The sequence below is a fragment of the Pollicipes pollicipes genome, unplaced genomic scaffold (assembly GCF_011947565.3).
Source record: "Pollicipes pollicipes isolate AB1234 unplaced genomic scaffold, Ppol_2.1 Scaffold_2555;HRSCAF=2994_pilon_pilon_pilon, whole genome shotgun sequence".
Taxonomy (NCBI): domain Eukaryota; kingdom Metazoa; phylum Arthropoda; class Thecostraca; order Pollicipedomorpha; family Pollicipedidae; genus Pollicipes; species Pollicipes pollicipes.
Window position 1 is genome coordinate 19607860 of NW_023596136.1, and position 140930 is coordinate 19748789.

Sequence of the window (140930 nt, forward strand, 5' to 3'; positions counted from 1 at the left end):
TACTGGATGTTTTGAACACTGGACTTCACGACTCTGGACATTGCGTACCTGGACCTTATGAACGCCCCCAATGGGCAAGGAATTGGACGTTCTCTGGACGTTATGAACACTGGAAGCTGCGATTCTGGACGATATGAACACTGGACGCTGCTATCCTGGACTTTTTGATGGCTTCCCATTTATGGTTTGTGTGATTTGTGTCACTGTTCGATTCTGACTGACTGTTGAACATTTGTATACAAACGTGGCTTGGCTATGTTAATCCCTTGATTTCAGTCATAAAAGGTAGAAATGCGCCATATATATATACATATATATATATATATATATATATATATATATATATATATATATATATATATGTATATATGCATCAACTTTTTTAGGCTTATATATTTTTGAGGTTATTTGCTTTGACCCTTCATCATTCGTGACAATATATATATATATATATATATATGTATATATATATATATATATATATATATATATATATATATATATATACACTTATATCCCCAGTTTTATTATCAGGGGACCCTTTGTCAGCGCATGCCCCCCCCCCTCTTATGAAGGCTCTGGCTGCGCGCCTTTTCCAGACCATGGTGTATTCTATCATTTTAAGGCTAAGTTTTACGGAGAACGTGGCAAGAAAACTTAAGTTGGCTGTTAAAGACCATCAAAATGAAGTACGAGCGTGAGTCCTAGTTTGGGGCTCGTTTGCAGCGCACCAATAAAGTTTTATTCTATGTGACGTCGCGTAGAATCTTTGCCTGTTCTTTGCCTTTGCCTGTTTGCCTGTTGCCTGTTCGCAGTGAGGCTCGTTTTTTGTTTGTTTACGTTTTCGTAACCGTCGTGACAATAACTAAGCATGCAAAGACATAGTGTTTTTGTTTGCAAGTTCTGTGAGTGCTTCATAGAATGGATACTGCGAATTACGCTCTTTGTACTGTACAAAACACATTTTCATCATTCGTGGTCGGCCCTGGGCACACAAATTGACTTCTTCATAATGAAATATATTGAGCCATTTCTATCTCACTCCGATCGAAGCACGGAAAAACATGCTGCGCGTCTCCAACGTGTCCGGAATCAGTCTGGCATCCGTGACATCCGCACTACGCCAACTCCAGGTTAAAGAGCGCCTTGACGTAAAACACAAATTGATATCACCTCTCTTTTCATTCGCATCAAAAACAAAATTTCGCATTTCCGACTCCCACCCCGTTTATACCGCTAAGTGGTCACCATTTTTGCTGCTGCCAGACGTGTCCAGCTATCCTATACCAAACAAACCATCATCCGCAGGGACTCCCTTTACGCGCTGTGTGCCCTCAACACTCAACACAACACATTTTAACCCTTTCATTGCCGTAATTCGGAATATTATCCCACCGCTTACACCCAAAGAGAATCTCCAAATGCTTCGAATACACAGCCACGCAAACATTCCTGGCGACGAGACCGCTGGTGGCTTTGCCAGCGACAGCCAGCAATTAACTCTAATAAGTGCGCCTCCTGTTCCTAAACAAGGCGCACTTACATATACAAACTTAAAGTTCCGATGCTCTTTGCAACGTGAATGAGATTTGCAGCTCCACCCACATTTATGCACCATTAAGCCCACTCATCATCATCTAACATCATTAAACATCTTATCAGGGCTCACATTTAAAAGAGATAATCCTAGCACGTCTCGCATTGTTATTATAGTCCTGACTCGTAGCACGTCGTGACGTTATATATATATATATATATATATATATATATATATATATATATATCATACGATATAATACACATAAGGGTGTGCCGTCCTCGTTATCTACCGTTATTAGGCTAGGCCATGTGATCAGCTGACGCCTGATGACTAATGCAGAGTTTTTGTTTTGACTCCTATGCAGGAGTACAAAATATTGCAGCAATATGTACTAGAATATGATGTATAATTCTATGAAGTGTAACAAATCTAATAGCCAACGACAACGGCATATACGACGTTGGCGGTGTCTTAAGTTATGTTCGACAATTGCGCGTAAAAACACATCGGCACACATCCGACTGCTGCTCTCAGTCCAAGGTGCCAAGAGGAACCATCATCCTGTCCCTGCCGATTAAGAGTTACGTCCGCGTCAGCGGTGTACGCCCTCCGATAAAATCGGGAAAAACCCCAGAGCAAAAGGGAAGGCACCTGAGCGATTGAGGGTGCCGCGGCAGACCATCAAAGACGCTCCCGCCATCAGCATAGGGCCCTCAGAACAAGCGAAAAGAACCCCAAAACCAACGTGGTGGGCTCCCGCAAGACTGAGAGTGCCCCGGCAGGCTGACATATGGGACCCCGTCCAGCCCACAGGGCCCTCTGAGCAAAGGGAATTTCCCAATAGCAGTGTGTATGAAATAATGCCCCTGTACGAACAAGAGTGCCCGGGCAGTACACAGAAAGAGTTCTAACAAGAGTGGAATGTCCTCCGCAAATGAGATCGGGGGGATGATGATGAGAATGAGTCCTAGATCTATGCAGAGAACCCCTGATCATCGAGTACTTCGGTGCGTTAATATCCATATATGGGCTTAGCAATAGCACAGGGCCCTCCGAGCAGGCGGAAAGAACCCGTTACCAATATGTAGGGCCCCTGAGCAAACAAGTGCACCCCGGTATAAGGGCCCCCGCAATAGTGTACAGAGCCTTTCGAGTGAATGTAAAGAATCTGTTGAGGACTGTTGATCGATCAAGAGTGCCAAGACATGTTAAAAATGCAAAGAGCCCGAGTGCAACATGGAAGTCTCTTTAGTAATCGAATTGCCCTAGCAAGTGGACATATGAGGACCCCGGCAACAGCGTGGGCCTCTGGACAGCATGATGATCTTCAAAATATTTCCCAATCACCACCCTCTCAATCAGCAAAAAGTTGTTTCTGTATGCTCACGGGCGTTTTACTTTCGCTTGCGAATGTCCTTGGTCGTCTGGAGACCCAAGAACATTAACTTGTATGGCGTTTTGTGTTTAAAAAACCGCGTCTTTTTGGCTGGCTATGGACCCCATCGGGACCCAAGGAGGGATTTGACCCCGGGCCCCCTTCCTCCTTCTGGATCCGCCGCTAGTCCCTCATGCGACTGAGCACTCTACGTTGTTTATGGCGAGACGATGCTACTGATAAGCGCAAGTAGCGTTCGCGACCCTGCTTAAGTCACGTCCATTTAGTTAATAACGTGTTAATATTCAGAGATTTTCAGACTTAATCCGAGCATTTTTAACTGAATGGATTTCTGATCTCAGAGCTCAGAGCTTTTCTGAGCTTGTTGTGTGCGCCCTGACGCCTGCCACTTAAGAAATCTGACCTTTAAAGCTCACCTCTTATTGGCTTACTAGTAGCTTACTTGCGATTGGATATTAAAGAGCGCTGACATGCATAATTCCGTCACAAATGCGTTGGATCTATATCTGGCACGTGACAACAGCCAAGCGCATGCCATGATGCTAAGTATATGCAGCAATATCAGCACGACCTCTAAAACTATCTAACCTCATAAAGATCATCTCAACATATTCAAATCGGATGCTTTATTGGCGGGGCAATGCATGACCACGTTTTTTTTATCCCTTATCGTTTTCAACCTTCACGGTGACCTTTAGAGGGCATGTCGCCAAAGATGCATATGCCATATAACACATGACCCCCCCCCCCCGCGCCGTCAAGTCTTGCATGGATTTACGGGCTTAAACTTCACGGACACATCCGCACCGAAACTTGCAAAGCAGGTAGACTAGCCCAGAACTTCCTGAAAGCAACAGTTTGTTGAACCCCTGAACTCATGCTGTTCCTAATGAATATGCACACTTGCCCGATCATAGAATAGTGCTCATGCATATGGAATACTGCTTATCTAGAAAGCTTTCACTCCTTGGTGAATGTTTAACAGAGATAGACTAACAGGTCACTGGTTAGAAAACCATAGCTTCACCGAACGTTTGGTGAATTTTTTTAGAGAAAAAATTAAACTGGCGCAACTAACTAAAGCACATGATGCATCATTACAGGGAGTATGCCACCTTCTTGTACTTTTCATTTATTGCATAGATGTGACTCGCACGATATGATCAACAATACCAGTTTTCTCAAAATCCTTCTGAATAGCTCAGAATATCGACCTGAAGGAGCCGTTTCTGCGGGAAAAAATCTCATTGGACACCCTGTTCACTACTATGAAAGTAAAACATTTCATTTGCATTACTGTTCCCAACTTGTATATTCTGTAGTACTTGCAACACACTAATTTCTCAAAATGTTTGTGTTATGAATGCCGCGACAGCTTGAAACACTGCTTAGACAACAATATATGCGAACATGAGGCTATTTTTCCGCGAATTAAACGAAACGCTGTACTATGGCCTTGCTTTTACCCTAATGGCGGTCACCACGGTAACCCTTTTCGAGGCGCGCTTTGGCTGTGGGAACGGGAGCATCACATGCTCCATAGCGACGCACTAGTTCAAACTTCAACCAATGCACTTCATGGTTACAGTTCCTTGCCGCCCGCTATGCCAATCACAATTGTTTTATTCGCACTGGCAGAGGTGCCACGGCGTTTGCTATGACGACGGTGCTCGCGAGAACTGCAGGGAAGAAGCGAAATGCGGTTACAAAGTGTTGACAGCGTAATTTGGACTAGTAATAATTAAAATTGATATGCTCATGATGTCTTGTCGGTGCTGCAGTGACACTACATTGTGGCATTATTAAACTAAGTGGCCATGAAGTTTCACTAGAGTGTGTTTTTGAAATATGACTCAAATGTGTGACACTCCGTAGCCCTAATAATTAACCAGATCTCCAAAGTGCACCTGCGCTGAGCGCTTGAAGACCTTGAAGCTGTGCTCATGCCGAAAGTTTGGAGACCTTGAAGCTGTACTCAATCTAGGGTTGACTTATGCGTGCTCACCTAACCCAGTTTTGGAAAATGCCCGAAAGTAAATTATGTGTATCCCCAGATATCCTGCTTTGGCCGCCCTTCACGTGTTCCCACTTAAGGTCAATGTCACAACATATATTTTAGCGACCATTCTCACTGACATCAGGAGACGCGTCTTTTTGTTGCGTTGGGTGGAATTACCTGCCTACCGCAACTGTGCGCGTGCTCATTGTTTATCGACCTCTCCTGGGTTGATGGATTCATGTCTGTGTGACATACTTCATGCCTCTGTTTAGGCACGTGGTCAGGTATAAGCTCCATGCTTGTATGCTAGAGCTCTGTTAGCATGACGTTAAAGGTTCTGCTGCATCACTGCAACATGGTTTGAATCGCATGACTAGCATTTCGGACGGTGCACAATTCCAGTCACTTCTCGTTCAGACATTAACCCCGGCAGAAGTGTACAGACTGACACGTTTAGGAATCTAGGGCTCTTACAAACTTTTTCCGTCAAGTGTCTAAATCACACTGGTTATCACTCTTCCGAGGCCAAGGAACCCAGTACGGTGTTAGAACCTGTCGTCACGGTGAGTACGTGGCCATTGCCAGGGTTAGATGCCATATAATACTGTCGGAGTAGCACGGAACGACGCCCATGAAGTTTCCACCGCTTGGCTCGCGGACATTAAGTATGTGAATGAATTGCATCTCTCTCCTAAACGTCATATGCCATGGCAAATGCATATTCGTCACACTCGCAGCAAATCAAACTTTGTCTATGGACAGAAATGTATTACAGTTAACAAAGTAGAAAACGATCCATGGTAGCTAACTGACTAGATTATTCCAAATTTCACGACGCGCCCACACACGCAGACAGACCCACTCATTGCACATGGCTCTCTGGGCTCAGCCAGGTCGGCTGACGGCATCGTCACTCCTCATCCACCGCGTGCCAGTGGCGCTGGATATCGGCCGCGGCGCTGCCAGACCTCAGGCCTCGAGCTGCCCTCCCCCCCCCCCCCACTCCGAGCGAGCGCCGTACTGGCGCTGTCCACTGCGAGACGGAGCGCTACACCGGCGCAGACCAAATCTAGTCACGAGAGCGCCGCTGACGCACGCCAAGTGTAAAACTGAGTACAAAAAGAACCACTGACGATACGCACACACACACGAGGGCGCGCCTCGGACGCACAGTGACGCCACTCCAGGCCGCGCGGAGCCGTGACGCCGCCGCGGGCCACCATCGTGACGTCACTCAGAGCTGCGCCGTGGGCCAGGCGATCTTGGCCTCGAGCCGTTGTAGGCGAGCATACAGTGCGTTCCGCTGGCGGTCAGCTCCTGCTTGAGCAGCTGCGGACACTCCTGGTCGCCGAGCAGGGTCTCTGTGGAGCCAGGACCGGAGGTGAGCGGCCGACGCCCGACACCCGACACGGGCCGCGCCTCCGCCTGAGACCATCGCCCGACACACAGCCAGCTCTTCCGAGACAGGGCAGCCGCGACGCGGCCGACAGCGGTCCACTGTAGGCGCAGACAACGGCCGACAGCAGTGGACTGCGGCCGCACACACCGGCAGACAGCGGCAGACGGGCGGAAGGCACGTCACGGGACCTTGCGCTCGCCACCCAGTCCGGCACCCACCGTTGCCGTTGATGAGTTTGAAGAGACCGTAATCGATGGGACTGGTGATACGCAGCTTGTTGCCGAGCATCTTGCAGATGTCTCGGGCGCTCGTGTTGGGCCGCGCCGGCAGTGTGCGACTGATGATGGTGCCCTGCTGCTCGTCAGGGATGATGACTCGCAGCAGGCCGTCCACCGAGTCAGCGCCGCTGCACGAGCCAGAACACTGGCGGCACACGCGGGCACATCCCGTTCATGATGAAACTGCAGCCATCACCGGTGCATGAGTCGAAACAATGAAGACAGATACAGACACAAGCCGGACCAGAGCGGTACATTGTGTCACTACAGCAATCCGAGTATTCATGAACGCCTTCTAATGACTAGCTCGTAATATCTGAAAATTACGACGACGTTAAGAATGGTGGTGTCCAGCTTTTGCTGGTCGGGTCTGTCCAGCCTGACCTGAGCGGAGCCGGCGCTCCGACGGCTGCCGGTCACGTCTGTCCAGCCTGACCTGAGCAGAGCCGGCGCTCCGGCGGCTGCCGGTCACGTCTGTCCAGCCTGACCTGAGCAGAGCCGGCGCTCCGGCGTCTGCCGGTCACGTCTGTCCAGCCTGACCTGAGCGGAGCCGGCGCTCCGGCGGCTACTCACGTGTGACAGGCTCCTGGTGGACTCGCGCGACCGGTCCTCCAGGTAGTGCTGCAGGTTCTTCAGCACGTGCACGGCCGAGGACAGCATGGTCAGGTAGTAGCCGGCCTCGCCGTTTAGCAACATAGGGTGCAGCAGGCCCCACATGTAGTCGGCCTCAAACTGGGGAGAGGCGACCCCCGCCCCGTCACCGGCCAGCAGTCACACCGCCGGCGCTGTCGACCGATGCACGACACTGAGGCGGCTTCAAAACCAGTGAGGGGCTCGGCTTCCACACCAGTGGGGGGCTCAGCCTCCACACCAGTGGGGAGCTCATCCTTCACACCAGTGGGAGACTCATCCTCCACACCAGTGAGGGGCTCATCCTCCACACCAGTGGGGGACTCAGCCTCCACACCAGTGAGGGGCTCGGCTTCCACACCAGTGGGGGACTCAGCCTCCACAGACTCAGCCTCCACACCAGTGAGGGGCTCGGCTTCCACACCAATGGGGGACTCAGCCTCCACAGACTCAGCCTCCACACCAGTGAGGGGCTCAGCAGCCGGCGCTATCCGCTACTGGTTCTCGCATCAAAAGCATGTCGATGGGTCAAAGGCGCGCATAGGCTTTTAATACGTTGATTGACGATGAACAAATGGAAAACCCCCGTCGAAACAATGGCTATGATTAGCTTCGCTTGAGACAGCTTATGCATATCATACGCTAGTGAGAAACTTTGCGAATATGTGCTTCATAGTCCCATACGGAGCATGGCGCCGAATATTCTGCAAATATTAAATACCAACGCCGTCATTTCCTTTCATCATTACATGCATGTCACCGTGGTGTGGGGAGCAATGCCCGTCTCCATACCGAAGATGTGGTGGTGTACTTCTACATTCGTTACACTACCTGCTGTACATTGAGGTTGGTAACATGCCGCTATTCGGGCGCGTGCGTTTTGTTCACTGCCGTACCTCTATGGTGGTGGCGTGGCAGTGAGCGAGCGTGAAGATCAGCAGCGGCAAAAACTCGTCGGCCGGCAGGGAGGCATCTTTGGCGCCGGCGGCGGCGAACAGCGCTGATATCACCGCCAGCAGGTGCTCCAGCTTGTCCAGCGGGCTGATGGCGGCCTGCATCTCAACCGCCGAACGACGAATCATCTCCAGTGCGGCGGCGGACGGCGGCGGACGCTCCGACTTCAGCCCCAGCGAGGACGCCGAGCGGCCGCGAGCGAACTCAAGGTTCTCAGCCAGTCGCTGGACGGCGCCACTGCGGCGCGCATCCTCCGCCGCCAGCTGGCTGATGTGGTCGTACAAGGGTCGCACCAGCAACTCCTCCAGCACACCCTCCAGGATCACGTCCAGGTTCAGGAACTCAGTGGACGACAGCTAAGCAAGGGACAGTACAGAATTACGGTACGCACAAAAACATATTTGATAAATAGCAAGCACGGGCTCAACCCTGACACGTGGCCAACATTTTCCCCAGGGGGCCGAATGCTAAGTATTTTCCAAAAATCCTGCGACTTTGAACCAGATTCCCGTGATACCGCCCAGTGTCTAGTACAGAACTCTTGTGTTAGGGGGAGAGCATGGTCCCCTCAGCCATCCCCTTGTCTACGCCCCTGACCCCACCCGTGGCATTCCAGACCATCACCGGTCACAACTGTGCCCGTTTTCTATGTACAGGCAGTTTCTTTACACAGGAAGGGAATCGCTAAATTCACCAAAACCGTGGCAACACGTTTCGGTACGTGCGTGTCTCTGTAGCATCGTGAGTGCCGGCGCTTACCTTGTCCCTTTCCTGGTTGACGATCTGGTGAAAATCACCCTCGCCATTCTTCACCAAGTAGTTCTTCATGCCATTGACAAACTGGCGCGTGTTTCTCATGACCACGTGTGGATCGGTCTCCGTCGCCTCCCGTGTGCACTGTCAAGCCCGGGGCAATTTCACGACATGTGGATCAACATGGCATAGGCATCCAGGACGACTGTATTCAAAGAGACGTTATCAGAAGACGCCTTCCAAGCCATGGTCTTAAGTGTTGTAAGTAGGAGCGCTTTAACCCTGATGAGAGCAGATTATGTCCCTTCCGGCGCCAGACACTCCGAGCCCGTTTGTAGCCGGTGGCAGGGCGTGATGGAACGTGACAATAACAACATTTTACTGGGTAACACACTCTACAGTGCCCGTAGATTCCCCTGCAGCTAAGAGCCGGCGTGCGCGTGGCGAGCGCGGAGGGCCTGGGATGCCGGTGACCCACCTGCAGAAACTTGAGCACGTTCAACGAGAAGGTGTTGGCGCTGTCGGCCGCCAGCTGCAGCACGTACTGCTTGATGGCGCCACCCGACTGCTGACTCCTCCGGTGAAGGCGGAGGGAGTTCAGCCGAGGAGGAGCTGTCGGACAGATCACGTTCTCACCACTGACGACGGTAGCGGCACGCGGAGAGAGCCGCCCAGTCGTCCACTGCCGCTGGCTGTCTCATCAGCCCCGCACGGCCAAATGTGCTGTGCATCGATCACGATCGGGACAGACCGCGCCCGATCCAGCAGCTGCACGATGGGACGCTATTCGACCCAACGCGGCAACACGGGCACGACAGCGCGAGTCGAACCACGGGACCACCAGGCACGGAGCCTCAAATAAGCACCGAGCGCTAGCGGGACCTCAGAGCAGCCGGGCAGCCAAGCCTAGCAACCACGCATCCAGAGTGGACGGCACACCGCAGCACCACCGAGACCTGAGCACGAGAGGAGGCCGGGCGGCCAGCCGTGGCCTGACTCACAGTAGAGCGACTCCTGTGGGGCCCGTGGCAGCGGCAGCCGCTGCGGGTACAGCCGGGCGGCCGTGCCCTCCGACGCAGCCGTGTCGTCGTCCGTCATGGCCGCCTCCTGGCACACGTGCACGAACGACTCGGAGTCGGTGAAAAAGCGGTCGTCGGCGGGCGGCTCGTCGAACTGGCCGGTGCGCAGCCGCATCTGGTCGGTCATTAGTCGCATAATCGACTGCCACTTGGTGGCTTCGGTCGGGTCGTCCTGCGTCGTCGTTGTCGCCGCCGCCGCCGCCGCCGCCGCCGCCGGCTCGCCCGCCGGCCGCACGTTGTCATAGTCGGACGCGTGCGAGTCGGAGGGTTCGGGCGCGGTCGCCGCCGGCGCCGCCATCTGCGTCAAACTCTGCCGCACGTAGGCCTGCACGATACGACTTTCCTCCTCCTTGGAGAAGGCCGGCGGCGCCGCCGCCTCCGACTGCTCCTCTGTTGACTCGGAGAGCCTCAGGGCCGTGTTGCGCGCCTCTGGCGGCGGCCGGCGCAGTTGCACGGCGTCCTCCAGCTCGGCCTCCGTGTCCGCCTCGAAGCCCTCGTTGTCGGCGCCGGCGGACGCCCAGGCGGCGTCGCCACGCCACGGCTGCTGGCGCGAGGCGCGGCGCGGCCGTGACCGGCGAGGCGACTGCACGCGCGGCGGCTGCACGGCCTTGCCACGGCGCGCCGATTCAGCGATGCCATGCGAGCTCTGCGAGCGCGCGCCGGCGCGCAGGCGGCGCGGCGTCGACGTCAGGTTGTCGACGCTGCTGGAGAGCGGCGGCAGCTCGTCGCTGGAGTCGATGGTTTCGAGCGGCGGCCGGCGGCCGCGGCCCGGCGGCTCCCAGCGGATGTTGGGCTCCGAGTGGCGGTGCGCCGCGCTCCGGTCGAACGGCGCGCGCCGCTGCACGCCCGAGACCGCGTCGCGCACGGCGTCCGCCGGCACCGCGTAGAACGGACTGCCGGCGGCCGGCGAGCGAGGGGCGGCGCCGGCGGGTCGCGACGGGCCGAGCTCGAGGCGCAGCGCCGTCCGGTCGCTGGCGGCGGCCGGCGGCTCGGCAGCGCCGCGAGCGGCGTCGCTCAGGTCATTCATGGAGCGAGCGGCCGTGCGGGGCTTGAACGTGCTCTCCGGCTGCAGTTCGCGCGGTGGCGACGCCCAAATGTCCTCGTAGTCCGAGATCTTGTCGGCCACAGAGCTGCGGCAGTAGCTGGCCGGCAGCTCCAGGATGTCGGCCTCCTGGTAGTGAGTGGAACGCTTCTTGCGGCCGCGCCGGCGGCTGGCGCGCGGCGCGCCCGTCAGCAGCACGTCGTCGTCGCAGGAGGCGGGCGTTGTGACGGGCGAGGCCGGCTGACGCCAGGCCGCGCCGCCCGGCGCCGGCGCCAACTCGCGTACCGGCGTGTTGGAGGCGCTGCGCACCTGGCGGCCGACGCCCTGGCCGCCGATCAGCATGGTCACCTCACTGCGCACCTGGCCGCCGCCCGTCTGGCTGAAGCTGCTGCCGGCCGGCGGCGTGAGCGAGGGCTTGCACCAGCGTGGCGGCGGGCGCGGCGGCGCGGCGCGCGCAACCGGCTCGCCCGGGCTGTCGACGCGGCTCACCAGGCTGGGACTGAGCAGACTGGCGGCGCCGCCGGCGGCCGGCCGCAGCTGCAGACTGCTGGGCGGCGTGGGGCGACAGTGCGCTGCCGGCCGCCGGCCGCCATCCGCCTCCTGCTCGCTGATGGGCACCAGCGCGAGCGTCACGGGGCTGGCACGGCCCTCGGCCGCGGCGCGCACCGCCAGCCGCTTGCCGAAGGTGGTGAGCGGCGAGTCGACCTGCTGCGGGCCCGCTGGAGCTGCCCTGACTCGACTGGCTGGTGAGCGTCTCGGTGTGCGGCGGCTGCAGGGCGCCCGGCGGACTGCCCAGGCTGCCCAGGCTCGATTGGCTGCCGTGGCCGCCGCTCGGCTTGTTGAGGCTGCTCGCCGTCGACGACTGCGTGCTGCCACCCGCGCCTGTGCTGCCACCTGACGGGCTGTTCGCCAAGCGCGACTGCCAGAATTCTGCCGGGAGAGACCAGGATGACCTCACCCAAGGACACGAGTGCAAAGCTATTTATTAGTTGGCTCTAGACATGCAAATCGTTATCCCTGAGTCAGCAGCACCGCACGCATGAGGTGGCATAAGAGACGTTCCAGTGACACACAGCGTCCCGCTTCCAGATAAACGCGGGGGACGAAACCTCGCAACCCAAAGCCGACGCCCGTGATTCCGGGAAGTGCTCCCACTCATTACCACTCTCAGCTACCGGACCGCACCCACCCGGCGAATGGACGGATCTCTTCTGTGGCCGCAGGACCGGCGACCGGTCGGCGGTACACGCGGACAGCGGCAATAGAACGCGGGACGACCCGGAGGGTCCTAGCAGCGGGTAAACGGATACCGAGTGGATAGCGTGGCGCCGACGAACCGCCGCCGCCCCGTCTCCAACCACCTGATAACGTGCGGGCGCGACGGCGGCGCGCGCCTGAGTCAGGAGGCATACGGAGAAGAGCTGAGATAACCAACAGCCGAAACGGCCTGCGCTGGCGGCCAGGTGGCGACCATCCGCCCGGAGGCGTGATAACGGAGCGACGGACGGCTGGCTACCGCTGATAACGCGGGGAAGCATGCCTGATGGCGAGCCTTGAAAGCACGCGGGGAAAACACAACAGACGATGGTAAGGTTCTACCAGATTTACAAAGTAACCAGTGTGCTCTTCGCCAGCCACATCCGCAGCGGAGCCGAAGATCGCGCCCGCTTTCATCAGGCTGCCATCACGGGAACGTCATCACCAAGACGTGAGATCATCGGACTCCCGCCGGCGAACTCCCAGCAGGCCCACAATGCTCGCCTGGCGCGGCGCCCGGCCGCGTGAGGGAGCTCCGCGCCGCCGGTGGCGACTCACCTTGTCCGAGCAGGGCGCGCGAGGACAGCTGGTGACGCGACTCGGCCTTCTGCAGACTGTCGGGCAGGCGCAGCTGCACGGGCAGTTCGTCGCTGGAAGGTGGCCAGACTGGTGTGAGCGCAGCCAGCGCCGCCTATACGTCAGCCCGGGCGGTAATTACTCACCCACTCACGGCCCTTTGTGGCCCGCTGGCGCCGGCTTAGCCAGAAAATAATCTGTTATGCAAAGTGTCAGGCGATATCATCGCGCTGGGCGCGGGAGGTGGTCGCGTATGAGGCCGGCATGTGCAAGGCTTAACTGCTCTTCATATGGAATGAACGTTTCAGGCCGTGGCATTTGTTTTGAGGGTGGCAACGTCTGGCTGCTGTTGCCATTTGTAAACTTCTCCACCTACTCCTAATTTTCACACACAAATGTTTATCTAATAAGGGGATCTCGCAAATGGAAGCCACACCAAACAAATGGAAGTGGCTGAGACGGATATGAGTCACGATCCACAGAGCTGGGTTCAGCGAATAACAGCCACGGCTTCTGCCGATGGGTCGAGATATTCATCGACCTTTAATTGAGTACCAGTATAGGCACACCCCCGCTGCCCCTCCCCCGCCATGTGTCATCAGCTGATCTCCAGCCCACAATGTTTGCCGTCTACAGTTCCAACAAATTGACGTCTGTTTATAAAACACCAGAGTTATGAAGACGGCGCGCCCAGTGGCCGCCGTGTCCTGTCACGCACAGCGCCCGGAGACGCCGGCAGACGTTTGCTGAGGCAGACGGCAGGGCGTCTGATGAGGCGCCAGACGGGCGGCTCCAGAGGAGTCCGGTCGGGACGCCCAGACGGGCGGCTCAAAAGGAGACTAATCAGGACGGGCAGACGAGCGGCTCCAGAGGAGACCGGTCAGGACACGCAGACAGGCGGCTCCAGAGGAGACCGGTCAGGACGCGCAGACAGATGACTCCGAGGAGACCGATCGTGACGCGCAGACGGCGGCTCCAGAGGAGACCGGTCGGGATGCGAAGACGGGCGGCTCCAGAAGAGACAGGTCAGGACGCGCAGACATGCAGCCACCTCCAAAACGACTTCAGACTGGCGATGGGCGGCTACGTCTGGCCACGTCATGGCATAGCGCTCCAGCTTATGCAGATACACCACAGCAGCCGCGGTAAATAACGCCAGTCAGGAATGCGGTCAGTCCGGCACCGCCCGCCCCTAGACCTGGGCGGCGTGAGCAAGCTGCCGTCGGCACCGGCCGCTGACGACGTGCCACCAGCGGCTGCCGTCCGTCAGGCGCCCCGCCGCTCCGTCCCACCGACGACCGACCGCACGCGCCGCAGACACCACGGGATGGTACCTGGCCCGTGAGGATCGGCTCAGGCAGCCGTTAGAGAGTGAGGCCCCCGCGTGCGAACGCCGTGGTGCACCAGTTCGGGTGAGGCATAGGCCACATGGCAGCGGCCAGCTCGCTAAGGCTTGTGTCTCCACTGTTACAGTTAGCGGACGGCCCACGTCTCCGCTCTCAGTCTGCGCACGGTCTGCGTCTCACTGTCACAGTCCGTGTATCCACTGTGCCAGCCTGCGGACCTGCCCCGTCTCCTCTGTCACGATCGACCCTGGCTAGAGCCCGTGGCTACCGTTTCCGACACGTCACGCGCCAAATTTAGACGCGCGCCGCAGTCGCGTCAGCGTGAACGCACCGACAACGGCGCGCCACGATGTCGCTCCCAGTGAGGCGCGCCAGCGCAGGCCACAAAGCCACAGCCGTGGTGCTGTGACCCGGGAACTGGTAAGCCAAGCCGTGCTGTGTTCGCCAACTCAAGACAAAAAAGCAGACATGTCCTCCGATGAGCTGCTCGGATTACGAACATGAAAGCTGCACGCATAGTTTGTTCAAACATCACCATCAAATGGATTCAACTGAGAGTGTTTACATTTGGCCCTTGCCAAGAGCATGCATGGATTGGGAAAACTAGAAGGTCGACGTCAAGTCAGACAAGATTGGCTTGGCAGCGTCAAAATAATTTCGACCCCGCTGTGAAACTAGGCAAGGGCAGACGTTGGAGCCAGTGCCATCGTTAAGGTATCGCAGCCAAAGCATGAACATCCGGATGACTATCAAACTTAACGTGTGCTACATTAACAAATGGCATTTACAGCTGGCCAACACGACAAAAGGCCAACACAGCACGCGGCATCAGGTTTTCCATGTGATACACCTCTCCAGATCACGACGCGCTCTCCTGCGTCCGGCGCGGCTGCGGTAGCGGAGCGAGTTTTGCGGTCCCGTGCACGCGCGCTCGTGAGCACCAGCTTCACGCCGCCGCGCCACGTTTGGCTCGGCACGTCGCGGCGCGGCGCGCTTGCGTCTCCGGTCCGTCGACGCGACTCGTGCCGCGGCGGGGCGTCTGGCAGATATGCATCTCAGGACGGCCTGTCCGCTGCACGGCAATCGATCAGCACTGCACCGGCTATGGACAGCGTCCGTCAGCACTGCACCGGCTACCGACAGCGTCCGTCCGTCGCGGCATCCCGGTCGCGCCGGCCCGTTCTGTCGAGCACCGCCGCCGCCGCCGCCGCCGCACCCGTCCATCGTCGCGGCGGCCACGAACCGCGAATGACCCGGCACCAGCGACGCCGGGTGAACCGCGGTTCAGGTCAGGTCGGGTTCGGCCCATGACACCTCTGGGCAGCGGTGGCGGCAGCGGCACCGGCGGCGCCGAGTGAACCGCGGCTCAGGTCAGGTCGGGTTCGGCCCATGACACCTCTGAGCGGCGCTGGCGGCAGCGGCACCGGCGGCGCCGAGTGAACCGCGGCTCAGGTCAGGTCGGGTTCGGCCCATGACGCCTCTGAGCGGCGGCGGCGGCGGCGGCGGCGGCGGCGGCGGCGGCAGCAGCGATCGCAGGCCGCTAACGGACGTCGTTTTTGTGCGCGAGCGTGCGACTCATTACGGTGGGGCCGGCGCCAACAATAGGCGGCCGCCAGCCGGGCCGGGTCAGCGCGGCCACCGCCGCCGGCAGGCCTCATCGAGCGGGCCGCCGCCGGCTGGCGAACGGTCCCGACGGCGGCCGGGCGGCCGGGGTCAGCGCACGGCGGGCACGACCGCGCGTGGCCAGAGGATCGCCGGAGCATCCAGCCACCGTCGCAGAGCTCAGCGGACTGCCGACGCTACCAATGTGTCGTGCGGGTCACTGCTCCACCCACGGCCCACCCACTGGCAACCGAGCGCACCCACCCATCGCCTGTCGATATCGCCTGCACTGAGGGAAGTCCAGCCTACATGCAGAACCGTGGACGCCGTCCACTTGGTCCGTGAGCGTGACGCTGCGAGGCAGGCGTCCGTGCCTGGTCAGCCAGCGGGCTGCCAGCCGAACCGGAATGCTTCTGAGGGTTCTACGCGAGTGCGGGAGCCATGGGACCGGAAAGGAAAACATCCGCTCTGGCACAATGCATTTCGCACACGCACAAACCTGGAGGATAATGTCGGTCACGAGAAATCAACCCCCACTGTGCGAGTCATAGGCTCGACGAAGGGGCGAGAGGGAGCGGGAGAAGTACACGTGCAGCACCATGGACCCACAGACACATCATGTGGGGATGGTAGGCGCGCTCAAGCACGAGGTGACATGACGTTGCCTACAACAAGGTTATGAGTACAGATAACAATACGAAAACAGAAATACGCCAGTTATGAAATGGCGCACCAACTCAAGGAAATCTGTCAGTGAGCTGGGCGTAATGGCGCAATGGGGTGGCACAGCGGAGCAGCCCAAGACCGACGCACGCTCAGAGCCCAGCGGGGTTTGCTGCATGCGCGCTGTTTGTGAGAGCGGCGCTGTGGCTGTTTATAAGGATGGCATCGCTTCAGTGTTGATTGGTCACCTCTGTTGGGCCGCTTAGTTGCTCGTCCGCCATCCCAAGCAATAGGCAGGCACAAAGTGCCTATAAATGTTTTGCGGTTGACAGAGTAAGGACGCACACAGGAATATGCCTCTAACAGGAATATTCCCCAAGCGACCGATTTAATAAAACGTGGTATTTCAAAAGGCAACCACTTCTGGCTTAACGAGGATATAAGTTTCCAAGTGGGAAATAAGTGACTGGCACTCCACTGGACCGCCTCTTGCGCGCCATAATTGGCTTAGTTAGATGCGTTAACTGACGCCAGGCGGCGCCAGTAATGCGTTTATGGTGTAATATGAGGTCGGTTTCGCGAGCCCCCGGATCCCCAGCGGGTTAGCTGCAGCGCAGTACCGAGGGCCCTCTGAGGCCCAGGAAAGCAGAGGGAAAGGCCTGCTAAAAACGGGCGGAAAATGTCCCGGCATGCTCATAGCACAGAAGCAAGCTTTAGCACCAACTAACTTTAATCATTTCATTCTCCGAAAGCTATTCATGCGTGTTGGCAGTCTGCTCGTTTAAGAGACGGGTATTACATGCTCCCTATTTGTTCAAAAAAGCTCATAATTAGTCATCGTCAACTACAGCTCCGAAAGTTCATGCCCAAGTTATCCCCAAGCCAAACTTTTCACGAAACATCCAGACTGACACGTTCTGGAAAGCAACCACGCACTAAAAGTACGTGAACGAGCAAACTAACTGAATGCCGAATATTACAACGAACGACGCAAACAAAAGCTGTTTTCCTCCTGGCTTTCAACCCAGCAGAGGCTGCCTTCAGGCTCAGAGCAACAAGCTCCCGTTAAAAACAAACAATCACCCGTTCTCATTGTTTACATGACGGGCCTCCCCGTACATTTCCTCCACGCTATTGATCAGTGTCAGGGGAGAGACAAATGTTCAATACGGTTTTATCCCACCATTACCGGCAGCGGGGGCAGCTCGGGTTCGGCGCGGTTTTGCCAGCATCCAACCATTACTCAAGGGGACAGATGCTTGGTACCAGTATGTGGCACCACTCCTTTTGTTTGCGTCCTCTTCAGCGCTTTTTCCGACCGCAAAATACTTTATCAACGCCAGGATCTAACGCAGGATCAAGGCATGAAAAACGGCCTGTATTTGTAACCAGTCAAAGGCCTCAACACGCCGCGTCCGTGTTGGACGCAATAGTTTGCAGACGTCACTCAGAGGAGGCGAGACAGGCCCGCTCGGCGCGCCGGTAGCCCCCGGAGCCGCCGCTCTGCTGGACGGGCGCCCCTCGCTCCCGCCAGCCCCATCTGCGGCCGAGCAGTGCGGACGACGGCGCCGCCGGCTCGACATGTGTCGCACTATGCTAACGTCCGTACCGCGCTGGGGCCATGGCGACCCATCGGGCCCAGCGCCGGACCACATCACCCCGTCAGGGCCGGCGTTGGGCCACATCACCCCGTCGGGGCCGGCGTTGGACCACATCACCCCGTCAGGCCCGGCGTTGGACCACATCACTCCGTCGGGGCCGGCGCCGGACCACATCACCCCGTCAGAGCCGGCGCTAGACCACATCACCCCCGTCGGGACCGCGGCAGACCACATCACCCCGTCGGGACCACGTCAGACCACATCACCCCGTCGGGGCCGGTGCCGGACCACATCACCCCCGTCAGAGCCGGCGCTGGACCACATCACTCCGTCGGGACCGCGGCAGACCACATCAGCTCGTGGGGACCGCGGCAGACCATATCACCCCGTCAGAGCCGGCGCTGGACCACATCACCCCGTCGGGACCGCGGCAGACCACATCACTCCGTCGGGACCACGTCAGACCACATCACCCCGTCGGGGCCGGTGCCGGACCACATCACCCCGTCAGAGCCGACTGCTGGACCACATCACCCCGTCGGGACCGCGGCAGACCACATCAACTCGTCGGGACCGCGGCTAGACCACAGCACCCCGTCAGAGCCGGCGCTGGACCACATCACCCCGTCGGACCGCGGCAGACCACATCACCCCGTCGGGACCGCGACAGACCACATCATTCCGTCAGAGTCGGTACTGGACCACATCACCCCGTCAGAGCCGGCGCTGGACCACGTCACCCCGTCAGAGCCGGCGCTGGACCGCGTCACCCCGTCGGGACCGCGGCAGACCACATCACCCCGTCGGGACCGCGGCAGACCACATCACCCCGTCGGGGCCGGCGCCGCCACCAGCCGTCGACAGCTCGGACAAACAGCGTTGGGCCAGGCCATCGCGTCGCATTGGTATGCACCGCTGGCCGCCACCGTCCCCGCTGTGTACACAGCTTCGCGGGGCGGTGTCACGACCACCAAACGGCCCTCTGGGGCGAGATCAGACACTTCATCGCGGCCGGGTGTCGCAGCGCCTCACCAGCCCGCCGCGAGACTTCTTCACACGAGGGGCCGCGGGGTAGGGTCGTAAACACAGCCCCCGGCAGGAAAGGCGGGAGACTGGAGCCCGGCTAGTTCAACAATTTACGAGCCGGAGATAATGCTATCGCACATTATGACATATACCAGTACTCCCACGAGCCATATATCAAACACCATGTAGCTTTCCATCACATGGGTTGCGCAGAATTTTGACTGCACCATCACCGTGCCGCTGAATGCAGAGGGCCATAAATTTGTCGACTGGGGTAAATATGACCGCATGTGATGCCCACGACCGAACCGCTGCCGCTGCTGGTTCTACGTGTGGCTGACCTAAATCAACTCCGCATCCTGTTACCGTGTATTTGTTGATGCGTGACGAGATAGCGTTTGCTCCAAGTCGTTCATTAATTTCCCTCCCCTCCGTCGCCAGCCGTCGTTACGCGGCGGTTAATTAAATCTTGCGGTGCGCCTTCAGGCGCTGCCGGCTCGCCACCGAACACAGGTGACGTCATTAATCAGTCGGTCTCGAGCGCACGCTCAGCTGTTCACTCTCATCATTGGAGACCGATGCCCGGGCGGTCCGCCGTTACATCCTTTGAGGACCGAGGCAGCAAAGGGACCGTCACGACTCAGACGCTGCGGCGGGAACGTTCACATCTGAGGAGAGCCGACTTCAAAGCATTTAATTCGCAAAGGCGAATGATTGCGCGTGGCTTCACTAGAACCCATGCACGGAGCGGCAGTGGCGCTCCCGTTCCGCCGTCCGAGCTGCCTCACCAGCGGGAGCTGTAGCAGGCCACCAGGCTGGAGATGTTGTCGAAGCGGTTATCGGACGACTCGAGGCTGAGCTTGCCCTCTTGCTTCTCGATGAGGAAGTGCTCCACGTGCGGGCCGCGGCCGGCCGGCAGGCGCACAGACAATGCCATGGTCGAGGGCTTGCTCGACTCGCGCACGATGAACGTCTGCAAAGGCGATCCGCGGCGTCAGTCACGCGGACCCGGAACAAATACCTCGGCAGAGGGGCCCCGGTCTACGGCAGTACCGCAGCGGGCAGCAGAGGACCCAGGCCAGTCGCAGACCCCCGCCCCCCCCCCCCCCTCCTCCCTCTGAAATACGGCGCCGACCGGCCCAGCCAGCTCGGGATGGTACGGCACCATCTGCCCGGGTGGCATTGTGCGAAAGCGATCTGACATGGCCTCTGTCTGACTGAAACCACGCGGGCTTCATTCCCATGAAAAAAGCGATAAGTGATGGCATGATTGACTGGGAAAACGCTCCAGATAAGTGTGGCACCGTTAGAGATCGTCAAAGAAATTCTTGCGATCGCCCAAGTATGTTGTAGTCAGCCGTACGACGTTCTCCTCAAAACCCCGCAAGCCAACCATGCTTCGACATGGAACTGATAGAGCAAATGGTTCGCAGCACAACAGCATGCTTATGAAGCCGGAGAAAATGCTATGCTGTTGTGGTTGCCTGCAATGGTCCAACGCGTACTCAGCATCTCGCAGCAATAGCCTCTAATCACGCGTGCTCTTGACGCCTTGCCGCCTTAACCGTAACAGTAACAGCCCACCATCTGCGTGTCTCAGAGAAAATATCACAACATATTCTGCCGAGCGATTGAGACGAGGCCTTCGCGTGACGAATGGGCCCATTTTTCGGATCACCATTCTCGTCTGGTGACAGTGTGTACATGACGTTTCGGCCACTGATTCTTCGACCGTCGTCATGTATTATTGATGCTCGAGGACGACTGGATGGTGTTCGTGTTTCAGCCACGGCCGCGTCACAACACGAATTTTCTCATTTGAACTGGTGTGATTCGGACCAAGGTTTCATTACCAGCCCAGCCTATGACCACCATGCCAACCTCTAAGAACGCTCTCTCGGTGACAAAACTTAGTGTTCATCTGCTGGATGTTTCAAGATTTTTTCCCGGCATTGAGACCCACATGGTGCTGATGTCCACGTTGTGCTGATAACCACTCCTTCAAAGGACGCTTGCAAAACATGGCGATGGCCCATGTTAAATGGCCGAAACATTGTGTCCGTACTAACACACCAAACGAGGAAGATGGTCCCAACAGATACTCCATCCGTAACATGACAGCCTTCGGTGGCCAGCCACCAAAGCAACGGTCCTAAAACCTATCAGCACGAAGAGCCACCCACGAGAAGGGCCGCGATTGCAGCCGATGGCGTAGAGGCCCACGTCACGGCGGCCGGAACCCTCGTGACCCCATTTGGTCACGGGCCAGGCACCGTCACGAGCGTCAGGTCACGAGACCGCCGCCGGGCAGACGAGCAACAGTAATCCGGTGACGATCCGGTGGTCTGGAAGTCCGGTGGTCCGGTGGTCCGGTGGTCCGGTGGTGGTCTGGTGGTCCGGTGGTCCGGCAGTCCGGTGGTCTGGTGGTCCGGTGGTGGTCTGGTGGTCCGGTGGTCCGGTGGTCCGGTGGTCCGGTGGTCCGGTGGTCCGGTGGTCCGGTAGTGGTCCGGGGCCGCGCATTTTCCGATTAAATTGACGAAGACGCGCTTCTCTCGGAATAGATACGTGCCCGCCTTTTCGCCACGTGACAAATTGCCATACACTGGCGATAACACGCTGTTGAAATTAAACAAGACACTGAGTAAATGATAAGCCCCGTGAAATCATTACTTCAAAATGGAAGATTTACATCCCGTTGTCTTATTAAACCACGCTGATTTATAGAGCCACTACCAAAATCTTAGATATATCTCGTTTTCATTGTAGTTAATTGGTGTATGACATGTGTTCAGTACACGCTTGAGGCAACTTGACAGAAGTAAAATAACACCGAGTCCAGCAGCAAGGAAGCTGTCGCAGCCGTGGCCTTTAATGACGTAAACCGGGCTTGCCTGCCAAAAACCCCAATAGCAAACACTTAACGACTACCGTTTAGCCCAGTGTGTTTAAGCGGGTGCTTAATGTCTCAAGCATGTCAACATCTCACAACAGTTTTCAGCAGTGACGATGTTTGGCGCAGCGGTGTGCCGCGGGGCGCCGGACAGCGGGGCCACCAACCCGCACCCCACGTCCTCCCTGGCGGCCGACGCCGCCGGCCGGCCAGCGGAGCATGGCGTGACGTCACGGCGGGAGGAGCGGGTGCCGCGCTCGACAGCCCGCCGGCCGCCCGACATGCCGGGCTATCGGCAACATCGCCACCGACAGAAGCTCGGCGAAACCTGGCCGGCCGGGCGGCGGACGGGGTCCCACCCAGCCCGGCTCGGCTCGGCCCGGCCCGGCCCGGCCCGGCCCGGCCCGGCCCGGCCCGGCGTCCCCAGCCCGGCCGGCAGCGCTGGCACACCCCGGGAATGTTACCGACGGCGGGGCGCTGGATCTGGGCAGCTCGCCGCCAAACAAAACAGCTGGCGGCAGCCGGTGAGTCGCGGCCGTTAAACTCACGCCTGAACCGCACTCGATTGCTGCCCAGCTGTCCCTCCTGAGCAACAATCTGGGTCACGCCCTCTGCCGCCGCCGCCGCCCCGGTAAAAACGACTAACGACTTGCCGAGTGGGCGCCAGCTTCCCAGTCGGGAGAAGTCCGAACGGTCGGCTGTTCATGATAATGAGCCATCCGAGAGCAATTAGAGGACGTATTAACGGGCGGGCTGTGAGCCGCCCTGTCGTGATTGCCACCAGGTGCCGGGCGCGTGGAGACGGCGGCCCGACGGCCCATCTGCCGACGACATAGTTTTTCATGCGCTCCGAGCCACGCTGCCGGTGGCGGCTGCCAAGTGGCCCGGCGGGAAGCGGCCGGCGGGGAAGAAACGGCCGCGGGTGCGCCGGAGAGCGTCTTTGCATGCAGCCCCGTCCCTGCCGCCGTTCTGCTTTTGTTTCAGGAAGAAAACACTACGCAAACTGACCAACTCGCATGACTCTCAGGAGGGCGTTGTCATGCAACTTCTTCTCTCCTGCACCACGACTTACAGCCACGATCGGGCCCGCCGGTCTCAGGCGAAACCCATCCTCAAGCATCCGCTCGAGGTCAACCCACCCATGCCAAGCACCGCGTGGTGTAGAGACCCCGGACGGCGTATCCGCGCCCGCCCAAGTCCCGCACCAGCCACGTACCCCAGGAGGCTTGCCCTGCAGCAGGTGTTCGGCGCCGGCTCTGTGGATGCCCGGCAGGAACCAGATGGGCAGCGAACGAATGAGGCGCTCGGTGAGGCTCATCTCGGCCGGCGGCCCCGGCTCCAGCTCACTGCAAGACGTCGACATGGGGCTGTCCTCCTGAAACGACACACCGGAACAGCGGTCAGGATCGGCCACACGACCGATTCCGGCGCTGAAACACGACGAGCAAAAGCCGTACTTGATGGCATGACGGCGTCACACTGAGATATACGCCAGCTGGTCAGTTTGCGCAGTGCTTTCTTCCTGAAACAAAAACAAGATGGCAAGAAAAAGGTTTGAACTTGGCTGAGTTTGAAAAGCACAGCTTCCGGTTCACGCGACGAGGGCTACAGCGCCAGCATCATGCGAAGAGAGCACACAATGGCATCTTATCCTGTGCTCTGGAAGCACCAGAAAATCATCACTTGTTGAACATAAAACAATAAAAATAACCGAGATCTTCCCCATGGAGGTCGGTGGTCCACCACGTGCCGCGCCGATCAACATTAGGGTGGCCTTCGGGCACCCGGTTCATGCTGTAGCACGCCCGGCGGCCGGCCAGCCTTTCCGGCACACGCCCCCAGAGATTGTGAAACCATCACAAGTTTGACGAGCAGCGCGCGCCCCTAGCCGCCAGCCGCCGAGTAAATTATTGATCAGTTGACGACGCCTGGATTGAAATTTGGCACTTTCCCGGACCTTTAAAAGTTAATTTGGACGCTGGACGGGCAGGCAAAGTTTCCATTTGGTGCGGCGCCGTTGTTGGCGGTAGGGCCGAGCCGGTGGCGACGTCGGGCAGGACAGACCAGTCTTGGACCGGCTGGGACACGAGCTGCCGCCGCCAGCTCCTCGGGGCCAGGCAGTGGCGCCACTTTGCTCCCGGGCCGGCAGTGCAGTGCCCGCCGGCGCCTGTTGTGGTGTCGCGGGCGGGGCGAGCGTGCCCGCCGGCGCTGACCTGCCGACGGCGGCCGGCCAGCCGCGGCTGCTGACCGGCACCGGGCCGCAGACAGGGGAGCCTGACACCGCCCCTAGCTGTCGGCGACGACACAGCGACCGCCGAGGCCCGCAACGGTCGGGGTATGACTCCGTGCCCGCAGAGACGTGCTCAAACGGAGCACGGTGTCGGCGACCTCAATCGTGACAGGTGCCAACGGGTGGCCACAGCCACTGTACAGACCATACCGAGCCACAGCCACTGTACAGACCATACCACAGCCAGGCTGGTCACAGCCACTGTTCAGACCATACCGAGCTCCAGCACGACAAACGGCTCTGGAGGAAATGGTTCGATGACGGGGCACACGGCAGCAGGCGTGGATTCGGCCGAGGGGGACTGACAGGCGTAGGTTCGGCCAAGTGGCCAGGGAACAAAGTCAAGTAACGCCGGGCTGGTTAGTCGCGCGCGTATCGACTCAAGCATGGTGGACGTTCAAATGAATGCTAATAAGACCGATTGCGTGATCTTGATTCGTATCACCTATGTATCATGACAGATATGAGTAATGACCGCGTCTTTATGACGCATGTTATATATATATATATATATATATATATATATATATATATAATAATATAATATGTGTGTGTTGTGTGTGTGTGTGTGTGTGTGTGTGTTGTGTGTGTGTGTGTGTGTGTGTGTGTGTGTGTGTGTGTGTGTGTGTGTGTGTGTGTGTGTGTGTGTGTGTGTGTGTGTGTGTGTGTGTGTGTGTGTGTGTGTGTGTGTGTGTGTGTGTGTGGTGTGTGTGTGTGTGTGTGTGTGTGTGTGTGTGTGTGTGTGTGTGTGTGTGTGTGTGTGTGTGTGTGTGTGTGTGTGTGTGTGTGTGTGTGTGTGTGTGTGTGTGTGTGTGTGTGTGTGTGTGTGTGTGTGTGTGTGTGTGTGTGTGTGTGTGTGTGTGTGTGTGTGGGTGTGTGTGTGTGTGTGTGTGTGTGTGTGTGTGTGTGTGTGGTGTGTGTGTGTGTGTGTGTGTGGTGTGTGTGTGTGTGTGTGTGTGTGTGTGTGTGTGTGTGTGTGTGTGTGTGTGTGTGTGTGTGTGTGTGTGTGTGTGTGTGTGTGTGTGTGTGTGTGTGTGTGTGTGTGTGTGTGTGTGTGTGTGTGTGTTGTGTGTGTGTGTGTGTGTGTGTGTGTGTGTGTGTGTGTGTGTGTGTGTGTGTGTGTGTGTGTGTGTGTGTGTGTGGTGTGTGTGTGTGTGTGTGTGTGTGTGTGTGTGTGTGTGTGTGTGTGTGTGTGTGTGTGTGTGTGTGTGTGTGTGTGTGTGTGTGTGTGTGTGTGTGTGTGTGTGTGTGTGTGTGTGTGTGTGTGTAAGTATCTCTTCACCAACACGTTGCATCAATAGCACAACTTCGGTGGCACCAGCTGTAGCGGTCCCTGACCACGCTGCAGGCGTTGCAGGCTGTGTGTCCTCTCCCTGCCGGAGCGGCCCGGCAAGCCCTGTTTCGATCGACGCCGAGGGACGCAGGCCTGTTTATTTGGCTGCGCGGAGGGCGCCCGGCACGCCCTGCGCCCCTGCATTAACGTATTGTGTTTGGCGGCGGGACCCCGGGGCGTCTTGGGCCGGCACACAGAGGCCCCGCACAGCGGCTGCTACTGACGGTGCGCCGCAGTCCAGGGGGTCTCTGCCGGCCGCCCCGGCGCACACAGGCCCTGGCCAAGGGGAAACACGCCAGCTAAGTGGAAATGCCCCGGGACATTTGGCACGGCCAACAGGATGGCGGCGTTACGAGCCGCGAATGCCGCGCGGCTCGGCATGCGCCGCCACCGGCACCTCTGACAGACAGGGGCACCGTCCAGTCCGGTTACACCGACCTGATTCTTGTTGTTGTTCAGCTGGAGCAGCTTCTGTGTGGCCGCTGCGTCCGGAGAGGCGACCACCGAGTCCGTCTGAGAAGGCATCCTGAAACGAGGACGACAGGGATCAGCGGCGCGGCGAGGGAACGCCAGGACTCCAGCCGAGAGGTCGCGCCGGGGTCAGGCCATCGTGGGGTCCCGGTCGAATCAAAGCATAAATCCATCGTTCACAGTCACGGACGGGTCGGGGGGGGGGGGGGGGGCATTATCTGCGCTGGCGTCGTCAGCGCCACTGTGCGGTCCCCTCTGCCATGGGCGGCCTCCACCCGCATCCGCACCCGCACGCCGACCGGTCGTCTAAAGATACCTGACCTACCTGCGCCAACCAGCGTTACGCGTACACAAACCGTTACTATGGCGACAGATCGATGGTGGATTTCTCCGCGCCTGACGCCCCTCCATGGCTGGGACACCCCACGACAATGAAGCACTTCCTGCTGGGGACGCACTGAGGCGCAGCTAGTGGGTCTGATGCGGCACTGTGGCGCAGGTAGTGAGTCTGATGCGGCGCTGAGGCGCAGCTAGTGGGCCTGATGCGACGCTGTGGCGCAGGTGGTGGGTCTGATGCGGCACTGTGGCGCAGGTAGTGGGTCTGATGTGGCGCTGAGGCGCAGCTAGTGGGCCTGATGTAGCGCTGAGGCGCAGGTAGTGGGTCTGATGCGGCGCTGTGGCGCAGGTGGTGGGTCTGATGCGGCGCTGAGGCGCAGGTAGTGGGTCTGATGCGACGCTGAGGCGCAGGTAGTGGGTCTGATGCGACACTGAGGCGCAGGTGGTGGGTCTGATGCGACGCTGAGGCGCAGGTAGTGGGTCTGATGCGACGCTGAGGCGCAGGTAGTGGGTCTGATGCGACGCTGAGGCGCAGGTGGTGGGTCTGATGCGACGCTGAGGCGCAGATGGTGGGTCTGATGCGACGCTGAGGAGCAGGTGGTGGGTCTGATGCGACGCTGAGGAGCAGGTGGTGGGTCTGATGAGGTCCCGACGCCCGAGGTCCCGATGAGATCCCGGTGGGGTCCCGACGCCAGCAAGGTCGCCACTGAAGGTGGAGCGCGCGGCGGCGTAGCCAGGGGGGGGGGGGTGACTTTGGGGCCTGATGGTGACTTTGGGATCTCCCCTGCGGGTGGTGGAGCCCCCTGGGACAGAACAAATCCCGGCGCATTTGGGCAATCCAATCCCGCTCCTCCGAAGTGAAGTCAAGGCTACTCCACTGGGCGCGTGGGGCGGGGTACACGCGACATGCCCTGAGTGCTGGCTGTCGCTGGGTCGACCCGCCGACAATGCCCCATATGCGGTCTTCGATGTGTGATCGATATGCCTGGACGATGGAGGTGGGATGCCTGAAGCAGGAACTGCCGCTCACCTGCTGTATTGGCTATGACACTAACACGCTTCAGAGGGGAGGGTCCGACGGCATCTAGCAGCCAGAGCGAAGGCATCTCTGAGACATTCCGCCATTGTCTCGGATAAACACGGCTGGAGCTCCTCGGTGCCGACTACTGGGGATGCTGAGGCACGTTTTCGTGACGTTACCAAGTTATAAGTGATGCATCCACGCGTTGCAGCGCACGCGCAACCGGGAACCCACCGTGGGACCCCCCCACCCCCCCCCCCCCCCCCCGGATTCCCCGGTCCAGAGCCGACAGAAGTCGAAGCCGCCGAGGAGGCGCCGCCTCTTCCCCGTCTGCCAACCGCCACCTCGTCTGCCGCACACCCATCCCGCCTGCCGCTGACCAGTGTTTGTCGCTCGCCGCCGGCGAGCTAGGAGATGGCGCGCAGGGACCCGGTACGCCCGCAGACGTGCCGAGCAAATAAGCTAATGAGGGATGAGAAACGGCGCCGGATGAGAAGCGGCGCCGGTGTTTGAGACCTGAGCCGGGGGCGGCCTGAGCCCCTGAGCCGGGACGCGCTGGGTGGGGTCGCGCTGGGTGGGACGCGCTGGGTGGGGTCGCGGCGCTGGTCGGTACCATCCATCCGATGTCACGCGGCCCTGTGGCGGGCCCTGTGGCGAGCCCGGCCGCCCACACGACACGCGACCCGGCCTTTCACCGGCTCTCGCTGGCCGCCGGCAGGGACAGCCAGGCACCTCGCGGTCGTTTCGCCGCGGCAGATTGGCCAGCGAGGCACCGGGGCGCCTCGGAGACGCTCAACATACAGACGCCAGCCCCCCCCCCCCCCCCTCCCCGCGCACCTGCAGGTCGCGCCGACATCTGGCTAGCCCGGAGACAGCGTCCGAGTGACGTCACAGCTGACAGCGCCTCTGTGACGTCACTCCTAGCTGGCGCTGCTCGGCAGAGGTGCTGGTGGCGCCGCTCGACCTCCAGCCACGGCCGGCGGAAGGCGAGTGGGCGAGGCGGCCGGCCGATCACGCGCCGCGTGGGAGCCGCGCCGCCCACCGCGCCGGCGACGTCCTCATACCACCGACAGCGCCTCCCCCCCCCCCCCCCTACACATCCAGCGCCGCCAGCTGATGACACAGCCGGCTACTCTCACCACGCTGGTCCCAGCGCCGGCACTGTGCGGTGGAAGGGAGGTGCGGGCGGCATGATTGCCAGTCATGACGCCGCAGCCAAGCCGGCAGGAATGGCTCGGCTGACGCATCGGCAAGACAGCGGGCTCGGCAGATACATATATATTGTGGTGCCAGATGTTTATGTGGCTGGAGTCATATCATTCACAGCGAGCTGGCGTGTCCAGATATCATGTGTCCGGGATGGCTGGGGTGTGTCTGAATGCCACAAAGCAACAGTCATGTGCAACGACCTGAATCATTTCCGGAGCTATAGGCTGTGTACTGCAGCACCCGCCCGCTCGCTCACCAGTGCTCGCGAACGCAATGCTAAAACAGGTTTGGCTTCTCCTGGACGGAGGCTGTATCAAGCCAAGATCTGGGATAGGACTTGTAAACACATGAACGGGATTGAGGCAAACTGAGGGAGGCCCACCACCTGTTGATTTGCGCTCAGCGCTGTCTTTTACTGGTGCCCACAAACAAGAACATCCGACGCATCTGAACAGAACAATAATGGATTCAACGTCCGTCCAGTCAGTGGTACAACCAAGAACACTCGACGCACCAGGGCAGAACAACAATGGATTCAACGTCCGTCCAGCCTGTGACACAAACAAGAACACTCGACGCACCCGAGCAGAACAACATCGGATTCAACGTCCAGTTTGTGATACAAACAAGAACACTCGGCGCACCAGGGCAGAGCAACAATGGATTCAACGTCCGTCCAGTCTGTGACACAAACAAGAACACTCGACGCACCAGGGCAGAACAACATCGGATTCAACGTCCAGTCTGTGATACAAACAAGAACACTCGACGCACCAGAGCAGAACACCAACGGAATTAACGTCCAGTCTGTGATGCAAACAAGAACACTCGACGCACCAGAGCAGAACAACAACGGATTTAACGTCCAGTCTGTGATACAAACAAGAACACTCGACGCACCAGAGCAGAACAACAACGGATTCAACGTCCAGTCTGTGATACAAACAACAACACTCGGCGCACCAGAGCAGAACAACAATGGATTCAACGTCCAGTCTGTGATACAAACAACAACACTCGACGCACCAGAGCAGAACAACACCGGATTCAACGTCCGCCCGGTCAGTGACACAAACGGACCAAGCAAGGAGGCAAGTGTAATTTGCAAACGAAATGCGTATTTGCAGACTAAACAAAAGAACGTTTTTCTGCACCGACGATGAACAGGTCTTAGCGGTTTATAGACCTCACACGTCTCTAAAAGTTTCCTGCAAACTCAAATATGCAATGCTTCCATGAGGTTTCCGCCAGGCGAAGACAACGAGCTAGCAACCGCCACAATTAACTCGTGCAGATCATAGTTATATGGCGGTACTGACTTCCGAGTTTCCTACGCACCCCCCGTACCGACCAGTCTCTTGTCACTGTCGACTCTCACCTCGCACCTCTCCCAGGTTCAGTCTCCGCCCCTACATGGCTGCTCAAGCTTCTCCCCAGGCAGACCTCATAACCTGTGCTGGACTGGACTGACAATCTGACGGTCCGTCGGACAGTCCGCTGGGCGCTGTGCGGGGACCACGGTCCAAACGGCCGCGGCTGGGTGCGGGGGCGACCGGCCGGCCCGTCCCGTTTGCCCGAGCCGGCCCAGCTAATGACACCACCGGCGGCGGTTCCGGCGGCCGGCGCCAGGAGGCGGCCCGGCTGACCCGCAGGTCACCAGGACCTCATCGCTCGCTCGGCCAAACTTGAGGTTCGCGCGCTCGGCCCGGCAGACGTCATGCGACCCGTGACGCGCCACAGACCTTCAATCCGCTCTCCCACGAGGCGCAGACGACACCCCACGGAGACCGCAGCAGCCTCTATCTGTAACTCTCGCGAGCTAGTTAACGAAAGCCGCAAGCTTCAGCACCACCGACGCGTTCATTTCGTTCGCCAACGAGCCCGAGAACGACACTAGCCGGCTGCGGCACGGCCACCTTCATTTCGTCCGGAGACGCGGCCAGACTACGGACGCGCTCGGCGCCCCCCGGCCGCAGCCGTAACGCTGAATAACTTGCCAAGCCAGCAGTGGGACCGGCCTGGCCTGCCGCTCTGCGCTGAATGAGCGGTTGGGTCAGTCACGGAGTGAGAGGTGAGAGGGGGTGAGAGCGATGAGGCGGACGAGAGAGTGAGGTAAGACAACTGCTCTACCGAGCTGCCGGCATCGGTGGCGAGTCTATCTGGAGCCCGTAGACGGCCAGGCCTCCGCTGCCGGTACCCCCTCCCCCACTCTTATTCCTCGGGTCCCGTCAGTACCCACGCGCACCCAGTTCTCTGTTTCGTCGGGTCCGAGCCCACACGCCTCAGTCCTCGTGTTTGATTTCGCCCGCGTTCGTGCGCCACCGCCATTTGGCACAGCCCTCGCAGCCCCGCGCTGAGCAATGACTGAGGACTTGCCGTGGCACAGAGCCGATTGCTGGACGTGGCCGACACCCGACCTGACGTGGCCGGCACCCGACCCGGGCCGACGACTGGTGTCACTTCCGCATAGCCACCAGCGCGGGGCTCGCTGATGCAGATCGGTGAGAGGCCGGGGTGCAGCCAGCCGACGCGGCGCGATCTGCACACCGGGTCCGACGGACGACGGGCACGACCGCCACAGCAGCGAGCTCAGCTCTTGTGTGAGGTGGCTGTCGGGCACGCCCGCCACAGCAGCGAGCTTAGCTCTTGTGTGAGGTGGCTGTCGGGCACGCCCGCCACAGCAGCGAGCTCAGCTCTTGTGTGAGGTGGCTGACGGGCACGACCGTCACGGCAGCGAGCTCAGCTCTTGTGTGAGGTGGCTGACGGGCACGACCGCCACGGCAGCGAGCTCAGCCCTTGTGTGAGGGGGTTGTCGGGCACGACCGCCACAGCAGCGAGCTCAGCTCTTGTGTGAGGTGGCTGACGGGCACGACCGCCACCGCAGCGAGCTCAGCTCTTGTGTGAGGTGGCTGTCGGGCACGACCGCCACAGCAGCGAGCTCGGGTCTTGCGTGGAGCGGCACGACGCTGGCGCCGATAAGGAAACACAGAAGGTCGTTCTCTCAGTCCATAGACAGCGAGAGACGGAGAGGTGTCCTCTACGTCCGCGAGGCAAACTGAAAACAACACGTGACGTGGAGCCACGAGTGTGTGGAGGTCCGACGGATCGTGAAAAGTGGTACCAACAATTCCTCGATGGGTTGAGGCTGCCGCAGATATCGCGGGCACAGCATAGACGGCACGCCAAACAGCATGGCGTACGATCCCCAACTGGCTAAACGGTGCAACAAAAACCACATAACGGTTGCGACCACCTGCTGTTCCAAAGGCACAGCCAGGCGTCACGCCGCACAGAACGCAAGCAGGGCGCGGTTCGCCGGCACAGTGCAGATCGGCAAACACAGCAGCCCATCACAGGCCGCTCCCTCGGGGCACCGCAGTGGCCCGGCACTGCGCCGGGCAGACAGCCGTCCCCTCGAACAGCCCGTCCACAATCAAGGTCGTGACGGCCACATTCCCGGCCGCCACTTTTTCCACCGCCCGGCCATCTATAAGGCATGGACGGACGATTTTCCCGGGGGCGGGCCCGTCTGGCGGGCGTTGCCAGAAAAACTGATAACGGCATCCGATGGCGGCGGAATTTCGAAATGAGATTCTGGGCGATTGAAGGCGGGCATTCACCTACTGTGGCAGAGGCGCCGGCCGGAATTAATCGCCGACGCACAGAGGCCGCGCCAGGTTGATTTCAGACACAGCCAACTGCGCTGCCCTGCGCTGTTGGCTATTTGCCAGAGTCCCACCCACCAGTGCTGTGCTGTTGGCCGTTTGCCAGGGTCCCGCCATTCTGCACTGTTGGCTGTTTACCAGGGTCCCATCAGTGCTGCACTGTTGGCTGTTTGCCAGCCCCGCTTTTCTGTGCTGTTGGCTGTTTGCCAAGGTTTCGCCATTCTGCGCTGTTAGTTGTTTGCCAGCGTCCCGCCATTCTGCATTATTGGCTGTTTAAGTCCCACCATTCTGCGCTATCGGCTGTTTGCCAGAGTCCCACCATTCTGCGCTCTTGCCTGTTTGACAAGGTCCCACCATTCTGCGCTGTTGGCTGTTTGCCATAATCTCGCCCGTGCTGCACTGCTGGCTGTTTGCCAAAGCCCCACCATTCTGCGCTGTTGGCTGTTTGCCAAAGTCTCGCCCTTCTGCGCTATCAGCTGTTTGCCAGAGTCCCGCCAGCGGTCCCGTCTCGGGACGAGGTCACTGGGCCCAGGATCACCGTCGTCGTGGGGAACAGAGACCGTCCTGTTGGCTGACTGGGCCGCGCGCATGTCGAAGAAGATGGCCTGGTCTGAAGCTGATCTGACGCGCTTGGGACGCGCTTCAAACGGACAAGCCCGACGGAATTATGGTCCCAACACCGACCAGAGCTCCCAGAGGCGGCAAGATCATCTGATACTCGTCCCGAAGCCTCAAAACAGGATCAGGTGAATCAAAACAAGTACTGGAACCTCAGAAGGAATCAAGTAGCTATGAACGCTAACCAGAGCACCCTGAGTGGATCAGGTGGTCATAGCAACGCAAACCAGAATACCAGAGTCGATCAGATGACCAAAGTAACGTGACTATTGACCTGTTGCGTCGAATGAGGATTATGTGATCCCAAACATGAGCCAGATGCATTCAAGAGAAAAAGACGATCATGGAAACCCAAGAAGGAATCGGCGTTATCATTACGCATTGACAAGGGGTCTAGCGAAGTTCACATACTTCAAACAAGGCATGGGGGCACATCGCATCATCCGCGACAACGCACCGGATCCGCTACGCATAGTGTTACATGCGAAGCAGCTGACCTCTGATTCAGGCACAGCACCCAGACCTAGACCCAGGAACAGGCCATCCGCTGACGTAGCCGCGGCATGCCGCCACTTCTGAAGCCGTCCTCACCTGGGAGCTGTGTCCGGTCGCCGTACCGGCGCAGACGGCGGCTCCTGACAGTGAGAGGGGGCCGGCCGCTCTCCAGCCCGATGTGAGGGCCTGCCTGCTCTGCCGGGCGCTCCGGCGCGCCGTGGGGCGGCCCGCCGCCGGCTAATTGCCGCCGCCCGACCCACGCATCCCGAGAGCGGCCGTGACGTCACGGCTCGGTCAGATAATCGTCCGATCAGGGCGGTGCTCGTAAACGCCGACCGGTCGGTCAGCGGCCACCGCAAGTGCGCCTCGTTTGACGACAGTGCGGCGTCGTAACAGGCAGTATCCGGCGGCGGGCGGCGCCCCGCGGGCGTCCCGTGGCAGTGCCAGATTTAGGGCTCATTGTCGCATGTTGATTCACCACGAGTGGAATGCACTTGACCGCGGCGACCTGCGGCGCGGCAGGGCCAGCGGTGGGAGCGATCCCGCCAATCATGCCGCCTCTGAGAGGCCGCCGCCGCCGGCCGGCGTTTTTCCACGCGCCGCCCGGCGACCTTGGTCACGCGCGGGGCCCGGTCCCGGATGAGGGTGCTGCTGTCCGGTGGACTGCCGCCACTCAGCGACAGGAAGTGACCGCTCGGCCGACCGTCCACCGGTCGTGAGTCACGATTCACGGGAGGGCCCGTGACCCTCGCGTTTCCCCGTATGCGCAGCCGCTGAATCACCTCCGTTGTTCGCGCGACCAGCTCGCGCTCCGTGCGAGGAGTGAGCAGAGGCGGAGAGAGCGCTCGCCTGATTCACGGGAGGCGCTTGGATTGCGGTCAGTGATCTGCCGGTACACCTTAGCTCCAAGCCAAGACCTCGGTGCGAGAGGACCACTCGCAGCAGGCGGCGGAGCTGGTGGTTCATCTCCCCAAGTCCACGCCTGACGCCGCCTCTGAATTCCGCGGCGGCGGCGAACGACGCGGGGTGCGTGAAGAATGGTGGGAATGGTGAGAGGTGCTCGGAAGCTGCGCGCGGACTTCCTGGTGCGGTGGCCGAGCGCCGGCCCGTGGCAGGCCGTCATTAGGCGGCCGGGCCGGCCCGGATCACCGGCGTGGACGCATTCCACGGCGGCCGGCGGTGGCACCGGACAGCCGGGCACGTACCGCTGGCACGGCACACCGGACAGCCGGGCACAGGCCACGGCGGCCGGCGGCGGCACCGGACAGCCGGGCACGTACCGCTGGCACGGCACACCGGACAGCCGGGCACAGGCCACGGCGGCCGGCGGCGGCACCGGACAGCCGGGCACGTACCGCTGGCACGGCACATCCAACAGCCGGGCACGTACCGCTGGCACGGCACACCGGACAGCCGGGCACGTACCGCTGGCACGGCACATCCAACAGCCGGGCACAGGCCACGGCGCAGCGCATCCCAGCCACAGTCCGATGTGCACCGAACGGAACAGCGCCGCCCGTGCAACCGGACAGGGGACACAGACAAAGACGAGGCATGGCCCGTCACAGGCGACGGCACGGAGCACTGGGCCGTGCGGTGAAACAAAGACGAGCGCATGGGACACCACGCCGGACAGGAGAACCCCAGAAACAGCGCGACCTGTCAGCTCTTACTACAGCCAGAACCCACGCCGCGGAACCAAAGGGCCGCCACCATCCGCTGTCGCGCAGCACTGACCTGCCAGCGCCAGCCTGCGCCGGACCGGCCGGTCCGGGAGTCCTCCGGCTGACCCGGCCTTCAGGTCGTCACCGGAGGGTGGCGCCGGCTGACGCAAGTCGGGCCGCGCTGCAGGTTTACGTGGTCCGCCGAATTCGCCCCCGCCTCTGTTTGTGTTTACAGATATCAGCTCGCTGGCGCGTGCACGGCTCTGCTAAACGTTGCGGTTGCTTATCGCGTGACGACGAGGTTCCTGCCACGCGCTACATACACATTGCAGAGACGGGGGTGGGGCAGGCGGATGGGGGGGGGGGGCATGACCCTGTGTGGCGCCAGCCGCGGACCTTTTGGTCCGGCTCGCCACTCTCACACTGTCCCCGGACGGCGCTGGGCCAGCTGCTGCGGCCCGGTCCAGCCAGCTCCACAGATACAAGCCGCTCCGGCGCGGATCATCGGCCGCTCGGACGCCGTATCTCGGCTGGCAACTCAACCAACGGACGCCGCAGCTCGGCTGACAACTCAACCAGCGGACGCCGTATTTCAACTGGCAGCTCAACCAACGGGACGCCGTAGCTCGGCTGATAACTCAAGGAACGAGTGTACGGGAATGGGATCGAGTACGAACCACCCCATTTCAGAACATGTCTCATTACATCAATGTATCAATGTTTGGTGCCGTCAGACAAGATCGATGATAATGATGCAAAACCAGGTAAGATTTAAAACGCTATTTCTATCACGACCAACAAATTGGAACATCTTCTAGTCATCAGCGTGACGCGATTGCTCAACGTAGATTTGTCGCAAAGTTATGATGTCACTTGCCATATATCTGCTCTCTCAGGGCTGTCGGACTGCACTACCGGCTTGTCCTCCTGCGCTCTCAGGGCTGTCGGACTGCACTACCGGCTCGTCCTCCCGCGTTCTCAGGGCTGTCGGACTGCACTACCGGCTCGTCCTCCCGCGCTCTCAGGGCTGTCGGATTGCACGGCCGGCTCGTCCTACCGCGCTCTCATGGCTGTCGGACTGCACTACCGACTCGTCCTCCCGCGCTCTCTGGGCTGTCGGACTGCACTACCGGCTCGTCCTCCCGCGCTCTCAGAGCTGTCAGACTGCACGGCCGGCTCGTCCTCCCGCGCTCTCAGAGCTGTCAGACTGCACGGCCGGCTCGTCCTCCCGCGCTCTCAGGGCTGTCGGACTGCACTACCGGCTCGTCCTTCCGCGCTCTCAGGGCTGTCGGATTGCACGGCCGGCTCGTCCTCCCGCGCTCTCAGGGCTGTCGGACTGCACTACCGGCTCGTCCTCCCGCGCCCTCGGGGCTGTCGGACTGCACGGTCATGTCGGAGCGACCCGTGCTGAGGCAGGCAGCTCTGGATTGCACTGTCCCATTCATAGTCTGTATCCGCCAATGCATGTATTTGTTTGTCGTGGCTGTTGTGAACACAGTACAATCTAAACTTAGCTGGGGTGGCTGTAAGACCAGCGCAGTACGAGCTCCTTTATTGTGACTATTCTATTGCCAGCTTGCTGGGCATTTCCCGCATCAAAACTTCCCAACTGCAGAGGCGCTTCCATTTGAAACCAGCGCGCCGGTTTCATCATAATACCTTCCCAAGTATATATTATACCCTTCCCACTACGCAGTAAAAGGGGCATTCCGGGGAAACAAGTAATTGCGTCGCTCGGGATCCGGCCTATCTTTCGACTCCTTGCTCTGCCGCCCAGTGGCAGGAGTTGACGAGGTTGAAAGCAACTAAGTGAGTCACACCTTCGCCGGGAAAGACGACCGTAAACTCTGCCCTCAGTCACCGCGTACTCACCATGATCGAGACCAAGCAGCTAAACGATACTGGTACGCCCCTCCCCCTCCACCCCGCCCCCCTCCCCACACACACCCATTGCACGTGTCGGCCGTTGACGCCTCGGGCCACGTGGAAGCTCGGTCTCAAAGCAAACACGGTTGGCACATGTTTACCCGGGAGGCGCCACGAGAGGCGCCCGGTCGCGACCTCCAGCCGGCTGCACCACTTCGCCAGCAGCTCGCGCCCCACCGGAGCTTCGACACGCCTCAGACAGAGCCTGCGAGCAGCACCACTGAGAAACGGCTGGTGGCGAGGCGCTGTTCGTGAATTAAAAAACAAAATGAGCGCATAGCTGTTTTCGAAATGCCAGCCAGATCTCAAACTACGACGGGCGGAATTTCAGAGGCCTAGATAAGAGCGAGCAGCATTACTCATCAGCTCGCAACGAGCCACCAATAAGTGTTTTTCGTTCTTGGGACGATTCCGCTGAACTCATCTGATATTTTCAACTTCATGACCTGCTGTAAAAGCGACCGAGGAAAAACTAGCCGAATAAAATACAGAGAATTCGCCTGGAAGGCTCGCGTGAAAGGGAGGTACTTAAGGCCAACAAGCTGAAAAGGAAATGCTGATGCACTAAAAAAAACTTTGGTGGGTGCCATTATTGCATATAAATACACACTTCGGAGCGATGAGGTCGATTTACCGTAGAGAAACTCGTATGGATTATGCCAATGATGAAACCATCAGTTGTGAACAAAGTTCACAATTATTCGCGTTTGGCTAGTTGCGCATTAAAAATCACTTTTACCTCTTTTTTGGACAATTCTTTATTTTGTTGACCCTTGCGTCACGGCATTCAGTCCACACATCCCAAACTTGTTTGTCTCCGCTTTATCGACTAAGGCGCATCCAATGGTGTACTTTTTATTGTATTCAAATAAGTAAGGGTCTATCAGTGTGTAGACAGCTTTCAACAAAAAATGAACACATCGAAGGGTGTTTTTGGGGGGAAGGGGTCCAACTCCACAAGAGGTATTTTTCGGCGCGCAAGCTGTTCAAACCTGTAAAGTTTGACCTTTGCTGACAGCTGGATTACGAGATAAAGCTACATTTCACACTTTCCTTGATTGCGGTAAATAAACACATTGAGCCGATTGGCGTATTTTGTGTTGCGACCCGAGTTAATTAAGTTTTTCGGCGTTCAGCGGCCGAAAATGAACAGTCTTGACCTTCGTTGACTCGAAGGTTACGACGCTTATGCTCACATATTTCACCCGCATGCCCCATGCTTGTTTTCCTCCCACAAATCAACTACACCGCTTCAAATGGCATGTTGACTACCGTGTTGCAGGTGCGACATTCTAAGACCGTTTTAAGTTCGTCAGCATCTCAACACATCCCTAAAAGATAGTCGAATCCCCGGGTTAATTGCTTTAAGAACAGATCGTGGTTCGGCGCGCCATGGCTCGCTGTCCCGAGTGGCCCCAGACTGACGGCGGCCCAGCGGCGTGGCGGACATCCCCCTCTGGCAGCCTCTTTATTGGGTTAGCGGAGCCGCGAGTGGCGGCAGGCGGCGCCCTCCCCGCGTGTGGAGACGCCGCCCGCGTGGGAGACGCCGCCCGCGTGGGAGACGCCGCTCGCGTGCGGAGACGCCGCCCGCGTGTGGAAACGCCGCCCGCGTGCGGAGACGCCGCCCACGTACGGAGACGCCGCCGCGTGGGAGACGCCGCCCGCGTGGGAGACGCCGCTCGCGTGGCAGAGTACGCCGCGCCCGCCGTGGGAGACGCAGCCCCGTGGAGACGCCGCCCCGGCGTGGGAAGACGCCGCCCCTCGTGGGAGACGCCGCTCCCGCGTCGCGTAGACGGTGCCCGCCCGCGTGGGAGACGCCGCCCGCGTGCGGAGACGCCGCCCGCGTGGGAGGCGCCGCCCGCGTGGGAGACGCCGCTCGCGTGAGGAGACGCCGCCCGCGTGGGAACCCGCTGCCGCCGGCTACCAGGCATAGGTCAAGCGCCAAACGCACGCCTTCGCGAGGTAGATCGAATCCACGCTCTCAAAAATTCTTAATCGTGAGTTTATTTTAGACGTAGAACGGCGAGAAACCAGCACTGCATCAGCCTCCAAACTCCAGCGTAGGTTCGTCTCCATCAAAGAGATGGAAATGAGGATGGCCTTGTCCGCCGTCATGGCGGCTGGCTTCATCTCTGAACAGGAGATGACACCTTTCAGGCAGAAATCTGACGGCGTATGCACACAATGAAATGTGGCGCTTTCAACCCGGCAACAAGGACAATTTTCTCAATCGCTCAGATTTACCGCTTTAAGTAACTGTTTCTGTGCAATTTTTCCACCGGACTCTAAGCTTCTGCGCTATTTTTCTACGGGACTCCAGGTCTTTAAAGCTATTTTTCTATCAGACCCTAAGTCTTTGGCGCTATTTTTCTATCGGACTCTATATAAGCTTCTATTTATTCTATATCAGTTTCTATTTTTTATCGGACTCTACTATAAGTTTCTGCGCTATTTTTGTCGGATACTTGTTCACCACGGCCGTAAGCAAATGATCATTAACAATATTCGGTACCTGATGTCTATTACCTCAGTACCTGATACCAATTACAGGTCTTACCCATTCGGCATTTATATTTCTTAAAGAAAACGTCCGAATTTTAAACCTCATCTTGCGGACATGTTTGCACTTTGGTCGTACGAGGGGCTTTAAGGCCCCGCTAATATCTCGGAGACTGAGCAAACCAGAGCCAAGGAAAAAGGCAGAAAACCCTCGTGAAACCCAGCTGTGACCAAGCAATGGTAAATGTGGCCTTTGAAAGGTCAAATCAGGTAGCAGGGCAATCAACAGCAATCAACAGACCCGTTCTATTACCACAATAATTAGGCATGCGACGACAATGCGGTAACAGCGGTGAATAGCTCTTGACAAAGCTATCAGATGGGCAATAGTGGAAATCGACAGATGTGACACAGGTCAAAGTGCCTAAAGGAATGGTGGAGAGATCGGGGGGGGGGGGGGAGGCACGACCAGTGGGTCTCGTCACTGTCCCACGAGCGGGAAGCTGCTTCGGTGGGGCTCAGACTAGTCACTGTCCCACGAGCGGGAAGCTGCTTCACCGCCATCCATGCGGCCCTGCATTGACGCAACAAACGCTCTAGACGCGGGGATAACGGTGCGATCATTCTCGTCTTAATGAGCCATTCGAATTTAACATCCCTTGTTTCCATACTCATGCATTATTAACTCGCACAAGGGATTCTCGTAATGGCCGTCGCCGCATTCTCTCTCATAGCAACTTGGCCGGGCGCGCCTGAAAAATGACTGGGCGCGCAGTGGCGGCAGTCACAGTACAAAGCGGCCAAAGCGGGATTGCAGCCATGCAAAGCGGCCAAAGTGGGATTGCAGCTAGCGGACGCACACTCCGCGCGCGCCCCGCGCTGGTCCGCTTCGCTTTGTCCGGTGCTAGTTGGCATGCGCTCCGCACGTGTATGCAGATGAAGATGCCGGCGAGTCGTGACAAAGCGCTTCGCAGCCGGCTGGTATTTCTCCAGACGTGATTGCATATCGAAGCGAGGAGCTTGACTTTTTCAAACCTCTGAATGATTAATTTGAAAGACAACGGATCCAAACAAACAGGCGGTTACTTAGTAGAGCGGAAAGTGACGAGGGTGTCGAAGGGTGGCGGCGGCGACCATTCAGTCGCCACTGGACAGTTAAAAGCTGGCCCGGGCCACCGGTGGCGACGAGTAAACAGAACGACAGCGCAGGGCTGCGATCGCGGGCGTACCAGCAAGCAACAGCGCGTTCCAGAGTCCGCCAACTTCAGGCCTGGCAACGCTCAGTTGAAATTTTTCGCCGTTTGGCGACATTCAACTCCTTACTCCCGGGACGTATGAACATAGCGGTGATCTGGGAACGCTCCAGAATGACATCAGAAACTCGACATCACATCTCCCGACCGCCTGGTAAAACCACTCCTGTACACAATGGTCGTGCAATGATCTAATTTTCCCGCCGGCTGGGCCCGTAACTCGCGCCAAATTGGGGGCGTGACGGCCGCCGAGCGGCACCTCCGCTTCCGGCGCCGCGGGGCGCCGCCGCCGCGCCGCCGACAAACAACGCGCCCAGACAGCTTTTAATATCGGCGCGGCCGCTGACAGTGGGCCACGTTGTCGCGTTCTTTACGGCCCGACGAACGGCGTTCCCGCAAGCGCGCCATTGAAAATCGGACGTAATGGCTGCTCTATATCGAGTCCGGCTCTCGCACACGGCCGGGAGTCGTCGCTGAGACGGCCGAGGCCGCGCTGGTGCGTGCGGTGCGAGCGGGCGCGTCCGACGTCACCCCGCCCAGAGGACAGGCTGAAGGCACGTCCGGCGGTCAGGGAACGCTCCCCCAGCAGCGGCGGTCGCAGCGACAGAGACAGCGGACAGAGGAGGTGGTGGAGCCGGTGACAGAGCTAGCGGGCAGAGGAGGTGGTGGAGCCGGTGACGAAGACAGCGGGCAGAGGAGGCAGTGGAGGTAGCCCGGGAGGCAACGGATGTGTGGACGCAGCAGGCGCGGGTTGGGGCAGTAAAAATAGTTAGCGTACTAGGAACTTGCACTGGGCTCTCTTTGTTCCCGATTTCCGATGTTTAAGTGTTAGTGTGTGACTTTTATCAGCCCCAGGCTAGATCTCATTGCCCCTTAAACTAGTGCCAAGCCGAGCAGAAAGTAAAATCGGGACCTCGAAGTTTTACTCGAGAGCATACACGACAGCCAGATGAAGGTCTGCTCGGCGCCTGAAAACTTCCCTGATCCGCCAAGACGAAGCCTTACCAAGGGAACTGCAGCAGCGTTGCTAAGGCGTCGTATTTGCGCAGAACTTACCATTCAGGCTGGGTTATCTAATGTCGCAGCCTAGCTGTGGCTCGTGTCAGCCAGTATATCGGTCGTCAACATTTACAGACAGCCAGAGTGAGATTCTCCCAGGCCCAAAATAGAGACGCCTCTTGGCGCGGCAATAAAGTGCGATCATTTTGGCGGCGAAGGCCTGGGCCCGGGCGCAGACAGAAGGCTCGCTGGGGCAGCCGAAGTTTATTTTCTCGGCTTTACGGACTCCCCAGAGCATTGGTCGGGGTTTACGGATGGAGTGATGCTCCTCCACCCACGACGATTCGGCACGCGAGGATTACGACGGAGCAGAAAATGCCAAGTCCACGCATCAGTCGCGATTGAATTCCGTGATTCCGTCGCTACGAGACCAAAGGCCACCGCTCTGTTTTCCGATAACGGCAGGAAAACAGGACGATACATTCAGGCTGCCACAGCCCTCGCGCTTAGTGTTGCCGGAGCCCTTCTGGAGTCGTCCGAGAACTTCGAATATTTTTTAGGTCTAAAAAACGTCATTCTTCATGCAAAGTTTTCCGGAGCTGTCTCTGCTTGAAGCCTGCCGTATTCAGACTGGCACCCTCTGTGGAGCTTCGAAAGCAGGGCCTGTTCCGGCCCGATGACGCTGATGGGTGCCGTCGCTCTTCAAATGCGGTTAACGCAGCGGCATGCCACGAAAACTCCACCGTCGTGCTGCGCTGGCGGCAGGGCCGTGCCCCGCCCCCGCCCCTGCCCCTGCCCAAGCCCCCGCCCCTGCCCCTGCCCCCGCCCCTGCCCCTGCCCCGCTGCGCCGATGCGCCCACTGACCTGGCCTGCTGGGCGCCGCTGTTGCCGGTGTGACCTGCGCCGGGGTCATGACACAGGTCCAGCAGCATGTGGTCCAGGTCGCGGGCCAGAGAGTTCAGCAGCTGCGAAACATAGGCACCGCAGTCACCACCACCGCCAAGCGCGTCCTGCAGCGGAGCGAGCCATCCCGAGTCGGTCACAACAACGCAGTCCTCACAAGGGCACGCGGCTCTGAGTCGGGGTTCCACATGCGGTCTGCAGAGTGGTGCTCGGGTCTGAGGCGGGGCCCAGTCTACAGCCTTTTGCATAATAATTGTTTATCCGGTCCGCCCGCCACTGGCCCATTACCCGATTAATGCCAGGCTTACACACCCTTCGCGTCGGCGGCGCGCTAAAATGGTGCGTGCGCGACAATGCGTCTGGGCCCAAAACAGGGCTTGCAGAGTGCCGAGCGGGCCCAAAACACGGTCACCACGCGCGCCGCTCTGCAGCCGCCGTTCGTGACGGCACGCAATGTCGACCAGTGACCACTCGACCGGCACGATCACAGCGCAAGAGCACGCAACTGCGTGCCATTCATCCTCGTCCCAGCCTCCTCCGTGTTGCTGACATCGCTCTGCAGATATCTGATGAGCAGCACTCAGCAGCGCGGCATGTCTGGATGACGGCATGGGCCCGGGCTGCATCAGGCTTCAGATCGCCAGCATGAGCATGAGAGTGGGAGAGAAAGCCGGGCTCATTTTCATCACCTGCGTTTCGACGTTTGGGAAAACGTTTTGTCTGGGGTTCGCCATGCATATGCATACGGCCACCGGCGGAACCACCATACGGGTGTGTATGGTCCAAATACCGAAAAGTTGAGGGCAAATTGGACTACTTCGTATTTTTACCATGTGAATACCGTTAACACCATACCATAAATATTAAATGCCACCAGAACAGTAATCGGCTGCAATGAGACGCACGATTTCCTTACGTCCATGCCGGAGTGTCAATAGTACATTGATTAAGTTGCGCATGTAGGAAATCAGAGGTACAGGGCTTCGATTCCCCACCGTGCCTACCGTTCCTGGCAGGGCGAAAGGCAGCGACGCCATATAGCCTCGGCAGCTGAGTGCGTCGGAAAGCTCCAGTGAAGGTGTCACGTTCACGCATGCGTTCGGGACCATAAAAACAAACAGTAAGGCTAGATAAGCAAAGACCATCCATAGGTACATTACGATAGTGAACTATGCACATTTTAGAAAACCCTTGTCCCAAAGCATACTTTGTGTTATGACCTGATATGTAATTGACAGCGCGGGAAGAGAAGTATTGTCACGGGAAAGTACCAGGATGCACCACATTTCTGACAGTCACACAGCTCTTCGTCAAGATAGTAACGAGCAAGAGCAATTTGACGAATTCGTCGGCTCTGATAGACCAGACTACGCCCATTTCATGGTATCACACACAATGAAATCGGACGAAAATCAGATCAATCGGTCAATCAATCATGCGATGACATCGATAAGACTGGGCCAGACATTCAGATCTGGCCAACTGTAGATTTCACGACACATCAGTGAATTCCCTTGATTGACGATTGGTACCCGCGGACCGGAGATCGGAGACCGGCATGTGTGTGCACGGAGACCGTGCACATGCGGGTCTCATCTGGTACGACCATTGGACGCTACGATCTCGATCCATGGTTTAGACCAGCTTATGGGCGTCGGAACGAAGAGGGGGAAGGCCCGTGCGTGTCACGACACCCCGCTTTCCGAGGATGCTGCACAGTTAGACCGTGGCGGCACATGGAAAGAATCGACTTTAAAACTTGTTTTGATATTCACACTTCAGGAGGCGTCCTTCACCTGAGCGATCGACAAGCTCATGTGGATGACACACACCTGGGAATGATACGGAAAGAGCAGGCAGGCGCCAGGGAGAAAGGGAGTGGAAATGAGAATTGTGAACGGTCAGAGGTGAAAGGTGAAGATGAATGGAGATAGAGGGGTGAAAGGTGAAGATAATGACGCCAGCACGAGCTAGAGCGGGAAGGAAATAGAGGAGAGAGAGACATAAACAGAGGGCGAGGGGTAGAAGACGCAGGGAAGAGAGAGAGAGAGAGAGAGAGAGAGAGAGAGAGAGAGAGGAGAGAGAGAGAGAGAGAGAAGAGAGAGATAGAGAGAGAGAGAGAAGAGAGAGAGAGAGCGAGAGAGAGAGGAGAGAGAAGAGAAGAAGAGAGAGAGAGAGAGAGAGAGAGAGAGAGAGAGAGAGAAGAGAGAGAGAGAGAGAGAGGGAGAGATAGGTGGGGGGTGACGCAACAAAGCAACTGCCTGCACGGTCGGTAATACAATCACTCTCCGGCTGTGGGGTCGGGAGCGGAGCGAGGCGAGCATAGCGTGCCTCTGATCATATGCCTTTCCCCCCCTGTCCCCGCGAGACCTCACCGCGGACCAGCTCGGTCCGAACAAGCCCTGCACGCATGTCCGACGTGCCGGGCCAGCCACTTACTGGCGCACGGAAGCCATGTCGGCGCCTGATTGAGCTCGTCGTGGTCGCACGGAAGCCAATAGGGGTGGGGCGTGGGCCCAGCTAGTCTCGGACGCTGGCTGGGCCGACGACAGCGTCGCGCAGGCCGCCGGCCGGGCGGCGGATCTCGGCCAAGGCGCGCGCGGCCCGCACTGGCAGGGCGGCCGTGATAGCGTGCGCCGCCTGGCCGGCCGCTCAAGCTCTAGACCACCGACCAGACCAGACCACAGGACTGCCGCCAGCACGCAGACCAGACCAGCGCCGTTGTCACGACGTCATCCCAGCAATGCCGGCACCTCGGGTCCGGCCGCGGCGCGATCTATTTCCGCGCCCCGCGGCGCGCCGTCCCTGTCGCGCGCGCACGGTTGGCCCGCCGGCAAACCGCGGCCGCAAAAAGCGACGGCGGTGGCGATGGGGCACGCCACCGACGCAAGGCCGGCCCGCTGTCGTGCGGCCGGCGAGGGGTGAGGTACGGCCGCCGCCGCAGACGCCGCACAGGAGCGTCATCGGGGATGCGTCGCGTCAGGCCGTGTTGGGGTGGCCGCGTCGCGTCAGACCGTGTTGGGGTGGCCACGTCGCGTCAGACCGTGTTGGGGTGGCCGCGTCGCGTCAGACCGTGTTGGGGTGGCCGCGTCGCGTCAGGCCGTGTTGGGGTGGCCGCGTCGCGTCAGGCCGAGTTGGGGTGGCCGCGTCGCGTCAGACCGTGTTGGGGTGGCCGCGTCGCGTCAGGCCGTGTTGGGGTGGCCGCGTCGCGTCAGGCCGAGTTGGGGTAGCCGCGTCGCGTCACGCCGTGTTGGTGGCCGCGTCACGTCGGACCGTGTTGGGTGGCCGCGTCGCGTCCATGCCGTGTTGGGGTGGCCGGTCACGTCGGACGTGTTGGGGTGGCCGCGTCGCGTCAGGCGAGTTTGGGGTGGCCGCGTCGCGTCAGGCCGTGTTGGGGTGGCCGCGTCGCGTCAGGCCGAGTTGGGGTAGCCGCGTCGCGTCAGACCGTATTGGAGTGGCTGCGTCGCGTCACTGCCGTGTTGGGGTAGCCGCGCCAGTTTTCCAGCCTGACCGACTCGACGCCGCTTCGTTTGCCATTGTGACCCCGACTGTGCTCGCATGACATCAGCTTATTTGGAGACAATCCAGCGAGGTCGCTGACAACAGACGGACAACAGACGCGGCCCCGCCCGCACCGCTCGTGGGTAATGTCACCCTGCAGGGCCGCGCCGCGAGGTGACGCTACCGGCTTAGAATTTGAACATTATGAGATGCGGTGATCACACGAATCAGCACACATACAAAGGCTTCAGTTACCGGCTGGCTGTCATAGCAAGCGCTGACCGACTAGACAGTGACGGAATACAAAGCAAGCGAGCAAATAGCGCCGGCAGCCACCCACGGCTCCGCCGACCACCAGCAGCGATCATGACGAAGACAGACCCACTGTAAGGCCGGGCGGCAGTTCGAGAGGCTGCTGGGCGCTCACGCCGAGATGCTGAGACCACAGACGAGGCTGACGCGAAAGAACCGGTAACTGAACTAGTCGCCTTGGGGCGTCATCGAACTCGAGAGGAAGCCCCGACAGCACTCGTGAAAAAGTCTACTTCATGTGATCGAAAGGGAAGCTTCTCTGCAGCCAGCAGGCACCGAGATGTGTGCGGCGCTGGGCATCAGTGCGAACGGCCCAGTCCCTGTCGCGGGTCACAGGTCAGTATCGTTGACTGACTCCACGGTCGGCCTGGTCCCTGTCGCGGGTCGTAGGTCAGTGTCGATGGCTGACTCCGAGGTCGGCCTGGTCCCTGCCGCGGGTCACAGGTCAGTGCCGCTGGCTGACTTTGCGGTCGGGTCCGTAGCTATACCCTGTAGGCGTCACCGCTCGCCTCTGAGCTGCCGGTCCGGCGGGCGGACAGCGTACAGCGGCTCCAGACAGCCGCGCCGATCTCCAGACAGCCCGCCGGTCTCCAGACAGACGCGCCGATATCCAGACAAAAACGTCGGTCTTCAGACAGACGCGCCGATCTCCAGACAGCCGCGCCGGTCTCCAGACAGCCGCGCTGGTCTCCAGACAGATGGGCCGATCTCCAGACGGCCACACCGATCTCCACGCAGCCGACAGCGTCTGGGACCGAAATCTCCGCACTCAAGGCTAGGCGCGCCCTTCATCGTTAAGGAGACAACGTGATACGACCCAATAATTTCCCCAGCGGGGAGACAAAGGCCGACAAGCTGCCCGGCCGGGAGACAAAGGCCGACAAGCTGCCCAGCCGGGAGACGGCGGGAGCCGGGCCCATATCCCCACAGCCGCCGTCGTCCTCAGCATGCGGCCTGCCCGTCCTTCGCCCGACACGGCCCAGATCCGTCCGACGATGGAAACACATCACTCTGCCCGGTCTTAACTCCGCCACTGAACGTACGACCTGCAGCGGCACGCGCGGCCCCGCCACCGGCAGAGCGTCAGGAGGTCCGGCTCCTCGGCCGACCCGGGCTCAGCTGACAGCCCTCTGGCTCAGCGATGGCTCCACGGGCCAGACGGTAAATCTCGCCCGATGGCTTCCTGTCCGTCGGCGATATTGAAATGGCGGTAAAGCGTCAATTTGTTCGGGACTTACTCGCTGGCAGAGGAGGGCTCCACTAAAGGCTAGGGATTTGCCGGGCATTACATGAGGACTGTGAGCAGGTCTGGCTTTGGGAGGCTATTGTGGCCCTCCGAGCCGGGTTTGGCACACGATGAAAATGGGAGGAAATTCGGAGTACCTCTGGAGCATGAGAATAGCCCGCTGGGCCAATCAATGCCGGGTGAAATCCCTCTTATTCCGTACAACTACACCAGCCTGATTGGCCTGATTGGATGCCGTACGGTGACCGGACGGGCGCGCTCCCCAGCCGCGCCGGGCTCGGCTGATTATGCAGTCGTGACACTGTTTAACTGATGCCCCCGGGATGGCCCAAATAGCCATGTTCGGAGTTCGAATTAGCCCAGCGGGAGCTAACGCCCGCCCCGCGCGCGCCCATTTAAAGTGGCGATGACAACGCTCGCTCTCTGAGCCGCTGTCCGCGGGAGCGCGGGGAGGTTAGCGCAGCGGCTAGAGCGGCTGAAGCTCGCGCGATGGCACAACACCCGCTGCCTGAGAGCAGCGGGCCCGCTCGTCAGCCCGATGCATACATCGCCCGCCCTCTCCCAGACCACCGCGGGCAGATGGCATTATCCGGCAGCGTTATGCAGCGGCGGACCCGAGCCTGGGGGGGGGGGGGGGGCGACGAGTGCCGGCTAACTACCGCCAACTGACGGCCGCCTGGATGGCCAGCGCCGGCCACGCCGCCACGGCCCAGCCAGCGCTGATCCATGAGTGTGGAAACAAAGCCGGTCTGTCTCTAGGGACACCTCGGAGACGACAGCTGGAGATGTAATCACCCTCCTGGCTGATTGTTCTCGTCGCCAAGCGCTAGTCTCCTCGCTGTGCGGCATATCTGAGAACACCAGTGTTCAGTCACCGCTTGAACGTAACAAGACTGCCGCACCGTTGGCACCCGCACGCGTTGCGTGTAACTAAAAGCGATCGCGTGGGCCGTGCCGTGACATATTTCAACGCGTTTTGCTGGACGGGTCGCATCCTGCAGAGGGCACTTACCGGCCTTATTTACCTTACCGGCCACCCACCCCATTGTGCCTGTGTCCTGAAGCCACTGAATGGGCTGACGGCAACTGCGCTGGTCGTGTTGTTAATCATAATCGAATCAGCTGTTCGGACACAGTGCAGCTGCTTTCACAAATGATACCACTGTAGCCAATCCCCCCCTCCCCCCAGCTAATCCTCTGGTCCCCTCACACGTATATATGCACCGCATGAGCAGCGACCATCCCTGATATCCCCATCTCCGTCAACCGATGCGGACGGATCGCGACATCCGGTAGCAGATGGCAGGGGTCGGGCTCCGGCCGCGCCCCCAATGGCGGTGACTCGCTTTTACCAGGCTTGCCCGAGTGGAACAGATGCGGGCAGTCCATCGGCACGGCAGACCGCCGCGCCGCCTGACCTCCACAGCCTGCCGCCTGACCTCCCACAGACTGCCGCCTGCCTCCTCAGCCTGCCGCCTGACCTCCTCAGCCTGCCGCCTAACCTCTCACAGACTGCCGCCTGCCTCCACAGCCTGCCGCCGAACTTCTCACAGCCTGCCGCCTGACCTCCTCAGCCTGCCACCTGACCTCCCTCAGCCTGCCGCCTGCCTCCTCAGCCTGCCACCTGGCCCCTCCCAGCCTGCCGCCTGACCTCCTCAGCCTGCCGCCTGACCTCCTCAGCCTGCCACCTGACCTCTCACAGCCTGCCGCCTGCCTCCTCAGCCTGCCGCCTGATCTCCTCAGCCTGCCACCTGACCTATCTCAGTCTGCCGCTTGATCCCTCCCAGCCTGCCGCCTGACCTCCCTCAGCCTGCCATCTGACCTCCCTCAGTCTGCCGCCTGACCTCTCCTAGCTTGCTCCCCGGCATGCGACAGTCTGCTTTCTGGCATGCGGGCGGAGGCGGCGCACCCGCCGCACCGCCCGCTTGCCCGGCCCACGATGGGAGCCAGATAGTCGGGCGGCGGAGATGGGGGTCGACGACTCTGTCGGGCGCACACGCACCGCCGCCCGATAGGGGCGCCATAAATTCGATAACTGCAGATGGCCACGGCCGCAGCCGGGCCAGGCTGGAGGCGAGAGCTCGGTGAGGAGAGCGCGCCGTCCAGATAACAAAGGCGTCACAAGCTTGGAGGACGACGTCATACTGCAGTCACGCTTGGGATCCGGGGTCGGTCAGTGATGACACAACACGACCATCACTTCCACCTTCAAACAACCCCGCCATCCTGCCGAAAACAGAGGGGAATGAGCGCGAGGGTGCCTACGAACGTCATACATGACAGGACCGTTAGATGACGCAGCCAAAACCCTGTCGTGAGAGTCGTGCCTCATTGTCTGGCTCAGCGCACTGTGTGCACAGAAGTCCGTGGTACGCACTGTGTGCACAAGACTCCGCGGTACGCACTTCTGCGTATGCGCATTGTGGCTATGCAGCAAGAGGTCATAACCCGACGAGAACGCTCGGGGCGCTGCGAGACCTCTTAGAGCGTCGCCATGCCATGTAAGCCCGCCGGCGCCCCGTGAGGTTCGTGCCAACAGTGATCGGGTAAGGCCGACGACGGCCGGCTGCCATCTTTGACCCCCACGGTGGTCCGGCGAACGCACCAGCCCCCGGCTGTGGTTCCGCGGGCTCCCTAGCCCCGGCTGTGGTTCCGCGGGCTCCCTAGCCCCGGCTGTGGTTCCACGGGCTCACTAGCCCCGGCTGTGGTTCCGCAGGCTCCCTAGCTCCGGCTGTGGTTCCGCGGGCTCCCTAGCCCCCGGCGGCGGTCCCACGAGCACCGTCAGAGCCTGTCGGCCGGCTACCGCGGGCCGCTGACCTGTGATGGATGGCGCTGTTTGGCCCCGCCGTGCGCTGGCCGGCGACAAATTAGGTCACAATAAAACGGGTGACAGCGAGAACCGACCGCCTAGTGACCCAAGACCGCTGCCCAGAGACAAAGACACCGACCGCCTAGTGACCCAAGACCGCTGCCCAGAGACAAGGACAGGCGTTGGGACTGGCGGTTGGGACAACCGGCCGCCTAGTGACCCAAGACCGCTGCCCAGAGACAAGGACAGATGTTGGGACTGGCAGTTGTCAGCCACAACAGGCGGCCAAGGAATGTAGTTCCGTCGCCGCCGTCGCTCCGATGGCGCCGCCTCAAGTGCAGCCGGGCAGCGGGTGCAGAGCGCTGGGCCGTCCGTCTGTCACGGGAGAGGGCCGACCCGGGTCACCGCCGGTCCGAGCCCCGCTCTCGGCCGCGCCGGACATACATCCCTCGGCCACGCGGGGCCACGACAATAGCCCGGCGCGGACCGGCCCGCGCGCCCAATAGACGCGCCGTCGTAAAAGCCACCGCCACAAAAAGGGTTCCGAAGAGCCGGCGGTGGCTGCTTCCGATCACTCGGAGGGGGGCGGGAGGGTGGTGCATGCCCTGTATGCTGAAGGCAGTCACGCTGGTGAGGGGGCAGGTCGGTAAAGACGGTTACTTAGCAAAGGAGGAGTACGGCAGTAAACATCTGCGCGGTAAAAACAAACGATGCCATAGGAAACAGGCTCCACCCAAATTCAGAATTTACAACTATTGAATACGCATTTTTTACTTATGTGAGGAAAACAAATTTGCTTGACTCGTCCTAACGCTAGCTTTATGGAAGGTAAAATTGTTCACTGCTTATTGTTAATGCGTGCCCGCACATCCATCTTACCCTGACGGGTAGTTTTCTGTAAAGTAATATCACACGTCTGCAAAGGTGATCAATTTTATATCGTTATTGGTTTTCGTTAGAGTTCCATTAAGTTTGGGGATGACACCAGGTTTTATAAATCATCTCCAGCGACAGGGCCTTGGCAAAACTGACGCTTTTTGCTCCCTCTCACCAACAGTGGAAGGGAGCTCGCCCCGGGCTGGCCGGTATTGACAAGGTAAGCGGCCCGAGCGTGCAAAAAGCAGCACTGAATTGACATTGTAGCAGCCAGGAATCCTGAGAATTCTTCCGCACAATACAAGCGCGCATAAATTCCAAGTCACCACGAATTCCTGCATTTCAATGGCAGTCGTCCGTCTTGGCCACGCATCACGACTGTGTGACTCGACAACGCCCTGGGTTCTCGTTACGCCATTAAAACCGCGACGCGTCAGCTGGGCTCTTCTGGCGCTGCAGGTGAGGGTGGGGCCAGCCCGCAGCCTGGAGCTCCGCTGACAGCGGCCGTGCAGAAGGGTGCGCGGTCGAAAACAAACAGCCAAGGAAATGTGCAAGGGGACGATTTTCGAAGCGCTTCGCGGCGAATATTGTCGGGAATCGTGTCATGGGGCGAAAAGCGTATGCATTTTCTCATCCATGTCGCAAAAGTGTCATTTCCACCTCCACAGGCCATACCGGTGCTGATCGCTTCTGGTTCTCAAACCGTTTCCACCGTTTGGGATCAAGACCGGCGGACAGACCAAAGAGCTGACGACCGGAAGAGACAGTTCAGCCAGAGGCATCTTCCATAGCGTTGCAGACAGTTTTGTAGGCAGTTTTGTTGCAGGCACTTTTTGTAGGCAGTTTTGAGCGGCGAAAGTCCAAGCCGAGCTGAGCTGTCCGCGCGGCGCCGGTACAGCGGCAGGGGCACTGTGTCGAGGGGTGCCGGACGTTATTCTGACCCCGGCTGGCCGGTGAGGCCGGTCAGCATTCACTCGCATAGAGGTCATCGCGAGGTAGTGTGTACGCTAGTCTCAAATCCGAAAACGGCCGCATCCCCACGTGGGATGTCCCGCATTGCCGAACCCAGGTGTTACGTCATATTTCGGGTTGTGGGTGTTTCGAAACAGCCACATCTCGACCAGGTGATATATGCCATAATAAGGTGCCCAGTGCCCAATATGCCATAATAAGGTGATATAGCTCTCATTTCGTAGTGTGGCCGACAGACGATCACATCGCAATACGAATAATCGTGTTTTGTTGCATCCTGGTTAGGTCGATCATTCACCACGCCAACAGCCTGACGCGGCAAGGGGATTTTCCCCGTGAAGGTATGGCGGCCTGCCTGAGTTTTAAAGCTTATTCTGCCACTCACGAAGAGCTTGTCGAAGATCAGGCGTCACTCTGTGGCTAGACTGTCCAGCGTCAGAAATTGTGACCAATACGGTGCTGCCCGTAATGTCGCCTTTTTAAACCAACTCATGAGTTTTGATGGGCAACAATTGCAATGTAAACGCAGGGATCCGGTAGTTGCTGTTAACACAAACTTCAGGCAGAAATCAAAACAACGGCATGCGCAAATGATCAGCGAATTGATGATTTGGTCAGCGATGCATCTTGAAGCATTGCGCATCATTCGTTCACGGCTCACTCGCTGTGCTCCGACCGGTGACTTAAGCATCCTAATTCCTCCAGGGCACCTTACACCATGGCAGGAAAATCAATTGCGCACACTGAACGGCATCGTCCTCTACGCATGCGTCAACTACGTCGTCGAGCAGTGGGTTGACTGCAAGCGACTACATCGCGATGCAGTGAGACAGCATTTGCCGTATTGCGATGCTATTGTTTTAGAGCCGGCCACACCTTGAAATGAAGTGAACTTCGCCTTATGACATTTCGGTGATAACCAGTTTGTGATGTGGCTGTTTTAAAACACCCACAGCACGAAATAGGACATGACATCGCTATTTGACAATGCGGGGCTTGCCACATCGCGATGTGCCCGTTTTGAATGGTCAGCAGTGGCCGTTTTCGAGATCTCAGCCCGACGTAGCCCCAGACCAGTGCTTGTTCACCCACATCAGCCGTTAGTATGCACGTTGTATACACTTAGTGACGTTTGTGGCTGGCTAGAGCCCGAACCCTTGGCGTCCAGCCACGACTATGAACGCTTCAATCCATTCCTCCCGCTGGCTGCGCGGCTGGGACGTCTGTTCGGCCGATGTGGAAGCAATATGCGCTCACCGCGCGGTGGGAGCGGCCCTGCTGGGGAACGCGAGAGGAATCCGCCATCATTTGGCGATTTTAACGGAATTAGTAACCGCTGGCGGAATCCCAAGTGAGCCCCTGACAAGTTTACGGGGTGTAGGAGGAATTCCAACCAACCCATGGACAATTTGGGAGATTGTTGCGGCCCCTTCCCATGCGAACACTGAACGAGCGATTTGGGCTCCAGGGGAGTGACATTTCGGGGCTGTATCGCGGCGGGGAGAAATCCTCGGGCCCAGTCGTAAAGCGGCGGCAGCGGCCGCGTCAACTTCGGGGAGCGAATTCCGAGCGGAGAAGAGAGCTCTGTTCACAGATAGGCAGCCTGCCCTTTGCATAATGTTATCAGCCGCGTGAGTTCCGATGTGACCTTTGAGGCCGGCGGCTGGCTGGTGAACTAGCCGCCGTGTGGCGGACGACATGCGCAGCTGGCCGGCGTTCTACCGCCGCCGGCATACCCAGGTCACATTCGCCGTCAGCACCAGTCACCGCTGTCGTCAACCCTCAGTCGTGCTTCCCGGAGTTGGTGCACGCCGACACTACCGTCACAGATCAGGCTGCCGACTCAGCTGGCCAGCACTGGATTATGTTCTGGTCCTGGCCCTTCATGCCACTCCGGCTTTTAACCTCTCCATTCCCTCCGGTGGGTCCGCAGCTTCGGTCCCCACTCCAGCCCGTGCCCGCTCCTGTTCCTCTGGTGAGCCCTAAGCCTGTGCCCGGGCTCCGCCGCATACGTTACGCTCCGAAGTATCGGGCCGCGCATGGCTGACCTGGAGCGCGGCGACCAGGCGACGTCGGCCGCCGGGCCCGTCTCCTGAACAGCCCGAGACTGGGGCCGGCCGGCCGCTGGGCCCGCCCCGAACGAGACTGAGGCCACCCGCCGGGCCCGTCTCACGAACCGCCCGGATGACCGCCGGACGGACCGAGAAGAGGATCGACAGAAGGACAGGACTTCGACAGGGAGAAACAAGTAATGATTGTGGAACAGACGGACGGACGGACGAGGCCCAGGATCGTTGGGTATAGGCGGACCGACGGGGATGGCAGGTGGGAGGGACTGCGGGCTGAACGGCTGTTGGATAATGTGACAGTTGGCGCCGACCGGCCCGCAGACGACGCTCGCGTGGTGTCGCCGGCGGTGGCCGGTGAGTCCGTGTCAGGCGGCGGCGTCGCGCGTTCGTGCAGCGTGTAGGCCCCATCGGCCAGCGGGAGTCGGCCGGCGCCCGGATCACCAGCCTGAGCACCAGCCTCGGCGATCCGTCTCGGCGAGCTGTGTTTAAACAGGACGTGTCGGCGGCGCCAGGTGGCGGCCGTCAGAGCAGGTCCGCTGTGTGACATACTACCCTGGCCCAGTTACCGCACAGCGTCGCGCGGCTGAGAGCCAGCAGGCGTACGTGTCCAGTCCGAGACCGGCCAGGCGTCTCAACTAGAGGTCTCCCGAAAACGTTAGCGACAAATTCGGCGGCCAGCCACGCCTCCCTCGCTCCTACCCTCTCGCCTCCTCCCTTCGTCTGTCTTTGCCTCTCCCCTCTGTCACCAAAAGCCCGGGATCTGTTACGGAAATCCCCGACATGTACCTTCTCTCGGAACAAAGGAACTCCATCGGCCGTCGCGAGCGAAAAAAGATGGGCCGGACCAAATTGGCCGGGCGGCGGTCGCGCTGGCCGTCCGAGAGCGCACTCGGGGGGATTGCAGTGATTTCGGAAAACCCTCAGCGCAAAACGCTCCAAAGCAGATTACCGCGGCTGGCGACAGTCCAACCGACCACGGGACAGCCGGCGCGCCCGGTGTCGCCGGCTGGCGGAGGCGACAGACCAACAGACCGCAGGACAGCCGGCAGCGCCCGGTGTGGCCGCCAGGCGGAGGCGACAGACTAACAGACCGCGGGACAGCCGGCGGCGCCCGGCGTCGCCGCCAGGCGGAGCGGAGCGGCGCCGTGACCGGCCGTCCGAGGCTTGGCTCACGTCGCCGGGCATGTCGCGCCTGTCCGGAGAAACGGCCGCTGACGGGCCGCCCGATCACGGCGCATTAGCTGATATCCTGTCGCACGCCAAGTTGGGACGGGGCAAGAACTGCACGCCACGATCGATGCATGTCGCCGACGGCGGCGCCGGGCCGGGCCGTCCAGCGGGCTCTCTGACAGGAGGCAGCTGCCGCGCCGCAGCCGCCTCCGAGCGAATACATCGGGGTGCCGACAATGAGCCCAGGCGAGGACCGGCCGCCGACGCCCCGCCGCCGGTCAGGGTCCGCTGGGTCTCGTCGAACGCGGCCAGCCGTGCTCAGTGCTGTCTGTAAGCGACGCACGTTATTTCCCCTGGGGCGGCGATCAGCACACCTCACGGGCACGGCGGGGGCTGACGTGGGGCTGCTGACCTCACGGACGCAGCGGGGGCTGACGTGGGGCTGCTGGCCTCACGGATACGGCAGGGGCTGACGTGGGGCTGCTGACCTCACGGACGCGGCGGGGGCTGGCGTGGGGCCGCTGACCTCACGGGCACAGCGGGGGCTGACGTGGGGCTGCTGGCCTCACGGATACGGCGGAGGCTGACGTGGGGCTGCTGACCTCACGGACACGGCGGGGGCTGACGTGGGATCATTGGGCCGGCGCCGAGCTGGGATCGGCACAGAATCCCATTCTGAGATTTATACGCCATAAATAACCACACAAGAGCACAGATGGCCATTAACATGCACCAGATTCGTTGCAACATCTTCGTTTTTTAAAACGTCGAACTCCCTGGATGACTAGCGTGGCATGTTCCGTGCCAGCTGCCGTCTTGGCGTCGGCGGTCAGCTTCGCCTGGGACAAACGGGCCGCCGCCGTCACCGCGATATGCACAGTGAGTAACCGTACCTGACAGGAGCAACACCACTGATAGCGAGCGATCCGGCATACTTGGCCGGCAGGGGGAGAAGGATAGCATGACGGTAGCATCCTGGCGAACCTGCTGAGCGTCTGGTTTCGTGGAACGAGCCTACACAACCACTCATTTCTCAAGTGTACGGTGCGTTGGTGACACCGGTAGTCCATGGTAAATATGCCCGCAGTGTACGCAAAGTGCGTACGTCCCTCGCCACGAACTTGGCCCGGATCTCAGGTTCTTCGATCACGACGGTGACCGCCGGTGGTAATAGCTGACCGCCGACGGTGACCGCTGACCGCCGACGGTGGCCGCTGACCGCCGACGGTGACTGCTGACCGCCGACGGTGACCGCTGACCGCCGACGGTGACTGCTAATCACCAACCGTGACCGTTGACCGCCGACGGTGACTGCTGACCGCCGACGGTAACAGCTGACAGCCGACGGTAACAGCTGACAGCCGACGGTGACCGCTGACCACCGACGGTAGCTGCTGACCGCCGACGGTGGCCGCTGACCGCCGACGGTGACCGCCGACAGTGACCGTTGACCGCCGACGGTGACCGTTGACCGCCGACGGTGACCGTTGACCGCCGACGGTGACCGTTGACCGCCGACGGTGACCGCTGACCGCCGACGGTGACCGCTGACCGCCGACGGTAGCTGCTGACCGCCGACGGTGGCCGCTGACCGCCGACGGTGAGCGCCGGCAGTGACCGTTGACCGCCGACGGTGACCGCTGACTGCCGACGGTGACCGCTGACCGCCGACGGTAACAGCTGACCGCCGACGGTGACCGCTGAACACCGACGGTGACCGCTGACCGCCGACGGTGACTGCTGACCGTCGGTGGTAACAGCTGACCGCCGGTGGCAATAGCTGACCGCCGACGGTGACCGCTGACCGCCGACGGTAACTGCTGACCGTCGGTGGTGATCCCTGACGCCCGACTGGCTCGGCCAAGGATGGTTTGAGTTAAAAAAAAAACAGATAAGCCCGAACTCGAGTACAAACTCGGCCAGAGCCATTCTACCCAGCGAGCTCAGCACGACTAAAAATTATGGAAATACTTGGTGATATCCACCGAGCTGTTTCGTCCAAACGTACTTTGCAATTAAAATGAACTCTTCACCCATAACAGAACAGTTCATGAAAATCAAAGCCGAGTGTGAGCTCAAGTTTCTGGGACCTTAGAGCCGAGCCTGAGTTGTAATATTTATTACCGATCGTGACCTTCAGACCTCTGGTTTTTCAGCACTGAAAAGTCAAAATATGAATCGTATATTAAATGAAGCTATCCATTTGATTTGAGCCTGAGCCACACAAGTTTGCCAATCCGAATCTGAATTTGGCAGAACTCAGCTCCGTGTCTGGTCGAGGAAAGACGGCGCCAGTGAGCGGTGCCATTCCGCCGGCCGGCCGCCTCGCCATCACATCCCTCACCCCCCCCCCCCCCGCCCGAGCGGCGCCCGATGAGGCGCCCGATAGACTTCGTCTGGCCGGGGTGTCGCGACGGAGCCACATGTGGAGAAGTCCTGATCCAATAACGGCAGGGATCGCCGAACAAAGCCCGGCTTCGATGACGCAGCTCACGGGTCGCGGGAGAACGCTCGACGGCTCCGGTTTCTCCGTCTCCGAGCTTCTGACGAGCCGTCGACGGAGCGCTGGCGGCAGCGTCCGGCAGCGTCGTCACCCCCCCCCCCCCCCCCGCCGTCAGTTCGGTCCTGCACTGTATCGATCTGGTAGCCAGGTGTAACGAGCACCCGTACACGGCGGGTGCGCTGACTGCCAGTGCCAGCCGTCGGTCGGGTTCGCCGCCGGCGGGGCCTGCCGCGGCGCCGGGCCGCCATCGACTCATCGGAGGGGAGGGGAGGGCCGCCGCCGCACCGCCTGCCAGCTGATGGGCCTGCGGCGGCGCGCCGGTCACAGACAGCGGGCCGGGAAGCCGTACCTGACACAGGCTTGCGTCTGACACTGGTGCTTGCACGGCTGAGGCACGGGCCCGCCGCCCGCCAGTGGCGCCCTCACAAGCTTGGCACAGGCTCATAGCTTTTCCACACGGCTCCCACGGACCTGGCACAGACCCAAAGGAGGGAGTTTTTCCAGCCTCCCAGCCCGCTATGACTGATGCCGAGGCAATGCACACTCGGACAGTGGTAGGCGTTGCGGCCGTTTCCAACCGCATCTCCTCAGCGGATTGGGCCGCTCTGCCGGCGGGCGGCTGTCGCCGACAGAGTTCCCGGCCTCCGCTGCGGCTGAAGTGGGCGGCCGCCGCCCCAGCCCGGCCGAGGCAGGGCCGACCGGCGAGTCGCCGTGCCCCCGCCGGCTGTCACCACCGCTGTCCGGCGGCCGATGGGGCGGGGGCCGAGCCCGTGTCCGGAGCGGAAGAGGAACGCGGCCGGGGCGGGCCTCAGTACCCGACACGCCGCCCGCCAGATACCATCGCCGCTCACAGACAACACAACACAGCAGGCATTCATTCTGCCGCGCGGCCCGCGATCGTTATCGTCGCGGGCGGCGATGACCCCGTGACCCGACCGCGGGGTCGGGCCGTGTCGAGCTGACCAGCGGACCGTGCGGCCCCAGCAGCCGCGTCCGCGGGTGGATAACGCGGCGACAACGACACGTCTCCAGCGACGTATTTGTCCGCGTTTGCCGACCGGGTGCTGCTAATTAGCAGACTCGCACGCCGTCTAATTGGAGCCAGCCGGCAGTGATGAGCCGCGGGTGGAGGTCGCACCGCGCGGAGGACGGGCCGGGGACGGGGTAAGGCCACTCACCTCCGTCTGCGGCGCGATCATAGTCGCCAACTCCGGCGCCTTCCCCCCGTCGCACGGCACTGCGCCACTGCTCGTCCGGACGGCCCTGCCACGCGCCCTCCCCCGACGGCCGCGTGGCGCGCACTGTCGGCGGCGGCCGGGCCGGCCCCGGTGGGTGGAGCCGGGCGCGGCCGCGCGCCGGGCTGTGCCGTGACAGCGGCAGCAGCAGCCAGCTGGTGGCCGCGAACACCGCCGCCGCTCGCGTGGCGCCGCCAGTCGAGGCTCGCGACATTTGGAGACTGTTGCTGTATTCTGACGGTTCTCTGAACAGGAAACACCCGTGATGGATAGGTAATAAGGGGACAGGGTACCAAATGGTTCTGAGCTCGCAGCTGGAAAATGTCGGACGGACCGGTGCTCGACTCAATTTTTTAGAACCAAGTCACTGTCGATCTACGGCTCTTTTTGAGCGATTAAGATCTTGTTGGAATCATGATTTCCTCTTTTGGAGACTGAAGCATTGTTGATCTATACCCCGGACCAATGCTTCAAGTCTTATTCAAGGGATAATTTAGCAGCGTATGAATCGATTCAGCCTTTTCCATGTAGAGTAGTTAGGTGTTGAAGTCAAAATTTTTGAACCGATAAATCGCTGGTGTACCGGTAACGTTCACAAACCAATTTTTATATTTGCTATGTAATATGTCGCGTACGTTATCGTAGCGTAGTACGTAAAAATACTGTCGATAGCGTGCCCAAGACCGTTACTTGCGAAGATAATTTGTTAGGATTTCAGGTGATCCTGAAACAATCCACCCATCTTTGCATCACTCTTCTTGCGATATGATATCCACGGGAGAGGGGAGGGAGGGAGGGGGAGGGGGCACCAGAGAATGCCTCGGCCGCGTCATTGCCGCTCGTGACGGAAGTCAAGAGAGCGAGACGGGAGAGCTTTGTTTCACATGGCGTGAAGCATTTGCGTAATCCACTGCCTTCCGGCCCGCATCATTCGCATGCCGGTGTGGTTGCTGACGCAGTCCCGCAATGCGACTTTTCTCTGTGCACTTGGACGGGTGTCCCTCATACGGCCAGGTCACACTTCTGAGGACCTTCGACAGACCGTGTGTGACGCACCTCAGTCCTCCTTATACATGGGCCGGATAGTTCGGATCGAGGACGGGTCCCGGCTCAATTCGAATCACAGCTGCCCATGTAAACAGGGTAAGGCACAGCCGTCAGCGCCAAGGCCGCGGCACGCGGCCATGATTGCCTGCATCCCACTTAAAACGTGCCCTCGGGCGAAAGCAGGAACACAAAGTCTTTTCACGATCGTCCGTGTAATTGCCAAAGCCTTGAGAACCAGACGCTAACATTGCTCCTTGTGTCCCACTGTTATAGCTTACCATGTACTGCGCGACGTACCAATGAAGGCTCTGACCTTTGAGTCGAATGCATGGCCCGCCACGCTCCGCGAAGACCGGCCGACCCGCTGAGAGCTTCCCTTTCAGCTGCGGCCAGCCTCTGCCAGGCAGCACTCAGCCTGGCGAGGCAGATCTCCGAGCCGCTGACAAATGGCTGCCACGTCGCAGTGGCATGCACCAAATGACCAAGTCAAATGAATACTTAGAAAACCGTTTTCAGCCTGATCCGAGTTTGCCGCAACTCCAGCCGGAGTTAATGTGAGCGACACAAGACGGATGACACTTCTATCTAATAGCTGACTGGCGTCTCTGAATCTACCCGGCCCCTGATGAAATCCAGGTTCGGTATGGGACGGCCGGGTGAAGGTGGAAAGGGAGAGAGGGGGCATCGGGCCATGCCACGATCATCTGTCACGTGATCAGCTATTCAGCGGCCCCTGAGCGGGAGCTACGGCCGCTCAGAGCAGCATGCATGGACCGGAGAGTCCCGGCGCGCCGGCAGCGGCGGTCGACCGCGATCGGCGCTGATGAAAGGGCCCGCCTGGGTGGTCGGAGCGCCGCGCCCCGTCATCTCGGCACTGATTAGTTCCGCTGCCCCGCGCAGGTCGCCGCCGCCGCCGCCGCCCCCAAACCCACTCAGGAATGTTAAAAACCATTGTTTTCTCATCGCAGAGGAGAAGCGAGATAAACAGAACACAGCCGCGCACTCGCCCATAATGCTTCAGATGATTTAGTCGTAATGGAGGGGACACGCCCGTCTTCAGCCGCACCGTGGCGCCACCGGGCAGGCGAGACATTATTCACATCGTGGAAAAGTCATTGAGGGCGTATTGCGAGGCGGCAGGAGTCGCTGGCATTTTGAATAATGGCCGTCATTAGGCAGCATTGTGGGTCCTGCAGACCCGAAGTACTCTTTCTCCTCTCCTTCCCTCCAAAAAAGGTCATGAGTCAGGAAATACAATGCATCTGACTTTGTTAAAATTGCGCTAAGAGGTAGTCCTGTCGTAGATAATTGCGATTTGACGTTAGATTTACGGTATCACTTCAAGGTCAAATGTCATTTTAAAGGCTGGCAAACATCATAGCGCCGACAATTACTAACGAAATGGAACAAATCCTGCCTTGAAAGAAAAACTAGGTTAAGCTGCGGGGTGAGCGGAATATTTGTTCTGTTGAACATTGGACTAAAGGGGAATGCTCCACATTTGAATATAATGAAGCAAACATAAGATGTGATGAAATAAGCTCGCCTATAACTACTGGTATACTTGTGGTAGTAGCAAAGGCTGCTCTTAACAACGCAGTTTCTCTGTTCCATAAATGTGCTGCTCTATGTGGCACTGTTTAATTGTCATCGTACCTCGCACAGCATTGATTGAGAGCCAACTGACGGTTGTTATATCTGGAAATCGTGGTTACGAACTCCGGATATAAACGACTCGACAACTATTTTTTTATTGGCCTTGTATGTCGCATTGTCAATGGAATGGCAGTATTTGAGTGATGATATAGCGTCATGGATGCCCGGGCGACGATGAAATAGTCTCCCAGAAATAGTCTTCCCGAAAAAGTCTGCATATTTTCGCGGGCATGTAGCTCAAAACCTAAAAGGATTTATAGGTCTTAAGAAGAGCAAGGCTGTGAACTGCATCGAATGATCTTCAAGATGCCTATTTTAGTTCAAAACCTCATACAAATGTGGCACATACCCCTCAGGGTCAGACTGAGGGTCAAACGAAAGGAATCGCCGAAACGCTGAAACTTACTGATTGCGGGACCAATACCACTCTCACCAATCAGCACGTGGCGAGGTCGAGGGCGATCAATCAAAATAGGGGACAGCGTGCAAACTCTAGTAGAAGGGCAGAAGAATTCGAAGGATTCGACTCGGTCTATATGCTGAGGACGATTTGGAACAACTTACCAGAAAGCATGGACGTTTTGGCGTCTCTGTTTAATGGACTTTACGATTCTTTAATGTCTACTGCTATGTGATCGATAACCAAGGGCCTGATGTAGATCGGTGCCAGCTTGTGATGCTATCGCAGCGGCGGTTGTCGGGACCTTTTATGTCCGAACCTTGTCAAACATTTTGCTACCCTACCACGTGTTGCGTTTTGCTTGAATTTGGCGTTGAAAGCTAATTGTTATCACGTGGAAACTTCGTTCAGTCCAGAACTCGGCGCGGGATAGCGAGTCAAAACGATCTTGGCGAGAATGCCAGTAAATGTAGACATTCTAGCGTTACATGTCGCTGCAACTTGAATTTTATCCCGAAGCTCAACAGCTATTTAAACCCTCGCATCACCTTCTCTGCACGACACGGGGCTTCAGAGGCCTTGCTAAGATCTCGACAACCCAGCGAGCTAGAGACATACAGAAAGCAGTACTCGAAAACTTTTAAATTGCATCATATAGATGTACCTCAGGTCTGGTGAACGTGACCTTTGACATGTCATTTAGGCTATATAGATCAATGTGACACTCAGAAGTATCTCTGTTGTTGTATCAAACATTAAAAACGCTACGTTATTGTCGAAATGTATGTCGATCATCTCCTTAAAAACCTTATCACATAGCCACTAGGAAATATTGACGGATATGACCTGTAATATATCACGTCAGGTCAAATCGGTGAACGTTGTTGTTGCATTGGCCCGTCCGGCTCTACCTATCAGGAATAAAATCCGTTGCGAAGGGGAAAGCATTGTGGAAGGTCTGGGCGTTGGAGCGTGACATTGGGCCTCCAAAGTTGTAAAACATGCGCTTTTTAAATGTCTGGGGTATGAACTTCCAAAGACCAAATCTGGTCTCATACATCAAAGTTTGAACAGCCTTGAATTTGGATAACTTGATCTTGCAAAAGGAGACAGACCAACTGCAATGCACTTCCGTATGATTAAGCTAAGAAAAGCGTTTTAGAAAACATCTTTGCAGTGCCCCACAAGAAACAAGTGTAATTTGTTACTTTCGTGGAAAATATCACCGACATGATGCTGAGAAACAGGTCACAGATCATGAGCCGGTAAGGTGAGAGACTTCAGATGTTACATCATTTGTAAAAATGGACTTGATTCATGTCGCCCAAATTTTAGTGCCACGCTCGAAACCGTGCGAAATTGTTTTCCAGAATCTCTTTAGGATGGCTTCTGAGTCCGGCAAAGGCTCCTTGCGATCCTTCGCTGGCAAGAAAATGTTTCTTAAGCAAGTTGCTCCATGCACGGCCTGGCCTTCGATACGGGCAAGGCCGCTGTGTTGTCGGACAACATGTGGACGCGAAGGACAGCAGCCTTATAGCGACCAACTTAGACGAAACACGAGTGAGCATATCATGCGTTTTTGTATGTGGTGTAACGAAACAAGTTTCCGGATAAGCGCACTTTTTCTATATATGATGCACTGGCTGGGATGCCCGACGCTGCTCGCGGCAAAAAAGTATATCGCAAAGAAATTAAATCAAGAAAGCCGTTTTTGGATGTATGATTGAAAATTTATCTACCGTGTGTAGTGGTTATTCGTAGTTGTGCCTGTATTTGATACTGGAGCACTCTCCACGAAACTGTCTGCCTCAGAGCATTTGCTGGAGGAATGCGGTTAACACGATCTGAGAAATACATGGCACCAGTCGCTCGACTTGAAAAATTGCTACAGGCCTGCAGAAGTTACACTCCAGTCTCAGATAAGCTAAGCAAGGATATCCTACATAACATCGGTTGCCCCGATCTACTGCATCGTTCTTTGACCTGCTGACCGGCCAGTGAGGTCGCGTGCCCCTCCGGGGTACAGCAGTACGCTCCGCCGCCCGGCGCGGACACTCCCCGCAGCGGACGGGTCCAGCGCTGAGTAACCGAGGCTTCACATAAACAATATGGCGATGGACAAGCGCAAGCTGGATACCGATGTGCGTTACGATCTTGCTGCAGCTGACTTTCTGCGTCGTGGGATGCTAAGATTGCAACGCTCTCCAGTAGAGCACATTCTTGGCCTTCCCCTCCTCCGACAAGACGAACAGGTCATCAGCTTACTCTGGAGCTGCCAACGTAAAGCTGACCTGTACCTGTACACCATGTATTGGTTTTGCTCTCCTGCTACAGGAAGAACAGACTGGTTGCAGACCAGGTCTAGAGCGGCCGACGTAAATCCAAACCCGGCGATCACTGGCCCAGTCAGGTTGGGATCCTTCACCTTCAGAGACATGCCTTGGGTCTTGTCGATAGTCACGGTGTAGCTCGGCCTGACTGGAAACCGCATCGGCTTGAACTCGAAGGCATATCCGATTAGATGAGCGTGATTCTTGGGATGAGGACGTTTTCTCCGTTGGTCTTGTCTGTCGCCATGCTCACCATTGCAGTACTTGGGGACCCAGGTTTCGTATGAGCAAGATGAGCGTGTCTTGCTGGAACACCAAGTTGCGTGACAGTAGTCATGATGGCTCCAGGCTGCCGATAAGCGCCAAATGGGTAGTTCACAACTTCCTCTGGGTCTGGGACAGCATTCGCCAACTAGCAGGCCTTTGTTTCTCGACGACGCTTTTCCAGAAGTGGCAGTTCTTATCATCCGCGCCGTAGTTTTTCGGTGTCAAAATGACCGTTTCGCTGAGCCAGGTCAGATCTTCCGGGTCTGGAAGGCCTTGGCCGGGAGGCCATCGTCGAATTCGTCGTTTTCGCCGGAGAAAGACATGGCTTGGCGATGCTGATTGTGGATCTGACCCTTGCCGGCATGTATAAGTTGCCTGGCGAACTGTCCTCCTGTTTTGTTGTCGCTAAAGTGCGCACACCACGTTGGTGGTAAAATGCCTACCGATGTTCTGCTCGCAACTTGCTATTCGCCATGCTCTGAGCATGCAGCGCAGGGAATAAACAGTGCGTGCGAAGCTTTTTTTGGAACCATAATTCAATTTGTATGGTTGGTTTTGCTTATTGGTTTATTCTGGCGGTCAATTTATCCGTCTCTTCGCAGCTGGCAGATATCCAGTCGATCAGCACGCGGCAGCTGACGTGCTTCGGTGCTCGGATCGTGACTGATTAAGTTGTCTTGCACATGTCGCGGAGCTGACCGTCACCAATGTTAACCCTATTGAGCAAGTTTGGTCCGTGTCCAACGACGTGAGTTGGTCTGATTTGGACGAACGAAGTGCGACGTGAATCTCACTCTCGACTCTCTGATTCAGATCATATAAAGCTTTTGGTGTCCACAACTGACAGTTCCCGAGTTATTAGAGGCCAAATGGCAGACTTTCCCATTAATTATACAAGACTGATATAAATGGGTATCCATTTCCGCCGACCCTTATCCCAGCGTGCTCACTCGGCTGCCGTCCCTGCAGTTCTAAAAAAAAAACGCTCGACCTAGTCAGGGGCGAGTTCAATACGTAACTTTGCATGGAGCCAGGGAGTAAACACCATTTTCCCCCCAAAACGAGGCGAAGGGGGAATATCTCGTCCCAATACTGTCAGGAATATCCTCTCCCCAGGTGCTTTCCCCTGGATCCGTCCTTGCACCGCCCCCCCCCCCCCCCACCACAGGGTATGAGAAGAAATGGCGGACGTTCGCGAGTCGGTTGCAACTGTGAAAGGAATCGGCAGCTGTGAAAGGAGTTTTTACGCATCAAATGGAGAAACATAGACTAGTCTCCGGTTTATATATGATTTGTCTTTAGTTCAGAAAAGCCGTGCAGCATTTACATGCAAGGGATATTGAGCAACTATGGCAAATAATCAAGGTCATCTCTTCACCAGCACCTCAGCTATAATGGTGCAGGTTTCTTATGCAAAACTTCAAATTTCTGTTCGGTTTCTTAAGGTGCTTTCCAAATGTTACTGACGTTGCATGGCATCCTTCAAGGGCCAGTTGCCAGTGGCCATATCAGTCCTTATGAGCTATAGCGCGACCTAGATTCGGGCCAGGACCCCTCACGAGGCTTCCGAAGATGCTAACCACTCGGCCAACACGCCCCCTGTCCAAAGCTGATAATATTTCGAGTTCTAGAGGTGTTCCACAAGGAAGAGTCTTCTTCTCGCAGAAGAAAGATTACAATTCTTAACTGTGATCCAGTCCCGGACATACGTATTTCTTTGTCATCCCACGTGTTTTCGCTATAACAAACAACACCGCCGGGTCCTGAGGGTTTTATGGGCCTAGCACCGTGCCGGCCGAGGCCTAACTGGGCGAAAGTGGTTCACTTTAATCCGTGTCGTTGTCCCACACCGTGGGGCAAGAAGCTATTGCCCCTCTTTCCCTGTCGTCTCTAGCATCTCTGCTGTTCCTCTGTATTAAATGATTGGCCCACTTCTCCCTGCAGTCTCTGGAGGACGCCACAGGCGCTGGTCGTCTGTGCGCCTTCCCCGAAGGAACTGCCAGTACATCGAGTCCTCGGCTCCGACCAATTCCAATATGCATGGGACCTGCCGAGAGAGCGGCATTTTATCCGGACCGGGCGGCGGCGCGGCGCAATTATTCGACGCTCATAAAGTAGCGCGCCGCCCGGCCAGCGCCATGCTCCGATAATGGCGCGGCAAAGCACTCCAGTGGCGCCATCGACGGCACGGCCGCGCCGAAACTGCCGCCGCCGCTGGCGGCCGCGGACGAACAGTCCGCATCGACGGCACGGCCGCGCCGAAACTGCCGCCGCCGCTGGCGGCCGCGGACGAACAGTCCGCAACATTTGCATACATCTGAACGCGGGAGCACAGGATTCTAGGCCGCACGTGCTGCCGTCAGTGGAGGTTTGCAAAATGGGTAGACTGCCGTCTGACAGATTAGTCTCCTGTCTCTGGGTATTTGATGGCGGAAACATCGGCGCGCCAGGTCGTTAGTTTTAATTAGTTGCCTCCATAAGGCGCGTACCAATGCGCCTAGCCGAAACAGAGGTATGAAGACAGATATTCAAATTTTAGATACAAGCCCCCCCCCCCAAAAAAAAACAGCGCAATCGGGTAAGTTAAAAATGTGATTGCATGGAGCCCACGTTATGGACCTTTATTCTGCTTCGTTTAGGTATTCTGTTAACAACGGCGCTTTGAGATATGTGATCGGCTCCCTTTGCGGGGCGCATGAATGACCCCAGCTGACCTCAAGTGTCACTGGAGCCCGGACACACGCCATCAGGGCGATGGCGCGTCTCTGCCTGCCCCGGTGAGCGCGACCCTCATCACCAGCATACAAATGCACACAACTGAAAGTAATGGCAATGAGTAGCTATGCCTAGCGCTAGCCAATTGTCAGTTCGGTTACACCATGAGCAAAAAAAGAACCAAAACGAAACAAAACAAAACAAACGGATGTCAATTATTTGTTTGGGCGCTGACGCCATCTCGCTGTGTCACTGCAGAATTTCATGTGCCAGGAATAGCCAAATTAAGCACACCGATGGAAACATTGATCTCTACCAAATACACTGCACAGTTTGTACACTGGGTAAATAATGCTAACTCAGGCTCACACACGATCATATCGCCGAGTGTTGGCACGCTAAAAGGAGCTACTACTATATGCTCTACGCCAGGGATGAAAACACAAACACATTGCGGCTACAGAAAAATGTCCTTATCTATAGCTAAACAAACAGCTCTTTGTCATCCTTTGGTACCAGCGGCACACACCAGGAAGCTCGCCGCCGACAGGCTATTTTCTTCTGGCGGAAATTTGCATTTTTATTGGCGTGTTTTTACCCAGCTCAGCTACCGTTGAGGACAGGTCGGGCAGAGCGCATCAAACTCCCAGACTGACTGAATGTCTCCCTTCAGCGGAAATGATAAAATGGCAAACGGCAGTGCTACAACCAGGCGCGGAGCGCTGAGAAGTCAACATCAGGCCCACGAGCATCAAGTGGCTCGTTCACTTTCAGTCTTAAACTCAGTCGTATGGGTAACGGAAGTGTCAGGCAAAGGCCGCTTAAAAATTAATGAGGATATTTCATATCATGCTTATCTTTTGACTCCTGATTTTCGAGGACCTTTTTGAACGTAATGTGAACACATAAGAGGTTTAGTGCATTAGCGATGAACGTTATTCGCATAGCTAAGACAGTAGTATTAGCCTTATTCCTCGGATAAAAAAACCAAGAGCATGGCAATATAGTTGGGCCGATGTTTCCAAATAGCAACCCAACTAAATCTCCATTTTCCTGGTCTTTCTCCGAGGAATAAGGCTAATACTACCGTCTTATCTATGTAACGTGAACACCTATTACATACCCGGCAGCGAGCACGATTGGTGTTCATTTGATCCTTACCGAAAGAGACAGACACAAAACCGTCACAGATTATATGGTTTTGAAATTAAGATGATGATGTTAATGCTTGCTTTCAGTTGATTATTGAAAGCTGGATATCAGCTAAACGTGTGCGTTGAATGACTTAAGATGGGTGAAAATGTTATGTTTCACTGGCCTTACTAAGGTCGGCTTTTGCTTTTCCCGAGGCCTGTCTTTGTGGCTCCAGATCGCGAAGGCAGATGTTTGCGACCTGAACTCGGCAGTGTCAGACGCCGCCACGGGACGTTCCTCCCCGTCCCTGCCTTCTCCCGCGCCGCCGGGGAGAGGGGCGGATAGGAGAGGGGGATGGGGGGGGGGGGGGCGCAGCTGATCGCGGCACGCCGCGGCGCAATGAGACCCCAGGGTGCGCCGGGAGGATGGGACTGCCACACCGGCGGCGAAATACGGCGCCAGGTACCCGTCGCCCGGCCGTCCCATAAAGTGCAGCTCCCTCCCGCCGGCCCACCGGGCCTCGTGTGACGCCGGCGTCTGGGCGGCAGTGAGCCGGCGAGCGGCACTCACAGCCCGGTCTTCTCCACACGCCTCCGCTCACCACGGTCCTCCGAGTGCATCGTTTGGAACACGGCAGCAGCTTGGGACACACCCCCGCTGATATCGGTGGAGAATGGGTGGTTGTTAGAAGTTGTGTTGTCTCACGACTCTGCCACGCTGTGGCCGTGGGTCCGGCAGGTTGCCCGACGAGCTCCAGAGAGCAGGTGCGCCAAGTGATCACACCATACACCTGCTCCAAGCAAGCGATCACACCGCGAACCGACTTCAAGTCAGCGATCACACCCCACACCGGCTTCAAATAAGCGACGGAAGCAAAGGCTTCTCCGATAGTCATAACAACGACGCAATGCTCCATCCGAGATGCTGACAGCAGACAGTTTCTCCGGGAGCGTGAGTCATCCCCTCCGATTTCTAAAGTCACATCCAGAATGGGCTGGCATTTGCCTCAGTCAGCTCCGCACATCCCCAGCGGAATTCGGCGGAGCCATGGCAGACACATCACAAATTCATTATCATTCAGAGCCACCACGGCCGGCGTGGAGTACCATTCTGGGCCGCCGGCCGCGGTGTCGGGGCTCAGGTCTGAGACTGAGAGCCGTTTGTACGGACGCGTCGGCGCCGCCCAGGACGTTGGCTCCGGCGCCAGCGTCAATGCCTGGCACCGGCGTCAATGGCCGCCGAAACTCCCGCCGAATGTCACACGCCGGAAATGATGGGCCCTCGATTCGGCACGAGGGCTCCGATCGGCGTGCCAATTTATCGACGGTGAAAGGCGCCGGCGCGGGGTACCGCTGCGGGTAATTGAAAGTGATCATTCTTTGGTCTCTCACGATACGCGACGTTATCGCACCGGTCAAGCTGGCCCGATAGCTGACATACATCACGGCCTTGTCTAGCAGGCGATGCAAGACGTGCTGTCCGGCGGCAGTGCTCCCCACAAGTCAGGCTCCGGGAACTCGATCCCTGCTTGGACCCGAAGCCCTTCTACAGACAGCAGACAAACTCGTCCGACAGCGACAGCAGACGAGATGAGGCGCGAGCACGGGTCCCACGGATGACAGGGATTTACACAAACTTCTTTAGCGGCGGTGCAGCTGTCGAATTAATCGGTGACGAAAATCGGAAACTTCTTTGGTTTTGTTTTCTACACTCCGCCTCTGATATGGCAGAAATTGTGCGCATTGTATCTAACATGATTGTAGACAGCCACGGTGATGTCAACAGGCATTTCTTCTTTTTTGTATTCCGACTTTTCCCCATGCGTCACTATGACGGTTGATGTTGAACATTGACGGAAATGTGTGGACCCATCCAACCCTGTCCACTGCTGGCCGTGTGCAATACGGCCATATGGCCATATTATTACAAATATACATTAATTTGACGCTGATTGTAAGGCATTACGATCGAAAAGCAAAGAGATATTGTTTGTACCGTTTGTATCAACACAGTAACCTATTTACTTTTTCTATAGATAAGACAGTAATAACAGCGTTATTCCTCGGAGAAAAACCAAGAGAATGGAAATATAGATGCGTTGATATTTCGGCCACATGCGTTTATCGAAACAATAGCAGAAATGAATTCAAAATTGCCTGCCGATGACCCTTATCGATTTTTGGCCATTTTTTTGAAACAGTAAGCCGAAGGCTTTACAGACCACCAACATTTAGGAGATTAAACAGGGCGCAGTTGCCAGCCATTGCTTCGATACAGTGCATACCGAACTAAGAATTAGAATACGCGAAAATACTTGTACATGCAATTGAATTCAAGAAAACAGGCATCACACACCACACCTCATTCAAACATGCAAGCGAGTTGAAACGAACAGGCAGTCCCAAATTTTGAATCCCCAGTCCGATTAAGGTTTGAATGATATCGGGGGGGGGGGGGGGTCCATGTCCAATAAATGTCAAAATGACCGACAAACTGTGATTGTCAAACCGGATCAACATCTCCTAATTTATACTCGCTCCGTCATCAGCGGCTGAGAAGTGACATACCTCACCTGTACAGAATGGCTTACCATTTGAACACGGCCAACAACAATGCGTTTTTCCTAAAACCAAAGCAGGCGATATCGATTTAAGGAAGATCACAGAAGGTGAAGGACGGGACTATGGCGAACACAATTCAGTGTCAGGATTGCTAAGCTCTGGGGCAAGCTCACATTTGAAGTTGTGAAAAATCCGCCTCTGCACCCATTACATCATGTTTTGATTGCCCCTTTAGCGGAAGGATCGTTATTCTTAAGCAGGCCTGACCGTCCCACGCTCAAATCCAACGCTCTTCTTAAGAAACGTTAGATGAGCTTGCCGCTCTAATGCGTTCCAGTGGAGCGCCAGTGATGTGTTCCATGCGCTTGTCGCGTCGATCTTCTGTAATCTCCTTTTGGGGTAAACTTGCTATATGATATTTACACTTTTACTTCACTGCCATTACTCATTTTGGCGCTAATTTCGGATGTTCTGTGTATGCTTGTGTGCATGTGTGTATTTGTGCGTGATGTTTTTGCTATTGCATGTATTTTTTGCACTCGTGTGTTCTGTCCCATGATGGGTCCGTGTGACCCTTTGTTAAGGAAAATATGTTCAATTCAATGAAAAAATGCATCGCTTTGTCCACGCAACTTTGCCTTTGTTTTTATGTACCTCAAAAGAAGCAGTCTAGATCTTGATTATCAAACGAAAATACAGCAATGTAAACTGACATTGTGACCTTGATATTTTACCTGAACTGGCCAGCATTTGGCTGTGCCACGGGAGAGCGTCCAAGACTCCCGTATGATAAGCATCGTGTATATTTATACATGAACACAAAAGTCTCATTACATACATGCTCTGAATTGTCATTGATCTGCGCTGATTAAGTGAATTAACCAAAATAAAAAGGCTTCGTTGTTCGTACATAAGCCATTGGGATCATTTGAAGACATCTGAAGACGACCAGCGACATTTGAAGAGGTTGGACCTAGCGGTGATTCGAGTATGAATACGACACTTACTTTATGGATATTCCTAGCCGTTCCGCAGGCCATGCCACAGCAGCGGGGAGTGTTCAAGACACGAGGCACGTCCGCAAACGACACGCTACGCCCGAACCACTCGTCGGCACTGAGAATTCAACATGATTTTGTTTACCAGCCCTTACGCGATATTTTATTGTAGGCCGAAATGACCAGAGCATCTGCTCGTTTTGACGCCAGCGAACCGCAATTGGGCCTCAACTATGATTAATGAGAAACGCTCCAAATGATTTACGCCAGTTTTCTCACAACACGACCGTTAAAAAAGCATGGAGTTGAAAACCACTTAAGACCTGGTAGCCTCCACAATCGACAGCAATGGCTGTTATTGAGACATAATTATGTTGAATCTTCCGGCATCTACCGATGCCAAAACGCGACCCACAAAACGTAATGTAAACGGAACATCACAGTATGTCAGAGCGACTAACAGTGTGGCACACGTGGAGGTTTGAACAGATTCTGCCCTCTACCCAACAGTTTGCCCCCTCAGAACCGTGGCGCCCAAGCTCCGGCCGTATACGACACAGACAGTCGATTGCGTTTTACTGACACAAGGCATTAGGTGCGGAAGGCCGGGACGGCGGCTACAGGCAGTCACGTGACTCCCATCGTAAGGTGGCGCCAAACTACCTCCCAACAGCCCTTGCGACCCTAGTGCGGCCGGGAGTCCATACAGCTGCCCCAGAGGTTGCAGGCCGGGAGTCCATGCAGCCGCCCCAGAGATCGCAGGCTGCGGACACTTTCCGTTGGCGAAGTGGAGCCTGCTCCCACCCCCACAGCGAGATTGAGTCCCGGACCAAGACGACAGCACTGCGGCCACGACAGCGCACAAATTAGAAACAAAAATAGCCATACGGCAGACAAATGTGCACTCCAAACACGGCAGACGCCCTCCCCCGCGGCAGCAGAGGCGATAGACACCGATCCAGACAGCGAGGGGTCTGCATTGCGATGACACGCATCATGAGAGTTCGGGGCCGACAGAGGCGATAGACACCGATCCAGACAGCGAGGGGTCTGCATTGCGATGACACGCATCACGAGAGTTCGGGGCCGACAGAGGCGATAGACACCGATCCAGACAGCGAGGGGTCTGCATTGCGATGACACGCATCACGAGAGTTCGGGGCCGACAGAGGCGATAGACACCGGTCCAGACAGCGAGGGGTCTGCATTGCGATGACACGCATCATGAGAGTTCGGGGCCGACAGAGGCGATAGACACCGGTCCAGACAGCGAGGGGTCTGCTTGCGATGACACGCATCATGAGAGTTCGGGGCCGACAGAGGCGATAGACACCGGTCCAGACAGCGAGGGGTCTGCTTGCGATGACACGCATCATGAGAGTTCGGGGCCGACAGAGGCGATAGACACCGGTCCAGACAGCGAGGGGTCTGCATTGCGATGACACGCATCATGAGAGTTCGGGGCCGACAGAGGCGATAGACACCGGTCCAGACAGCGAGGGGTCTGCTTGCGATGACACGCATCATGAGAGTTCGGGGCCGCCGACAGAGGCGATAGACACCGGTCCAGACAGCGAGGGGTCTGCATGCGATGACACGCATCACGAGAGTTCGGGGCCGACAGAGGCGATAGACACCGGTCCAGACAGCGAGGGGTCTGCTTGCGATGACACGCATCATGAGAGTTCGGGGCCGACAGAGGCGATAGACACCGGTCCAGACAGCGAGGGGTCTGCATTGCGATGACACGCATCACTAGAGTTCGGGGCCGACAGAGGCGATAGACACCGGTCCAGACAGCGAGGGGTCTGCATTGCGATGACACGCATCACTAGAGTTCGGGGCCGACAGAGGCGATAGACACCGGTCCAGACAGCGAGGGGTCTGCATTGCGATGACACGCATCATGAGAGTTCGGGGCCGACAGAGGCAATACCAGAGCTGACAGGCAGTCACGATGCCAGGCGCTCCTGCGGCCTCAGAGGCGGTAGACACACCCCGCGGCATCAGGGGTGATAGACCCCCGCGGCCTTAAAGGCGGTAGGCACGACCCGCGGCATCAGGGATGATAGACACACCCCGTGGCATGAGGGGCGGTAGACATACCCCGCCGCATCAGAGGTGATGGACACACCCCGCGGCATCAGAGGTAGCAGACACACCCTGCGGGATCAGGGATGGCAGGTGCCCTCTGTGACAGGAGGGGCCTGTTGTCTGTTACGGTAGCAGAGTCGCTCCTCTACCCAGGTCTCGTCACGAAGTTGCGCGAGAGAGACACCCCCAGTCCTAACGGTACTCTGCTGCCGGTCGCCTCATCCAGACGAGCTCACTGTTCTGTAAGTCCAGACGACGAGACGAGCATCCAGACGAGCTCACTGTTCTGTAAGTGATATAAATGTCCCACAGACGTAAGAGTTCATATGAGTGTGATCTGATGAGTGAGCCCATATAACTGATATTCGCTGATAAGCTTTCGCCATGTTGGGAACTATCCAACACCAATTGCTGACGACAGGAGGAGTACGTTATCGAATTAACTTCGCCTGTCCCTGCACCCAGTCAGCTAAATGGTGCATTTTCCAACGCAACGGGCATCATGACAGCCCGCCTGCCTCGGGGCGCCTCTGTGCCCGACCCGAGCTGTCTCTTGGACCAGCCTCCCGGACTCTGTGAGAGCCCGCCCGCCTCGGCGCGCCTCTGTGCCCGACCGAGCTGTCTCTAGGACCAGCCTCCCGGACTCTGTGAGAGCCCGCCCGCCTCGGCGCGCCTCTGTGCCCGACCTGAGCTGTCTCGTGGACCAGCCTCTCGGACTCTGTGAGAGCTCGCCTGCCTCGGAGCGCCTCTGTGCCCGACCCGAGCTGTTTCGTGGGCCAGACTCCTGGCCTCTGTGAGAGCCCGCCCGCCTCGGCGCGCCTCTGTGCCCGACCCGAGCTGTCTCGTGGACCGGACTCCTGGCCTCTGTGAGAGCATGCCCGCCTCGGCGCGCCTCTGTGCCCGACCCGAGCTGTCTCGTGGGCCAGACTTCCGGCGCCGTGGGCAGGCGCCGTGGCCAGGCGCCGTCTGCTCCGGCCGCCGGGAGTAATGAGCCGCACATCTCCGACGACGGCCCGTCGAGGCGGTCCCCTCACGCGGAAAACCGGCTCGGCAGGCCGGGCTGCGCACGGCCGCCGGAGGGGGTCGGCCGCTCTGCTGAGCTCCGCCTGACCCGGCACAGGGAGTCTGCTGAGCCCCGCCTGACATGGCACAAGGAGTCTGCTGAGCTCCGCCTGACCTGGCACAGGGAGCTGTCGGCCAGTGGTGCGCCGGTGGACAATCGCGACGCACTGCTGACAGCCGGAGGGAGGGGGAGGGGGGGGGGGGGAAGGGGTGGTATAACGGCGGCCGACGTCCAGATTAGAGTTGACACTTTCTGAGACTTTAAAGACCCGCCCTTCCGCAGCCGAAAATTATGAGCCCAGCCAGACGAACAAATACATTTTCGTCGAAAAATGCAACTCAGACCTGCAAACCGTGTATTTCATCCTAGGTCACAGACTATTTCCTAAGTAATCTTAAAGGGAGTGTTCTTTATTTGTATGGGGTTTCGACTGAAATATCCATTTTGAAGATGATTACGTGCAGTTCACAGCCCTGCCCTTCTTAAGACCGAAATCTCTCTTATTTCGGAGCTACTCACGCGCGAAGATGTGCAGAATGTTTCGGAGAAACTATTCCAAGGTCACTCAGGCATCCATGACGCCATAAAAACGCCACTCAAATCCTGTCATTCCATGAGCCATGTGGCGATTACGCCAACAAAAATACAATGGTCGAGTCGTTCATATCTGACGTTCGTGCACAGCGTTTTCAAGATATAACGACCGTCAATTGGTTCTCAATCAATGTCTTAGAAAGTACGGCGGTGTAGCCAAACAATGACGTATTGAGGGGCATGTTATTAAACGGGGATATTGTGTTATCTAGATCAGCTTTTTCACATAGAAGTATACAAATAGTTGTAAGTTAGCTCCTTTTATCATATCTGATGCTTGCTTTCATAACTTCAAATCTGGCAGATTCTAACTTCGAATTTAGCTTGCAACTGTTCTTGGTCATCTGGAGAGTCAAAGGCGTCCAATTTTGTGTGTTGTGTTAGAAAACTGCGTCTGTTTGGCCGATTATGGGCCCCTTCAGAACCTATGCATTTCGTCAAAGCGCAAGAGGCATGGTCCCGTCCCCCCCCCCCCGCCCTCCTCTGGATCCGCCACTGGCGCGAGGAACTTAACAGATGGGTCCCGACAAGAACATAGGTCCATCCATTCAAGTAGAAGTAGCCAATACACAATATGGAGGCCCCGGACTTATCGACTGTGCCCGAGCAGGCAACAGATCCCTCCCCCCCAATCAAGAGCTTAGGACCCTACATGGAAATAAGAAAACCCTGCGACACCATGTGGAGGGGTACTCGCCCTCCCTTTGGATCTGCCCCTGTGTCGGATGCCCACAGTCGCAGACTTACCTGTGTGACTCAAGCTATCTGCGTTTCGTCCATATCAACTAGCCAAACACCTTTCTTCCACGTGAGGCCACACTGCGGCCGGCCTCGACTGTGCAGCGCCGCCTCACGAGGCTCGTGCCGTGGCCTGCTGCGGCGCGCGCCAGTCTCGCCAGACACTCGTCACTACCCGTCCACACCGCGCAACTGCACACACGACGCCGCCGGCCGTGGCACGGACGCCCCACTTCAGACTCATGACGTCACCGATTCGTCACGTGAGCTGGCTATGACGTCACCTCCGGCAGCTTGGAAAAGTGACGCGTCTCTTAGGCACGTTGGTATGGCCATGGTCATGTGGGCAGCTGCGCCTATGCTAATCATCTTGCAGCGGAGCGTTGCAAAGTAGCCGTGCGATATATGCTGTGAGGACGAGCACGGGCCTGTCAAGGGCGCGGGGCAGCGGCAGGAGCGCTGCCGATCACACGACCTCGCCTCGTGGGAGAGGTGCTCTCCACGACCTCACCACGTGGGAGAGGTGTTATCGTTGCATGCCGACACCATGATTGTACTACGCTGCACTTGCGGCTCTCGTGGTTAACTCCTACGCTAGGGCCGCTCCTGACCCTGCCAGGCGGCCCGTACGTGACGCGGCGCGGGGGTGGGGTGCCTTGATATAAGCCGATTTTCTGGGTATTCCACTCCTGGTCTGATAGCATTCCTTTCAAGCCATTGACCAGAGACCAGTCATTTGGCATCACTCAGAACCGCTCCATAAGACCAGACGATCTCCAGTCTCAGCAGCATCTCGAAACATTGATACGGCAGATTATGTGTTCAACAGTGTGAGGCCGGGCGTCGACACATCCGAAACACAAATTACACGAAATGGTTACCGCATCGCTGCCTTTCCTGATAAAGTATGCGTGACATATGTCTCAAGTCTCAGCATACCAATCACAACAGAATGGAAAGTATTCAACACGTCGAACTCAACATACTGCGCAACGCGCAGCTGGTCTTACCGAAGCAGCTTCAGGATTTTGTCCCTGACGTGGGCAGCATCAATACAACCGACTCTGGTGGCATCAGTCATTCTAACGATGTGGCTTATTGATGCCGTAACTGGTAGATCCGATACCCCACAAAAGGCGACACTGCGAACACGCACTGCGAGGGACAGAATCCGCCCACAGTCATACCAGGAGCCTTTGCAGAATACCTCCTTCCATTTCCATTTCATTCCATTCCATTCCATCCATTTCCATTGGCGTTATACCAGGCCTCTGTAGGCGTCATTCCAAGCTTCAGGAGGCAGCGGACCATGCATTAAATATTCTAACTACAGAGATACATCATATGCATGATATACATCATGCATTACACACCCCCTTTAAAGACGTGCTCCACATTTGTATGGGTTTTTGAACTTAAATAGCCATTTTTAAAATTATTCATTGCAGTTCACAGCCCCACCCCTCTTAAGACCAAAACTCGAGCTATACACACGCGAAGATGTGCGGACTATTTCAAGGAGACAATTTCAAGGTCACCCTGGCATCCATGACGCCATCACAACATCGTTCCAATTCTGTCATTCCATCGGCCATGCGGCGATCAAGGTAAAAAATATAGCTGACGAGGTATTCATAGCATAGCACAGCTTCATAGCGTTTGTGAGCATGATTTCCAGACATAACGACCGTCAATAGGCTCCCTATCAGCTGTGTGCAAGGTTCTATGAAGTAATAAAACAATGACGTATTGAGGCGCGTATTGATTAAACGGAGAAATTGTGCTGTTTAGTGCAGCCTTTCTGCTGAAAAGGCCTACCAATAGTTATAAGTGAGCTTATTTCATTATATCTGATGTCTGCCTTAACGTCTCCAAATGTGGAACGTTCCCTTTGACATCTCTCCGTGGTTAGAATATCAGGCGTTATTCGGTAATGGCAAAAAAGTTGACGTAACCAAAGATCGAATGGTGATCGCAGAAAAAGCAGGCCCCCATTTTGTATTCTTCTGCACCTTTTCTGAAGGTATACGGTTCTGAAGGTATACGGATTTGCCTACGTTTGTGTTTTGGTACTGTTTTCAGCCATGGTTTTGTGATGAGCTGCATCCGCTGCCCCTGAAAAGTTATGGCCTAGCAGCTTGCCTCCATGACCTATCGTGAAGATCGGACGCCAACCTTCAAAAGATAACCAGTGCATTAGGATGACACAATGCATTAAGTTTAAAGCATCTGTAAAGCATGGGATGTTACCCTCCGTGCAATTTGTTCTGGAAAGCCCCGATAATCAATGATTTTGTTCCGAAGGCTTTCATGCGAGGGAGAGGCCCGCACCAAATGGCCAAGAAACCCAAAAATGCAGTGGATGAGTGTGTCAGTGTGTTTCACTTATAAGCACCCAACAATGGTCCGGTACGCCCAAGTTTAGAAATAAATCGGTATATCCGGCGCAATTCCAACCCCTTGACCTATGTGACTACATGTGAAATACGCCATTACATGTCGCATGAAGATGATAACTACTTATATTGTGCATAGTATGCACGAAGTCCTTGTTCTGAACCCACCGCATGCCGGATGCCATGCGCACTGGGAGCGCAGACAAATGATTTCAAATAGGGTATCCTGACCCCAGCGTTATCTTTATCCTTGACATTTGCCAACACCATAACATGGTTCTGAAGCGCGAGAACACGATGTTTTGTGTGTTTCAGTTTCCTATCATGATCTTCGAGGCAATACAAGAAATCTATACAGACCATGCAGTCATTATTGCCAAATGACTTGTTTCACTAGCGGAGGCCCTGGAGGCGCTCCGAGATTTGTTCAGGCATTCACTGAATTTCGCGTGACCTTTGACATCATCAATCACGTGACACATATCGACTTGACACTTCCTGAGTAAAACTGACCAGGGCTGTCGATCGACGTATAAACTGTACCGATCCCATTATTAGATCCTGAGATGCCAGATAGGTTATTGCCCCCCCCCCCCCCCCGCCTAGGGGATCTCGGGCGGCGACATACCCCGATCGCCGCCGGGTTAGACCAGGTGTAATTCGTGGCCGGCCGGCAGTAGTCGACCCACAGCGGCAGATATCACCCTCTGCCGCCGCCCCGCCACCCGCTCCAAATCAATACCGTAAAAGGTGTCGGCCGTCCAACGAACCGTCCTGAACTCATTAGGCATTTTTGTTTCCAGTTTCGAAACAAAAATTGATGGGGCCTCTCGGGTTAAATTAGAGAACAGTGGTTTGTCCACAAAGGTCCTCTAGATATACCCGGCCCTCTTATCCTCTGTCTTATTTCATCCTGAATCCTCGCAACGCCCCGCTTGCTCGGGGCAGGCTTCACGCGTCAGCCACGGGTGGGCCGAGGGCCCCCTGAGGAGCTGAGAAGGGACACCGACTAGGCGCCCAGCGCACACCCTGCAGAGGGGTCCCTGCGGGGGCTAAGGCTCGGTGGTCGTCGACCCCCTCAGGTGCATGTATTCCCGCCCCACGGTTACTCAGTCTCCTTCATCCCATAGCCCTGAAATGAACAGTTCTGGTCGAAAGGGCCAAACAACCAAACCTGTACTAGATAGCTAGTCTTGCGAAAAGCTGCCAGTAGAGTATGGCGGGGGGGTAGGGGGCTGTCCTGGAGTTGCGGGATAGGGTTTCGCTCTTAGACTGTGGCCCGTCATAAATCTGCTTTTGATCTGTCATTAGATCTGTTTCCCAAGTCCCCCGCCCTCAATGAGTGTACCTCATCGCGGTTTCCGTGTGCCTGTGTCCTTATTGGGGTGTGGAATCAGCGAAGAAATAACTGATTCAAAACATCAATGACCCCCAGTCAATTTGAATACGTTTGATGCCTGATATCCGGCATCTGTCAAGAAAGCTGCTGAAGCTGATTCGAGTCGGTTTGGTTTCGACGCACGCATATTCGGAGTGCTGGCAAAAATTGTGTAACTGTCATTCAGGCGAATTCTTGCATCTTGTCGCAACCCCAGATCCTTTCAGCGCTCCGCAGATTTGAGGGATAGTGCTTCAACGGGAAAGATAACTGAAAAAAGATTACCACAAGTCGGCTGACCCGCCAATAATGCTTTTTGTTAAAGGCAATCATCTTATTTTACACGTGCGTATAACTAAATTACGCGATGCATGTGAAATGATTACGGAACTGGACCGCCGGAACAAATTATTTGTTAGTGCATAACCTCCAAATCGAAGTATGCCACCCATATCGAAGCATCGTGGCTCATAATTTTCTTGCTGTTCTTGTGAGGTTTGGTCACCGCGGACCCCCGTGGCCGCCGGCCTACGCGGCCAGCCGTGTCACGGGTCGCTTCCTAACAGTATCATGGGGTGTTGGCTGAGGGCCAGCCCGGCGGCCCGGGTGGACGGCAGACCCAGGAGTTCGACGGGTGTGGGCGTGTGTGGAAACCACGTGTCAATGCAGTGCAAGGCTTTGGTGTCCGCTGACCATTCAAGGTTACGTTACGTGTGTAGTACGCTAATGATCGAACGCTGGCACGGTCGGGATTCAAGCCACGCTCTCGTAGACAGTGGATACCTAGTTATTATCGTGGCTGAAACGCCTTTGATTGCTTTTCTGCGACTATCCGCGCAGTTGTGGCATGAATACTTCTATTTCTCACCAATGTCGCATGCAAAGAGTGAAATTATTTTAGACTCACCAAATTGGTATCCGCAGTATGCCTGCTCCGCTGGGTCACACACAATTTTCTCCATTCGATTATGCGCTGCCTCATTTGATTTGATTTGATGTTTATTTTTGATTATGGACATTAAGCAGCACATAATATGATGAGTGGATTGGCGCATAAGCGGAACGCTTAAATCTGAGCGCCTCTCCTAACAATAACAAGATATGGTCATCGCCGCCAGGGAACCCACGACACACCGCCCACTCGCCCGATCCGTAAGCCGACACGGGCCAGGCGCCCGCCGCCACTCCAGTCTACGCGTATAGCCGTCTCGGGATGGTGGTGGACGCCCGGCCCGGCAACGCCACCCAGTGGCCCGTCTGCTGCCCTGGGCGCCTTGCTCATGGCGCTTGACTTCTGGTAGTAAGCCGAGAACGTGACACTGTGATGAAATTATGAAAAATCAGTTCCCTGCTGCTCGGACATGCGTATATCTGCCTATATTGACAGCGAAAACCAATCATCTGCTTGTGCCGCGCAGACAGATCCATGCAGTGCGGCGGCCCGCGACACGCGCTCTCAAAAGGATGTCCCACGCGCGGCTGGTGACCATACCCGGCACTGACATGCGATGCAGACGCGGCTCGTGGTACCCCGAGCCGGACCGGCCGGCGCGGCGCTCTCTCCGACGGTATGAGGTCTGGCGGCGCCGACTGTTTGCAAATCGATCGGCCGCCACCCTGCCCGCCGCTCATACAGGCTTCCCGCGGCAATTAATTCGCCGGCTGGAAATGGCTGGGCTTCCGCAGCCAGCCGGCTAATGCCCCGCTCACACGACGCCGGCAGCCCCCGCTTACAGCTCGGCGACAGGCCGCGCACCCCGCCGGCAGACCACGCTTACAGCTCGGCGACAGGCCGCGCACCCCGCCGGCAGACCACGCTTACAGCTCGGCGACAGGCCGCGCACCCCGCCGACAGACCACGCTCACGGCTCGGCGACAGGCCGCGCACCCCGCCGGCAGCCCACGCTTACAGCTCGGCGACAGGCTGCACACCCCGCCGGCAGACCACGCTTACAGCTCGGCGACAGACCGCGCACCCCGCCGGCAGCCCACGCTTACAGCTCGGCGACAGGCCGCGCACCCCGCCGGCAGACCACGCTTACAGCTCGGCGACAGACCGCGCACCCCGCCGGCAGCCCACGCTTACAGCTCGGCGACAGGCCGCGCACCCCGCCGGCAGACCACGCTTACAGCTCGGCGACAGGCCGCGCACCCCGCCGACAGACCACGCTTACGGCTCGGCGACAGGCAGCGCACCCCGCCGGCAGCCCACGCCGCTTACAGCTCGGCGACAGGCTGCACACCCCGCCGGCAGACCACGCTTACAGCTCGGCGACAGACCGCGCACCCCGCCCGCAGCCCACGCTTACAGCTCGGCGACAGGCCGCGCACCCGCCGGCGGCTGCCTGGCGTTCAAGAAAATAAACCGACACATGCTGTGTATCAGCACATATCAGTTTTATCTGGTGAGGTCAGTTCTAGGCAAGGAAAAACGGTAGCATTGGCGCTACATATTTCATGCAGGCATAACATGCATACACAAAGCACACATTTCGATGAGCGTCAGCTGACGTTCTGCCTCAGGTCTCCATTTGGCTCGGTAGGTGTGGCCAGCCGGCGTCTTTACCATACACAAAGCACACACAGTTTTCGATGAGCGTCAGCTGACGTTCTGCCTCAGGTCTCCATTTGGCTCGGCAGGTGTGGCCAGCCGGCGTCTTTACCATACACAAAGCACACACAGTTTTCGATGAGCGTCAGCTGACGTTCTGCCTCAGGTCTCCATTTGGCTCGGCAGGTGTGGCCAGCCGGCGTCTTTACCATACACAAAGCACACACAGTTTTCGATGAGCGTCAGCTGACGTTCTGCCTCAGGTCTCCATTTGGCTCGGTAGGTGGGGCCAGCCGGCGTCTTTACCGAAAGTGAGGCCCCTAGGCTCCTGTGACTTGTCAACCACCACCACATCAACAGCTCAGAACGGCAACAAATACGGTGTTCTTAACACGTTCATATTCTTAAGCCTGACTGCAGATAGGAAACAAAGAGTAGTGCTCAATGGTACAAGATCTCAGTGGGAGCTAGTAGAGTGTGGTTCCACAGAGGTCGGACGGGCTGAAATTTGCTGACGACGTTAAATTGGTAGGGCTGTCGAAAAATACCGATCAGGTGAACTAACTTCAACTTGACTTGAACGAACTAGTGAAATGGGCTTCTCTGTAGCAGATATTATTCAATTACGATAGATGTAAGATGATGCGTTTGGGTAGTTTTAGCAGTGATGGTATTAGCTATAACGTCGGATATAGGGAGTTACATCAAACCAAGGAAGACAAATACTTGGGGGCTATAATTTCTAGGGCTTTAAAGAGCGAAATCAATGTGGGGCTGCTGGGAGCAAGGCACTTTGGATGCCGGGACATATAAACAAGAATGCCCCTTACAAGAGTATGAATGCTGTAAAAAAGTTGCACAGGTTATGTCAGGCCACACCCGCAGTGTTGTGCGCAAGCTCGGTCCCATACTTCCAAAAATATATAGACAGACTGGAGAGAGTACAGGGAAAAGCAACTAAGATGACAAATGGGATTGGCGACTTAAAGTGCAAGGATAGGCTTAGGGCCTTGGATTTGTATCCACTGAAACATCGAAGACTTAGAGGGAATCTAATAGCAATATACAACATTATAAAGGGGATAAGCAAGGTAGATCTACATAGAAGACTGTAAGTTAGGCCGAGACATAGAGGAAACCAGCTTCATTCAGCAAAAGGTAGGAGTAGAATTATAAACAGGCAGATGTCATTTGGTCAAAGAGTAGTGAGCCATGGGAATGGGCTGACAAACGAAGTTGCAGGAAGTCCTTCTCTAGCAACGTTGGCAACCGTTTGGACAAGTTCCATCGGCTTCTATCGGCTTAGGGCCTTGGATTTGTATCCACTGAAACATCGTGGACCCAAAGCGAATGCACCGTCAAGGGGTAGCTTGAACAAACTAGCTGTTGTCTGCCAACAACCGATTCACGTGCCCGTCAGATAGCTCTCCCATGGTGCGATCATACGCATGCGGGCACACCCACGAGGCATTCACTTCTGCTACCGTTTCGATACAGGCATGCTGCCGAAATATCAGCCCAACCATATCTCCATTCTCCTGGTTTTTCTCCGAGGAATAAGCCTAATGCTTCTGTCTTACCAAGTTATATCGGTCTAAAGATCCCATTCATAGCCAAATTTATGTAGGTCAGGTGATAAGCTCTCAGGATGTGTACGGAACCTGAGGTAGGCCGACCACGATGGACCTTTGTTGCTCTTTGTTGGCCAGATATTTTCATGTCTTTGTCTTTATCCTGGTATTCCTGGTATTTTATTATCCTTTGTTATTTTATCCTTTGTTATACTTATTAAGTTATATATTATGTTATATATTATGGTATGTATGTTATGTTATGTATGTTATGTATGCTATGTATGTATTATATGTTATATATATATATATATATATATATATATATATATGTTATACATTATCCTTTGTTATATATATTATGTTATATTATCCTTTGTCCACCTGGTATTCCTGTACGTTATGAAATGCACGCAGTCGTACTCATCGCACGCGATTTTAAGTATTTTCTCGGGCTGCCTTACGTTGGTCACAAAGTTTGCAAACTCCTGCCGTATTCAGTAACGCCGCGCCAAGGGGTAGCCTGAGGAAACTAACTGTTGTCTGCCGACGACCAATTCACGTACGCGTCCGATAGCACTCCTATGGTGCAATCATACGCGTGCCGCCACACATGGGGCACGAATATAAACATTTTAATCACTATAACTTTGGAACTTGCCGCTTCTTCACGTACGTGACTACCAATATTATTTAAAGGCTGCGCATGCTCGCCACCACGCCCCGACCGACCCACCGCATTCAATAATGCGCTGCAATGTGATCCTATGAACAAACTAGGTCCGACCGGCCGACAAGTTATGCTGCCCGCCGATAGACCTCGCTCAATGTAACCAAGCGCGGACGATCGCACCCGACGCACACATCAGTGATTGCCAGCCATGACAAACCCAGCATCAGATGAATGTCGGCTCGCACTCACTTCCGTGGTATCGCCTTAAGTTTAGGATCACGTTGAACGCGCCGAGTACAGGATCCTTGGGCTCATTTCTCAGACGTCACAGCTCGCCGTTCGCGTTCACCTTCGACGGCGAGATTTTCCCCTCCAGTCAGTGACCTCAATGAAGTCACCACCTTCCATTGCGTATCACGTCATATTGTGCAAACTATGTATGGGCAAGACAGCGAAGATTCCTTTGACGAGGCCTTGTGTGAGGCCGGTGGCCGGTGTGCCGGTCCACATCATCGACACTGCAGCTACGGCATCGCACGGCCTGCGTGCCCCTGACGTGCTCGCGGCGGGCGGATGCTGCGCTGTTGGTGTGATCGGTCCAGCCGGCGGCTAGCTGCCTCGTTACTGGTCTCAACGGCTACTGCGCGTCGAACAAGGGGTGGCGTACTCCCGCCATTTCTGACCGCCTCATGTGGTTGTGAGGTAGCTTTTGCTGATTGGTAGGCGCATATCTACTACTTTGGTAACAATTTTGAATGGTGCCCTGCCATTCAGACCAGCGGAGATCTGCGGAAATATACCACTTTACATTAGCGTGTGACATGAACACATTGCTGAACATGTTATCATGGTTGGTGCCTCGCAGCACATTGTCGTCCAGTGATTATAACCGAGAGAACACTGCGGGGGGGGGGGGGGACGCAACAAGAGGCCGCTCGCACCGCTCCATTAATTCAACGGATGAATTACGGACGGAACTACATCACTGGGATGTGCTGTCGCGCGGCTTGGCGCGCTTCCGCGGCGACCCATGATGAAGCGATCGACACTGTCATCCCACTTTGTTAGCAGGCTTGCGTCTTGTTGATTGTTCCGATCCAGGCCATACGGATCGGGACAATGTGCCATCGTATATATCTCATCATTCACGGGAATAAACATGTTAGCCACACTGCAGCGCGTTGTAACATCGGCTGCGGCGCCGACGGTACGCCGGCTGGGTCAGGCATGGCACGTGCAGGGGCCGCCGGAGCACGCGTGGACGGGACGGAACAGTGCGCGGCAGAACAACGGCAAACGCGGGCGGGCCAGCGGCCGCCGCGTCGCCACGAAGCAATACGCGAGAGTCGCCACGATCACATGGCGTGCGAGCTGCCCGCCGCGCGACTCGAGCGCCGGGTGACGCGTGCGGGGGTCGGCCGAGGGGCCGCCTAGCTCATCATGTACTCCATGTAGAGAGCGCGCAGGAGGCGGGCCTCGTAGGTGACCGTGTTCTTGCCCGGGTGCAGGTTGGTCTCGGCCAGCGGCGCCTCGATTGTCGTCTTGATGTTCTTGCCGAACGCTGCCGGCGACGGCGAGCCGTCAGTGCGGAACAGTGACGTCACGGGAGGAAGTGCGCGCAGCTGAGCTGAAGGACGCGCTTGGAGCAGACAGTCAGCGATGGTTTTAGGAGAAACGTTGTGCGTGTCAGCCTGAAACTATTCCCATGGAGCGAAGCTACAAATCGTGCGTTATTGTATTCCGTCGCACAAGCTACCGACCTAAAACAACCGACTGTAATTTGTCTTTCGATTGTCAAGTCGTTGATTAGTAAGACAGGTCGGCCAAACAATTGTTTTGTCTTTCAGCTCATCCACCGTACATTAAAAGCGCGGAAGTTTCTGCCATCGTTTTGTGAGACCAGACGCAGGTTAGGCGACCCAGCTAGCTACCACGGAGCAACCGACATCAGGGACTGCGGCCATATTTCAAAGCGCTGTCAGAAAATAGACAAATGAGTCAAACGTCAAGACTACGTCATTTCATAAATGACTACATGTTATCACGTTGAAATGAAAAGAAAAAAAGGTGCGTCACAAAACAATCACACAATTCACCCCCTTCACCCGCACTCTCTCCCCTCAACCAGTGCCCTTCGGATGGCTGTCGGCACAGCAGTGGAGGCCATGCCAGCGGACACCCCTGCCAGCGCTACCTGGCGAACTACCGCGAGAGTCGCGACGCGGCGAGCCCTACCTTCGCAGTTCTCGAGGAACTGGATGCACTCGTCCAGCGACTTGTCGTTGACGGTGATCATGTTCTTGGCGAGCATCTCAAACAGGCTGAGGAAGCACCGTTTGGCGTAGTACCTGGCGGCCGGCGGCAGACGGTGGTCCCGGTTACCACCGCCCGAGCGGCATGTGACGCTAACGGCGCTGCGGGCCGGCATCAGCGGCGCCCGCCTGCTTCGGCCACTTCGTCGCTTTGTTACGAATTGGTGGCAACCGCTGCCACCAGTTCGTAACGAACTTAGCAAGTAACAAACCAGTCGGTTACTGCCTGGTAACACATTACTAGAGCAACACAGCCAGGCAAAACGCCTGCATGGCCGCTCCAATGCTCTTCGGCAGGAATTCCCGGGACTAGCAGTGAAACACCTACCTAGAGAACAAATGCCCCAATTTATCATCATGGACGGGCAGCGGCTGCTTCGCGCCCCGTTTCCAAGCAGTTTGCACAGTGTACGACTACTGTCACCGCAGAAGGCGTCAGCAGCGCCCCCCCCCGCCCCCCCCCCCCGAGCGCGGTGACGACAGATGGCGAGCTCGACGTCATATGAGACCCATGCAACCGCTATCGCTGCTCACCACGTGTCAGTGCCCAGCTTCTTCTGGTACGGCTCCAGCGACTTGATGACCCGCGATATGCCAAACTCGTAGTTGCCCTTGCCGCAGTACAGGGTCCTACGGCGAAGACGAACGGGGTGTCAAACAACGGACGGCGGTCTGTTCCCCTCCGTCATACAGCAGACGGCGGTCCGTTCCCCTCCGTCATGTAACGGACGGCGGTCTACTCCCTTCGTCATACAACGGACGGCGGTCTACTCCCTTCGTCATACAACGGACGGCGGTCTGCTCCCCTCCACCATGCAATCCTACACGCCAGTAAGAAAAAGCACGTGAAGAAATAGTAGATTATTGTGGAGGCCACGAGTGCCACTAGCCTTTCAGGGGCGACCCTACCTCAACAGACCACCCGAGCAGTCTCGACAGGGCAGGGTGAACTCAGAGACATCAGACTACCCGGGCAGTCTCGGCGGAGCACGGCGTGCTCAGAGACATCAGACTACCCGGGCAGTCTCGGCGGAGCACGGCGTACTCAGAGACATCAGGCTACCCGGGCAGTCTCGGCGGAGCACGGCGTACTCAGAGACATCAGACTACCCGGGCAGTCTCAGCGGAGCAAGGCGTACTCAGAGACATCAGACTACCCGGGCAGTCTCGGCGGAGCACGGCATACTCAGAGACATCAGACTACCCGGGCAGTCTCGGCGGAGCACGGCATACTCAGAGACATCAGACTACCCGGGCAATCTCGGCGGAGCAAGGCGTACTCAGAGACATCAGACTACCCGGACAGTCTCGGCGGAGCACGGCATACTCAGACATCAGACTACCCGGGCAGTCTCGGCGGAGCACGGCATACTCAGAGACATCAGACTACCCGGGCAGTCTCGGCGGAGCACGGCATACTCAGAGACATCAGACTACCCGGGCAGTCTCGGCGGAGCACGGCGTGCTCAGAGACATCAGACTACCCGGGCAGTCTCGGCGGAGCACGGCATACTCAGAGACATCAGACTACCCGGGCAGTCTCGGCGGAGCACGGCGTGCTCAGAGACATCAGACTACCCGGGCAGTCTCGGCGGAGCACGGCGTACTCAGAGACATTAGACTACCCGGGCAGTCTCGGCGGAGCACGGCATACTCAGAGACATCAGACTACCCGGGCAGTCTCGGCGGAGCACGGCATACTCAGAGACATCAGACTACCCGGGCAGTCTCGGCGGAGCACGGCGTACTCAGAGACAGCGCCACCAGCGGCCGGTGCAGTGCATTGATCCACGCAGCTTTGCTCGCCATCGTCTGCCCACCGCATGCCTCCGCCACGTAAAGACGGGCTTTGGAAGCACCATGGGAGACGCAGTCGTAGTGTTAACCGAGATAGAGCGACTGCACGCAATGTAGAATGACATGTGAATTTTGATTAAGACTTGTTTGTTTTCAGCAGCGTTCTCCACCCTTTGTTATATGTCATTACACAGACATATAAGACGTGTACCAGTCTCCGTGCAGCGAGCCTTCGCGCCACACCGTCCCGTCGTTCCCCGCTGTCACGGCCGGGACTGCCTCTCCGCCGCCCCCGTGTCGTTCCCCGCTGTCACGGCCGGGACTGTCTCTCCGCCGCCCCCGTGTCGTTCCCCGCTGTCACGGCCGGGACTGTCTCTCCGTCGCCCCCGTGTCGTTCCCCGCTGTCAAGGCCGGGACTGTCTCTCCGCCGCCCCCGTGTCGTTCCCCGCTGTCACGGCCGGGACTGTCTCTCCGTCGCCCCCGTGTCGTTCCCCGCTGTCACGGCCGGGACTGTCTCTCCGCCGCCCCCGTGTCGTTCCCCGCTGTCACGGCCGGGACTGTCTCTCCGCCACCCCCGTGTCGTTCCCCGCTGTCACGGCCAGAACTGTCTCTCCGCCACCCCCGTGTCGTTTCCCGCTGTCACGGCCGGGACTGTCTCTCCGCCGCCCCTGTGTTGTCCCCCGCTGTCACGGCCGGGACTGTCTCTCCGCCACCCCCGTGTCGTTCCCCGCTGTCACGGCCGGGACTGTCTCTCTGCCGCCCCCGTGTCGTTCCCCGCTGTCACGGCCGGGACTGTCTCTCCGCCGGCCGCCATCTCACCCAATGACCAGGTTGACGATGCACAAGTGGAAGATTTTCTTCTCTGGGTCCTCGAAGGCGATAGACTCCTCCTCCTTCTCGATCTTGCGCATCAGCTCCTCCGCTTCTTCGTTTTGCGACGTCATGATGTAGGAGACGCAGAGATTGGCCAGCACGATCGCCGACACGTCCAGAATCTGCCAGCACGCGAGGGCGGACACCGCGTCAAGCCGCGTGCAGTTGCAAACAAACCGCCGTCGGCACTCCTAATTCAGATAACTGCCTCAGCTCAGCAACGACCGCTTTCTGACCTGAAAGGAGCCGCCAGGTATTTTCAAGACAGTGTAACGATCCATCATTAATGCATCCCACTTTGCGACAAAGGACGACCAGAACGGATTAGTTACGGACGTTGGAGAAATCCTCACATGTTGGAAGGCTGAGCAAACATGGAGAATGTCACACGACAGATAAGATAATGAAAACGCGCGGCCGAAATAAGCGGTATCATGATGAACTTCAGACCGTTCATTGTAGCAGTTAAAGCCGTAGCATTGCCGTTCTAGAAGTACCTACGGTCGGGGCGTTTAAGGCATTTAAAAATAACGGCATTATAACTTATGAGTTATCATCTTGAAAACATCTGGCCTTCAATAAACCAGGACGCAGTGGTTAAACACCCATGGCAAGCAATCATTACAACGCATTTCAAACTTTCTACCTTCATAATCCCTCCCAATGATTGTCTGATATCGCTGTTTAGCCAGTGCATCATGATGCATCTGATTCGCATTGCATCACGATGCGTGCAAGTTCGGTAATTTTCGGCATAACAACCCATAATGCCGGAAAACCGGGGGCTTATAAACCAGGGGCTTGGCCAGGGGCGGTCTCTCTTGCTGATATTTAAACAAAGCTTACAAACGCTGAAACCCCCTTACACAGGCCAGAAAACAACTTAATTCAATTAATTAACACCATAGACCACGAAAGGCCAAGCAGCCGTTGACGACGTGCAGATGGATATCAGACGAAGCGATAAAAGCACTCAGACAAAAGCCAGCTGAACTACAACAGGCGGACCACTTACATTATCATAGTGTTTTTTGACGATCGGCTCGTAGAAACCGGTGGCCTCCTTGAACTTGTTCTCCTGCATGAATAGCACGTGCGCCACGTTCAATTTCCAGACGTCGGAGTCGGAGCAAAACTCCACGGACTTGCGGAAGATCTTCTCCACCTGCGGATAGTTCTCCAGGTCCCAGTAGATCTTGGCTTGCGCCATCAGGACCGGAATGTACCTGCCGGTATCACAAATGGTCAGATCGTCAACGGGTCGTCCGAGACAAGGTAAATGCGTACCATTTGATCCAAACTGTACATATTTGGTTATTTCAGCTAGTTAATTTAGCCACTGATTTCGTACGTAATTAAGTTAATTAATTTATTGTCTGAAGCGAGATGACAGCTAAGTAGAGAAAACCGAAAACAAAAGTAGCACAAGGCGTAGATCAGTCCAAAGCCGCCATGTCTCATGTTTCATTTCGTTTGGCGTGACAGTGTGGACTGGTGGACGGACAGCTGCATGAACCCGTGCGACATCAGACGCCTGTGGACGGACCGCACCACGACTGTCCCCCCCCCCCCCCCCCCCCCACGGGCCCGGGGACGACGGCGTCCCACCCACCAGGCGGCCGAGCCACACTGCGATCGTTCACCACCCCGTCCCGGGCACGGCGGCGCCCCACCCACTGGGCGGTGTGCCACGCTCGACGACACTCGACCCCACCGAAACACGGGAGGCCAGCAACCCACAGCCACGCCGGCGTCCACGAGTCGGTCCTGTCAGCACACAGTACCGCTCAGTCCGCAGCAGGTGCGGCCGAGGGAGTCCAGTCAGCACACATAACTGCTCAGTCCACAGCAGGTGCGGCCGAGAGAGTCCAGTCAGCACACAGAACCGCTCAGTCCGCAGCAGGTGCGGCCGAGGGGGTCCAGTCAGCACACAGAACCGCTCAGTCCACGGCAGGTGCGGCCGGGGGGTCTGGACGGCACGCACACCACTGCGCGGCCCGCCACGTCAACAGTCGCCAGCGAGTCGCCAGCTGCCCACCTCTCCAGAGCCTCCTCGTACTCGTTGAGCGCGCGCTTGATGGCCGTCTCGTCCTGCTTGGAGCGCGCATCCTGCACCTGTTTGGTGAGCTTGCGTAGCTGCTCCGTGTGCTTGGTGCTGATCTCGTCGAACTTGCGGTACGCGTCCTCGATTGACGTCTGCTCGGTGATGATTGCGTCCAGGAAGTCGTACAGGTACTGCGGCACAGCGTGCCGGTCGTCAGGCGGACGTGAGTTAGCGGGAGGGGAACAGCGGGAGCTCCTGCATCAGAGGAAGCGGAGCAGCACGAGCGTAGCCGCACCGGACGCGCGTCAGAGGGAACGGAGCAGCGGGAGCGTCGCCGCACGGGACGCGCCGTCAGAGGAAGCGTCGTCGCACGGCACACGCCGTCAGAGGGAGCGAGAGCGAGAGCGAGAGAGAGAGAGAGAGAGAGAGAGAGAGAGAGAGAGAGAGAGAGAGAGATAGAGAGAGAAGAGAGAGAGAGAGAGAGAGAGAGAGAGAGAGAGGAGAGGAGAGAGAGAGAGAGAGAGAGAGAGAGAGAGAGAGAGAGAAGAGAGAGAGAGCAGAGAGAGAGAGAAATAGGAGAGAGAGGAGAGAGAGATAGAGAGAGAAGAGAGAGAGAGAGAGAGAGAGGAGGAGAAGAGCAGAGAGAGAGAGGAAGAGAGAGAGAGAGGAATAGAGAGAGAGAAGAGGAGAGAGCGAGAAGAGAGAGAGAGAGAGAGAGAGAGAGAGAGGAGAGGAAGAGAGAGAGAGAGAGAGAGAGAGAGAGAGAGAGATGAGTCTAAGAGAGATCGATCGAGAAGAGAGACGAGGAGGGAGAGAGAGAGAAGAGAGACGAGCTGAGAGAGAGAGGTGAGCAGAGCGAGAGAGTGAGATAGAGAGAGAGAGAGAGAGAGAGAGAGAGGAGAGAGAGAGAGGAGAGAGAGAGAGAGAAGAGAGAGAGAGAGAGAGAGAGAGAGAGAGAGAGAGAGAGAGAGAGAGGGAGAGAGAGAGAAGAGAGAGAGAGAGAAGAGGAGAGAGAGAGAGAGAGAGAGAGAGAGAGAGAGAGAGAGAGAGAGAGAGAGAGAGAGAGAGAGAGAGAGAGAGAGAGAGAGAGAGAGAGAGAGAGAGAGAGAGAGAGGAGAGAGAGAGAGAGAGAGAGAGAGAGAGAGAGAGAGAGAGAGGAGAGAGAGAGAGAGAGAGAGAGAGAGAGAGCGTCGCCGCACGGGACACGCGTCAGAGGGAGCGGAGAAGCGGGAGCACCGCCGCGCCGGGCGCGCGTCACATGGAGCAGCACGGTACAATCAATGGCTTGCGGGGCAGCACAGGTTCGCGGCTCTCACACGGAGCAGTGCATTGTAATGGTCCCTGTATGGCACGGCACAGCATAGCCGCCGCCAGACGGGGCGACACAGTGATAAAGCTGGAGCTTCAACTTTCCGGTCCGAATTGAACTGTACGTGCGCCGGCGTAACGGAATTAAGCGTGTTCATTGCCGACTTCAAAGTCAGCTTCTTTAGTATGACGGAGGGCTGGTTGGAGGCTTTGAATATGTGCAGCAGCGTAATTAAAACCCATGCTATCATAATGGCAAAACTTTCTAGATTGGAAGCCTTTCGGCCTTGGACCTTCCTCAAGTCTTGAGGAAGGCCCCAGATCGACAGCTCATCCCCAATATCGATTTTTGGACTAGTTTGGGAGTAAATGCTCCAATTACGCGGCTATCACTTTCCTCAATTCATCTTCCAAAGACCAGATGCTCCCTTTCGCGCAACTTTTGCACTGGTGTCAAGCTTGCTCTCAGTTAGGAAAACACGTAGTTTCCTCAACAACATGCCTCGACCCGCATGGAGGCTTACAACAAACCCTTTTTCGATAGGAATGCGTCACTCAAAACATTGCAATCCAGCGCATTCCCGGCTACCTAGACTTCTTGATACTATCTCCGTCGGCAGCGCCAAAGCCATGCCGCCACCGATGCGGTAAAGTTGTTGGGCCGCTCCAACTTCCCCATCGGTTCATTGTCCTGTGATTGGCTGCCAGCCATCACAAGCATTCTTCTGCACGTATTGCCTACTCAAGCCAACCAAGATGATAGTCTATGAGTCATTTGAAGAATAAGGTGAGATATTCTGATTCCAAAGTGAAGATTTTCAACTCAAACACATTCCACAACGACATGACTATAACGCTGCCATAATGAAAGCGTCCCTAATAACGCGTGTTTTCCCTCACACGACCCATGCCAAAAGCCAAACTTCTGCCAGAATGATTACAGCGTAGGGAAAAGTTCTGGCATTAAGAAGACAGGGAAGGATTCAATGCAGTGCGTTGGGACGTGCTACGCACTAGAATAATGAAGAACAGGAATGGATCCCTTAATCGTTACTAGTTTGCATTGCATCGTGTCGCCTGTGCATATGTATGTCAGCGAAAAGACATGATCCGCGACCACGCTGGGTGAGCTCTGGTGGAGGCGAAGACAAGTGAACCGAGGTGAGGTGGGGTGAGGTGACGTGAGGTGATGTCATATAAGATAAGATGAGATGAGATGAGTTGAGGTAAGGTAAGGTACGGTAGGGTGAGATGAGGTAGGGTGAAATGAAGTGAGGTGAGGTGAGGTAAGGTGAGGTGAGGTGAGGTGAAGTAAGGCTGGGGTGAGGTAAGGTGAGGTGAGGTGAGGTGAGACCGGTCAAGATGAGGCACGAGACAGTGCGGCGGCGCGCCGCCTCGCACACGGCCTTGGATGACAAACAGGAGGTGAAGCGGACAGCCGGAGCGAGCCGTCAGATGTGCGTGGGGCGTGAGCAGGCCGCAGTGGAATTGAAGCTCGCGCGCGGCACGGCGGCGAGGATCACCCGGCGCGCGTCCGCGATGTCGCGATGTGTGAGATGAGGGGCGGGGAAGGTGTCCATGCCAGGGCGTTAGCACGTACGGGCGTCAGGTAGCGATAGGTGAGGTCAGCATTCTCCGCCAGCACGTCGGCAGCCAGGTCGTAGTACTCGTACTTGCAGTAGAGCAGCAGCAGGTTGCCGAAAGTCTCCGGAGGGAACGGGTTCTGCATCAGCAGGTACTGCAGCTTCTGGAAGCCGTCGGACGCCTGCCGCACACGGGCCGGGAAGACGTCACATGGACGGCAGGAGGCTGATCGCATCGAACGCTCTCTCGCCAGCTGCCCTACGGTAACACATTCAAAAGAAGTGACTTGGAAAACAGGAATCTTACGGCATCTTAATGAGCCAACTGCCTAATTGTGTTCCGATTGTGCAGTGGCCAAGCTGCGTGTGGGAAACCAGAGGTACGGAGTTCGCTTCCCCGCGGTGCTGACCTTCCTGCCAGAGTGGGAGGCAGGCGCCGTCATCCATGCGTGCAGCATGCAGATTTGCCCCCCTAAACCGACATGCTGCTTGGAGAAAGCTGACTGACAAAACTCTCAGGGAACGATACTCCATACCAGTAGGTAGCAAGGTGTGTGCAGCCGCACTCTCCCCCGACACACCGATATCGCAACAAAATCAGCACAAATCCTGCTTCGCCTGCTTCCACGTCAATGCGTTCCGAGACAGACTTAAGGAGATGTCATGCAGCTGACACCAGATCCCACGCCGGTAGGGCTGACACCCGGGGCAAGCTCTGCTCAGCCCCCCCCCCCCCCCCCCACGGGGCGGCGGGGTCGGCGCGTCGCCGTCCTTTACGCCGCCACCGTCCACTGCACCTTGGCCTCCATGTTCATCACGGCCTGGTTGTGGAGCGTGACAGCGTCCAACTCCTCCTCCAGCCGCGGCGGCATGTCCGTCAGCGCCTCCCGCGCCGCGTCATCTGACGTCACAACACACACCACAGTCAGAAAGTTCCTCCTTCAGCCGCGGCGGCATGTCCGTCAGCGCCTCCCGTGCCGCGTCATCTGACGTTACAACACACACCACAGTCAGAAAGTTCCTCCTTCAGCCGCGGCGGCATGTCCGTCAGCGCCTCCCGCGCCGCGTCATCTGACATCACGACATACAGCAGTCAGACAGCTCCTCCTATAGCCGCAGCGGCATGACCGTCAGCGCCTCCCGCGCCACGTCATCTGACGTCACGATACCCAGCACAGTAGGGTAAACGCATGCACATGTGGACGTGGACATGTAATATGCATCCATCATGTCACAGCCACCTAACTTTTGACACGTGCTGCCGCCTGAGACACTGACATCTGACCTCGTCCGGCAGTCCGATGGACAAACAAACATACTGATGTCCAATGGGGAATAGCACTCAATGCACTCTTTCACCAGGTGGGCAGACATCCGGGAGCGACCATGTTAACGTGCATGTCAACTCTGCCCCAACATCGAGCCCACGCACCGCGCACCCGACCCCGCTCCGCGCCCCAAAGGCTTAACCACCGTGGCGGGCGCCGCCGCACCCCACGTACAGTTCTTCAGCTGGTACTCGACGGCCGCCTTGAGATTGAAGGCCTCGACCAGGGCCGTCTCATGCAGAGTGAGTGTATTGCCGACGCTGCGCACCTCGAGGCCTTCGGTGGTCATGCCGACGCTAAGCTCCGGGTACTGCTGGATGCCCTGCTGGATGATGTCGGCTGCCGGCCGGTGCCGCGTCGTCAGGCAGGCGTGGGGGCGGCACAAAGGCGGCCAAAGGGTGTGAACGGTGCGCACACCGTATCGTCCGCTGGTACGGACGCGCGGCAGCTGCTCCCGCAGAGGAGAATTGGCGCCCTCCCATCAACGTGACAAGTTGTATTTGCGGAGCATGGGGTTAGACAACGAAATGGCCAGAGTAAACAACAGCTCTGGTCATTCAACACACACCTCTTACACGTTTGGTGAAACTAAGTATCATCAGCTTGCTAGTCTGAGCTGTAGCCCTCAGACAAAATTGCTGCCAGTCCATCCGACTCTGAAGAGAGTCTAGAGATCCGCTAGTCCTCGACCGTCCGCTGACGGCCGGGACTCTCACCAATGGCCTTCAGAGCTGGCGCGTAATGTTTGAGCTTGTAGTGGCAGAGGGCGATGTTGTAGGAGAGATGCGGCATGTAGCCCACCACTTGCTGCGCGTGCGTGAACTTGGTGGCCGCCTCGTCATACCGCTCATCCTGCGGCACGGAGCGACACAGGTGAACGGCTGAGGCTAAGCTCACCCGAGGCACTCTGCGGCAACTCCCAGCTGATTGGAGAGCTGCTTCAGCATCGCTGCCGACGATGAGACAGCACGCGTGAGATCCCGTCCATTGACGGCACTCCATAGTGACGTCGAAATGACAGGAGTGCTGTTCTTGGCGCTGCAAGGCACAGTCGTCGTCGCTTTTTATGCTGGCAGAAGGGCCCGGCCATTGCGATGATACTATTTAAATATCACGGGGTATCATCTCCTCAGGAGCCTGCACATGGTGATATGATGATGATATCATGGTGAAATGATACAATCTGAACACCACGGGGTGATAGGGGCATGCTTCATGTGCCACTCCCTCCTGCCGACCAGCTTCTCAGGAGCCTGCACCTCAGGCTCACTGAGCGGGGGCTCAACACTCCCTCCTGCCGACCAGCTCCTCAGGAACCTGCGCCTCAGGTTCACTGAGCGGGAGCTCAGCAAATGCCTCGCCACCAATAGAGCTTAGAAGAGCTCGGGAAGCGCCAGTCCACGACAGGGTAGTCTGTCGGCGCTGCACCTTGAAGAGCAGGCAGGCCTGGTTGATGGCCGTATCCGGGTCGTCCGAGGGGCACTGCTCCACCATGCTCTTGGCGCCGGCCAGGTCCTCCTGGCCGTACTTGATCGCCGCCTGCAGCTTCGTCACCTGGCGTCGGGGGTGTGGACCTCAGCTGCGCTCTCACAGCGGCGCGCCGGTGACACGCGCGCTCAATGTGACGGGGATAGAGGCCAGGGTCCCCAGATCAGCCCTCCCATCACTGAACATCACCGGAGCGACATGGCAGATATTCCAGGAAAAGCACTTAACGAAAAACACAGGCTGAACATAACATATCGCAGTCGCGATGTTAGCGGCTGCCCATGTCCTCACGGCTTACGATGCAGGGCCATGGTACGACCCCCTGGGCTGTAGCGGCCAGGTTACCCGCCATGATGCAAATCGCTCCTGAGTTGGTGATAGTCCATCAGCCGGCCGGCCGGGTCTCACCTTGCTGGCGTAGTCTGGGTTGTCAATTTGACTTGTCTCCTTCATGGCCTCCTCGTAGCGGCAGGCTTGGTAGAGCGCCTGCGAGTAGTAGAGCCGATAGTCCTCGTACTCGGGGAACAGTTGCACCAGCCGGCCGTAGTACTCGGACGCTTGGTCAAACTCTTGCTGGTAGAAGTGGCAGTAGCCGAGCAGCGACAGCGCCGCCCGAGACTAGAACAGCACACACGGCACGGTCACGCTCCGACCGCCCAGGGCCGGGCCCAGCACCATTACATCCAGAGAGGTCACCGGCTATTCCCGTGTGGGCAGAAGATGGGGAGGTGTCGGGTACTAGATGCCCGATGGAACAGAGGGGAACAATGCTTGGCCGGAGCCAGATGCACTTAAAATTTCGGGTCTGCCGCAGGAGAAGGTTTCGGGTGACATGAAGAATAAGTTCAGCGTGTCTTTTCATGCACAACTCACACATTCCATGTTAATTTCGCGCAGTTCGCGTAGGTAAGGCGGGGCCGATAGGGCTGGGAGAGGGAAGCTCTTCAACAGACCCCTTCCACCCTGTGACGAAGGCCGCGATGAGACGTTGGCTGCCAAACCTGTCCATATGTCTAGCCGATCCCCCCCCCGGCGTCAGCAGACTACCGAAGAGAAATGAGTCAATTCCTCTTACCGTGGGGTATGTATCCAATATGGCATTCAAAATTTGCACTGCTTCCTTGTATAGACCTTCCCGTATCTGAAAATTGTGGACTTTCATTAATGGATGGATATGTTTACACATCATTGACTACGTCAAGATAATACATACGTTATCGCTTCGTTGACGCAAACCACCAGCGGTGCAAGGAATCCCATAAACTGAAGCCTGTAGCAACGAGTGGATGAAATGTCTCGACAGGTCCGGCTAAAACCATAACACAGGACACAAAACAACGGCTGCACGGACAATTGCTTATCTCCCCAAAACAGCAAGATGATCACCTAAGGCGCGTCTTACCTTTTGATAGATGGTCATAGTGTACTGACCGTCGCGGATGTTCATGAAATTCATTTTGAAATTATAGGTCGGCTGAGTTCGACCAGAATTCGCCTATTTTGCCCTAAGATATGAAAAGCGTTGCGAGAGAATGAAGTAGGTATCTTGATAACGATACGATGGCTCGATATCCTAAGGACACCTGATAAAATACAATTGTTCCTTAAATGCAACTGGGCATATACAGAAACAGCAACGACAACACACATCACACGCAGCTAACAACAAACGGAATTAGCAGAAGATTGCGGAGGCATGCGGCCCAATGTCAACTGTTCTCTGATTGGGTGAGTTTCATAAGCTGTTCCCTGATTCGTTATCGTATTGGGGCAGCGCAAAAAGGGATGAAGCTAGTAGGGATAAATTTATCTTCGTGGCATCTAAAGCTCAAATTATGCTTTGTGAAATAAAATTCCAAAGACTCATCTTCAGATAACACTGGAAAAAAGCAGACACAGAAATCATGCTTTACTCATGTTTTATTTGACTACTTGTGAATATATGTGAGTGTAAGCGGCGCACAAGTTTCATTTGTGGTACATCGCCAGTATTGGTTGTGCTTGCTGTAATTTCTCGTTCATTCTGTACGGTGTTGCTGCTGGGTACGTCTGGAACTGGTACTGCGCATCCGTACAGAAGTTTTTTTTTTTTGCACTACGGTGGACGCGGAGCAGATAACTTGGTATGGAGACACTGTCCAAGATTTTTGACCCATTTGGCTTGTTTAAGCTTTCACTTAGTGGAATTGTAAGGAGTGTTCTGTGTGTTAAACTTGAGGCATTTTGTGCATGGGCGGATAGTGCCGCTCAAAATTGGCGCGGCCAAGTTGCCAGAATGGATAAATGTTTTGTCTCGGTTGTTTTCGATGGAAGCTGATGTGGCTACTGCCATGTGCCAAAACATAGTTATCATTCATGATTGCTTCTGAATTCATTTGCTTCAGGTCATCATGCAAAACATATATCCACTGTACTGGATGCCCTCTCAAAATTGGTGTGCTGGCCTTGAGGTATGCATGTACTAAATTGCAGCCATGGCCAAATTGGTGCAAATTTTGATTTGCACTTGCTTGAAAAATGTGTTGGGAGTTTTTTGTGGCACATTGCTTTTAAAACATCAATATTCAATGGAACATTGGCTCTCTGTGTGCTGGTGTTAGTGTTGCTCCAAAATGAGCTCTCATATTTACTGCAGGCATGTACTAAAATTGTTACTCTGATGTTGCTGCTATGCCTGGCATGTTTGATGTCATGTTTTTGTTCTCTGGATGGGGTTTTACATAATTAAGTTGGGACTGAAGTAGCTGTTCTCTGGAAGCTGGTCATTCTCAAAGATTTGTGCCTTTGGAAAGAAAATGAATAAATGATTCATATTAGCCACTCAGATACATGAAAGCTTCATTGCCCAAGTTAATGACTCCATTCTACTTCACTGTTCATTGTTTACATTGTAGGTTGACATCTAGTGAGTCTTTACTTGACTTTTAGATACAACTTAGAGGGCAACTGGCCAGAGAGTGCTGATATTATTTTGAAAGTGTCATGATATTTCAATGGAGCTTATATAAAAAGAAGGGGCACTAGTGGTGTATCATAGTATTACTTGTAATCAGAAGCAAGACTTCTCAAAAAACATGTGTGAGGGTGCTTAAAGGGAATGTGGGGCAGTTGAAGATATTGAAGCAAGCATCAGATATCATGGAATAAACTCACTGCTTACTGTTGATGTACTTTTTTAAGTATATGTTAAATAACTATTGGTATACTTTTAAGGGGAAAGAGATGCTTTAGGCAGCATAATTTTTGTTTTGTAAATGCACTCCTCAATGCATGATTGTTTAATTAAATCATTATTCCCTGCTGACAACATTGATTGAGGGCCAATTACTGGCTTATATCTAGAAATCATTCTCAGGAATAGGACATGCAAGTATAGGCAGTGCAATGTATATGCAAGTATATGAATATGCAAATGCAATCAATAATAGTATTTTTATTCATCATAACCACCCATGGTCAATGGCATGTCAAGGTTTGAATGACATTGTTCTGGCATCATGAATGTCTGGGTGACCCTGGAATAATTTTTCTGTTATAGTCTGCACGTCTTTATGGGTATGAAGCTAACAAAGGAGTGGTGTGTTTTTAGCAGTGCAGCATTAAATTATGTATGCAAATTGGATGAAATATTTGTACACATTTTAAATGCACAACAAGGGAGAAGGAAAGCCATGCCTAGGCATGACAAGTGCATATCCAGGGGAAGGTTGGTTGAAAAATGAGCAAAAACAATCATACATTCCATGGATGGGTTCTAATGAGCTCAAGCAAAAGGAATGATAGGCTCAAGGTGTTAACTGATAAAACATAATTGTTTTAAAAAAGATGGCAATATTGCATGGCTGGCACTAGGTATGGAGATGAAGTCAGGGTTTCAGATCCAAAGTTGAATACAAAGTGAAGGCAGTAATATAAAGGCAAAATTGAGCCTTAGAACTTTACTGCAAAGACAAAGTGGAGGCTGTTGTTTTCGTATCCGGAAAACGTGAAGCCAGATCCGAAGGCAGTGTCTTCACATTTTGCACACAAGAAGTGGAAGCCGAAGTCAGCAGCTTCTAGCTTAGGAAGCATGGAATGACAGGCGAATGAGGGGTTAAGAATCGCGATTCCGAAATCAACACCGGATTTAGTGTACAAAGGCGTTTTAGTACACCAGTAACATTTGAGCATCTGCAAAAGCTATATGGATCAGAAAATATCATTATTTTGCAGAGTGATTAAGACGAGATGTTAGCGTCACAAGTGGCAGACTTGTGCACTATCGCCTTCGTCTTGTATGTTGGCATGTTCACGACGTTTCGGACAGTCGGTTATCTGACAGTGGCCAGGTGTTAACTGGCATTGGGAATGACCGGCTAGTATTTGACTTTCGGCCATGTGCTTTGCATGAGAGATTCGAAAAGCTGTGTTGTACATCGGAGCGGCAGGATATGTAAAATACAATATAGTAAAAAAAAGTAAAAAGTAAAGATATATAGTGAAGTAAAGTCGCGAGTTCAGTAAAAAAAAAACAACAACAAAGCCGAGGCCGGAGTTCAAGCTCCCATGAAACCCGGCCAATATTTTGAAAACGTTTGAATCCTAACCTGAAGCTTGTTATTAAAATGGCACAAAGCTGAAGCTATAGCCAAAGCCGGCTTCGCACTCGTGCCTTTTTGTATCATTGCGCGCCACTTAATTGCCAAGGCCTATGTATGCAATCTCTTTGTGTCACTGATTTTCAGGTCGGCATTCGCTACTGTTCTTAACATGCAAGTATCATTCAAAACTCCTGCTAATCATCCCATCCTCCTAATCATCCTATCAGTAGCACCAATCAGTGTGCGTGTGCGTGTGCGTGTGTGTGCGCGTGCGTGTGCGTGTGCGTATGCGTGTGCGTGTGCGTGCGTGCGTGCGTGCGTGCGTGCGTGCGTGCGTGTGTCATGTGTATTTGCATAAATAGCCGAATAGCAAGACAATCGTTGAAAGCATCGTAGAATGAAGCGTTGTAACCTGTAGAATATGTAGAAGTCCCCTCCCCCTATGCCACTATGAACTGCTTGCTCCAATACGTCACATGTGAAGTCGGCTGAAGGGTCACTTCCCACGCAGTGGAAGGTGATGACACGGCTGACGTCGGCCAGGGCTCAAGTTGTTGGTAATGCTACTGTCATCAGGTCAAAACACATTTCGGCCCGATTGTGTCCACAATGACAATATCCAGCATCAGTTTGTATCAGCCAGTATTCAGAGTAGGTATGCAGGAATGGAAATGGCCATTGTGACACCACAAAGCTTTGCCAGCATCTTTTCTTTGCACAGGAGCTGTTGTTCATCCCAGCGGTTTTACCACGGATGCGAAGTTTTCACCCACGTAGTTTTTCGCTGAGGAAAGGTGTATCCGCTGAGCAGGCGGTGCCACCTGACGCAACGCCCCACTGCGGTCCCTGCAGCTAACACGCTTGGAGTCGGCGCCCGGCGACCGAGACGGCGACCGCAGCCATGTCGGAGGAGATCCCGTCGATGTTCCGGCTGCTCTGCTCGCCGATGAAGCTGGAGCGTGACCGGGCGCTGGACGTGCTGACGCGCCTGCTGCCGGCGCTGAGCCAGGCCGAGGTGGACCGCCTGCTGACAGAGGCCGCCGCCGGCCTGGACGACCAGGACGGCAGCTGGCACGCTCACCTCGGCTGCCTCGTCTGCATCAGGTCTGTCTGGGACACGCCCCTATCTCGGCTGCCTCGTCTGCATCAGGTCGGTCTGTGGCACGCAGCAGCGCACCTCAGCTGCCTCGTCTGCATCAGGTCTGTCTGGGACACGTCCCTATCTCGGCCGCCTCGTCTGCGTCAGGTCTATCTGTGGCACGCGGTAGCACGTTGCCAACAGCTCGGATCATGTTTGTTGCGGGCTATGATCTATGATTTTATTAGTATTTCTTACTGGTTGTGTGGATGGACGTTAATTGATGGCACAGGTCAGTAACGGTGGAGGCCGTGAAGGCACAGGGGTGGAAAATGTGATGTGTACGTCGTTTACGGTCATTCGGCACAAGAAAGCTTATGTTACGCTTCTATCAGGGGTGAGGCGTGAGTAGTCATACCTCCTCCCCGTTCCCATTATTCCTGCCATATGCCGAGTAGATTTGTGTGAAATTAATAGGCGAAACTTTTCAAAGCAAGTAAGGGATGCAAATGTCATTTTTAAAACGAAGCTTGACCTCTGCTTCCTTTCATACAGTGACGCACAGTGTTGTCATGAGATGCAACTTTTGCCCTCTTTACCTCTGGCACCTTACGTCACCGATCCTTCTCTTCGCTGGGTACATTGACGTGCACAAACCCGGCGCCTCTCAACAGTCCATGTTGCTCAAGCGGTACAGTGAATTCCAGCTTAAGGTGCATGTTCACATCCATTTTGCTGAAATCTTGTTGGCAAGAGACTTCTGTGCAAGGAAACCTGCGCACAATCAAAGTTCAAGCGGAGAGATAGGCCAAGCTCATCTGTTTGGGCCCAAAACATATTTTGTTAACCCCTGTGTATATTTGTGTGTGACATGTGTGATTTTCTCCTTCCCAGCACTGTCCTGGAAGTGCGTCAGACCCAGCTGCCCACAGACATGCTGGCACAGATCCTGCAGCTCTGTCCCAGTTACCTGGCCCATGGGGAGGCCAGGGTGCGCGTTGCCACCGGTAAGAATCTTACGGTAATGAACCGCCTAAAATCGTGGTTTGGTCACCTACACGTTGATGTAAGGGCCCACATTTCCTCTTGTTGGATGAGCTTCCCACATTACACTCAGGACGAGTCTGAATCTACTGCGATGACAGTGATGTGCCCAGTAAGCAATTTACCCGCAGTTTGATCGGTCTTGTCGCGTAGCAAGGCCGCCGATGGCTCTTTATGTGTCCGCAAGGCCTGCCCGCCATCCGGCCTCTGTTGGCGAACTGTGCAGTACTAGCTGGTCGGCCGTCCGCCAGGGGAGCTGCTGGGCTGGCTGTGCCGCCTGCACGGTCAGGTGATATACCAGAGCGTGGAAGGGACGCTGGCCTCGCTGATGATGAGCAGTCTGCAGGCGGCCGAGGACGACCAGGACAAGTGGGAGACCAGCTCGGTGAGCCCACCACGCACGTGACTGGGGCTGGACTGTCTCACTGGGCTGGGGAGGGGCAGTTCGGCCATTGGCTGGATCCGCGGCCACCGGGCGGTTAAACTGCCACATGTCCAACTGCTGGTGCGGTTTTCACCTTCACTGCAGCAGCTGACAGGCGAGGTGATGTACTATTGACGACGCTGTCTGAGAAAATTATTCCAGGTCCATCAGGTCCAATGTGTGGGGCAACACATGGCATGTGATGGATGTGGCCTGTTCGCTGGGGCCGGGCCGGGTGAGACTAATCAATGGACACCTTTATGTTGGGCATTTGATGAAGGACGCTGGACGATCGAGGAGCGATGTCTGTGTGCGCGTGTGCGTGTGCGTGTGCGTGTGCGTGTGTGTGTGTGCGCACGCGCGTGCGTGCATGCGTGTGCGTGCGTGCGTGCGTGCGTGCGTGAATGCGAATGGGTTGCCGGATGGGGGTGACTCGGGAGGATGACATGCGTGCCCCAGCGTCGCTGACCGGGGTGCCGTGGCCCCGTTTTCAGACCACATCCCGCGACTCGGCCGACGTGTTCGCCAACACCACCAGCTGGACGGTGCTGGAGACCTGCCTGCGCGCGCTGGAGCGACTCATCGTTGCCTCGCGCCTACTGGTGAGGAGGATGGCGGTGGAACTGGCGGCCGGTCGTGCTTGGCGCACCACTGCAGCATGCACTCATCCCCGGGCTGTTAGCTGTTTTGTCGTTGTTCACGGAAATGATGTCGATGCGAAGTCATCTGTCTTGCCATTGGTGTCGGTGGGATGGTAAGTCATGTCCACAGCAATTTCGAAGCAAGTCGCAAAACCTGATTACAGGTGACCCAGGACCTGCTGGACCTGGTGCTACCCACGCTGAGCCACAGGAACCGGTTCGTGCGCGAGGCCGGCTACGGCTGCATCGCCGCCTTCCTGCCGCCGGAGAACCCGGGCCCGGAAAATGGTCAGTATCGGTCGCGATGAGAACCTGGAGAGCGGTCAGTATCGGTCGCGATGAGAACCCGGAGAGCGGCCAGTATCGGTCGCGATGAGAACCCGGAGAGCGGTCAGTATCGGTCGCGATGAGAACCCGGAGAGCGGTCAGCATCAGTCGCGGTGAAAACCCGGAGAGCGGTCAGTCTCGGTCGCGATGAGAACCCGGAGAGCAGTCAGTCTCGGTCGCGGCGGGGACCCGGAGAGCGGTCAGTCTCGGTCGCGACGGGGACCCGGAGAGCGGTCAGTCTCCGTCGCGGCGGGGACCCCGACAGCGGCCAGTCTCTGTCGCGGTGAGAACCTGGAGAGCGGTCAGTCTCGGTTGCGGCGGGGACCCTGACAGCGGTCAGTCTCTGTCGCGGTGAGAACCCGGAGAGCGGTCAGTCTCGGTCGCGGCGGGGACCCGGAGAGCGGTCAGTCTCGGTCGCGGCGGGGACCCGGAGAGCGGTCAGTCTCGGTCGCGGCGGGGACCCGGAGAGCGGTCAGTCCCGATCGCGGCGGGGACCCGGAGAGCGGTCAGTCTCGGTCACGGCGGGGACCCGGAGAGCGGTCAGTCTCGGTCGCAGCGGGGGCCTGGAGAGCAGTCAGTCTCGGTCGCGGCGGGGACCCGGAGAGCGGTCAGTCTCGGTCGCGGCGGGGACCCGGAGGGCGGTCAGTCTCGGTCGCGGCGGGGACCCGGAGAGCGGTCAGTATCGGTCGCGGCGGGTGACAGCGCTGACGTGAGACGGGCCAGGTCGCCGGATGGGGCTGCGCTGGTGGTGCTGGGGCCGGCCTGGGGCCGTCTGTGGCTGATCACGGCAGGCAGGTGTCCCGCATATTATGCATGTTTTCATGATGTGTGAGATGTGAGGATATGTTATGCAATATAGCGAAGTTAGAAACTAAGCGCAAAAGACGTTTTTTAACGAAATTATCAAGAGTTTATCCGCATCTTTTGAATGCATGAATTTCTGCGCTCGGAACTCATGCTAAGCAGTGATTGTTGTGTGACCCCTGACTCCTACCATCCGATCGCGCAATTTCAATTCAACGGCATAATTTGGTGGCGGAAGTTTAACGTGCCGCAATGCTCGGCACGATCCGTCCCGCCCTCTGACGTCATCTGGCCTTCAGCGCTGCCGCTCCCACCGGCCGCAGGCCATATCTATCAAGGGCAAATAGCGAACGCCTAAAGCGATAAAGCGACTCGAGTCCACCCCGCCACGAGCGCGTGGATCAGACGGCAGTAGGTGCTCTTGCCACCTGAGCCAACGGGGAGGACAAATGTGATGGTTGTGAGCTGTAGCTGTTTTACATTTTTTAACATCTTAAAGCATGTACGCAGACCAACATATCACCCTTGTGTTATCTCCGTTTTTCGGCATGAATGTCGAAACACGGGGCGAAACAAGAGTGATCAGCCCGAAAATTAAATAGCCCGTTTGCCCCAAGCAGCGCTGTCGGGTTTCTTTACGCGTCACGCGCTGTCGTGCCGGACGCGCACGCTCACTGACCGGTTGACCGTGTTCGTGTCAGACCGCGACTCCTGCGGGGCGTACGCGTTCGGCGACCAGCTGTCGGCGGCCGTGGCCCGGGGCCTGGACGACAACTGGAGCCAGGTGAGCCGCCCGGCACGGCGTCCGAGGCGCCGGACCGCCGGGATTGCTGCTGACTCCGGCTGTACCGCCCTGTCTGCTGACCTCCTGCGGCGCGCCCTGACCTCCCGCGGCACGCCCTGACCTCCCGCGGTACGCCCTGACCTCCCGCGGCACGCTGTGACTGCTGACCGCGGCGCGCTCTGACTGCTGACCGCGGCACGCCCTGACCTCCCGTGGCACGCTCTGACTGCTGACCGTGGCGCGCCCTGACCTCCCGCGACACGCTCTGACTGCTGACCGCGGCGCGCTCTGACTGCTGACCGCGGCGCGCTATGACTGCTGACCGTGGCGCGCTCTGACTGCTGACCGTGGCGCGCTCTGACTGCTGATCGCGGCGCGTTCTGACCTCCCGCGGCACGCTCTGACTGCTGACCGCGGCGCGCTTACTGCTGACCGCGACACGCCCTGACCTCCCGCGACACGCTCTGACTGCTGACCGTGGCGCACTTTGACTGCTGACTACGGCACGCTCTGACTGCTGACTGTGGCGCGTTTTGACGTACACTTGCGAGTCCCGCGGTGCTGGTTCCATTGGGTGTTCGCGGACACCGGTCTCCCTGAGAAGTGCGCTGTTAGTTCCGGTGGTTGCCTTAGGTTGGATTGACGTGCCCTGGCCAAACATAAGGTGTAACAGTGTCGAGCCACGCTGTTGGTGATGTGCGTTTGCAGACCACTGACCCCCTCCGGCGACGGCCGCTGCGTCTGTGCTTGTGCGTATGTGTGTGCGTGTGCGGACAGCCCCCGGCCAGTGCCGGCGTGGGACGGCATGTGACGCCGAGCCCCCGGCCGTGCCAACCGGCAGGTGCGGATGGCGGCGTCGGTGGCGGCGCGCCGCTTCCTATGCGGCCTGACTCCGGAGGAGAGGGAGCGCCACCTGCCCTCCCTGCTGCCCCGCATCTGCCTCAGCAGGTGCGGCCGGCCGGACACGCCTCACGCAGAGCTGCGCCGTCAGCTCACGCAGCTGGGGCTGTGACGGATGGTGGTGTTAGGCCGGGCTGTGACGGATGATGGTGTCAGGGCGGGCTGTGGCGGGTTGGTGGTGTTGAACCGGGGCTGCGACGGATGGTGGTGTTAGGCCGGGCTGTGACGGATGGTGGTGTTAGGCCGGGCTGTGACGGATGGTGGTGTTAGGCCGGACTGTGACGGATGGTGGTGTTGGGATAGGACTGTGGCGGATGGTGGTGTTGGGTTGGGACTGTGACGGATGGTGGTGTTAGGCCGGGCTGTGGCGGATGGTGGTGTTAGGCCGGGCTGTGACGGATGGTGGTGTTAGGCCGGGCTGTGACGGGTGGTGATGTTAGGCCGGGGTGTGGCGGGTTGGTGGTGTTGGGATGGGACTGTGACGGGTTGGTGGTGTTGAGCCGGGGCTGTGGCGGGTTGGTGGTGTTGGAATGGGGCTGTGACGGGTTGGTGGTGTTGAACCGGGGCTGTGGCGGGTTGGTGGTGGCGGATGGTGGCGTTGGGCCGAGACTGTGACGGGTTGGTGATGTTGGGCCAGGGACGCGGTTGGTTGGTGGTGGCGGATGGTGGCGTTTGGCCGGGGCTGTGGCGGGTTGATGATGGCGGATGGTGGTGTTGGTGAATCCGACCCGTCTTGTGGACTGGGGACCGACTGTTACAGATTTTCCACGCGTATGATCCCGTGATGCGTAGTACATCAGAGACTGAAGCAGGCCAAGACCGGACTGTTGATGAGCCTGTCCTGTTTCTAAGGGCTGTGGAAGATTGAGCTCACAACATAGGCTCAGATGTTGATTTTCACATCAAGTTATCTCACAGTCATTATGTCATCAGTCGAAATGCCAGTTTTCGTCTGATCCGATGACAGGCCGACCGAAACAGGCAACCCAGATGTACATCACGCCCGAACCTACCTACTATCCTTTTTTTACCCCAGCACGCCTGGTGCCGGTTCGTCAGCGCATCGCACGAACCCAAAGCCCCACTTTTATGGACGGCGGCGAAACTCCGGAGGCTTTTCCCAATCGATCCTGACTGCGTGCTCTCGACAGGTACTACGTGGCGGAAGGGGTGAAGATCTACAACCAGCGCACCTGGGAGATGATCGCCGGACTGCGTGGCAAGGATCTGGTGCAGAAGTACATCAACGATGTGGTAAGACTGCAGACTCGTTGCTCCTGAGTCATGGGCGGCTGGTGGAGCGCAGTCTTTCAGGATAATGTTAAGGCGTGTAATTGATAAAATATCCGTGGGTTTGGAAAATCCTCGCTTGAGCGGCCGTGTTCGATCATCCAACCATTATAATAATATAATAATAATGATAATAGTAATAATAATAATGGTTATTTTTATTATTATTATTATTATTATTATTATTATTATTATTATTATTATTATTATTATTATTATTATTATTATTATCGACTTATGGCAATCCGACTGTAATTACAAGCGGTACAGTGTTGGCCACTTACGGGCCGTGGTGCTCGTGTCTTCGCACACACGCGAAACGGAGCTCTGCAAGACTGTTGCACGTGCGTTATTTACCGGCGGGCCGCTGCGCCGACCGACCGTGACTCAATGCCGTCCGTCGGCCGCAGGTGGCTTACTACCTGTCGGCGAGCGGCGCCGAGAACCACGCCGTGCGCGAGGCCGCCTGCTACTGCGTCAGCGAGCTGACGCGCAAGCTGCCGGCGGCGGCGCTGGCGCCACACGCGCTCTCCCTGCTCGAGGCGTTGCTGGTCTGCTTCGAAGACGACAGCTGGCCCGTCAGAGACAGTCAGTGCGCCGGTGTCTTGTGTGCAACAGCAGCTGCTGCCGGTGTTTGGCTGGTTGTCTGTGGGGATGGTGGTCGGAATCTGCCTCGGCCGGAGTAGGCGGTCATGATCCTGCCGATTCAACACCGGGAACGGTGCTGGTTTGGCGTTCCTTCAAACATTTTGCAAGCAGTGTGTGTGGCATTCGGTCCCCGCAGCTGCTGCGCAGTGACAGGAGGTCTACATTTGGCAACCCGGTCTCATACACCCGGTCTGCGTGTCGGACTGGGATGGCCTGTTCGCCTGCACACTGGCCGCCTGTCTGGCCCTGGTTTAGCCCGTTCCCCGGACTTGAGCCGCCTGCCCGGTCGTGTACAGCGCGTTCCGCCGTGTTCCAGCCGCCTGTCTGGCGGTGGGCAAGCTGCTGGCGGCGTTCCCCGAGCCGTGCCGGCCCTACCTGCCGCGGCTCTACCCGCTGCTGTTCGCGAACCTGCACGACAATATTCCGTCGGTGCGCCAGGGCGGCGCCGAAGCGCTGGCCTTGGCCGTCCGCGCGTACGGCGCCGAGGCCGTGGACAGGGTCATGGACAGGTACGGCTTCATCGGCACCGTCATCATCCTCAGTCCGTGGACTGGAAAATACGCCTGTTTTCACGTTTGATGTTGCGGTATGAAAAACATGGTTGCCTTGGCTTGGACATTCAACAATTATCCAGATTTCGCTGACGTTGCCTGACATAAATACTGGCACTGCCTTCAAGTTTGAGTAGAGCCTAACACACTTCTTCTGACTGCATCTGAGGCGATTGTTTGTGATGAGCGCTAATTGCGCACGTCAGCGTCCCTCACGGCTCCCGTCCGCTCTAGCTGTATGGTGAAGCGTGCTGGGCGCCTCTGTAGTTCGGTCACCGCACCGCGTGCGGCGGAGCGTGCTGGGCGCCTCTGTGGCTCGGTCACCGCGGCGCGTGCGGCGGAGCGTGCTGGGCGCCTCTGTGGCTCGGTCACCGCACCGCGTGTGGCGGAGCGTGCTGGGCGCCTCTGTAGTTCGGTCACCGCGCCGCTTGGTTCGGCCGTGTCAACCCCGACACGCTCCGGAGCTCCAGGCCCAGACTCCCGACTGCCGGTATGCCGCCAGGGTGCGGCAGGATCTGACATCGGTCAGCCAGCAGCCCAACGAGTCGGAGCGCTACACCGAGATGGAGGGCGTCGCCGCCACCTACGGCGTCGTGAAGCGGCAGCGCGATAACGACATGGATCTCCACACCGACAAGCAGGTCGCTGTCATTAGTCGTGCGTCTTCGGTGTGAGCGGGGATGCGGGATTCGAGCCTCAGGCGTTCTTCTTGGAATGGTTACAATGCTGGACAAATTAAAGCTGTTGCAGCATTCTGCTCAAACAACCAGTGCGCGGTATTCGCCACCGTTCGTCCGTGGGATAAATTTCCCAGCGCCGCTGACACCGGGCTGTGCCAGCGTCTGGCGTGCCCCCGCCGCTCCTGCTGCCGCCCGCCCCTCACGCCCACCGCTGGCCTGCAGATGTACTCGTGCGGCTCGCTGGCTCCCAAGCTGTCGGCGGGCGGCTGTTCGGCCAGCCACCACCTGCGGCGCCCGACGCAACCCTGGGAGGCGGCTGACGGGTCAGTGACCGGCAGCGAGCTGGAGGGGAGGGCGCGACGCTGAGAGGCCGGGAACAAGGCAGTGATTGGGGTAATGGTCATGTCATGTCATGTCATGGATTGGGGTAATGGTAATGGTCAATGGTCATAATGGGAGGCATAGAGTCATGTCCTCGGGCCAAGACACATTTTCCCAACGCAGTTTTCCGAGTCGCCGACTTTAGCTGACTCACCGGGTATAGGGCCCAGTTGTTCTGACCGTCTCCTCAGACCGACCCCTTCAGCTAACTGGTGTCTGTATGGCTTTCCGTCACCGCTCCTGACTGAACACTAACCGGACTGCTGCCCGGTCAGTTAGCCCGGTCAAGAGCCGACGTCGGGGCTCGCGTTACCCCTCTCAGCTGATGGCCGCACAGGAGCCCCGGCCGGCCGCGGTCCCGGGGCCCCGGCCCGCCTCCATCGCCGCTGACCGGCACACCCGGCCTTGCCGACAGCTCCGTACGGCTGGTGGCCGAACTGGCGGCGGTGGCCGGCTGCGGCGCCGCCGTCGCCGCCGCATTGCCGCTGGTGGCGTCGGCCGCCGCCCACCGACACTACGCCCACCACGTGCACCTGGTGGAGACGGTGTGCCGCGCTCTGCCGCCGGTGGCCGCCGGACTTGGCAAGCGGCCCTTCAAGCAGCACCTGGAGCTGTTCCTCGACACGCTGCTGTATGCCCTGGTCAGTGGACGGTGGGCCCGCCCGCCACCGACGCCGCAACAGCAGCGTCCACTTGTGTGGATAGGCGGCATGTGCAGTATTCAACATCGTGATATGGAGCGACTGAGCGCCGCATGTTTTGAACGATTGAATGTTTTGTTCGACTGGCTGCCCTACAGAGGCCTTGCGCGAGCTGTACGCTGGGCTCCGTACCTGCACATTGCCTGTCGGCGTGTACGTGCCCTGGGCCAATATGTGAAAGCTCTCCCCACACCGTGATCACTCTACCTCTGCGGTCGGCCTGAGCGTGCCGTGATGGGAGCGCTTCTTCTTTTTTGTATGTGCACGGGCAGTGCCGACTGCTGCGGGCCCTCGCCGGTGGTCTGTGTCTGTATAACCCCGCCGTGGAGTGCTCGGCTGCCGTCTGACCGGCGCCGGGGTCGGCAGACGTGCGAGAACCAGCTGACGGCCGAGGCGGCGCGCTGCTGCGCCGAGCAGCTGTCCGCCCTCCTCGGACCGGGCATCTTCCGCGGACGCGTGGAGAACTTCAACCCCAGGTGGGAAGCGCGTGTGGAGGGAAGCCGTGGGGTGGAATCCAGAGGGTAGCGTGTGGAAATGACGTGCGGATGGGCGGCGGCACGTATTCAGCACCGCGCTCCCCACCTGGCCGTCGAGGGGACGAGCGGCTTACTCTGGGGCGGTCGGTCCTCGGCGGTCGGTGGGGACGTCCCAGCGGCGGGGGTGTCCGACGGTTGAACGGCCGCCCCAGGGTACGATGGTGACCCCATGAGTCGGTTTGGGGGGTCGCTGCGCTGGTATCCTAGAGAAGTGCGTGTCTTGCTTCGTTCCGTCATGCTGGAGTTTCAGATGCCGCGCTACTCACGTCTGTTCCGTGCTTGTTCCAGATGCCTTGCTTCTCCTGTCAGCTCCATGTTCGCACGAGCGTGAGCACTCATGATGTAGTGTCCTTAAATTGCAACAGATTGTTGACATTGGGATGTGGGACATATACAATATGCGTCGTGCTATTTGTTAAAGCGTTCCATTACCGTTACTCGGGGGTCACTCCGCCCTCCCCCGCTGATGGCCGGTGATCGCTCATTTCAGTTACGCAGCCACGCTGGACCGGTTCCTGCCGCCGCCGCGGCCATGAGGACCGCCGCCGGCTGGAGCGGCAGCCGGGGGCGCGCCGCCGCCCCGCGGGACGCCGCCGCGGCCATGAGGACCGCCGCCGGCTGGAGCGGCAGTCGGGGGCGCGCCGCCGCCCCGCGGGACGCCGCCGCGGCCGTGAGGACCGCCCGCCGGCTGGAGCGGCAGTCGGGGGCGCGCCGCCGCCCCGCGGGACGCCGTCGCGGCCGTGAGGGCCGCCACCGGCTGGAGCGGCAGTCGGGGGCGCGCCGCCGCCCCGCGGGACGCCGTCGCGGCCGTGAGGGCCGCCACCGGCTGGAGCGGCAGTCGGGGGCGCGCCGCCGCCCCGCGGGACGCCGTCGCGGCCGTGAGGGCCGCCACCGGCTGGAGCGGCAGTCGGGGGCGCGCCGCCGCCCCGCGGGACGCCGTCGCGGCCGTGAGGGCCGCCACCGGCTGGAGCGGCAGTTGGGGGCACGCCGCCACGGCCGAGGACCGCCGCCGGCTGGAGCGGCAGTCGGGGCGCGCCGCCGCCTCGCGAGACACCGTCGCGGCCCGGAGCAGCGTCAGTGAGGTTGTGATCGCAGCCGGCGGCAGTATTGTGACGGGTAGCGACGTGATCGCCGCTGGTGGCCGGAAGTCCGGGCTCGGTGGTCGCCCAGGGTCTCGAGGCGACGAGCGGTGGGCGGAAGTCGTGACTGATGGCATTCTAACAAATCACTCGCGTGTTTTGCGGAGCTCTGTCATTCCAGTGATAATAACGGGCGGGCGGCGCCGGTCTCGATGTCGGTGTTGATTGCAATGCTACATGGCCATGTCATTTTAATCTGTGCGAGCCGAGCTGTTGCTGTACGTCGGTCGATGTGAGGACACCAGGTGTGCTCTGTAAAGTGTATTAGTATGGCCATGATTGAAGACTGTGCTGAATCAGGGGAGGTAATTGCACTAATACACCGCCTCTATTTAAACGCCATCGATGAAACACCAAATCAGCAGCAAGCGAGTAACCCAACACCACCGCCTGACGAACACCAAACTTCTGCAGCACCGGCCAACGTCAGTAACAAAACCTTGCCCGTTCACACCGCCGCCCCGTCGCCCTCGGTGACGGGCCGGCCGCCCTCCTCAAGCAGCGGCTGCATGTCTGCCCAGCACTGGCCGGTCGTGACGGCGACGGGCAGAGGCACCAGCAGCGGGCCGGGCCGGCCGGCGGCGGTCAACAGCGTCTCCAACCGGCCCAGCTCGCGGCCGACCAGCGCGCGGAAGGCGTCCAGCCGGTGGCGCGGCACCTCCCAGAGCAGCTCGTCGTGCAGCTGGGCCAGCAGCGGCACGTCGGGCGCCGCCCGGCTAACGGCGAGCATCACCAGCTTGCAGACGTCGGCCGCCGAGCCCTGCACGCGGAAGTTGACCGCCTGCCGCTCGGCCTGGCTGCGCACCTGTCGGGGCGGGCCGGGACGGGCCGGTCAGGGTGGGTCAGCCGACCACACTGGCTTCGGGCCGGGACGGGTCGGTCAGGGTGGCGGGGATGGGTCAGCCGACCACACTGGCTCCGGGCCGGGACGGGTCGGTCAGGGTGGCGGGGATGGGTCAGCCGACCACACTGGCTCCGGACCGGGACGGGCCGGTCAGGGTGGCGGGGATGGGTCAGCCGACCACACTGGCTCCGGGCCGGGACGGGCCGGTCAGGGTGGCGGGGATGGGTCAGCCGACCACACTGGCTCCGGACCGGGACGGGCCGGTCAGGGTGGCGGGGATGGGTCAGCCGACCACACTGGCTCCGGGCCGGGACGGGCCGATCAGGGTGGGTCAGCCGACCACACTGGCTCCGGGCCGGGACGGGTCGGTCAGGGTGGCGGGGACGGGTCCGCCGACCACACTGGCTCCGGGCCAGGACGGGCCGGTCAGGGTGGCGGGGACGGGTCCGTCGACCACACTGGCTCCGGGCCGGGACGGGCCGGTCAGGGTGGCGGGGATGGGTCAGCCGACCACACTGGCTCCGAGCCGGGACGGGCCGGTCAGGGTGGCAGGGACGGGTCAGCCAACCACACTGGCTTCGGGCCGGGCCGGGCCAGGCCGACTGACGACACCGTCAGGTCACGATCGTCGGCTGACGGGGACGACGGCGATGCTGACGGCCAGCCAACGGCCGGCGACCGTCACCGGCCCCGTTCAGCTCACGACAGCCGCGGCCACACACGTCCCACATGTCAGCCAACGACCAGCCGCGGACACGCCCGAAGCCATCAAATGTGTCGAATCTAGACATAGCTCCACACAGCCCTCTGCACCGGCTCATTAACGGATCACCGGAACACCCGTATTCACGGACGTGGGTGTGGACACGCATGCACTAGCGGAACTAGGGAGCGCCACACCGCAGGTAAATGTCGGCTGCCAGTCGGTGCGCGCCCGGCAGCGGCCCGTCCCGACCCACCTGCGGCTGCGTCGAGGCGATACCGGCCATCCAGCGGCGGCGGCCGAGCAGCGAGGCGACGAACCCATCCCTCCGGCAGTCGGCCACCACACCCCGACTGAAGCCGGCGATGGCCGGACAGCGCGCCAGGAAGCTGTCCAGCACATGCTGCGCTTGCTCCGGTACGCAGCTGAGCACCTCGGCCAGCCGCGCACGGCCCGCGCCGTACATCGCCGCGTACACCACGCGCTTGGTGCGCTCGCGCTGCTCGTCCGTGACCGCCGCCGCCGGCGTGTCGGCCCAGAGCGCCGCCAGCTGGCGGAAGATGTCGCCACCGGGCGCGTCCCGGATGGCCGCTATCAGCCGCACGTCGCCGGCCAGGTGTGCCAGTAGGCGCAGCTCCATCTGGCAGAAGTCGACCGCCAGCAACGTGTGGTCGGCGCGCGCCACGAACGGCGCGCGCGCCAGGATCACCTTCTCGTCGTCGGCATCGTCGTGGCGCAGCGGCAGCGGCCGGCGCGGCACCGACTGCAGGTTGGGCGCGGCCGTCTGCACGCGGCCCGTGGCGGCGGCCGTCTGCAGCCAGCGAGGGAACACGGCGCCGCCGCGCACCTGGCTCAGAACGCCGTCCACGTACGCTGTCTTCAGCTTGTGCACGCGCCGGTGCTGCAGTAACAGGCCGGGCAGCGGGTGCGTGTCGCCCAGCCGCTGCAGCGCCACCTCGCAGGTGGACTTGAGGCCGCGCTCAGTGAGCGGCGCCGGCCGGCCGCAGCGCTCGTCCAGACGCAGCTGGTCGTACAGTAGGCGGCGCAGCTGAACCGGTGACGCCAGCGAGAAGACGGTGCCGGCGGCGCGGTGCGCGGCTGCCTCCAGCCAGCGCAGCCGCCGCTGGCAGGCGGCCGACGACTCGTGCAGGCGCGCCACGTCCACGCGCACGCCGCGTGCCTCCATGGCGGCCAGCACGGCGGCCAGCGGCGCCTCGACGTGCTCGAACAGCGTGAGAAGGCCGGCGGCGCGCAGCCGCTCCGTCAGCTTCTCGTCAGCTGCCGCCAGCTGCGATAGATCGAGCGCCAGCTGCTGTTGCCTGCTGAGCGTGGCGTCCCGCGTCGCCGGCACGCCCAGCGAGCCGAGCAGCGCGGCGAACGAGGCCGGCGGCTGGTCGGGACTGAGCAGCCAGGCGGCCACGGCCAGGTCGCGCGGCCGCCACAGCCGTACGCCGTCGGCCGGGGCAAGGCCGCAACGCTGGAGTGCGAACAGCAGCAGCTCGCGCGCGCCGCAGCAAACGCGCCGGCCGGGCCCGGCCAGCAGCGCGCCGGCCGCGTCGGCCAGTGCAGAGGCCGACAGCGCGTCCGGCCGCAGCCGCAGCAGCCGGCCCGCGAGTGGTCCGCCGCTGACAGCGCCCACCAGGCCGGTGGGACGCGCCGCGGCCGCCGCCCGGCCCTCGGCCGTCGGCCGCAGCTGACTGCCACCGTTGCTGTGCTCCAGACAGAGGCAGACGCAGGTGACGGCCGGGTCCCTCAGCGCCGCGACGAGCAGGTGTGTCTCCGCCTCCGTTAACGTGGTGACGGCCGGGGCGCCAGGCGCCGGCGGTCGCAGCGGCGCCTGCAAGCGACGCTTGACGGCGGCTGCGGCGGGGGTCGGCGAGGGCCGCTTCTCTGGCTGGTCTGCCGCCGCTGCCGGGCTGCCGCTCTGTGGACTGCTCGAGGCCTGGCCGCGATCGTCCTTGGCAGGTCCGAGTTGTGGGGACACGGGCGCGGCGGCGTGCTCGCTTGGTGTGGGCGCCAGGCCGTGTGGTCGCGCCTTCCTCACGCGGCGGCCGCGGAACACCGGCTGCAGCGGCGGCCGCATCAGCTCCGAGTCGGCCTTTTCGCTCGGACCGCGTCCGCAGCGTGTGCTCTGTGGCTCCGGCAATTTGTCCCCTGTTGCCGCGTGACTCACACCATGGAGTGGGCTCTTCTCCGAGCTCGCCTGGACGCCGCGTGGAGACCAGCGTACTGACGGCCACTCCTGACGATTGGCGGCTTCTTTGTCGCTGCCGTTGCCGCCGTCGCCGGCCCTTGCCCCAGCATGCGCGTTCCGGCCCGCCCGCCGCGCGTCCGACCCTCTCGCTCGGCTGGAATCAGCCGAAAGCTGCGGCGAGTGTCTGAATCGGCGGCCGCTGCCAGGGGAGCTGCGCCCGGTCGGGCCGGACCCTGGCGTCACTGTCCTGCGGGGAGACAGCACGGCGGCATTGACGAGTCGGCTCACCTCGCCGGCAACTGTGCTCTGCGACAGCATCAGCTGATCGGCGTCCACCTCCGGCTCCGCCCATCGGTCGGCCGCGCTGTCGGTACCCGAGGAAGACTCGCTGGCGGGTCTCGAGTCCGATGGAGGTCTGGCGACAGCCGCCGCGTGCTCGTCGGAAGAGGCGGCCCTCTCAGGAACATACGATGAGGCGGCTTCCCCGAGGCCGCCAGTGGTGCCCAAACCAGGCACTTCCTCGGACAGCTCCTGGAGATGCTCGCCGTCTCCGGGAGACGCCGGGGTCTCCCCCGAGCCGCTGGCGACTGGCGGCGACACGGCCGAGGCGAATGGCGAAAACAGCGAGAAACGCGGCATCTCCCGCTGGACACTCGACGGTCGACTCGGTGCACGGGGCGAAGCACGCGCGACACGAGGCGATGATGAACTTGCTGCCGCAGACTCGAACACAGGGATTCGACTTGCCGGCGTCTGTCCTGTGCTCGGTGCTCCGCCGCCGATGCTCGGGGCTGGCGCAGGCATCGCCGCACTTTTTACTCCCTGGGCGTTCGGTGCCGTATCCCCGGCCGTGGGACCACGAGCGGGTGTCTGACATCGACCGAGCGTGCCGCCAGCGCGCCGCCAGCTGCCGCGATCCTCCGGCGGAGGTTCGCCCGCTCCGGCAGCGACCCGCCCCGGCGGCGAGAGGTGACGCAGCTCCGCCGCCTCGTCGTCCGTCGACCGCTTGACCAGCGGACGGCGGCGCTGGCGTTGGAAGCGGCGCAGCTGGCTCCGGCTCGCCGAGATGATATCGTCGGCGACGCTGGGCGGCGCCACCATCGCCACGGCCGGCGTACTCGTATGCCGCGGCAGCCCCAGCCCGGCTGCTGAGGCAACGCTGGCCGCATCGGACCAGGTGCAGGTGCTTCGGCGCGCGGACGGCGCCGGGTCGGTGGCCGTGTCACCTCCAGCGCCGACTCGGAAGTATATGTCGCGGCGTGGACCGGCGGCCCGATCCTCGGCACCGGCGTCCGTCCACCGTTGGCTCGGTCGGCAACTGGGCGGCCAGTTGCGCCCGGCGGACCGGTGAGGGTTAACAGGCTGGCTTGCTGAGTGGGAGCGTCTGGCCGGTCGCGCTGCCTGTGGCGCGGAGGGGAAGCGCTGTCCGTCATGGTCCACGTCCAGCACCGGCTCCCACTGACGCGACCGGATGTAGTCCCAGACACACTGTGCGAGGTCACTGAGAGGCTGCTCATCTGAATCGTATGACATGACGGCTCGTTGGTTCTTCTGCGGGCGATAATTACTGCTGGTGCCACGCTGTCAACGCGCTTGCCAAACAACGTGGCTATGGAGGGTTCTGGTCGACCACAGCTCACAGCCACAGCTCAGCAAATGATGCGTACACTCAGGACACCAATCATACTAGAACGAGAGCAAAACGCCAAACTTTCGCCAGACGCCTCGACCAACCACAAAGGTGTTGAGCTAGTTAAATGCATTAAAACTTGCACGTAAGACACCGTCGATCTTTAGTCTCTACTTGGTACTCACTACCCACTCGCCGCCAGGTTCCAGCGATTTAACGAAACCGGTCAGCATGCGTTGGCGTTCAACGCACTGATATCTTCGAAAATAACGAAATGGGACTATTGACATTGCTTCCTAGGGCTCATATGGCTAAACTGCCTCGACAGACATAACCCTGTGTTCAATCGTGTAGATATGCACCGGCAGAAACAACCGTCAGAACGAATTTCAACATTCTTACTGATTTGCTGGTGACTAAGAGATTGGGACAAAAACCGAGGCGTTAGGTTTTGACGTCATTTCTATAAGTCTCAAAACTATGAGTTAATTTTTCTTTTTTCATAAAAATAATTAAACTATGGTTTAAAAATGCAGTTGTAAGTGGATACAGAAATATTTTACACAAAACCAGCCTATATAAACAGCATGACGCAAAAAATATGGGATGACAAAAGCTCCAGTTCGGGACTTTGGGGGACTCAATGCCCGATCCTTAATGCGGGAAATATTCTGCTCCTTGATTCCGACGCTCGGGTAGTTTTGCAGCGGGTGAGGGCGGTTGAGTCAGGGTTCGTGGTGGAGTCCAGCTTTGTTAAGAGTTTTACAAGTCGCTGCAGCAATGTCAGGAACAGATAGTGCGGGTGATGAATCTCTTTACCCGATTGCAGTTCTGATCGACGAGCTTCGAAATGAAGACGTTCAGGTGAGGTACTTGATGCGTATGTTTCGTCTTAAACGTTGCATTCTGAATTGCGGAGCGGGCTCATGGGTTGCTTTGTTAATTTTGTCACAATTTAGGTATGAGGCATGCAATTGTAATTTAAGAACTTAGGTGGCTGCGAACCAGCGACGTGCTTGCATCGAACTGTATTTGGGATAAGGCAACCTCAGTTTTCAAATAATTGTTCTCCTTTAATAAAATGCATTGGTATTGTTGCAGTGTGGTTATGCGTTTTTACTTGTTCTCATCTGTATTTCTCTAAATGACAGTGATTTTACATTGGTGGACATTTTAAGCTTTTAAGAAGTATCTGCTAGAAGTTTTTGCAGGAGCTTTTCAATGCCACATTCTGCATGATTATAGATTACTTAGAAGCCTGTCCCCCCATCATAGGGTGAAGTCATAAATCAGTCAAGGCTCAAGGTAGAAATAGCCTCATTGCTGGTTTTTGAAGGAAATCTTGGCAACTTTCATCAGCACATGTTTATTTTAAAATATTGCCCAAGGTAAAGCAAAGAGTTGATGAGTTTTTGGAAGCAGGACTTTTGGAACTCCATCTCTTCAAGCCAGATTTGCAAGTCAAGATGGCACTCTGGATTGAATTGTGAAGTCACCATAGATGCATGGTACAACCAGCTTGTGAACCTGCATCCACCACATGGAAGTGAAAGACAGTAAATGCACTGCCAATTTCCCGCTAGCTGTGTTGTCATTCACCCTTTCAAGGAAGCTCATCTAAAATACACCTCTTTCTGTCATGACTTGATCTGTGCTTCACAACTGATAACTGGCCTGTATCATTTTCAGCTGCGGTTAAACTCTGTAAAGAAGCTGTCAACAATTGCACTGGCTCTGGGTGTTGAGCGCACCAGGAATGAGCTGATTCCTTTTCTCACTGAGACTATTTATGATGAGGATGAAGTGCTTCTTGCCCTGGCTGAGCAGCTAGGCAACTTCACAAAGTTAGTTGGAGGATCAGAATATGTCTTCTGTCTTCTGGTGAGTGGATTTGGTATGCTTAAATTCAGCTTCTTGTGTTTTGCACACTAATGGTGCTGGCCCCCTTCAAGAATAACAAAGTTGTGTTTGCCTAGCTGATTTAGGTGCATAATTTGATATCTTTGTAGGCTGGCTTCTTGCCTTATCTTGCAAAACAACATTTAACAAAGCTGTCATATGCTTTAGGTGTGTTTGGTTTTATTATTTCAAGAAGGGCATGATAGATAATTTTGAAGGTGGAAGAAAGTAGGATTATGGAGGACAAAATTGTATGTGATTATTTATGTTGAGATTCAGAGTTGCTCATTTGGATTATTTTACACTGGGTTATGAGTTCATTCCATACATTGTGCACCTGATGGTCTTACCTTCTAAATGGACCAACTGGTATATGAACATTTAAAGATTCATGATGATCTTGCTCTGCTGTTACTTGTTTCTGGACTGCCCCACTCTGAGTGGGCTTGGTCAGTTTCTGGTGGCTCCAGGCACTGCCTGTTACCGCAGCATGTGACCATGCTATGACCATCCTGTGCAGCCAGCACTGGAGTCTCTGGCCCAGGTGGAGGAGACGGTGGTGCGCGACAAGGCGGTGGAGTCGCTGCGCTCTGTCTCGAACCACCACACCTCTGGCGACCTGGAGGTGCACTTTGTGCCACTGGTAAAGCGGCTGGCCTCGGGTGACTGGTTCACCTCCCGCACCTCCAGCTGCGGCCTTTTCGCCGTCTGCTACCCATGCGTCAACGACAAGCTCAAAGGTGAGAGGAGGTGGTGTGGTTTTAAATCATGATGCACGTTTTTTGCTGGCATCTACACCATCTACACTATACACCTCACCACCTGAGATGCAGGTAAGCTCTTCTGATGACTTTGTGAAGAGGAGATAGCTGCATTTTGTGTGCTGCAGCTTCTGGTGCCAGCGCAGTCACGTGATTGTTTAAGGTATAACGGCGCGCTGGCGGTGTCTATGCCATCTGATGTTGATGGTATTATGCCCCATTTTGTGACTTACGATTGCTGGACTACCCAGCAGACCCCAGCGAGGTTGTTGGAGAACCATCCTCAAACTGTACTGGGATGATGATGATGATGATGATTTGGGCTTTGGGGCGCACCGACTACATTGGTCATATGGCGCCCAAACTGTACTGGGAGGCTATGAGGGCGTCATGAGGTCCGTATGCCGCGTGTCCCAGCTGAGCTACAGGTGGACCTGCAGACCCTCCAGGCAGCACGTGCCGCCAGTCCTGTGCCGACCTGCTGTTTGACGGCCGCCTCGCGCCTGCCCTGCAGCCGAGCTGCGGGTGAACTTCCGCAACCTGTGCCAGGACGACACTCCGATGGTGCGCCGCGCCGCCGCCAGCAAGCTGGGCGAGTTCGCCAAGGTCGTGTCCAACGAGCACCTCAAATCCGAGGTCATCCCCATGTTCACCGACCTGGCCGGCGATGAGCAGGTGCGAACCGTCAGCTTCGGACTCCCGAGCGTCTTTACCTCGCCTGCTTCAGGCTGGTGGCTGGTGTTGGTCGTTGTGGAATCATCCCTGGCTGGGTAATGCTTAGACTTGCAATGCGTGTGCGTGCTGTGACTCGCCGAGAACGACAGCCTGCCTGGGGCCGGTGCCCCCCTCCCGTCTCCGTCCGACGCGCGGCCGCCGGCCCGGCCGCGGCCTATCCCTGTCTGTGTATGTCATGGATGGCCGTCCCCGCCTCTGACCTAGCTGCCCGTCCGCCCGGCTAGGACTCTGTGCGCCTGCTGGCGGTGGAGGCATGCGTCAGCATCGGCTCGCTGCTGGCACGCACCGACGTCGAGCAGCTGCTGATGCCCACCCTCCGCCAGTGCGTCGAGGACCAGTCCTGGCGCGTCAGGTGAGAGACGCTGGGCTGCCGGCCTGCTTCCGGCGCGCTGCGCACGGCTCGCCCGCACGCACCCGCCCGCGTGATGTTACACTGGGCGCTGGCAGCCCGCTTGCAGTGGTGGGTCTGTGTTTAGGTGGCCCGCGTCCAGTTCTTAGGTCGGCGTATCTCAAAATAACGGCCCCCGGAGAGGCAATGATTTGTCGCCACGGAGTGCCCTGCCCTGACCCGCGCCTGTCGCTCGCAGGTACATGGTGGCGGACCACTTCACGGAGCTGCAACTGGCCGTGGGTCCGGACATCACCACCGCCGACCTGGTGCCGGCCTTCCAGTCGCTGCTGAAGGACTGTGAGGCCGAGGTGCGCGCCGCCGCCGCTCAGAAGGTCAAGGACTTCTGCGACAACCTGGACATGACGACGCGCGAGACGCAGATCGTCACGCACATCCTGCCCTGCGTCAAGGTCGGTCTCCCGCCCATCCGCGGTTGCGCCTTCCTTGTGTGCAGTGTTGCACGTGAGGTGATGGCCGTGTTGCGAGGTAACGCCTGTGGCCGTCCAGCGGTACCGTCCACATGTCCTTGTGACCATATGTGACCATATGTGGACCGCCTTTGCCCACGTCACCAGCTGGGGCCTCGTTGCACAAGCTCGTTGGACTCTTGCGTTGTAGCCGCGGTCTGTGTCTGGGACGGGGTACGTCACACGGGCTCGTCGCGCCGTGGTTTCACGTCTGATAACGTGGCTTGTTTGATGAAGTAGTGTGGAACATGAAGGTGGGGGGCGGCTGGGGTCGACCGTGACCGGCGCATGACCGATGGGGTTGCGGTCGGCCCGCGAGTCTCGCGGTTGGCACCCCTTGTGGAGGTGGGGGGCGGCCGGGGTCGACCCTGACCGGCGTATGATCGATGGGGTTGCGGTCGGCCCGCGAGTCTCGCCGTTGGCGCCCCTTGTGGCCGCCTGCGAGGCGCACCTGACCGTCGCCGTCCCTTCGCCGCCGCAGGAGCTGGTGACGGACGCCAACCAGCACGTCAAGTCGGCGCTGGCAGGCGTCATCATGGGCCTGTCGCCCATCCTGGGCAAGAACAACACGGTGGAGCACCTGCTGCCGCTCTTCCTGACGCAGCTGAAGGACGACTGCCCCGAAGTCCGGCTCAACATCATCTCCAACGTCGACTGTGTCAATGAGGTCATCGGCATCCAGCAGGTGCGTGCAGTTAACTGGGGGAAGGGAAGGCGGCGTACGTGAAGAAGCGTGCACTTTTGCGGGAGGCCTGGCTCTTGGCTCGTCCACTAAATCACCTCACGAATAGTTTCACCGTGTTCGATTTAGTCGAGTGATATTGTAGGTCTAGTCGAACCCATTGTTTTGTGTCCGGAAGCATGACAAACGGATCTTCTTGCGGGCTTGTGTCGTCACTGTACTGGCGCGGTCGGCCAGTGGACCAGCCAGTCAGCATGCGCGCGTCTCTTCTGCCTGTGGGTTGCGTCCGTCGCGGTGCGGCGCCTCCGGCCGCACGTCGTCTCGGTGCGGCGCTTCCGGCCGTACGCCGTCGCGGTGCGGCGCTTCCAGCTGCACGCTGTCTCGGCGCGGCGCCTCCGGCCGCACGTCGCCTCGGTGCGGCGCTTCCGGCCGCACGCTGTCTCGGTGCGGCGTTTCCGGCCGCACGCCGTCTCAGTGCGCGGTCCTGACGCCTCGCCCGGCCGCCAGCTGTCCCAGTCCCTGCTGCCGGCCATCGTGGAGCTGGCCGAGGACACCAAGTGGCGCGTCCGACTGGCCATCATCAACTACATGCCGCTGCTGGCCGGCCAGCTGGGCGTCGAGTTCTTCGACGAGAAGCTCAGCCAGCTGTGCATGACGTGGCTAATCGACCACGTGTTCGCCATACGGGACGCGGCCACTGTCAACCTGCGCCGCCTGGTGGAGAAGTTCGGCTCCGAGTGGGCCCAGAGCGCGGTCATTCCCAAGGTGGTGGCCATGGCGCGCGACCAGAACTACCTGCACCGCATGACCTGCCTCTTCTGCATCAATGTGAGTCTGCCGCGCTGCTCCGCAGCAGCTGGGCGGCAGCAGTGCTGTGCTGATTGGAAGTGTTGGGATGCCGTCTTGGCCCGGTGTTTGGGGTGAAGCGAGCTGATGGCCGCCTCTCCGCACGCGGGGTATGAGACATTTAGTCCCTGACTTGGCCGCACGTGAGCGGTACGTGACCCTATCGTTGGCCGCTGGGAAGAAACACGGCGAGCTGCTGTTTAACCTCACTGCTGGACTCGTTTGGGACTGGGACTGGGCTGTTGGTTACCACATTTGATTTCTTATGTCATCACTCCTGTTGACAGTGTGTCCAATCATCAGCAAAGTTAATCATCCAGTGCGTCATTTGAAGCGGAATACGTAATGCACAACAAACCACGTTGCGATGGCATGGGCAAGGTGTTGGTCCGCAGCTCCCTTGGGGGCAGTACTCTCCATGACGTTTGACCCCCTCCCCCGCCGCCGGGCAGGTGCTGGCCGAGGCGAGGTGTTGGTCCGCAGCTCCCTCTGGGCCAGTACTCTCCATGACATTTGACCTCCTCCCCTGCCGCCGGGCAGGTGCTGGCCGGGGCGAGGTGTTGGTCCGCAGCTCCCTCTGGGCCAGTACTCTCCATGACGTTTGACCTCCTCCCCTGCCGCCGGGCAGGTGCTGGCTGGGGCGAGGTGTTGGTCCGCAGCTCCCTCTAGGCCAGCACCCTCCATGACGTTTGACCTCCTCCCCCGCCACCGGGCAGGTGCTGGCCGAGGCGTGCGGTGCCGAGGTTACGCTCTCGCTCATGCTGCCCACCGTGCTCGGTATGGCAAACGACAACGTCGCCAACGTCCGCTTCAACGTGGCCAAGACGCTGCAGCGGATGTGCGCCGTGGTCGAGCCCGGGTAAGGCTCTGCGCGACTTCATGGGTGCCCGCTCCGCTCTTCCCCCGGGGATAGCGGAGCGAGCCTTCAGCGCAGTGTTTGCACTCCTGCCTTTCTCTGTTGCGGCGACCAGCAAAGGTTTTTGGCGAGCCTCGAACGCCCAGTAGGGCTTGAAGGATCACTGTTGTGTGCTGTTTTTTTGTGTCGGCAGATTGATGGCCGTTGTTGCTAGTGTTTATTCTTCCATGATCACATTTTTCCTGTGCACCAAGGCCATCCATATCTGTCAGTTCGCTTTGTTTCATCGTCTCTACATGCAGGGGTGTAGTAGCTCCACATGTGTGGGTTGATAGAGTTGAGTACACGTGTGTCGGAACGTACCACGCTGGCACGCGTGTGCCCGCGGCGTCTGACCTGGTGCTGCTTGTTCCAGTGCTGTGCAGTCTCAGGTGAAGCCGATCTTGGACAAGCTGAACGCCGACCCCGATATAGACGTAAAGTTCTATGCGTCGGAGGCCATGACTGGTGAGTGCTTGCATACATCAGCAAGCATAAGCTGAGACAAGTCTGGAGGTGATACAAACGTGTTAGGGCGTCTGGCTTGTCAGGACATCGTGATTGGCTATGCGCAAGTGCCATCAATGGCGATATAGCAGTGTTTATAGCCATGCCATGTGGTGTGCGTTGCGCGGGAGAGTGCTGATGTATCACCACTGCCGGCTTCTCCTCAGGGTATATGCTGCTGCTTTGAAAACAGTATATACCCTGAAGCAGTATATACGCCAAAATGCTGCACGTCATGTTTACTACAAGACAAGTACAAACTGTTTTTACAAGCTGCTTTTTAAGCCCTTCCACCATACCTTTGCTTAAGGCTCTGCCCTGGCTACGATGCTGAACACATTTGTTATTCAAGCCGACTTTCTTCTAAGCGCATGCTCGCGCGCGAGGGGCGGACTGGCGCCGATCGCCAAGCGGCGGTGGTGGACGGCGACAGACGCGAGGTCTGCCGCCGGCTGCCAGATGGCGCTGCCGTCGCCAGGTCCGTGTGCCCGCCGTTGTGTGACCGGCCCTTCTCCGCCGCAGCCCTGGGTCTGGACGGCGCGGCGCGCCCGGCCTCGTTCGGCCGCGAGGTGCCGGCGGCCGCCATGTGAGCTGGTGACCCGCCCGGCGCCGCCGCCGCCGTCGCCGCCGCCGTCGCCCGTCGCGCGGCGCTCTCCGTGTAGTGAAGTGTGCCCACCCGCGACCTCCGACAAGCTCGGCCGTGTGACGTTCCACAGTGGTCTCATCAAGGCTATCGGGAGCACGCGCCCCGCGATTCCTCGGCGCATGGCGCGCCCGTGGCGCCGTCTTTACCTCGCGTACCGCGACCAGTGCGTGCACTTCGTGTCCCTATCACCGCTGACTGGCGGAGAGATGGCAGCACCGCTGGCCACCGTGGAGCCGGAGACAGCTGGGAAAGGCGTGCACATGTGAACAGCACCTGCTGTATCCCAACGCAGCTTGGTGGGGCACCGGACTGGATGTGTGTTAACGGGTGTCGGATGCTCGCGGTGTTGAATGATCCTCGCTGTCACCTGACTATTGTAGGACGTATTGTGCACCTCTGAGAAATTGCATCAACATCTCAACCAAAACATTACCACTCCTGCAGGTATGCGACGGGACCGGACTCGTCTGCGGCTAGGGAGGTCAACATAATGCTATGACTGTAGATTTAACATGCCTCGATTAGAACATTCACTGACATATGGTGTCCGCACTGTGCATTGGAACATAAACCAAAGCTGACGGGGTTCAGAGGCCCATACATGTTTTTTTCTTAATTGTGTAATTGGTATCATCAGGTAAAAAGAATAAACCGCAGAATATGTTGTCAACATTCATGCATTTTTTTGCTCCAGAAAATAGAAATGATTCTCGCTGTACTTCTCTGTTACGCTTTACTGTGCCCTTGTTCCCCGCGACTTGACAATTTTAGCTATGATTTCGCCTGGGACCTCAGTGTGCCGTTTGCCTACATGGTTTGGGCCGGGCATGTTATGTTGCGGCCGGGTTAACATGACGCCCGCATATTCGATGTGCATCCGTTAAACTTGAGTGGCATCACGAACGGCAAAGCTCGGCGCGAAAGGTGCATCGGCAGTGGATGTGATTGAGCCGCCTACACGATAGACGTCAGTCATTGGCCAGGGGATTGTGAGTCGCTCTAAAGCGTGAGGGCCGCAACACGCCATAGTTTGTTCTCGCTGGGTGCCGAGACCATGCGTGCTCCCGATTCCAGCTAGGGAAGGCTCTACGCGATTCTGCGCGCCTTCAAAATGACCCCCGACTATAACCGAAGGATCTTCCAGCATCCCGCATACAAGGACTGACGTCGGCCCGGACAAAAATGTAGAGCGCATCACGCAGCCCCGCCACCAAAGAAAGGTCTACCTGGAAGTCCTTCCTCCCCTCCCCCCCCCCCCTCCGGGCATATGCGCTTACAATGAGTTGGGGACATTGGTACCGAAAATATTTTTTCAGACATGGCAGGTATAGAACAATGGAAACGTTGTCACGTATGCATTTGCTTTTTGGTTAGCTGATTACTTCACGAGGGCTGAAACAGTGCCGTGGTAAGTGATGTTGCATTCATACGGTGCCTATCCTCATAGCTTTTATTCTGTAACCCAAACATGACGGCGACATTGCTTCGTTGAGAGAGTACGCTCACAAAGTTATGAATGTGGCTGTCAGGAGGCGAACCGGTGGCTTGCTCCCGCTCCCTCCCCCCCCCAAAAAAAAGAAGAAAATAGGCCCAATTTCACGCGCATTTCGATAACTACAGAACGCCTCTCGAAGGCCGGTGAGCCCAAAACCTCAATGATCGATTGATTCTTCGTAGGGTAGGTGTAGTTTAGTGCAAATACAGGCGAGGCGGACATTCAGTGCCCGTCAAACAGTATACAGAAGCCGTCTGGTCACTCACATTTTGTCTGTTCTCGTCACTTGCGTTGCCTGTACACGTGCAATGGTGCCACGATTTATGCCGGATGGGAATTAACTCCCGGATCTCGCAAACGCGTCCTCTGCGGCGGTCCCCCTTCTTGGGACTGTTGCTTTCGCCTGTGTCACTCGCCAGTATACCCACCAGCTAAGTCCGCCAGCGCTAGTCTGGTCTGCGACAAAAAAGCCGCTAATGTCTCCCGTTGGTCGCCGATATATATATATATATATATATATATATATATATATATATATATGTATATATATGTCTATCAGTGATATAGGCTTATACGTAATACGCCGTCAGTCTGTTCTAGATGCGCTACGTGTCTTGGATAAATTATTAACAAGCTGCAGACTCGGGCCATCGATAGCTTACAGCAAGGCACGATTACAATGTTTGCCATCTGGTAGGGCGCTGAGCGTGTCATATCTCTCAGACTACTCGTCCAGGAAGCTCAGCCCATCCAACCCTGGATGAGATGGCTGCAAACTGCCTTCCTGTTGGTGCGCCCCCGAGCCCCAACGGAAACATCTCTGCAAGGATGACGAGCATTGTTGACGTGGCTCTCACGTCCATATGCCGTAACCTTCCCGTGTCAGGTACGCGGGTGGAGGGCTTCGGTGAGTCGCAGTTTTCTTCAGTATCACGAGGCCTAACCCGACGTCGTGTTTAGATCGGTATTTCTAACCGATCTTGATCGGTTAGATTTAGATCAGTATGTATACCGACCTTGACCAGGCATGGGGACGGAGCCGGTTCCGGCTTCGCGAAACTGCAGTTTTCCCCCCAAGAGCTCGACTTGAGCTGTGGGTCGTTTTTTCGCGGCTGATTTCGACTTCCGCGGCTGCCGACTATTTCAAACAGCTGACTTTGACTTCGGCTCGGCTTTGTGTCAGAATAGCTGGCTTTGGCTTCAAGCGATTTTGGAATTGTGGCCCTTACCATTTCAATGTCTTTATGTCATCTTGAACTAATAGCTTCAGCTTTGTGATGGGGAGTTTTCACAGCGGTTGCGGCTAAGTCACAAAAACAGTTGACGGGCCTGCCACCTGAATATACTACGGGAGTTCTCCAGGTTGCCACGCATCCATATATGAAAATCAAAGTCTTGCCGGTCATTCTTGATGACGTGGTTGACGAAGGCCCTAGACCAAACTGCGCGAAACGTCATTTCCATACGAGCACACGACGAGAAAGATTGCCAACAAAGCATCCATATGTAACGTTGGCGTCTCCCTCTCAGCCAGTCTGCCATCCTCTTGCGATATTTTCTTTTCCTACACAGTTTTACCAAACACAAAAATTATCTTGGCCCAGCAAAACATTGCACTGCGCCAGATGAAGCTTCAGTTTTGCTTCTTGATTTTAAGGTGTATGGTTCTGTTTTGGTTTGCATTTCCTAAGTTCGAGGCCGCTGACTGCGGCTTCGGCTTCGCGTGAACAAAGTCTGAAGCCGCTGGCTTCGAATATCGCTTCCGATTTACGTTATTGTTTTAGTATCGGATTCAGCTTCGAAAACAGAAATTTCCCCCATGCCTCACCTAGACGCTGCCGGCATATTCCAGCAATGAACCAGCTAAGAACCGCCCCCAAGCCGGACGGCATGCTGCCACGGAGAGTACCACTGTCATGCGTCCCCACGTGAATACACACAAGCCGGACGGCATGCTGCCACGGAGAGTACCACTGTCATGCGTCCCCACGTGAATACACACAAGCCGGACAGCATGCTGCCACGGAGAGTACCACTGTCATGCGTCCCCACGTGAATACACACAAGCCGGACGGCATGCTGCCACGGAGAGTACCACTGTCATGCGTCCCCACGTGAATACACACAAGCCGGACGGCATGCTGCCACGGAGAATACCACTGTCATGCGTCCCCACATGAATACACACAAGCCGGACGGCATGCTGCCACGGAGAGTACCACTGTCATGCGTCCCCACGTGAATACACACAAGCCGGACGGCATGCTGCCACGGAGAGTACCACTGTCATGCGTCCCCACGTGAATACACACAAGACGGACAGCATGCTGCCACGGAGAGTACCACTGTCATGCGTCCCCACGTGAATACACACGACTGTCCTCGTATCGATGCCCTGAGGCGATTTCAACTTCACCGAACGTTGCACTGTCACAAAGACTATCACGGCCCTTTGGTGGCCCGCTGACTTTTTGGGCGCTGAAAGACCACGCAGTCGAAGCACCCGAGAGCACCAATAACGAACAATTAACCAGCTGGCCCGCTCTCAGTCACAGGGCACGGGCTGTCTCTCCGTTGCCACGAGGCGGCCCGTCGCTAGCTACACGACCCGAGCTGCATGGCTGTATCCCCGCTACCCTGAGGCGGCCCGGCTCCAGCCACACGGCCTCGGGGCCGTCTCTCCGCTGCCCTGAGGCGGCCCGGCTCCAGCCACACGGCCCCGGAGCCGTCTCTCCGCTGCCCTGAGGCGGCCCGGCTCCAGCCACACGGCCCCGGAGCCGTCTCTCTGCTGCCCTGAGGCGGCCCGGCTCCAGCCACACGGCCCCGGAGCCGTCTCTCCGCTGCCCTGAGGCGGCCCGGTCCCAGCCACACGGCCTCGGGGCCGTCTCTCCGCTGCCCTGAGGCGGTCCGGCCCGCTCCGCCGCCGGTGGCGCGGCAGCAGCGGCAGTGAAGTCGTCCCGTCGGCGCGGGTCGGTCCACCGTAGGCCAGCTCCCTGGCGCGAGAGACGCGTGCCGAGCAGACGCGACAGCGGCTGCGGCCACGCGCCGGGCACCGTTCAGTCACTACAGCAGAGCCCCGACGCCGGGTCGCACGTGCAGAGGCCGGCACCGGAGGGACAGGACGACTGGCAGGAGCCGGCCGCGGGCAGAGCAGGGAGGACTCGGGTAGGAGCGCTGGAGTCGGTCGAGCGAAGGCTATGCGCTGGTATGGGCGCGCGAGTGTGACTCTGACAACCGGAATCGAACGTGACGACAAACGGCGCTTCTGCGAGACGGGACAGCAGCAGAACTGTGCAACGATGGGAAGGTGAGGTGGAGTTAGCTTGTGAAGCTAAATCTGACGTTTCTCTGTGCAGGATGTTGGTTTCGCTTGTTCGCACAGAACAACATCAAGGTATCCAACTAGCCATGGGAATGTACAAAATCGGTACATTTTAGGCAGTTGGAAATTTATTTTGTTGTTTTGTTTTTGCTTCCAATCATTGCTCAGCCTCCCGCTACATCGTATTTGCTGCACGGCTGCGCATCAGTACTAGCAATTGAGACATAATGTACTATATCTTATTTTTATTCACTACATTTGCTGTATTACTGCACACGTGTATTACTCGCACTATATGCAACCTTTGTTCGATCCCGACGACCTTGCTATACGTAGCCATCACCTGGCGTTACCGCCAAGTGAGCGTGCGTTCCCGGGGAGCAGTTCAGCTCTCTAACAAAGCGTGTGCGACAGGTCACCTGATGTGGCTTGTCCTCAAGCCGGTGCACTTCCTCCCTCCGTTCCTTTCGCGTGCCACGGACACTGGAACGTGTGTGGCAGCTCATCTGATGTGGTTTGTTCTCAGCCCGGTGCACTTCCTCCCTCTGTCCATTCCTCGCGGTACAAGTGTACCTTGAAAACTGATGCACGAAGTGGAACAAAAACGATTACCAGCGTCTTTAATGTCGCTTTTGACCTGTTCGACCTCACTTTACAATGGTCGCCTAATTAGGTATAAGCCGGTAATTTCCGCAATAGACCGAATATCGACAGGTAGCAACAATTAAATATCGAAAAGTTCAACAGATGCGTTCACCTGCTCTGTCACACTTCGTGAAGTCGTGACTGGTGCCGCCTTGATAAACGGCTCGGGTTTGTTTGGTGGGGAAGCGAACCCTGGACACGAACACGCCCTGACGTTGCACTTCTATCGCCTGCAATCATGGTAGGGGGGAGTGCAACATATGAATGCGTGGTAACTGAGGCTCCAGATCCAGCATGCATGTGCGTTATCTGAGCGTGCTGTCGGAGGGTCGCGCGGGTGTTGTGCTGTCGTCAGCGGGTCTCGCGTCACTGTGTATGCATACGGGAATGATTACGCGCAGTGTACTTCATCTCTGCAGCAGAAGTGGAATGCACAGCAGCAGAAATACAACAGGTACAAATTGCAGAGAATAACAGAGAGATAGGTACAGCAGCTGGTTGGGTACGCTGGCACAACGACTGAAAGACGAAGAGCTTTGATTGATCAGGCCAAGCGGCGGCTGCGTTTTTCCGTCGCTTACACCTTACTGCCATGACACTGGCCACATCACGTTTAGGAGATGTTAAACTAGCGCAGGAGTTTCGTGAAACTGCTGGCTTTCTTTGGAAGAAAGGTATACCCTGAACCCTTTGATCAACCGCGAAAAAAGCGGATCTAGTACGTCTTTGAAGTTTCAACCGCGTGCCGTGTTAGGCTGTTGAACTATAACATCGCTTTGGAATGTATGCAAAACGAAAATGTAAATGGAAAAGCCACATTAATGAGGTGTTATCAGGTCCGTGAGCGTCATATCGCTCCGTTCGGTATTTTTGGGGCTATTAAGAAATGCTACGCGAAGGGCTGATCAGACGACACTGGTGTTTGCTTACAACAGGCCCCCAATATACACTGATCCACACGCGCCCACTCTGGGACCACTGTTGCGTGCATCGTGCGCACATGTCCCTGGAAGACAGTGCCGGACACATTGCAGTCCGGGTTTTCAGGATGTCCGTGGGTTGGACGCGCGCATGCGAAGGCTGTAATGTTGTATAATAGCCAAGGCCGCGCATACCGCATCATTGGACGCGCGGCCGGGCAGCTGCCCGTCTTCCCTGTAGTGGTGCCAGAACCAGATGAGCGAGAGCCGGTCACCTCGGGGTGACGGGGCCGTAACCCTGGGCGCGTCCTATTACAGACTGGTCATGGTGTGTGCTTCCTTTGTATGACGCGGAGAGGACACCTTCGGCGCCACGTGTCTTCCCTCCCCAGGGAAGCGTAGGGAACCGAAGCGACCACACTAAAGAAAGCGACCGCCTGGGCACGCACGAAGAGAAAATTTAAAGGTGTGGACATTGCAAGTATGGTGCGAACAGACAAGTAAGTTTATTCGTGATAATTACACCCACTGCATGCCGTGTTGGCTTGAATGGCCTTAAATGTTCTGGAAAAATGACCATTGCCAGGCCGCCTCGCGTGCTCGTCAAGATCCTGGAGTCCACAGCTGGATGATTCGCTGCTCTTTGGCAGGACCATCGTGACCATCTCTGGCCGCTTCAGCTACTCTGTCTGGAATCATATACATGCATAAATTTCAGCGAGTTAACCACGATGTAGCACGTACTTGAATGTTCATACCTGATGTGAATACCGTTACTATCAAAAGTCAGTAAGGCACATAACGAAGTGCAAAATGTCAATAACAATCAGAAGGCACGTGCAAGACTCTCGAAAATTTAGGAGACGCCAGCACGGAATAATTAGTTGACACACGGCACATGATACATTGTACGAGAGCTGATGAATACAAAATTTTACGGTACAATTTCCACCGCTTGGCCCTTTCTTGTTTTTGTTATGCTGGGCAAAGGGATCAACATTACAAGAGTTTATATAAATTTTACCGTGTCTGAAGTTTTGGTCTTTATCGCGTCCATTTTGAAAGAGCAGACATTTTTGGAATTCGTTGCTACTTTCTTGACGCTGTTGGCAACCATGGGCGCTGCATGACCTACAGCAGTCGATGCGCCCTAAAACCCCAAATCATCATCATCATCACGACGCTGTTGGCAGCTAATCCCTCGCCGGTTTGAGTAAATCACACTCCGCAAAAGCTGGTCGGCCGTGCGGTGTTGGCCGGGTCCGCCGCAGTCCAGCGCAGCTGGTGGGTTGGCTCCTGGGCAGGTGATGCTACGCGAAACTGAGCACTGGGACGACGCTGCTGGACGATGGCATGTCCAGAGAAGTCAACACCCTTGCCGTTGGCTTGATATAGGTCCGACGCCCCGTCACGGAGACGGGCGATCCAGGCCGTGGTATCACGGCAGCTAAAGAGGCTCGAGTCCGTCTTGAGGGGCGCACGGTTCCCCTCAACCGACGCTGCCACCAGTAGTTGTCGGAGCAACGGGGCCTCGGGGTAACTGGGAACAGGGCACTCGGGGTGACTGGGGGGCAGTAACCCGAGGCGCGTCCTTATACGGACCGACCTTAACGTGTACTTCCCTTGAATGGCATGGAGGAAGGGCTTCGGTCCAACATTGAGCATTTTTGTCGGGTCCGCCAAAAGAGGAAACTTGTAGCGACTACATTAAAGTTGCTAAGAGCGTGTTTTGCCCCGTCCTGGCATGCCAAGCGTTCGATCGCCTTACATTCGCATCACTGAAACCATCTTTGACGGAAAACGATTTTCCTGAAATATTGAGCTGTCTGGTGTGTCGCTTGACGGCTGATCGTTCAGAAACGATGAGTTTCGAAGCCCTGATAGGGACGTGCAGCGTTGCTGTTGGTAGTGAAGGTGCGGGTGAAGGTGCCGTAAGTAACCAAACGATTTCATTGCGCCCGATAGTCAGTAAGTCAGCATGCCAAGCTACTTCGTGCGCGAGGATGGACACATTCCGGGTGGAGAAGTGGCCTGTAAGCCGTTAAGTAACTGGCCCACGCCCTATGTTTGGGTTCTGGAGCAGCGAACTGTGCCAAAGGCAGGGGCTCCCGGACTGTCGCTCTCTCCTCGCGACTGAGTACTCACGGATAATTGGGGAAATCACATGTTACACGGTAGCCTAAAGAGGAGACGCCCGGTAATGGCCAGACCTACAGACGTGGTGCAGGCATGCAGAACGCCGCGGGATCCATCGGCGTCGCCATCACGGGAGGGGGGGGGGGGGGGGGGCGGAGGAGGTCGGACCCCAGAGGGTTTGAAAAGATTGGCCCATCTTTGTGCCTGGACCATAGCCAGCAGGCTGGAACCATGATGTGTGGGTGTGCCCCTGGCGAGGTCGCAGCTCGGGTGACAGGGTGACGGACAGGCCAGCCCAATCTCAGTCAATTTCCTGGACGTCAATGTAGGAAGGCCCTGCTCCACTGGATGATGCGATTCACTGCGCCGGCTGCTCCGGCGGGCGCGAAAGTGAAACAGACACGGTCTGAGTAACGGGGCGACGGAACGAAAGAGAAGCGGAAGGGCATAACAGGCGAGAGGTGGAGAGACGCTGCTCGGGGCTCGGTCGTGAGAGACGAGAGATTTAAAGGAGAGAGGAAGTGAAAGCAAACTGTCCTTCCTGAACATTAACAGATATGCGTCGATGCCTGAGTTGTGAGTCACTGAATTACGCGGACTGGCGGCTCTGTTAAGATGCTCCGAGAGATGGCCCAAGTCAGGTCTTGTGGATGAACAAACAGGTTCAGAGCAAATCTACTGTGGGGGAAGAAAGCTGTGAGCCTTACCACTGGTCGCTGACCATGCTAATGTCACGGGAAAAGGAGCTGCGAGTCTTACCGCTAGTCCCTGACCATGCTAATGTCACGGGAAAAGGAGCTGCGAGTCTTACCGCTAGTCCCTGACCATGCTAATGTCACGGGAAAAGGAGCTGTGAGCCTTACCGCTAGTCCCTGACCATGCTAATGTCACGGGAAAAGGAGCTGCGAGTCTTACCGCTAGTCCCTGACCATGCTAATGTCACGGGAAAAGGAGCTGCAAGTCTTGCCGCTAGTCCCTGACCATGCTAATGTCACGGGAAAAGGAGCTGTGAGTCTTACCACTAGTCCCTGACCATGCTAATGTCACGGGAAAAGGAGCTGTGAGTCTTGCCGCTAGTCCGTGACCATGCTAATGTCACGGGAAAAGGAACTGTGAGTGTTACCACTAGTCCGTGACCATGCTAATGTCACGGGAAAAGGAGCTGTGAGTCTTACCACTAGTCCCTGGCCATGCTAATGTCACGGGAAAAGGAGCTGTGAGTCTTACCGCTAGTCCCTGGCCATCTGATGTCAGGGGAAAAGGAGCTGTGAGTCTTACCACTAGTCCCTGGCCATGCTAATGTCACGGGAAAAGGAGCTGTGAGTCTTGCCGCTAGTCCCTGGCCATCTGATGTCAGGGGAAAAGAAAGCCATGAGCCTTATCGCTCGTCCCTGACCAGCTGATGTCACGGGGGGGGGGGGGGGGGGGCGGAGAAAAAGAGCTGTGAGTCTTACCGCTCATCCCTAAACAGCTGATGTCACGGGGGGGGGGGGGGCGGAGAAAAAGAGCTGTGAGTCTTACCGCTCATCCCTAAACAGCTGATGTCACGGGGGGGGGGGGGCGGAGAAAAAGAGCCGTGAGTCTTACCGCTCATCCCTAAACAGCTGATGTCACGGGGGGGGGGGCGGAGAAAAAGAGCCGTGAGTCTTACCGCTCATCCCTAAACAGCTGATGTCACGGGGGGGGGGGGGGCGGAGAAAAAGAGCCGTGAGTCTTACCGCTCATCCCTAAACAGCTGATATCACGGGGGATGAAAGCCGTGAGCTTTACCGCTCGTCGCTGACCAGTCGTTGGGTCTTGTTCTGTTCGCGAAGCTCTGACTCTGCTAACGTTTTACTTGTCGGTCAAGTAAAACTTTTGCCTGGTTCAGATCGAGCCCTATTGGTGCAACGCGATGTAGCGCACTGCAAAGCAATGGACAGACGCGAGCCCCACCACAGCGGCATGGAGGCATTCATGGACCGTAGTTGTCGTGGTATGACATATAACTTGTCACTTGGCGCTTAGGATAACCGCTGTTGACACTGAATTGAAATGTCCAGGTAGATAACGCTTAACTGCGCTATCAGATACCACACCAAATGACTTAGAGGCTTTTGGTAGAACGATTTGCCACGATCAAAACGGACCCCTAACGGTCTTGGTAAGATCCACCTTGCTGGTGGATCACGCACAGTACTGTGTAAGGTCTCCACACATCGTACAAGTTCATGCAATGCTCTCGCTCCATTTATAGAAGCTTATTCAGTGAAATTTTGCCCGCGGTCGTTTCATATTTGTACCAACTCGCTTCATTTGTATACTTGCTTTTGCACATCACAACTTATTTTGGCCATCACTTTTGACCCACTCCTACTGTTGCATCTCCACCTGTTCCAGACGCGGGACAACATGACAACCTGATGTCATGTTCGCCCCGGCATCCCAACATGTTATATGGTCCCGCCATCCGCAGTCCTCTAGTGTTCCCACAGTCCCGAGTCGGGACTGCCGGGACTGTCGGGACTCCCGACTCATCTCAGCCTTTCCATGCCCTCCTCTGGTCCTGTCCGTACACCGATGCAGGTCCGTGTCCACCCATGGTGTTCGAATGCCTGTGCCTTGTACCCAAGGCGTCTGGAAGTCCGTGCCCTCTGCCCATAGCGTCCAGATGTCCGTGCCCTGTACTCGAGGCGTCCGGGCGTCCATGCCTTGTACCCTTGGCGTGCCGATATCCGTGCCCCGTACCCACGGTGACTGCCAATCCGTCCCATGTCTCGCCCTCAGCCCGGTCCGTGTGCTTCCCACTGCCAGTGCCGCGTCGAGTCTGCAGTCTACACTGCTCCTCAGGATAGCGTAATGTCCCGTACCCACGGTGACCACAATCCCGTCCCATGTCTCGCCCTCAGCCCGGTCCGTGTGCTTCTCACTGCCAGTGCCGCGTCGAGTCTGCAGTCTACACTGCTCCTCGGGATAGCGTAATACAGTTTTTGCTACGGCTGTTCTTCTCGGTGCTGTGAGAGGCATTGCAGCTTCGCACGCTGTTGGTATGTCAGCAAAATGCAGTGTGCTTGTGACTCACATGCTAAACTGTCGGTATGGCTACGTTTTGTTTCATCAGTAATTTCCAAGTTCAAGTTGTTTGTACTTCTGTCCAGCATCTTGTGCTCAGTTCAATTACACATTCGTCTGCAGTTATTTCCCATGTCCCTCACCAATTAAGTCATGTCCCTCTCCCAACGTCCCAATTACAGTACTTGTTATTTGCGAGACCACGTCACATCCGGGCACCGATGCATATCCGTGTGCCACTCCCAGTCCCGCTCACCACCGCCACCGTATCTCGTACGCAGCCCTATCCTGGCTTGATACTCCGCTCCCGCCGTTTTAACAGCCGCCCTCTCTGTTCCTGTACATTGCCCCCATTCTCGTCCTCGCTGGACCCACATCCCACCTCCATTTTGTTCCCTCGTCACCGTGTCCGGCCCCAGTCTTGCCTTCTCCCGCTCCGCCTCCCGCCTCTTCCCTTGACGATTGCGGTGCCGTAGCCGGCCGCTGCCGCCCTTCTGTCAGCCCTGTGTCGCGCCCCGGCGCCAGGCCCGCCCCTCGGCCCGGCCCGGTGCGACCGCCGTCCGTCCGTCCGTCCGGCCGTCACGCCTCAGTGGCGCCGCCAAGTGGGCAAATGGATCAGCGCTTTCTCTGGGCGCGGGTCCACCGGAGCGATCGCACGTCGGCGTCGCGACCAGCCAACCGGCAAGGGACCATTGCACGGCCGGGCGGGCACGGCAGGTGCGCAGGCACGTCCCCGCGCCCGGTGTCGACACGAGGACAGCGCGGGAGGAGCAGGGAGTGGGCACGTCCTCCGTGGCTGGTGTTGATACGGGGACAGTGCAGAAGGAACAGGGGAACAGACACGGCCCCCGTGGCTGGTGTCGATACGGGTACAGCGCAAGAGGAACAGGAGAGTGGGCACGTCCTCCGTGGCTGGTGTCGACACGAGGGCAGCGCGGGAACAGCAGGGAGTGGACCAGGGTTGGGGACTGACAGTGGTAGGGAACGCATGAAGTGAACGGGATTCCGGGTACGGCGTCGACATCGCAAAACGTCCAAAGGGGGACCTGCATCCCCGGCCTTGCTGGTTCAAATGAAACGCCATGATAAGAACCTTAACCAGAAAGCACGTGACGCTTCTCGGCGCATACAAAACTTGCAAAAGCAAAGTTAGAAATTCATATGCAATCGTCCATATGGATTTCTCTCAAACCAACAAAACATTGGCGCAACTTTTAGGGTGAAACTTGTATCAAATGAGGTGTAGCTGATCTCTGTGTCCGGATAAGGTTAATGAACCGCGTACCACGAAACAGGTCGGGCAGTGATCATCAGGAGGCCCGGTGCAGCCTGTCCATGAATGGGTCAA

The 140930-nt window shown here is 57.4% G+C and overlaps 6 protein-coding genes across 7 annotated transcripts in view; 3 read left to right on the forward strand and 3 right to left on the reverse strand.

Moving 5' to 3' along the window:
- Positions 1–5939: 5939 nt before the first annotated feature.
- On the reverse strand, positions 5940–59457 carry LOC119098834 (protein sprint-like). Its single transcript, XM_037221885.1, is given in 17 exon segments — positions 5940–6213; positions 6216–6296; positions 6553–6757; positions 7186–7344; positions 8139–8552; positions 8956–9093; positions 9428–9561; positions 9951–10605; positions 10651–10843; positions 10967–11448; positions 11780–12000; positions 12886–12977; positions 19930–20114; positions 23248–23406; positions 26093–26180; positions 42675–42775; positions 59350–59457. Coding segments are annotated over 17 exon segments (3372 nt in total). The 5' UTR covers positions 59371–59457; the 3' UTR covers positions 5940–6169.
- A 27065-nt stretch (positions 59458–86522) lies between these two features.
- Ttc30 (tetratricopeptide repeat domain 30) lies at positions 86523–99800 on the reverse strand. The gene is made up of 14 exons (XM_037229043.1): positions 99708–99800; positions 99381–99446; positions 98714–98923; positions 98246–98371; positions 97534–97669; positions 96992–97156; positions 96287–96390; positions 95507–95671; positions 92593–92789; positions 91570–91780; positions 90501–90676; positions 88419–88514; positions 87808–87920; positions 86523–87133 (listed from the first exon to the last, which is right to left on the reverse strand). The coding sequence occupies exons 1-14, from the start codon at positions 99759–99761 to the stop codon at positions 87003–87005; spliced, it is 1950 nt and encodes a 649-aa protein (XP_037084938.1). The 5' UTR covers positions 99762–99800; the 3' UTR covers positions 86523–87002.
- Positions 99801–100337: 537 nt separating this feature from the next.
- LOC119105821 (uncharacterized) lies at positions 100338–114266 on the forward strand. Of its 2 annotated transcripts, XM_037229354.1 has the most exons (16): positions 100338–100428; positions 103738–103989; positions 104858–104970; positions 105259–105392; positions 105926–106033; positions 106237–106360; positions 107905–107987; positions 108829–108935; positions 110039–110141; positions 110588–110765; positions 111142–111334; positions 111879–112017; positions 112279–112379; positions 112853–113078; positions 113505–113614; positions 114165–114266. In XM_037229354.1, the coding sequence occupies exons 2-16, from the start codon at positions 103787–103789 to the stop codon at positions 114208–114210; spliced, it is 1968 nt and encodes a 655-aa protein (XP_037085249.1). In that variant the 5' UTR covers positions 100338–100428; positions 103738–103786; the 3' UTR covers positions 114211–114266. The 2 variants fall into 2 exon arrangements, with proteins under 2 accessions (XP_037085249.1, XP_037085258.1); XM_037229363.1 differs by lacking the exons at positions 100338–100428; positions 103738–103989 and adding an exon at positions 104019–104035.
- A 995-nt stretch (positions 114267–115261) lies between these two features.
- Positions 115262–118443, reverse strand: LOC119098846 (DNA polymerase nu-like). Its single transcript, XM_037221895.1, has 5 exons — positions 118405–118443; positions 117208–117261; positions 116896–117069; positions 116617–116859; positions 115262–115606 (listed from the first exon to the last, which is right to left on the reverse strand). The coding sequence occupies exons 1-5, from the start codon at positions 118441–118443 to the stop codon at positions 115262–115264; spliced, it is 855 nt and encodes a 284-aa protein (XP_037077790.1).
- A 2435-nt stretch (positions 118444–120878) lies between these two features.
- Positions 120879–128729, forward strand: LOC119109585 (serine/threonine-protein phosphatase 2A 65 kDa regulatory subunit A alpha isoform). Its single transcript, XM_037233270.1, has 11 exons — positions 120879–121048; positions 121874–122065; positions 122604–122823; positions 123359–123519; positions 123804–123931; positions 124167–124380; positions 124919–125122; positions 125627–125947; positions 126682–126824; positions 127237–127328; positions 127890–128729. Exons 1-11 carry the CDS (start codon positions 120965–120967, stop codon positions 127955–127957), a joined length of 1827 nt encoding a protein of 608 aa, XP_037089165.1. The 5' UTR covers positions 120879–120964; the 3' UTR covers positions 127958–128729.
- A 3744-nt stretch (positions 128730–132473) lies between these two features.
- LOC119098857 (uncharacterized) overlaps positions 132474–140930 on the forward strand; it is a 23555-nt gene continuing 15098 nt past the window's right edge. The window contains exon 1 of the mRNA XM_037221905.1: positions 132474–132815. Coding sequence (XP_037077800.1) covers positions 132706–132815 — 110 coding nt within the window. The 5' untranslated portion in view covers positions 132474–132705. The remainder of the gene's footprint in view (positions 132816–140930) is intronic.

Excerpts from the sequence above, each read along its gene's own strand:
- LOC119109585 (XM_037233270.1), top strand. The coding sequence starts at position 120,965 with ATGTCAGGAACAGATAGTGCGGGTGATGAATCTCTTTACCCGATTGCA. Across the intron at positions 124,381-124,918 it reads ACATCCTGCCCTGCGTCAAG|GAGCTGGTGACGGACGCCAA; the intron begins GTCGGTCTCCCG and ends TCGCCGCCGCAG. Across the intron at positions 125,948-126,681 it reads CCTGCCTCTTCTGCATCAAT|GTGCTGGCCGAGGCGTGCGG; the intron begins GTGAGTCTGCCG and ends GCCACCGGGCAG.
- Ttc30 (XM_037229043.1), bottom strand. The coding sequence starts at position 99,761 with ATGAATTTCATGAACATCCGCGACGGTCAGTACACTATGACCATCTAT. Across the intron at positions 90,677-91,569 it reads TCAAAAAACACTATGATAAT|ATTCTGGACGTGTCGGCGAT; the intron begins GTAAGTGGTCCG and ends GCGTGCTGGCAG. Across the intron at positions 87,134-87,807 it reads GTTCCTCGAGAACTGCGAAG|CGTTCGGCAAGAACATCAAG; the intron begins GTAGGGCTCGCC and ends CGTCGCCGGCAG.
- LOC119098846 (XM_037221895.1), bottom strand. The coding sequence starts at position 118,443 with ATGCGGCCGCCGCTGCAGCCGGTGTTCCGCGGCCGCCGC. Across the intron at positions 117,070-117,207 it reads TGGACGGCGTTCTGAGCCAG|GTGATCCTGGCGCGCGCGCC; the intron begins GTGCGCGGCGGC and ends GACGACGAGAAG. Across the intron at positions 115,607-116,616 it reads TCGCCTCGACGCAGCCGCAG|GCCGAGCGGCAGGCGGTCAA; the intron begins GTGGGTCGGGAC and ends GTGCGCAGCCAG.
- LOC119105821 (XM_037229354.1), top strand. The coding sequence starts at position 103,787 with ATGTCGGAGGAGATCCCGTCGATGTTCCGGCTGCTCTGCTCGCCGATG. Across the intron at positions 104,971-105,258 it reads CAGGGTGCGCGTTGCCACCG|GGGAGCTGCTGGGCTGGCTG; the intron begins GTAAGAATCTTA and ends GCCGTCCGCCAG. Across the intron at positions 106,034-106,236 it reads TCGTTGCCTCGCGCCTACTG|GTGACCCAGGACCTGCTGGA; the intron begins GTGAGGAGGATG and ends ACCTGATTACAG.